Raw genomic sequence first — 144179 nt, forward strand, 5'->3', positions numbered from 1 at the left:
AGGGAACATACATGTACTTATAGCATGCACATGGAGCCGTTGGGGTCTACGATAGGGGACATAACTGATCACAAAATTCATATTTCCTCATTCCCTCCTTGTCCCCTTCGGACCCTCAGGAGATATCGATCTTCATTAATCCATCGATCTGTTCATATAGCATCATTTGTTCTTCTTTCTTCTTCCGGGATCTTGAATGAAAACGTGGATGTGGGATACACGATGTGGCACACAGACCACAAATCGCTGGCCCACATTGTAGACATAAACAGCAACTGAATAGTATGAGAAAGCCAATACCTAGGAAGGATAGGATTCTCCATCCCCAGGCTGACAACACGCCCCAGAACCAACCGGACCAAGTCCAGGTGCCTGGACTCTGGTGTATCTGGCTTATAATCTTATGAAGGCGGGTTATGGCTTTATATACTGACGGCAAATTTTCTGGTATGAAAATGCAACAACTTGATCCGATGACCCTACAAGCTCCGCCCCTATCGGCCAGGATGACGTCAAGGACAAGACGATTTTGAAGCACAACAATCCGCATAGCAGACTGCTCTTCTGTTAAATTGCCTAAGGCGGAAATAGTCTCATTCACTACTGCTTCAAGGGTTCTGGTTAATCTACGTATCAGCTTACTATTAGTGACTGTACCTATATAGGGAAAGAAACCTTTATTGAAATCTGTGTATTTTTCCCATGCTGTTTCAGTGTAATCGACAATTGGGAGATCTCTCTGCTGTCTATTGTGTACTAAATGGGTATTTCTATGATAATCAGGAGGAGCTAGGAAAACAGGTGGCAGAAGGAATGCTATGTAACAGGTACCATCCCAATCTAAAGGTAGACATATATATGCGGTCTGGCCACATATGAAGTAGGAATGATGGGAAGCTCTAAATGTAGACTTGCCTTGATCACTGAATTTTATTACAGTGGTGCATTTACTGTGGCCCATGTGTATGGAACCATTCTTTCTTATACATAATTCCCCTTTTACTGGGAATACTGACATGGCGGGCAAGATTGGTGTAGCTTCAGATTCAACGTTCAGGATCATGAGGTTAAGTGTAAAATTACCTAATCCATATACTTCGTTTTCTAGATCAGTTCCTGTTCTTTTGGGGAGTCCCTCCTTATTAGGGTAGCAGACTTTAAGTAAAACTAGGTTCAGGTTTCCCCAAACCCAGTTGTCTTGATAAACTGCGGAATTTGAGTCTAGGGAATTAATCAAACTAAACCATGCTCCACAGGAGCCATTGTGTGTGAACGGATATGGAAAGAGGGGCAAAACTCCCTTATAGTTCTGATAGGGAGGGAGTCGGCCACATATCCAACAATTTGTGGCATTGCTGGTTTGATGGGAATGATGTAACATACTAATAAATGTGTTGTTGCGCAGCGCAAATCTATATGACAACTCATGCGGAGGTAATTCGCTAAAAGAATGTTCTGCAGTTATATTGTAAGCATGCTTAAGAATAGGGTAATACATATGCAATAGTATGCTGAAAATAATGATCAGAAGACTTAGGAAAAACAAAATTAATAATGTTACTGTGCAGTGACTACGAAATGATTTACAATACGCATGCTTCTTGAGCTGCATCTGATGATTTCTTTCTCTATTCCGGTCTAGAGGATACATGTCAGGGACAAATTCAACCGATTCACCTTGGAGAGGACTTAAACAATCAAATTGTCTGACTTACTAGACCTCAATTTTAGTTTATAAATTTCTGAGTTCGATTGCTCAATCAAGGGGAGCTTTGAGTCTGTTTGTGAGGGAATACAGGGTTGAGTATCTACACTGGGTGGTAGTCCATAAAATTTCTTGATATGACTCGAGTGCAACCACCCTTTCCTTCCCTCGATTTTCACGGCTGTCCTTGTGGTGAGTAGAACCAACTTCGGTGACTTCCACCTAGGATCCAGTTGGGTCTTCCGGTCAAAGTTCCTGACCAGCACCAGGTCACCAGGAACCACGTCATGGGGCTTCACCTCAGTATTGTCGGGAAAAGCTGCGGATACCTGTGAACGACAAGATTGTAGTGCAGACATCAAGGAAGCCAGGTAATCTGTCAGCATATTACAGTCAACGTCAGTGATTTTGCGAGGTATAGGCGTCCCTCACATATTTGGTGGTCTACCGAAGATCACCTCATACGGGGATAGCCCTGTTCGAGAATGTGCTACCATTCTCATGTAAAAGAGCGCAACTGGTAAGGCTACTATCCAATCGACTCCTTTTTCTCTACATATTTTGGACAATCTAATTTTCAAAGTTTGATTATGGCGTTCTACGAGACCTGCTGCCTCGGGATGTCGGACACAGTGAAATTTCCATCGATAGCCTAATAGAAGGGAAACGTGTTTCATTAGTTCGGATGAGAACGGCTGGCCGTTATCTGAGTAGACAACACGTGGTAAACCGTACCGTGGGAAGAATTCTCGAACTAACTGTTTGGCAGTAGTCGGGGCAGTGTAATCTGAAACCGGGTATGCTTCTGTCCAACGGGAAAGTGCACAGACAACTACGAGAACATATTTGAATCCTCGACATCGTTCCATCTGGATATAATCCATCTGGAGGACTTCAAAAGCATGATCGGGAGTTTGAAATCCACCCTGTTCTACGGGGATGCTTTTACCTGGATTAAACTGACAACATATCATACAGGTACGAACCTTTTGTTTAGCTGCGGCTCGCAAGTGTTTGTTGAACCAAATGTGTTGAATGCTGTCTAGCATAGCTTTCTCTCCTAGGTGTGCTGGACTATGTATTGTGTTAATGATAACTTGAACCATTGAGTCGGGAAGAAACCATATAGATTTTTCCTTCGTCATCCATCCATGATCCGTTTGGATCCCTCCTAATTCAGTCCATTTCTTTATTTCTTCTGGTGTAGCATGTGTCTGTATGTCAATTACATCAAGGGCGGGATCCTTAACTGTCATGCAATGTGTTAGTGTCGGAACTATTGTCTTTGTCATGTCAGTTGTGATAGTCTGATTCTGAGCAGTCTGTTTAGCTGTTCTGTCAGCTAGGTCATTACCCTGAGAAATAATATCGGTAACTTTTGTATGGGCTTTGCATTTCATAATCGATATTGTAGTGGGTAGATGAATCGCATCTAATAGGGCTTGAATGAGGGGTCCGTGCTGGATGTGGGCACCGTGAGAAGTTAAATAACCTCTCTCTCGCCATAGTACGCCGAAGTCATGGACGACTCCGAAGGCATAACGTGAATCTGTGTATATGTTGACTTTTTTATTTGTGGCTTGAATACAGGCTTGTGTCAGAGCGGTGAGCTCTGCTGCTTGAGCTGACAAAGTGTTAATACAATTTGTTTCAATGACTTCAGTGTCTGTTGTGACTGCGTAAGCGGCCACTAGCTCTCCTGTACTTGTTCTCATACATGACCCATCCACATATAATGTCAAGTCTGGATCTGACAAAGGGATATCTGTCAAGTCTTGTCTGGGTTTCGTCGTGATAGTAATAACTTCGACACAATCATGTGCCAATGGATCTGTTCCGCTCACTGGTAACAGTGTGGCAGGATTTAACGTATTACAACGTCTGATTTCTATATGTGGCTGAAACAATGTTAATTCGTAACCGGTGAGTCTCGCTATAGTCAAGTGTTGTGTCTGTGTGCGGTTCAAAAGAACCTCTACTGCGTGTGGTACTTGTACTGTCAATTGGTGTCCTAACACTATGGCATCGCTTTGTCTGACTGCTAAAGCTGTTGCTGCCACCGATTTCAGGCACGCAGGAAGAGCCTGGGCTACTGGATCTAATGTACTAGAGAAATAAGCACATGGTTTATGTGATCCTGCTTGTTCCTGAGTGAGTACTGACAAAGCAGTACCTTCGCGTTCTGTAACGAAGAGTGTAAACTGTTTACTGTAACATGGTGTTGCTAGGACAGGTGCTTGGCATAAAGCTTTCTTTAAGCTTTCAAAGGCGTGTGTATGTTCTTGAGTCCAAGGGAGGACAGTCGATGTGGCTGCCTCCTGCGTTGTCAACTGGATGAGTGGTTTTGCTAGAAATGCATATTGAGGGATCCACTGCCTACAGTATGAAGTGAGGCCTATAAAAGCCCGCACCTCCTTTTGTGTCTTGGGTGGTGGCATATTAGCAATTAACTGGATGCGGTCGGGTGTAAGCTGCCTTCCCTCCTTGGACAGCGAGTGCCCAAGGTAAACAACTCGCTGGACACAGAATTGCAGCTTAGAAGGGGACACCTTGTGCCCCTTGTCGGCCAGAAATTTCAAAACCGTCAGTGACGCTTTTTCACATTCAGGTTCGCTTCGAGCGGTGATCAGCAGATCATCGACATATTGAAGCAAGGCAGTGTTAACTGGCATGTGGATACTGTCAAGTTCTCGTTTCAGTGCTTGGCTATAGATGCTGGGGCTTTCTGTAAATCCTTGAGGTGCGCGTGTGAATTTAAAACTTCGTCCATTTAAACTGAATCCGAACAAATATTGACTTTCCAGATCGATAGGGACACTAAAGAAAGCATTCTTGAGATCAATTACAGTGAAGAACGTTGCTTCTGAGTCAATAGCTGTTAGTAATGAAGAGATATCTGGGACCACGGGGTATTGTGGCACAATACATTTATTTAATTCGCGCAGATCAATAACTAATCGATATACTGGTGGAGCTTTTGGATCCGTTTTTTTAAGAATCGGAATTATCGGAGAATTACATACGTTGGAGTCAGTTTCAACAACCACTCCTTGTGCAATGAGCTCGTCAATGATTTGCAGTAAAGCCACTACAGCATCTGATGGTAACTTGTATTGTCGCATTCGTGGTAGTACTATTCCTGATTTCAGTGTAACTCGATATGGTGTAATGTTCATGCAACCGACATCAGTGGGGCCTTGTGCCCATAAATGTGTAGGTAAATTCTGCAGTCGGTGATCCATGTCTCTGGATACGTAGTGACCTTTAAAGTCACGTAAAAATAGTCGTACTCCTTCCGGAGAACAACATATTATAGCTCCTAGAGCTTTCAATGTTTTTATGCCTAACAAGTTTTCTGGACATGATTTAGTAAGCAATAAATCTGTAGTACGTGTCAATGGACCGACTGTAAGTGGAAGAGGTTGTGTTACGTCATTAATTATAGGTTTTCCTGAGAATCCAAGGGAAATATTCTGTGAGCCTGAGAGGGGTGCCCCTGGAACTTCACTACGTCTTATAGTTGTTCTGCTTGCCCCTGTATCAAGTAAAAACTTTCTGTCTTCCCCTAATAATTCGCTATGTACATAAGGTCCCTCTTGGTCTACAGGAACCTCAATAAGGGGTAAGCCAACTTCCCTCTCTAGGCTATCTCATGAGTATCGCTGATAATCGGGATAATCTGCTTGTGCATACTGATACATCTGTTGTGTCGTCGCTTGTGTTGCAGCAATAGGCTGCGCTTGTGGTGGTGCTACGATCTGTTGTGGAGCTGCCTGTTGCGGAGCTAGTTGTTGCGGAGCTAACCTATGTTGTGCATGCTGAGGAATTTGTTGTTGATTCTGATCCTGTCTAGGTGGACGTGGTCTCTCCTGAGTTCTACCTGTAGCAATATTATGTTTCAGGACTGGACAATCGTGTATATAATGACCTGGTTGTTTACAATAGTTGCATGTCCCTTTCGCAGGGCCTGCGGAATCACCCTTTTGATGACTATCGGCTGGAACTGACTGTGCAACAAGCATTTTCATTTTTGTATCTTTCATACGTCTTTGTTCGTGTTCTTGTTCTTCTCTAATTCTATTGTGATGATATTGTAACATCTGTAGCATCTGTGATGGGGTATTACCTTGCCAGGTACTTTCGAATTTCAATACTCTATTCTTGACTTGTAGCAGAGAATTTTCAACTAATTTTGTCACAAACAGATGTGGGTATGACTCACTACTGGCTTTTATGCCACTATTTATACCAAAACATTTTTCAAATCGGGAATAGAAATCACTAGTATCTTCGTCTGGCTTTTGTTTACAGGCTGAGATTGCACCCCAGTCTTCCTTTTTCGTGGTTAATAAACGTGGCAGTACCTGTATTAGTAATCCTGCTAGTGCTGTAGTCTTTTCCCCAAGCCCTGCTCCTGCAGCTCGGGCTTTTTCTTCGTTTTCTAATGCTGTCCAATCTATCTTTTGGTCTCCCACCTCCCATTCCTTTTCTTTGAGTTTCTCATAAACACCGGCGGGTAATAGGACTTTTAATATTTTCATAATGTCGGGATAGGTATACTCTCCCATGAGTAACATGTCTTTTATCTCACGGTGGAAACCTGCTGGGTCCTTGTCATGGCTGGGTACTACTTTCTTCATCTCTAATAATTCTAATTTAGTTATAGGCGTGTACACAAACACGCGTGTGAAATTATCACCGGCACCTCTAATTGGGTGCACTTCGCGTAACGGGTTCTGTCTATCTATGTGATACATTTTTCTTCCCATAATGGGAACTGGAACGTGTTCTGGGCATACGAAATTTAAATATTGGTTTCGGGATTCTAGAATTTCCTTAATCAAATCAGTACCTGACCCTCTCCATATATTCGTGAGCAGTTCTGTCAATATGTCAGGTAAGGGTCCTGGATCGGAGTGTTGGCTTTTATATAATATAAGGAGGTGTTGAATCATGTATATACTTGCTAAACGCTGTTCGTACGGGTCAAGATTCAGAAACGTGTGTGCAAGTACATCATCATTGTAGTCGCCGGGACTGTCAGCCCATTGTACTGCTGACCTGGCTAATTCTTGTTCGTCCATGGAATCGAGCATATGGTACCCCCTTCGATCTCGGAGTAATTTATCAGCGGCTTGGAATAAGTGTTCAGGGGATTTTGTATTTAGCATAGGGTTTGGAAAATGTCTATTATATTCTGGACGTATTGGACGTACCGGATCATTAAAACCTCTGGTATTATTATGGGGCCTTCCTCTACCTACATAAGCTATCGTTTCTACTTGCTCTGACTCTTGCTCCTCCTCTTCTGTGTTTAGGTCAGCGGCGTCTACCTCTAATCTTTCTTCGTGTATTCGTTCTACTTCTTTGCGGATCTTTCGGTACATAGCGACTATACATAACTGTTTATCATGTCTCCCTTCTGATATATTCTGGCCCCAAGTGACAAGTTTTTGCATTTCTTCCGGATTTACCCCAGGCCGGTCTTGATTTCTGATTACACAGTTTATGAGGAAACGTAACAGTTGTCCCTGTACCTCCGCTTTCTGGTACTCCATGGCTCTGCTAATACTTTCAGGACCTCGCCCCGACTGGACAAAGTGATATATATTTTCTAAATGTGCAGTCATTCCTGGTAGCTTCGTTAAATATATTGCAGCTCGTCGAATACGTAATGATGACAGCAGCATTCCATCCCGTTTACCGGGCACAGGATCATATCTACAATCTACTAGAAGTTCCTTAAGCATGTCGGGAGTTGCTAGTTTGGGCGTACGTTGGTGTGCTAATTCTCTAAGGGTCTGTTTATTTCTCGGCGGTGTGGCAAACATATCTGTCGTACCTCCTGTAGCACCGTCTGAGGTGCTAGGCACGAAAGGATTCGTTGGGCGTAGGATAGAGATTGTAGATGCGGGAAAAACTGTAGAGACGGACGGGTCTGTTGGAACTTGTGTAGGAGTTTGTAATTGCGGGGATACAGACGGATGCTCTTGGTGTTGAACACCATCGGCAAGCGGTATGTGTGGTATGGCATTAGTATACTCGGGAGCTGCGTCATCTAAATAGGAGGAAAGGAAAACGTCCTTTGCTGTTTTGGGATGTGATTTGGGATGTGCTTTTATCGGAAACAATGGAGGTGGCAAGTCTTTTGGTATTTCCGGAGTAGCCTTAGGTAACCCTTCGGCCAGAAGTGGATACATACCATTCATAAGGGCGTTTCTTTGTCTATCTACTTGTTCTGATTTTACTCGGGTACCTTCCTCAATTAACAGATTCTCTCGGACTTTATTTGAATTCTCCTTACCTTTCTCTTCCTGTCTGTGTGCTTTTTCTGTACGTCTGTATGATTCTTTACGCCATAATTCAATGGCATCTTTCTGTGACTGTCTGGCTTTCTTTTTCCATAATTCTTCTTCTACTCTCATGATGCAATCTGCATCCCAGGTCCCTGCTGCGGGCCATCTCTGGTTCTCTGGTAATTCTTTTGTGTAGTCCACCCATAAATCAAGAAATAATACGGCATCTAGACCATGCTTATGATACATAAAGTACCCTGGAGTGTCCCTCGGTGGGATGGGAACAGCTTCTTCGAGTACTCCTTTTCTAGTTTTGATCTGTCTTAGTTTCGAAAAGAGCGGCATTTTTAGATCTTGTTTCTAGAACACACTTTATACGATGAACACAATAATGAACAGTCATTCACACCACAATATATAGAACGTATTTAAAACATTTAACGCTTAACAGTTTTACGAACAATGATAACTAATAGAAAACTAGTTACTGACATTATACTGACACTAGATAATACTTATTTATATGCAAGACATACTATATTACTATATATACTGCTAAACAGTACAGATACACTGCTGAAACAGTGCAGACCGGATTTGTGTACCCAAACCCGTCTTGACCGGCACAGACTATGTGCACGTAAAATGCCTCCCCGGTAACGGTACTCACCGGGTAGCTCGGAACGGAAGGCCTCGGAACGGAACTGAAACTGGACCGGACTGGACTCGACTCGACTGGACTCGGAACTTCGGAACTCGGTGGGACTCTGTATACCTCGGATCTTGCTCTCTCAGCTAGGCTCTGGTCGGGATACTTCGCACTTCTCACCGCCTCGTCTGGGTGTTGATCGCAGCCTCAGTCGTCCCCGCTTGGCCGGAAGGAGACACAGGAAATCCTGTAGATACGCGTTTTTGTCCGTTCAGCTGTGGCAGGAGACCGGGCCTGCAACGCACCGCCGGCGCGTGAGATGAGAAAGTGTCCCTATTCGGGCGCCAATTTATGTGGTAAATATTTCGTTGCCGGTACTATTTTTTATGCGGTAAAGTCTATCAAGAATAACTCAGTAAATATAAGAGGCAGAATCCGTGGTATTAGAGGTTTTAAAATGCTTTATTCCTATAAAAAGGAAGACAATTCGAATTGTGGGCCTTCTATTCCATCACCACGAAAGTTCAGGAAGGAAGGGAGCATACATTATTGACAGATAGGCAGTTTTATAGAAAATACATTACAGTGAAACAGATGCAAGAGGCGTAACAGCTGATAAAAGGTGCATACGTAGCTAATAGAGGGCGTAATTTAAGAAACGTCATTAAACATGATGTCACAAGTGGGTGGATCCATAAAAGAATCCTGCAATGTCAGCAGAAATGTTTGGCAAAGATGCGCGCGCAGCCGCATGACGTGTGATTGACGTGCAACTAGAGGGTGAAGGAGACTTGACATTTAGCTCTACATGTGGAGACAGAAGTCTGGGGTTATGTCAACCCTATCCCAAATCATATCTAATATCCTATGTTTAACCCCTTCAGTGCCCATGACGAGCTGGACTCGTCATGGGCTGCGGTGGCGCTGTGCCCATGACGAGTCCAGCTCGTCATGAACTCCGCCCGCTAATGAAAGGCGCGGCACTGGGCGGGGAAAGGGGCGGGCATGCAAGGGGTTAAAGAACTGTGTTATCCAAAAGGAGAGGTCTCTTAGGATAGAATCTTATTCTATACTGACTATACTGACTGTTAGTGCGTGTACAAGCGTCTAAGTGTCTACACTAGATGCGAGGGGGTAGGAATATTCCATGGTAACGGGGCTATGAATTACTTGCATGAGGACAGCGAGGCCTGGCCCTTTGCACGGTAGCTGGAGGAATGTTTACCTAAACTACTAGACAGGAATGCATCGGATGAGGAGGGAGGAGATAATCTTGAAGGTGAAATACAGTTTTTGGCAAGCAATATGCTGGATCAGGCACCGTTAGCCGCGCAGGGAGTAGGACAAAGTTCATGGATACAGATGCAGGCTCAGACTGGAGCTTTCAGAGGCAGAAGGCAGGAAAAAGGCTTGATGACAGAATTCGGGCCTACTCGCCTGAATCTGTGAAATGTGGAAAGTGAACCACATAAAGTCGGTGGCCTTTCATACTTAGGAATGGAATATCTGACCCATTCATGGTGGATCTGAAAGAGGACATGTTGACGGTGGACGCACATATATTTGCGTCTTCAAAACTGGAGCAGGAGGGAACATACATGTACTTATAGCATGCACATGGAGCCGTTGGGGTCTACGATAGGGGACATAACTGATCACAAAATTCATATTTCCTCAGTGCTCTTGATGACAATGACTGAACTCCTGTTGTCCTCCTCTAAATGTTCCCATGCTTTGTTTATCTCCTGGTTATCGCTCTGCTCAGTCATGCTGTTTTCTTCTGCCTTTTCGTCAAATATTGCAGGTTGTCCATTGTGTCTCATCTTCACAGTTGTATGATACTGGCACTAAGGTTCTCTTCTACTGGCGCTGCTGCCCTCTGCTACTGCAGTTGCCCCTCTTTGACAGTGTCCTGGTTTTCAATCGCTTTGCTTGTGTGGTTTATGTCAGCTGCTGTTGAGGACGCCATAAGTCTGTCCTCTGTGTGGGGAGTCGCCACCCTGCACTGTGCTATTAGGAAGGCAAGGAACCTCCCTATTCCTTATGGTCGGTGGTATGGTGGGGAGTTTGGTACAGTTTGTGTCGCTGGGTAACATCTGCCCCACTGTGTTACCTGCCGGTAGTTCTCTTGGGTTATTTTTTCTTTGTGTTTGTTCAGGTTGGATTGTATTGTGGTCTCTATTGTTTCTCAGGGTTCTTGGGGGGATGGTCTGCCACTGCACAGTTGGGTAGTGCAGGGAGTGGGTGGGGGGTGGCTGGTTTTAGGGTTTTACCTTTTTTTTTTTCTTTCTTCCTTTTTTTCTCTTCATTTTGTATGGATCACGTGCATGAATGACTTCCCCATGGTCGACATAGCGACTGGTGTGGTGATAGTGGGGATTCCTATTTCCAGTATAGGTTGTCAAAATGGGTGACCCTTGGGCTAGGCCCAAATCACCTTTCAGTGTGACCCTACTGTCATGGAATGTTCGGGGGTTGAGTGATCAACATAAGGTGAGGAAGATTATTGCTTATTTGAAGCGCAGGGAGGTGGATGTGGCTCTGCTCAGGGAGACGCACCTACCCCCGGGCGCCACACTCCTTTCTGGCCGTAGACTGTCGGGGGTCTCCCATGCTGCTTGTTTCACTTCCCATGCTACGGGGGTTTTGACTTCGCTCAACCCTAAGGCTGGTTTTCAGTTAGTACCCTTACATACTGACCCAGCGGGCAGATTTGTTATCTCTCGCTGTCACAGCCCATTCTGGGACTTCCTGGTGGTTAACTCCTATGGCCCTAATTTTGAGGATCCTGGGTTCTACCGGTCCCTCTTTGAATTGCTTAAAGACCATTGTGCTCTACCGATACTCTGGGGTGGGGATTTTAACTGTGTAATGGATACGACCCTAAATCGCTCTAAGGGCCCTAGTCGCTCTCTCTCGGCCTCGGCGAAGGCTGTGCAGGATGTTGCCCTACAGCTCCAATTGGCGGATGTCTGGCGCTCTCAATCTACTACAAGCGGCGGATACACTCATTACTCCGCACAGTATGACATTCATACGCGAATAGACTACTGGTTTATCTCGCAATCCTTATTGCCCAGGGTGCTGGATTGCTCTGTCTTAGCGCGCTCCTTCTCTGATCATTCCCCAATTATGGTCGCTGTGGCGGTGCCTCCTCGCGCCACTCCCCCGTTCTTGTGGCGTTTCTCGCCCTTTTCATTGCTGGACTCTGTTTTCCACTCTGAGCTGCGTGAAGCGATTTCTGGTTACTTCAAGACCAACGTGGGATCTGTTGACTCCTTCGCCACAGTGTGGGAGGATTTCAAAGTCTTCATTAGAGGGATAGCTATTAGCAAGCACGCCGGGATACTCCATGCCATTCGCGAGCGGCTTACTCTGCTGGAGGCTCGGCTCTATGATTTAGAGTCCCGTCTGCCGCACTCTGATGACCCTGAGCTGCGCGACTCGCTTAAGGCCACTCTGGCCGAATTTCATGAAGCGGCAGACAGCGAGGTCAAGCATATGGGCAAATACGTTTCCACCCGGGTTTATGGCTAGGCCGATCGGCCTGGCTCTGTTCTGGCAGCCTTGACCCGCCGGCGGGTTGCGGCGTGCCGGGTTGTTGAGGTGGAGGGTGACGACGGGTCAACCCTGACGCTACCTGCTGACATTAATGCGCAGTTTCGAGCTTATTACCAGGAGCTGTACAGCTCCAAACTCGCTCCAAGTGATGATGACATTACTAGCTACTTGGAATACATAGAGCTGCCCTGGCTACAAAACTGGCACAGGGAGTTCTTGATGCGGCCTCTCGATGCGGCAGAGCTTCGTCTTGCTCTGGGCTCGATGCGCGAGGGCAGTGCCCCTGGCCTTGATGGCTTCACGGTATCCTTCTATAAGGCCTTCAGTGAGCTTCTCATTCCACATCTAATTACCCTATTTCACGAGATGGCCGTGAGTGGCATTATGCCTCCATCTATGCGTGAGGTGTTAATTATCACTCTCCTAAAGCCTAATAAAGACTCCAGTAGATGCTCCTCCTATCATCCGCTCTCTTTGATTAACGTGGCCACCAAGCTATACGCGAAGGTCCTTGCTAATCGTTTATCACCGCTTCTTCCGCAGGCAGGGTTCATTCCAGGCCGCACGCTCTCACAAAATCCCCGTACGGTCCTTGGAGCAATGCAGCATGTTCGTCCGGATGGTGTCAGTATTATACAATTCCCCAGTGGCTTGTGTCCGCACGGGTGATGTGGTTTCAGCCCCTTTTTCGATCTGGCGGGGCACGCGGCAGGGCTGCCCGCTGTCCCCATTGCAGTATGCGGTGGCTGTTGAGCCACTGTTGCGGGCACTGCGGGAATACCATAGCCACAGAGGGCTTCGATTTCCTCAATAAAACCTTATTGTCTCGGCTTATGCAGAGGACACGCTTTTATATATCAGGGACCCTGAGACACATCTGTCCCCCGTGATTCAGGAGGTGCTGTGCTTTGGGGGTCTCTCCGGCCTCAAGATCACCTGGGATAAATCCATACTGTTCCCATTGACGCCTTCCACAGTGCAGTTTCCACTAGACTTCCCGCTCCAATGGACCACCGACCTGGTGCGCTACCTCGGCATCCAGGTTCACCCAGATGCAGACGTGGTACTTAGGGCTAATTATGGTACACTAATATGTTATGTTATGTTATGTTATGTTAAATTGATTTATTATGCGCACAGCTACTCCAGCCAAGGAGCGTCCCGGCGCAAAGACAAGGAGAAACACAACACAACAGAAACGGGAACGCCTAAGATGGACAACTAAAACAGAAAGGTCTTAATAGCTCTACGGAAGGAAAGCAGATCCTCTAACTGACGGATTTCAACTGGGAGGGTGTTCCAAATTAATGCAGCTTTCACGCTGAAGGAACGACCCCCCATCCGACAGAGTCTAAATCTAGGGACCACAGCAAGGGCCTGGCCCTGAGATCGGAGGCTACGAGTGGGGACATAGAAAGAAATAAGATTGGACAGGATAGAGAAGATAGGGAGTGATGTTGATAGGTGGATACGCATCCCATTGGCCTTGGCTGGTAGAGTTTCTTTAATGAAGATGGTGGTACTGCCTCGCCTACTCTTCTTGTTTCTCAATATACCCATAGTAGTCCCTAAACACTTGTTTCGCGAACTGCGGTCCCTGATGCTCAAACTGATGTGGGCAGGAAAATCTCCACGAGTAGCCTTTGACACGATTATGCTCCCGTATGCATCCGGCGGACTTAATGCCCCAAACTTTGAACTGTATTACAGAGCTGCACAGGCCTTTCACGCCCATAGCTGGGTACATGGCCCTCCAGATCTACCCCATCTTCATATTGGAAAAGTCGTCGCCGCCCCCTTTCCGCTGCCTCTTCTCCTAACGCGCGTCCCAACTAGACGATATGGTATACTGGACTCGATTGACTCTGTTGTACATGCATGGAATGCGTTCCTGACGCTCCATGACAGGGCGCAATTATATTCGCCACGTATGCGGATTGAGTGGTGCCAATGGTTTGTGCTTAGTTCAGATAGGGGTACCCTGGATTCCCTTCATAAATTACGTATATATTGTATGGGTGATCTATTCCGTGGTGGCCAGTTGGGCACCTGGGAGGAGATTGCGGGTGAGGACGGTGCACACTCAGCCCTAACCAGGTTTCGCTTCTTTCGCACTCGACATGCTTTACGAGCAGTGCTTGGGGATGACCTGCAGGAGCCCTTGGCCATTCCCCCTTTGACAGCTCTGTTGAGCACCCAGTCCCCGCGTAAGATTATTTCCAAGTTATACACCCAGGCACAAGAAGTGAAGGCTTTCTCCATTAGTAATGTTAGATTGGCTTGGCAATCTGATATCGGTACTCCCATCACGGATGATATTTGGCATTATTGTTGCAAAGTTACCCGCAAGATATCCCTCAATGGTCGTCATCGCATTGCTCACTTCAAATTTTTAAACAGAGTTTATTATTCCCCTGCACGTCTCTTCGGGTATGGTCTGAGGGATACTGGTGAGTGTGAGAGATGCCATGCTCCGTACGCTGATTTCTTCCACCAAGCGTGGCAGTGCCCGCTAGTGTACCAATATTGGGAACAAAGTTTTCAGAAGCTAAATGATATTCTAGATTTATCCCTTGTTCCGGATCCCCTCTTAGCGCTTCTTGGTTACACTAAACCCCTTAAGATGGCTGTGCGCAAATTGGTGGCTATGGGTCTACTACTTGCCAAGCGGCGACTAGCGATGAAATGGATGAGAGGTCCGTTGCCTACCCTAGTGGAGTGGGAGCGTGATATGGTCTTCTGTAACACCCTGTCTGATGTGTATAACGAATTGCTCCCCCCCTGCAACCGCCCGAAGAGTTTCTGAGGTATGTTCGAGAAATATCGGGCTGCTCAACGGTCTTCGCCTGAGGCTCCTGGGGACTGAGTGGGGACTGTGTGTACCGTTTGTTGTTTTTTCAGGACTGCATCTGCCATCCTCCAGGCTCTCTCTAGATACCTGCCTTCATCCCACTCGCAGCTATTTGTAATCACCTGGCCCCACCTGCATGTCTCACTATCGATGAATTGTACATGTGACTGATATATTGTATGCTCCCTCTCTGCCATTCCCCTCAGTGTCGCCATGTTTCGTTTTGTCACTCTTGTAGTGATATTTGCCTTTGATTTCAGTGATCCATATCATTGTATAAATGTTTGATTCTGTATTTTTTTTTTCCGTTTAACTGTATGATTGGTTTCTTTTCTTTGTCTGTTTAAAAATCAGTACAAATACAATTTTTAAAAAGCCATTCGATGGCTGGTAAATGCTTCGGGGGGGGGTGCTCCATCCTGCTCAGGTGTGGTACAGTGGGCCTGGAGGGAGTTGTTGTGCAGACACCCCACCCCCAAACAGCACTCCCTGGGAAGATGGCTACCTACCTGTGAGTTTGGTTGATGAGATACAATGGCTGCCACATGCTTCTGGGTTTTGGGAGTGCTCCATCCTGCGCAGGGGTGCATGGTTGGAGTTGTATTGCAGGCATCCCACCCCCAGACAGCCCTCCCTGAAAAGATGGCTACCCACCTGTTAGTTTGTTTGTAGTGATCTAATGGCTGCCACATGCTTCTGGGTGGGGGAGTGCTCCATCCTGCTCAAGGGTGGGACGGGGTGCCTGGTGTGAGTGGTGCTGCTGGTTGCCTGTACACATGCCACCCTGTAGCTTTGATGTGATTCAGGTGGAGTGAATGTTACATCTGTGAGACCTGTGTTGGGTATTGTGGTGCAGATGGATGGACTTGGGCCTAGGAGGTATAGCTTTGTAGATGTGCAAGACAGTACATAGCAGTGTGATGGTATACATGTGTTTGTACTTACCAGCCTGCACTCCCCCGGCTATTCCTGTGAGACTCTTTGGATGCAGTATGGAAAGCACCTTCTCCTCCCATGAAGTGAATGTTTTTTGTGGAATGGGAGGGCCTCCGCAAGTTCTCTGAGCCAGCTCGCGGTTCTTGCTGCTCTTCTTCTTCATGACTGTCTTCAGCTCATGCCACCGCTTCATGATTTCATTTCTGTTGCGCGGGGTAGTCCTTACTGCATTGACCTTGTCAACTATCCTTGCCCACATTTGTGTTCTTGTGGCTAATGGTGTCTGTTGGACCAGGTTACCAAACAATTGTGGTTCAACTCTGATTATCTCATCTGCCATAACCTTCAACTCACTCTCTGTGCATTTAGGCATTTTCTGTGGTGCCATTGTGTGTGATGTGCCAAGGGGTTAGAGGTGCAGGTGTGGAAGTGGTGGTTGTGGTGGTGATGTGTATGGTGTGTGATGTGCAAAGGGGTTTGAGGTGCAGGTCTGGAAGTGGTGGTGGTGATGTGTGTGTGGCGTGATGATTTGCCCCTCCTTTCAGCTGTGGTGTTTGTTCCTTCACTTCTGGAGTATTGCAAAGGATTCTGGTCTGGGAAGGGGCTGGTTTTATACTCAGCTATGTGGGTGTGTCAAAATGGGGTATTGCTGTCAGTTGTGTTGTGTGGGTAGTCCTGGGATTTGTACTTTTTGAATTTGCCATTGGGGTGTGTCTTTGGGATGTGTTAGGTGTTTTTGGGGGCAGGACTGGTTTGCTGTGTGCACTTGGTGGCCTTGTTGTGTATTTTCATTTCGACCACCATTTTTTTCACGGAGCGTTCGCAGCTGTGGCTTTGCTACAGCCCTTCCGCCGCCTCTCCCATTCATCACTGTTTGCGATCCTAATTTTCCGGGCGGTGTCTCCGCTGTCGTGGCGGCGGGTTGGTGTGTTTCTGTCGCGAATCCGAACGCCGCGGACAGGTTTTCGCGTTCTCCGCCCGCTACGGGCATTTCTTTTGTGGTTTTTACCTCCGCGGTCGTTTTGTTTGGGCGGTGGATCCTGATCGGACCGCCGGGCGGCTGTTTTCCGCTACCATGGTGGTCGGGGTGATTTCCGACCGCCATCCTAATGGGCCCCAAAGTACTTTAGATGGTCCGAGTTGTTTGCATGGACCTCTCTTAAATGCTGGGCCACCGGAAACGTAGTATCATTGTTGGCTATAGCCGTATGTGCTGGAGTATTCTCTTTTGGACCTGCAGTTTTGTGCTTCCCACATACCGCAGTCCACAAGAGCACTCCAGCACATACGCAGCAAATTCTGTTTTTACAAGTTAGAAACTTTTGAATTACAGTTAGACTGTTCTTAAAAGGTGTTTGAGAAGAGGTCCTGCTCTCTCCATATTTGCATGCCTTACATATCATACATCTCACAAATCCCTTACGGTTAGGCAGCCAGTTTGAATTTTTCTTATTTCTGGGCTACTATTTACTAAGCAATCCCCTGAGCTTTTCTGTATGTTATCTGGGGAGTTGATGGCATTCTCTACCCTATTACGGGGTCACTTTGCACCAAATGCCAATTATTTTTTATTATTTTTCTCAGGCTGTCTTTTTGCTTGTTATATGTAAGGATCAATCTAGGGCTACTTTATATATATATATATACATATATATAATTTTTTCATAGGGGGTTTAGGGGTGGGTGAGGGTATTGGATGGTAGGGGCGTTTTTAAGGCTTCGGGATGGGCAACAGGATTGGGTGGTAAGGGTGTTTTCAGGGTTTAGGGGTGGGTGAGTTTAGGGGTTAGGGGTCGATAAGGGAATCTACATATGCATATATATATTCACTTAAAAAACCATAGGTTTCACACATGTTATAGTTAGCTGGACATTTCACTCGTGAAAAACCATTGAAATTCCCCCGTTATAGTTAGTGCAGGCAACTATAACTCACGCGACCGCAATCCTCTGCTGATGACGTCAGATATTACATCACTGTATTTAGACACTTATTTACCCATGTCTTCTTCCATTAATTTTTAGCTATACATATATTACAAATATTTTTTTTTCAGAAAGACACATATGTCATCAGTGATGTAATATCTGACGTCATCAGCAGAGGATTGCGGTCGCGTGAGTTATAGTTACCTGCACTAACTATAACGGGGGAATTTCAATGGTTTTCACAAGTGAAATGTCCAGCTAACTATAACATGTGTGAAACCTATGGTTTTTTAATTGAATTTGCAAGGTTTTTTAAATGCTAATTCCTAACTATACCGTGTGTGAAACCTATGTTTTATTCAGTGAATTTGTACTGTTTTTTAAATGCTAAGTTATGTATTTATTTTATTTTTTTAAGGTTTTTCACCGTGCGCGCTCCGTGCATGGGGAAAACGCGTTTTGGGACCCCCCCTTTTTCTCAGCCACCGCTTGACGAATCCCCCCGAGACTTTCAGGGAAGGAGCGGAGCGCCCCACCTATTTTGAAAATTTCGCGAGGATTCGTCAATCAGCGCCAAAGTTATTCCAAATAGAATGTTGCGGATTTCCTATGGAAACATGGTCCTAACTATAACTATCTACTGGCGACCGCCAGTAGATAATGTACATAGATAAATATAGATATATACACACACTCATATATAAATAGGGGTTTCTCTTACCTGCTATCTACTTACCATTTATTTGTAAAGGCATGCGTGGTAAAGGAATATGTATTGTAAAGTCTTAGTGGGGAAAGCAATGCATGGTACAGGCATTGCGTGGTAAAGGATGCATGGTAAAGGCACTCGTTGTAATGTCATACATCCCTCACTCGAGCACAAGCAGCATGACCGCTGCACAGCTGATCCACCACTGGTAATGACACTGTCTATGCTCCCATAACTGAGTGTATGTCAGCACATCTACCACGACCAACACAAACTGGGCCAGGGAGATGAGCAAGTGAGTTCCATTTGGTGGGCTGTGCATGGAGAACACCACCTGGAGTGGCATGGACTCGAACAATGATTAGCTGAAGACGTAGCCAGCATGAAGCACCATCAAGGACCGAGGGGGTCTGTGTCATTGTGACCCCAAAAGAGGGCGAGGAATGATCATAGTTTTTGGGACTACAAACAAGAACCTATGGGCAGAATAACAAACCAGACCATGTGAGCCTTTCATAAGCTCCTCCCTTGAGAATCCCTTTGAATGGCCAAAGGCCAATGAGCAGTATCAGCGATGTGTATTGAGTGCTGAGTCGCACTCTTGAGTAAGCCTTGGACTGCTCAACGTCACTTCCCTGAGGGCCAAGTGATAACGGGCTGTGATTGGAACTCTGTTTTGCTCTCAACAGTAGGGTTAAACCCCAGGACACCACAGGCTCTGAGTGTCACAAAAAGAGCCCCGTAACTCATAATTGCCCTCGGACTCCTGGAAAGATTCCAACAGTTTACCATGGATTAGATGGACTGTTCATCAAGTAAAAAAACGAGAAAAATAAGGACAAACAATAGAAAGAAAGAAAGAAAGAAAGAAAGAAAGAAAGAAAGAAAGAAAGAAAGAAAGAAAGAAAGAAAGAAAGAAAGAAAGAAAGAAAGAAAGACAGAAAAAGATAGGAAGGAAAAAAACTAAAGAATGAAACAAGGCCAAATGTAAGAGGGAGGAAATGAAAGAAGGAAATAAAGACAAGCAAGGGATGATAGAATAGGGTGGGAAGACAGATTGGAGGAAGAGAACACGTAAATGGTTGGAAAAGCTGCGCTGAAGAGGAAGGAGAGATTATGATTATGTTCACAAAGCTAAAGGTTGAATAAACATCTTATTAATCATTCTGTGGCCAAATAATGTGTGCAAATAGCGGCTGAAAGGACGACCTGGAACTAGGCCAGCTGTAAATGCCAGATTTTCCTGGCATTGTCCTTCAACAGGTGGCACGGTAAAGCCGCGGATCCTGGAGGAGCGGAGGGGGCTCGGCGAGGCGCACTGGGACCGGAGGCCCTTGGCAGCCCCCGAGGAGCGGCCTGTTCTGGATGCACAGAGCCCGGGGAAGCGGAGATTGCTCTTGGGCCAGGGCCACGAGAAGGTTGCACACTTCAATTAAGATGGAATTAGAAATCGAACAGTAGTTTCTCCTCTTTTGCTAATCTTGTTTTTAACTGAAGCAGAAACTACGCAGGAAAACAGTCGCCTTGAAGATTAGTCCGTATTTGATCTGAAATGCATATCTGTGAAGAGCACATTGCATTTCCCTGGGTTCCATTGTAATGTTTTTGTTATGTTATTCTGACAGGCCCAGATTATGCTATCCGCACTAAAAACACATGCATGTGGTGGGGGCGCTGCGGCTCCAATGCCCAGGAGGGCTCACACTCGTTACGTCACAGCAGCACGAGCTGCGCTTCAGCGCCACAGTGATGGTGCTGCTCGATGACAATCAGCAGACTGGCGCGTAGTATAACTAGAGGGGCCTGTAGAAGCGTTTTTGCCTGTAAGCAGGCAGTAGGTGATGTGATGCCGTTAGGGTGACCAACTGGCATTGGTGCCAATTCAGGACGGTGAGTGTAAAAATTCAGGACAAAGGGTCAAAATTCAGGACACAAATTCAGGACAAGAGGTCAAAATTCAGCGCAAAACTTCAGGACAATAGGTAAGTTTTACAGACACATCAGAGGAGGTCGCGCAATAGTATATAAGTAAGCCCAGCCATATCCAAACATATTCAACCATTTGCAAACCTATCATGTATCCTTCCATCTATCATTTCACTCATCCATCCCTTCATCCATTCTTTCACTCATCTATCCATTATCCATCCATCCACTCTTTCACCCTATCCATCTGTACACTTATCCATTCACCCACTCATCATCCACCTTTTTACTCATCCATCTTTTCACTCATCCATCCACCCTTTTACCCATCCAGCTTCCCTTCCACCCATACATTCAGGTATTTACCTTTTCTCTTACCCATCTTTCCACTCACTCATCAATCCATCCATCCTCTCTCATTATCCATCTATTCAATCTTTCATTCATCCATTCACCCTTTCACTAATTCATCCAGCCATCCACCCATCCCTTTACTTACTCACTCGCCCAACTTTTTATATTAATTTTGAGCTGAGCTTTTGAGAAGAGGCCCATCAAGAACTTCACCCTCGCTGCAGGAGCCATTCCTGGGACAGAAGCCACCCAGGGCGGAGACGGGATCCACCACAGGGGGGGATAGGAACCATCACAGGTGGGGGGGGCAGGAGCCATCACGGGGGGGGGCAGGAGCCATCACAGGAGGGGGGAAAGGATCCACCAGGGTGGGCACAGGAGTGGGCATGCAGTATTCTAGTATCATCTTGGCCCCTCCAGGGTGGTGTAGGGCTCCTCACCCCCTCCTGGACAGGACATCGAGAAGACAGGCTCTCTTTCCAAAATGTTAGTTTTGCCATCCCCCACTGTGATGTACAGTACTTAAAGGAGATCCTCCAAGAGAACTGATTTAACGGATTGTCCTTCATACTTTGTTAATCAGTGTGGGTGCGATTGTGCCACTTTTTTTAAATTACATTATAGACTGCATGTTTGAAGAACTGAGGTTTGCTTACAATTTAGTGAAAGTTTTTAAGCTCTGTGAAGAGAACCAGTGCTGCCTCAGTGTAATCAGGGCTGGTTCTAGGATTTTTGGGGCCCTGGGCAGGAAGGAAATGTGTGAGGCCCCTCTAAATTGCAGAGACATGACACGTGACACATTCAGGGCTGTTTGCATCTGAATCGATGCCCCTGCTCCTGAAGCTGCAGCCCCTCCCTCTCAGTCACCTTCAAGCACCTCTTAACAGCTCATCAAGGGCTGAAGGTGTGAGGGTTGCCATCCCGCTGTGCCTCTCCAATGCTGCTGGGTATCTGAGCTTTGGTACTGCATCGGAGTCTGTTACACCCGACCTCAACAGCATCGGAGTCAAGAAGGGAGGTGGGTGGAAGCTGTGCCGGCTTTAGGGTGGTGCGACCGGTGCCCGGTTAAAATTACGGACAAATGGCGTCCGTTAAAAAATCCTTCACGGACAACGGACAGACGGCCGAAATTACGGACTGTCCGTGAAATTTACGGACGGTTGGTCACCCTAGGTGCCGTGTTCCTACTTGGAGTAGCCTGGCGCAAATATCGGTACAGCTCCCTCTCTACCTGTCTGTCCCAAGTGCCGCCCATTTATTAATACTAACTCATTACAATCATGACCTGAGGGAGGGTGTGCCATCGCCTTTCGATATAACAGATGGACGAAAGAGATGTAAGTGGACGGTTGCGGCCTGGCGGTTAAACCTTTGGATACTAGATGACTCCATATGGAATGGACACCCAAGGCTCGGAAGCACATTTCTCATCAGTCAAGACTTAAGGCTGAAGGAAAATGGCCCGCTTGAGCCCTTCAGCCCCAATTTGGCAGTTGCACTGTCACAGCAAAGGCCTTGTCTTGGGTAGGGTCTTACAGGGCTTAATAGATTAGTTGGTTCCCCGCTTTTTGAAGCATACAAAGAAGAAATACACAGGGTTAGGCCTGGTGTAGGACAGGAACCCGTGGCAACCAATTTCACCAACAGGGTTGCGGCAGCGGAAGCAGTATACATTATTTATAATCATACACATTAACCCTACTATATCACAAATAGGATTCTTTCATGAATAACTAAATTCGGGCCCACGGAAACTCAATAACCACTTACATATATCAGGTCCTCCGATAGATCTTTGGTAGAGCTAAAAGGGCCTCGATAATAAGAGATGGATGCTATTTTCCTCATGAGGACCTAGAATGAAGGAAAAGCTTGTCCAATAATAATCATAATATACATTATGACCAATACTCACTAATAAATACAAACTCTGAATACTTATCAAGTCACTTTATCTATTAGTTTCAAAATATGAGTGGTCAAAACACATTCACATATGAATCATACATTCATTGTTATTTCATTGTTACAGGTAAATACACAATAAGAAAATACAGTTCATTACAAATACATCAAATAATCAATAACAGCACTGAAAGGAGAGAGAGTGACAAAAGGAATATTTCATTGCAATATCAGTATGCAAACCGGTTTTTCATACGAACCTAGAGACACTAATGCACAGCGTACAATAGTTAGTGGTAGCTAACCCTTCGGCCGAAAAGGTATAGCTTAAGCAATATCACCAGCCGATGAAGTGCAAAGTAGATCAAGATAGTCTCGCACAGGATTCGCAAGGATTATAGCCAGCCAGAGTAGTGTAAGAGAGTACAGCAGCAAAGCTCTCTTCTCATAGAAACAGCTACTGCCAAGTTCTTTTCTCACGGTAATAATTATACCGAAATGCTAAAATGTTCTATCTGCCTAAAGTTGCGATTTTGTAAATTTCACGCAATTCACTTGGTCCAAAAGATGAGGTGATCATCGTTGTTAGTTCATCCGGATTTTGTTGTCAATGTCCTTTGTTAGAATAGATGTCATCATCGCCTTCGGAAGCAATTGTATTCCTTTTCCATGTCCTTGCACGCACTTCCACATCAGCTTGCAACATTAGTTGACACAAGCAATACTAATCATAAGGAAAAGGAAAAACTAGTGATACGCCATGCACAGTTAAACAAATAAATCAGCTTTTTAGAAATAATCAAAGACAAAACTCATTCTTCTGTGGCCTACGTGAAGAAATGAAAATAAATCTAGCAGGGTTTGAGGCCTTTCTTGGAGAAATCATAGGAAATAAAACACACACATTAATATTTCAGCAAAATTTGTAACTCGTAAATTAATAAGAAATAAGGATTCATTATTTTTAATCAAATTTATAAGCATAATCTAACTTTACCAAATAATCAAATTATTAATAAGATTTATTTTCTCTTGTTACAAAGACAGAATAAACTTTCCACAAGACATTTTTCTATATGTTTGCTATCTCATATTTTCTACGTGCATAATTTCTAAATGCATATTTACTCATGACTCTCTCCCAAAATGTTGTTAAAACATTTCATAGAAGTTTTCCATGTTTTCAGCTTACAACATGTTAAGTATTGCAGCTAAATAAACTATTTTATTTAAACATGTTGTGCCATCTTTGCACAATTTCACGTTGTATTTCAAAAATCTCCATGTACGACAATGTTAAAAGTCTCACCATTGGTCATTGTTTTGTTAATAACCCGATTATGAGCAGATTTGATGAAGCAAGATTATTTCACAAAAAATCATGCTTCATCAATCCCCCATTTGATGGTGACTCAACACATCACACAATCTTGAACAATCTGATTACGATCTGATTTGTTTCAATCTAACACCATCAATGTCTTTCAATACTTCATAATGAGCAACCTTCTTATTTTCCAATTCTATTTAATCTCTCTTCCTTTTTCTTGCTATACGCTTTGTTTTCTTTGCACTGCATTTTCTTTTCCAGCCTCTGTGATCAGTATTACTATTAGTATGCCAGTAGCAATAGAAATTAATGGCGTTAGTATTCTTCCTAACAAGCTGTCCTTAGTGGTAAAAACCAATTACCTACTGAGGAAAAACCCTTACCAAGTTTTTCACATGCACCGTCAACTTTCAATTCTGCTAAATCATTATGCAAATGTGTAATGTCACTAATATACCCCTTCTAAGATGTACTTTTGTCCGGGATATAAGTGCAACATTGTTGAATTTTCAGCATACTACAGACTTCGCCCTCTTTTGCCAATAATACGTTAAGAGCAAGTTTATATAGCAAAATCATTGATCTCATTGCCACCATTTCAGTGTCAATCATCAACAAGCATTTACAATTCAACGGTCTCGGCATTGTTAAAGTTAGGGCTAGTGGCATTGCTCATGACATTATTTTTGTTTATGTTTTTGATTTTAAACCATTTAAAGAAACGGCATTGTCATGAGCAATGCCAATAGCTCTAACTTTCGTAAATGTGCACCTTTATTGCAAATTTTGCACGATTGAATTGACCCAAGGCAGCACTGCGCAGTGTATGTTGTGTGACGGATCTTGGCACATTTATTGCACAGGGTCTCTGCTGAAGCAGGCATCCGAGCCAGACCCTACATTCCCGCTTTGAAGCGTCGCCCCAAGCAGAGAGCAAACAGAGGCCGCGGTGCTTCAAATTCCAAACAAAGGCCCCGGGACTGGCCATTTGAGGTTGTAGACTGGAGACGAGAGGCCTTTCAACAACAAGTTGGATTAATAAATAAAAGATTTAAAAAAAAAAATATATATTTTTTTTTAAGTGCGAGCGTGGAGAATTAACATTGAGTGCGCCGATGGGGAAGGAAGAAATGGGGGTGGGGTGGGGGGGGTTGAGAAACGAGAAGGTGTGGGGAGGGTTGGAGGGCGAAGGGAACATGTAAGACTGGGGGGGTTGAGGGAGGGGGTAGAGGGATAGAGAGGGTAGAACGGTGGGAGGAGGGTGAAGGAAAAACGAGTGCAGCTGAAAGTATATAATGTTCTGAGGTATTAAATGATGAAGCAGAGAAGGCGGGGGAGCTGGGGGGCAGGGGAGGGGGGGAGAGGGGAATGGAGGAGGAAGAGAGATGGAGAAAGAAAAAAACGAGAAGTGGGGGGGCTGGAGGACGAAGGGAACATGTAAGAGTGGAGAGGGTGAGGGAACCCCGTACACAGAACACACCACAGACGGAGGCGCCTTTAGGCTATAATAAACAGTAGTAAACCCCAAACTAGGATATGACCCTTGGAAGGATGAAAGGCTGAGCTGTGGCCTCTCCACGTTGAAACCAAGACCCCGTACACAAAACACACCACAGACAGAGGCGCCTTCAGGCTAATAATAAACGGTAGTAAACACCAAAGTACGATATTACCCTTGGAAGAATGAAAGGCTGAGCTGTCCCGCTGAGCTTGGATCCTGTCCTGATATACAATCAAGGTTGTTATCCCAATCCTCCGCTACTCACGGTTCCCAGCGCCAATAATTGGGATGGCCCTCAGGCACGTCCCTGCGCAGGAGCCCTTGCAGATCCCTGCTTTGAGCCCTCAGACAGCCCTCCGCCGGGCCCTCCAGCACCCCTCGCCCAGATATAACAGCTAGGCGAGGGCTGGTCAGGCAGTTTGACTGCGCAAGGCGCGCACCTGAGCTGCGCACGCCCACATCCAGCGTGCATCTGGCCTGTGCACACACACACACCTGCTGCACTGCACACCCGGCCGTGCACACGCACAGGGTGCTCACTGCCACCCCTGGCACCTGTCCTGCACCCGTGCGCGGAATGCAGACACGCTGGCTCTGTGCCTGGCCCCGACCCGGGGCCTCAAGGCGCACCATAAAAGGGACCCCTCCGGGCTGTACATTCTTATGTGACTGTGTGCTGCTGAGCGTGCCCCGAAGACAAAGAGTGTGCAAAGAGTGAATGTGGTGTCCCTCGAGCCAGCCGTTGAGTATGCTGCTGAGTGAACCCCCGAGTGTTCTTCTGATTGAACCCCTGAGTGTCACTGAATGTGCTTGTGAGTGAACCCCTCAGTGCATCACTGAGTGTGACTCGGAATGTACTTTTAAGAGAAACCTCATTTATCCCGAGTCTGCACTCAGCCTTTCTTCTGGGTCCATTCCTCACAATAATGTTACCCGTAATGACGGCCCACTCTGACCCTAGCAGTGCCCCCGGCTGCCCATACCTTGCAGCTGTCTTTGGTAGTGCCCTTGGCGCTGTACGGCCGTCCTGGCACGGGTGCCAAGGCGGGCAGCGGCCGACAGCTTGACTCCTGCTTGAATCATTCACCCCGAGGCTGCCCTAGTCATTCATCCCGAGTCTGCAGTCTGCACTCAGCCATTCATTCACCTGAGGCCGCACTTAGCCTTTCTCCCGGGTCCATTCCTCAACCTCTTGTTACCCGTAATGTCTGCCCCTCCCAATGCTCTCTGGCAGTGACACCGAGTGCCCAGCCCATACCTGGTAGTGCTCGGTGCCCACTCTGACCCTGGCAGTGCCCCGGGGTGCCCATACCTTACAGCTGTCTGGCAGTGCCCTCAGCGCTGTACGGCCGCCCTAGCACGGGTGCCGTGGTGGGCAGCGGCTGGCGGCCTGACTCCTGCTTGGTGCCCAGTGCAGAGTGTCCTGTGCCCCCCACCCTGGAGTTATATGGCCTGTTATGTGACCCGCACAAAGAGCCCTTTGAGGGGCTCGCGCACAACGTGCCTTACATTCACATGAAACGCCCGGAACGCTCACCCACTGCCCTGGTACAGAATGCCCATTGTGTGCAGACACCGTGGACTGCCCAACAGGAAGCAGGATGTGATATGAGTTTACCATCTGGCTGAAAGACTGCATCCGTGTTACCTCCTTCCACACCCAAAGGCATGCAGTATTGATAGGAGCCGGGACTTGAGAAGTGAAAGGTGTGTGAAGTGGTCAAGCTTTTGGTGTAGTAAAGGAGGTGTGGGGTTCAAAGGTGTGTGATGTCACGTCCCTTCCCCCTGGCATCTTGGTAAATTGAAGTTATTCTGTCGGGCTGTCTCCTGCCAGGTCCTTGGTGCGCACTCCCTTTGTCTCAATAGAGCCACCACCAAAGCTGCGTGTGAGCATGTTAATGACGGCGAGAGTGTATCCTCTCCACGAAGCAGGAACACTGCACAGCATCGAAAACTTCACAACACGGCAACAAGAAAACAAGCGCGATGCAAACCAAATTAACACACTGCTGCCAAGCACCCACAGTCTGCCGGGATCCCGCTGTCCTCCCTGTAACCCCTTGCGCCTCTGAGCTCCATGCCTGCCTGAAGTAAACAAAGTCATAAAAGGAAACATGACCTGTGAACCGTGACAACCAATCAGAGAGCCTACTGCTGCATGCTTCGGGCGTGACTGATAAGAAAAGTCGTCCCGACACACGTAAAGCAAGCCAACGAATCCGGAGGGGCCGGACTAAAAAGCCATTGTGAGGAACTCCATAAACAAACAAATTCATAAGATATTGCGAAGATCGGATATTGGCAGCGTTCAGGAAAAGCAATGCAAGACACCCTTAACTGCATCATACAAGGCCCATAAAACACGGTCTTATTTAAGCCAGGCACCAGGGAGGAAATGCTTGAAAGAAATTCTTTGTGCCAGACTGTTGTCCCTGCAGACAAAAGAATTAAATCCTAACTGGCAAAACGTTATCAGATATCACAAGATGCAGATTATGCAATTATAAAAAGGAGTCCTTACTGTATCTGACATGCGTTTGTCCAGCACTGCTACAGTCTCGACAGAAAAGATTAACAAGGAGGAAGCTGCGAGCTGCACGAACCTGATGCTGGACACCACCGCCTTTCTCCGAGGCAGAGCAGAAATGCCTCGGAGAAAGGCAGCGTCGTTTTCGGGGGCGTTTTTTGCTGTTATCTCCTCCTTGAGACTTCTTGCAAAAAACACGCCCCCCGATCCGAAAAGGACGGGGCCTAATCTGAATGACTGACCTCTTCTCCAATGGCTGGCCAGCATTCAAGAGGCCAGCCAATGGAGAACAGGGGAGAAGAGGGGCGGGTTCAAGCCCCTCTTCTCCAAGTCATTAAATCTCTCGACTTCCGGTTCTGCCTTCGGCAGACCGGATGGTCCCGAGACCTAAAAACCCACCAGCAGTATCCATTGATAAACGATCAACCACTGTAGACAACTTTTTAATCTTCTGTGAGTTGAAGATTACTCCCACTGAAGGTATCAATTAACCAAAAATATCTCCAACTAGTGCCGATTCCGATCCGTTAAAAATATTCCCGTACGAATCGTATTCGGATTTTTTTACGTACGAATCGTACAAGTCCCGTACAAACTGGCAAGTACGATTCGTATGTTAAAAAATCCATACGAATCGCATTGGGAAAATTCCCCGACACGTCCTTGGGTCGGAAAAAGTGTCCGACACGTCCCCGGACAGTTTTACGTACGAATCGGTAAACTGAGGTCCGAGTGCGCAAGTACGATCCGTCCCGTCCGTCCGAATGCACAACCATATGGAAGAAACACCGTACGGAGCGAACTCCCTTGGCAACCATGGAGACGTCCAAACATGTGCCCGCATACGCGCCAAACACCCCCCCAGCCCACCCCCCCCAAGTACGTGCCGTACCCCCAGCCCCACCCCCAAGTACGCACCGTACCCCCAGCCCCCCCAAGTACGCACCATACCCCCACCCCACCCCCGTAGGTATGGAGCGTACCCACACCCCCGTAGGTACGGAGCGTACTCCCAGCCCCGTAGGTACGGTGCGGACCCCCACCCCTTGGGTGGGGGTCCGCACCGTACCTACGGGGGTGGGGGTCCGCACCGTACCTACGGGGGTGGGGGTACGCTCCGTACCTACAGGGGTGGGGGTACGCTCCGTCCCTACGGGGGTGGGGGTCCGCACCGTACCTACGGGGGTGGGGGTCCACACCGTACCTACGGAGGTGGGGGTATGCTCCGTACCTACGGGGGCTGGGGGTACGGTGCGTACATGGGGGGCTGTGGGTACGGTGCGGACGTGTAGGGATGGGGGTACGGTGCGTACCGGCCCCCCTTTTCGTCGTGCATCGCGGCGTACTTAGCTTTTCCGGCACTTTTTGGGTCCCGTAAAAATTTTGCTGTGCGAAGTGCTGTGGGTACGAATCGTACTTGCTGATCCGTAAAACGCTGCCTGACTCCGTGCGAATGTCACGTACGCGGTGTCCCGGATCCGATTTGTGGTTATCTTTTAGCCGGTCGGTGTTTTTTACGATTCGTACGGAAATGGTGTTTCTGTACGAATCGTACTTGCGGGTTTGTAAGGTGTTTTTCCCGGGTACGAGTCGGACGGAGAAAACGCTCCGTCCGACGGTTCGTACCCGGGTTTTACAGGATCGGAATCGGCACCTATTTCTGCAGCACTTATTCCTCTTTTACTTCGTGTTAGTTTCTTTTCATTGGTTCCATGATTTTCATCTACATGATAAATCTTAGGAAGAACTATACCCATGTAACACATTCATACCAATTTTGTGGCAATCTATAATAAGCATTTCTACCACATACATAATAAACTCCAGGATAAACTGGATCAGTACCACCTCTTAATACCCAACCCCTTGTAATAAAGAAGGGATGTTCACATTCACTAGAACCAATGAAATAATTGTTATATTCAGTCTTTTGTCTTAGTAAGCAAAGCGTACCTTTGTGATGCCAGTCCAGAGTCATTGTAGCATATGTATCTCCTTTCTTGTATTCACCTTCCCTATGAGCCCATGGAAGTATATTAGTCTTTTGTTCTGCAGCTTTTCTTTTGAATTCCAGTCGCATATCTTCTACAGTATTTATAAACTCTATTTCTACACTATGTAAGCTGCAAGTTAGATTATTTTGATACACGTATACAGTATCTATAGTCTTAGTGGTATGAAAAAATTCTCCCATGTAGTCTGCATTCTTTGCACTATTCACTATATTCATATTCTTCTTAATAGCAACTTCTTAAAACACTAAATCTAAATTTGAATAGTAATATAGTAATTGCTCTTTGCCATAGAATAAACTGGTTAATACACTACATGAAATTCCATCTGTTAATGGAAGGTGGTGATAAGTCACCCCTTCTGACACAGACGAGGGTAATTGCATGCAGACATAACAATCTCTTGCATCAATATTATCCATGTACTCGAATAAAAGTTTTGACAAAACATTTAACAAAATAACATTAATAGAATTATCTTGGTGTAAGCCGTTCCCTGTTAGTTTTTTAATATTAGTCTCTGGGTCTTCGTTAAGAATTTTCTTCTCATCAATTAATACATTCACATGATTATTAGTAGAATTTACATTAGTAGGATACATAAAGTAAGGCACTACATACCTAGTATTAACCAAACAAACATCATTCAAAGAAAACATATAAAGCAAGCTTTAAAACACCTTCGCCTAAATAAACCCTGATTTTGATTACCAGTCTCAGGTTTATCCTTCTTTAATTTCGAAAAGATCAAAATAAATAAATATATATATTAAAAATGTGAAAAATAGGTTTTTTTTAACAAAGCAAAATCTGTGTACCTCACAATTTCTGAGCCTCTAACCCTTCTGGTCACAACTCTATTTTTCAAAACTACTCTCTCTTTTTCTGCACCCCTTTTCTTATGCACAGTTTAATTAGGTTTGCTTATATGATGAGTTGTCTTTTGAACAAAACTCGATGAATTATTTTTCCCAATCATTTGCTGCAGCAGCCAGATATGTCCATTCAGGTGCTGTTTACTTCTTGCTTGGGATTCATGCTCTCTTTGTTCTGAGTACTGTATTTTGTGTTGTTCAGTCTCACTTTGTTCAGATTGGCTAGATATTTCAATCACAGTCTCTGGAATGTTTTTAATTATTTGTATATTTCACTTTCTTAACTCCTCTAGGCCACTTATCACCATTTCTTGTTCTTTTCCCAGAAACGCTGTCTATTTCATTTGATTCATAGCTTCTTTTAGTTGAGTCTCTTATTTCGTCTTCTCTGCCTCTTTCAGGGGTCAACTCTCTTTCAGCATCAGCAATGACAGTATTACGAGACCCAGTAGCTTGTTCCCACTCTACTTGATTCTCAGTCTGTTCAGGTTCTCTTTTTTCTCTTTGTTTACCTTCAACTGACTCTGTGTTTTCAAGTGGACATGGGACTCAACGTGTGTGGCTAGCATGGATCCAGTAAGACAAAACAACATATTTAACTGCTGTTATTGTCACAAGAATCACTTGATATGGCCCATGCCAACAAGTTTCTAAACAAGACTTTCTCACTTGCTTCTTGAAAAGGACCCACCCTCCGGGGCTCAAGTCATGTGCTTGTTCTTGTTGAACTGTATTTGCGACTTTTCCAACCAGGTGAGACACAGAACACACTACATCAGCCAATCCTTTGCAATAATCGAGTGCTAAATCATCAGTTATGCTAACAAGTTAATTTGCTGGGACTGTTGGCTGTCTCATAGCCCTTCCCATCACAAATTCTTGTGGGGACAGTCCAGTTCTTCTGTCTGGGATACTTCTCAAACTCATCAATACCAAAGGCAATGCATCATGCCATTTTTGTGTTGTGGATGCACAGACATTAGCCAATCTCGACTTTATTGTGCCATGAATCTGCTCGACCACACCTGATGCCTCAGGTCGATAAGCACAATGCAATTTTTGCTCAATTTGCAACTCTGCACAAATCATCCGAATTATCTCATTATTGAAGTGTGTACCTCTATCACTTTCTAATGAGACTGGAAGTTCAAATGAAGGAATAATCTCTCTAAGAAGCAATTTAGCAACTTTTAGGCTGTCATTACATCTTGTTGGATATGCCTCAAACCCCTGGGAAAACAGACACACAACCACTAGTACATTTTTCAGACCATGGCAAGGAGGCATGTCAATGAAATCAACCTGCATACATTTAATTCGACCCATACTGACAACTGTTTTCCTCCATGCATTCTGTTGCTGACAAGGTATACATCTCTGACAGACAGAATTTCTACATGGACTCTGAACTTTGGATTGAACCATGTCTGCTTAAAAAGTATAATCATAGCATCTCTACCCACATGTGTAGGGCCATGACAAAGTCGTGCCATCTGAGACAATAGCCTATCTGGCAATATTGGTCTTCCATTAGTGTAATTCCACACTTCATAATCTGGTCTGCATGTACACCCTGCTTTAATTCACTCTTCTCTTTATGCATCACTAGCTGCATCTATTAACTCTCTAATCTCTTCCCATGTTTTAACAGATGAGAACATTAACCTGCATTCAGATGTATCAGATTGTTCTTTCAAATGTTCTTTCAAATGTTCCCCATTGATTGTAAATGAATTTAGAGCACAAAGGTTTGCAATTTCGCCTGCCTATCTGTTGCCCACAGTGATATAATCACATCCAGATTTCACCACCCCAATTTGTGCTGGCAATTGTAGTGCCATCAATAGATCTTTTACACACTCTCCGTTATGTATTCGTGAACCTGAAAAGGTAAAAAATCCACGTTGAGACCACAACTGCCCAAAATCATGGACAACCCCAAAACCAAATTGACTATCAGAAAATATGGTTACTTGCATTTGTTTTGTAAGGCAACATGCTCTTGTCAGTGCTACTAATTCTGCTACCTAAGCTGAACTCAATCCTTTCAACCATGATGCTTCAATAACACTCTCCACTATACAAATTACATATGCAGCCTCAAGCTACCTTCTGTATCTCTCAAGCATGATCCATCCACAAACAATACAAGATCAGATTCGGTAATGGTGTATCTTGTATGTCAGGTCTTGGGTTTGTACACAACTCAGTAACATCCAGACAATCACGAACTGCTTCATCCATGACCACTTCACAACTTGGAATTGGCAACAAAGTAGCTGTATTTAGATTTATACATCTTATAACTGTCACGTTTTCAGCTCCCAATATCACTTGTTCATATTTTGTTAACCGACTGCTTGTAAGATGCTGTGTGCGAGATTGTGTTAACAAAATCTCAACTGAATGTGGCACATTCACTTTCAACGGATGTCCCATCATAATCGATTCACTTTGCTCCAGACTCATGCAAGTAGCAGCAACAACTTTCAAACAACCTTGTAAAGCTGCAGCCATGGGATCAAGGGTGGCTGAAAAATATGCCACTGGATAGCGTGCTGTTCCATGCATTTGAATTAGAACTGAAAGAGCACATCCATCACGTTCACTACAAAATAAAGCAAAATCCTTATTGAAATCTGGCATTCCCAATGCGGGTGTTTGACACAGACTGTCTTGCAACTCAAGAAATGCTTTCATGCATTCTTCATCAAGATGTATAGGATCTGACACATCTTTATGCGTCAGTCTTTGTTATGGCTTGGCTATCAGTGAAAACCCAACAAACCACTGCCTGCAGTATCCAACCATCCCCAAAAACATCTGGACTTCTTTTTGTGTTTTCGGTGGATTCATTTGCATAATAACATTGATCCGATCTTGAAACACTTTTCTCATTCCTTTTTCAATTTTGTGACCCAAGTAAAGAACTTCTTTTTGACAGAATTGCAATTTTACTGGTGACACTTTATGCCCTCCTTCTCCCAAATGGGTCAGTGGAGCAATCATATCTGTCATACAGCTTATTTTGTCTTTGATGCAACTAATAAGTCATCTGTATATTGCACAAGGACTGAATTTTCAGGCATTACTAGTGGTTCCAAACATTTCTTCAATATCTGATTGAAGATTGAGGGACTCTCTATATGCCCTTGAGGAACTCGGCACCATACCAAAACACGGTTTCTAAACCGGAATGCAAATAAGTATTATCTATCCGGGTCAAATGTATCGAGAAAAATGCTTGACATGGATCAATCACTGAAAAACATTCTGCTTCACAAGGAATTTGATAAAGAAATAGAGCTGGATTTGGCACTATTGGACATCAGGGTATTACTACCTGATTAATTTTCCATAAACCCTGCACTATCCTATATTTACCATTAGGTTTGTGAATTCCCATAATAGATGAATTGCATGGACTCACTAGAATATCTTTCGGGATACCTTTTTCAATCAGCATTTAAATCACAGGAGCCACTCCAGCAATTGTTTCAGGACTCATTTTGTGGACTGGTGTCTTTTTCTGCATTTTGTTTTACTGTAATCTGTATTGGAGCTACTCCTTTCATCAATCCAATGTCTTTCCCTGAAAAATCCCACACATCCAAAAACACTGTATTTCTCAACTCAACAGGCAAATCACTTGCTGTGAATAGAGGATATAAATCATTCACCTCTGTCCCCTGCCTTGCCATTTTAAAAACAACATCCTTGTCTTTGGTATGAAATGCTATTCCATCTGGTGCACAATAGATGGAGCAGTTCATTTTACAAAGCAAGTTCCTTCCCAATAGGTTAACTGGACAAATCGGTGTAAGTCTTGAAATTCTCCAATTTGTACTTTCATTGGCTTAGTTACTGGGGTCTTAATCAATTGGTTTGAAAATCCTACAACTTGGATACTTTCTCCCGAGAGGGGTAGGTTGGGAATTTCCACAGTTCTCACATTAATGGGTAGCACCAGTATCTACAAGGAACGTAATTGAATTTCCGTCTACCTCGCCATCCACATAGGGACTAGACTAATCTACCTCTAAGGATGCACCAAGTATGCATTTCTCCTCCCCCCTCAGGCACCATCATTGAAATGTATCTGATACATTTTCTTCCCACTGCATCAAATATTGTGAAGACACCTGCACATTTGAATTCACTTGATCATTTGTATGGAAACCTACATTTGCATTGTACTTCTGCATTTGACCACTCACATTCTGATGTGGCATAAGAGCTTGAGGAATCTGCAAATTGGGTCATCTCCCCATTGTCAAATGTTGATTATGATTTTGTTGATTCACCTGCACCTGATTTATTCCATCTACTCCTTTTTCACCTGGGTTTACCTGCATACTTCTACACTTGCGCTTCCAATGCCCCAATTTTCTGCACACATGACAACAAAACGACTTTTTCAACTCATCTCTATTACCTCTTTCTCTCCCTTGTGGAATTTGTATCATTTAAGTCACAGTATTTCCATTGGACACTACACCTCTCATACCAGTAATAGTCTGTCCATTTCCTTGATAAGTTTCTGTAAAATCTGTATTTAAAAATCCTCTTTCCTTGCCGCTCTCATCTAAGCTATCATTAATTTTACTTTCAACGTTTTGTGTCTCATTTCAATGTCATCACCACAGTACTTCGCATAACGGAGTATTTCATCAATTGTCTTTCTCTGCCAACAAATTAAATGCTGCTGAATCATAGCACACGTTTATGGTCTCGATTAATACACAAATCTATGCACAAAATGTGCCATATCTTTCTCCATAATGTTTTCAATTCCACCGTACTGTTTAAATACCTGTAAAAGCCTTTCATAATAAGCATGCACGGACTCTTTCAACTCTTGAGGAGTCCTGTCTATTCTTACCCAATCAATCTCTTTCAGCAAAATGTTCCCTTGCAAATAGGTAACTACCTGATTATATTTTTTCATAACTCCTGTCTTTGGGTCTCTTGAATATTCTTCTTTTGGCCAATCTATTGCAATTTTACATTCAATGCTCAAGTCAGTTGGAACTGCAATATCAAACAAGCTATCCAAATCCTTCCACAACATTTTCGAAACTTTTACAAATCTTTCTACTTGTTTGGACCATTATACAGTTTTTTCTCTCAATCTAGAGAAAATATTTTTAAATGATAATATATCCTGTCTTGACCAAGGGACATGAACATACCCACCTCCTGGCACTTCTCTCCTGGGATATATCGTAGCTTCAGCTATTTTTGCTCCTGTCTCCCTCATACGATACAATGGTAAGACCACCGAAGTCTCTGCTGCATCTTCCTTCTTTTTAGTCCATCTTCCTTTCCATCGATCTAATTCACCCCATCGTTTTAGTGTGCTAATTAACACTTTAATTTGCAATTCTTTTCCTGTAATATTCAAACTCTCCAAATCTTTGTCACTGAAATCTAATCTATATGTTTTTTGTAAGGCATCAGACTTCTCTATGTCAACTCCATATGTTTGTGCAATTTCAGAAAATTTCTCATGTAGGTTTCTCGCTTTCCTTGTAATATTTTTACACATAAAAAGCAATTCTTCATCTTGATATTTCCCTAATCTATCTGGACTGATTATACCAATAATCATTTCTTCCAAATCAGCTTTTAACCTACTTACATCTACACCTGAATTAATAATTTGGGTAAACAGACAGAATATCAAGTTTTTTTTTCAATGTACAATATTATAGAGTCCTAAATATCGAGGTACAAGAATATCGACATCAAGAATATCGTGGTACAGAACATCGACAGTAAGGTAAGTAATAAGACAGTTATATCATTAGTAAAAGTATTGTTGCTAATAATTTCGATATTTATATAAGTGTTCTGTATTTTAGTATGTTTTTTAAAAGTATGTGATGTAATTTTTTTGTATAAGTATAGTCATTTTTTTAATGTATGTGTTAAATTTGTAGCAATAATTAATTATATGTAAAATTATGTGTGTGTTAGTTCTGTAGCGGGTTGTGGGTTTATAGGGGAATAGGGTGGGAAGTGATTTAATGATCAAGTAATTATTAATGTTTATGTATTAGTATTTATAATTAATTTTTTGGAATGAATTATTAATTGGTCATTAAATATTATTAATTAATTAATAGATAATTTTATTATTTCTTTTAGGAGTGGGTTGTGGGTTTATAGAGGAATAGGGTGGGAGGTAATTTAATGATAATAAAATAATGATTAAGTTTTATTTTAAGTATTTATAAATAATTAATTATTAATTAATTATTAATTGGTTAATAATGTTATAATTTATTTATTAATTATTATGATAATTGAGTTATTTATTTTAGGTGCGGTTTGTGAGTTTATAGGGGAATAGGGTGGTAAGTAATTTAATTATAATAAAGACATTTGTCGTTTTTATTTATCAGTATTTATAATTAATTTATTAATACTAATGTTTTAATTAGTCATTAATTTTAATTAATTGACTAATTGATAATCACATAAATATTTTTTTTTATTAGCGGGTTGTGGGTTTATAGGGGAATAGGGTGGGAAGTAATTTGATTATAATAAAGACATTTAAAAATGTTATTTAGTAGTATTCATAATTAGTTTATTAATGAGACTTTATTAATTGGTTATTCATTTTTATTAATTGATTAATTGATGATTCCATTAATATTTTTTTTATTAGTGGGTTGTGGTTTATAGGGGAATAGGATGGAAAGTAATTTAATTATAGTAAAGTAATTGTTGAATTTTAATTATTAGGGGCCGATTCTGACCCGGGTCAGAAAGCACTCCGACCGAGTCAGATCCGGAGTGTTTTCCGACCGAGCTGGACCCCTACAGCCCGACCGAGCGAGTACGATGCGCACGTATGCTGTCGGACTCGGTTCGGTCGGACTCCCATAGAAGTCAATGGGAGCCAGTTGTACGACGTGTACATGCGCTCCCATTGACTGAATGGGTACATCTCGCACAAGGTCGCCCCCTACAGTGGGACAGTGGGTACGTGTCAGTGCCATCTACGCCATACATGCCTGTGTGGGGGAGACCCATGTGTCTCCCCCTGTGTGCGAGTCGGACGGCTGCGAGTGTCGGGGGGTCCGACGCTGACACTCCGGCTCGCACAGGCTGTCCGACGCGTGCATTGTACTGACTCGGTCGTGAATCACATCCATTGCACGGCACGGTAAGCTTACGACCGAGACATACGGAGCGGTTCGGACCCGGAAACGACTCGGTCGGTGAATTTCATGTAGCTCACATCGTACTTGCTCGCTCGTACAGCTGTATGAGTCAGCCGGAAAACAAGCGTACGGCTCGTAGTTTTTCCGGCCGGATCACGTTCGGTGCCCTTCCGACCCGGATCAGAATCGGCCCCTTAGTATTTTTAATTAATTAATAAGTGGGTTATTAATTTATTAGTAACTAGTAAATTGTTAATTATGGTAATAGTGTTATTTTGTTAAGAGGTGTGTTTACAAGGGAATAGGGTGGGAAGTAATTTAATTAAAATAAAGTAATTAATCTTTTTTATTTATTACAATTTATTTTATATTTCTATTTATAGTGTTTTATGTGTTAATTTATTTAACATTGTTTAATTAATAATTGTTTGAAAATTATAAATATTTAATTGGTAAATATGTTAATTCTGAACAATTTGTATGAGCTCCCATGTCTCCTTCGGCCACACCTCCGAACTCACCTGGACCAACCACCACTGCATCCACTTCACCTTCCGGAAACCCGCTGCACACCACCGCACCATACAGATCCCCCGTAGATGCTGGAGCAAAGTCACCGTAGACCAACTCCAGACAAACCTCGCACTCAGCCCACCCATCGACCCCTCCAACCCCGACGCCACCACCCGTAATCTCAGACGATGGATGGACGACTGCGCCAACACCTTAGCCCGCTGAAAAAACCAACCTACATAAACACCAGCAAGAGAGCCAGCTGGTTCACCCCGCAACTCCTAGCATTCAAGCGCACCTGCCGGAAAATGGAGAACAAATGGCACAGTGAGAAGATGCCGGACAGCCGCGCAGCCCACAAAAACGCCATCCGCAACCACCATCACCTCATCAGGTCTGCCAAGAGGACCTCCTTCAAAGACCGCCTCGACAACAATGCACACAACAGCAAGGAGCTCTTCAGCATCGTGAAGGAACTCTCAAACCCCAGCTCCAACGCCAACGACATCCCGCCGGCGCAAGCCCTGTGTGATTCCCTCGCCACCTTCTTCCACCGCAAGATCGCCGACATCCATTACAGCTTCGACTCCCGGACGAATCCAACAGGCCCGACATATCAGACCTGCCACACCCCCATCGACCACGACCCCCTGACCCTTGGTGGTCAACGTGAACACCAAGGACACAATCAAGACCATGGGCACAATCCACTCCGGCTCCCTATCAGACCCTTTTCCACACCACATCTTCAACAAAGCAGGCAGCTCCATCGCACCCCACCTGCGCAACTTCATCAACCTCTCCTTCGAGACCGTGACCTTCCAGAGAGCTGGAAACACGTTGAGATCAACGCCCTACTCAAAAAACCCAAGGCGGACCCGAGCGACCTCAAGAACTTCCGGCCCATCTCCCTGCTACTATTCCCAGCTAAGGTCATCGAAAAGATTGTCAACAGACAGCTCACCCGCTACCTCGAAGATAACAGCATCCTGGACTCCTCCCAGTCAGGATTCCGCAGCAACCACAGCACTGAGACCGCCCTCATCGCAGTCACAGATGACATCAGGATCCTGCTGGACAACGGCGAGACGGCGGCCCTCATCCTCCTGGACCTCTCCGCCGCCTTCGACACTGTCTGCCACCACACACTACGCACACGCCTCCATGACGCAGGGATCCAAGACAAGGCCCTGGATTGGACCACCTCCTTCCTCTCTGGCAGAACCCAGAGTGTCCGCCTCCCCCCCCCATTCCGATCCGAAGCCTCCGAGATCATCTGCGGCGTTCCCCAGGGATCTTCCCTCAGCCCGACACTGTTCAACATCTACATGGCTCCACTCGCATGCATCGCCCGACAGCACGACCTCAACATAATCTCCTATGCCGACGACACTCAACTGATCCTCTGCCTCACCAAGGCCCCCCTCACCTCCAAATTCAACCTCCACGAAGGAATGAAAGCCGTCGCCGACTGGATGAAGTGCAGCTGACTTAAGCTGAACACAGACAAGTCGGAGAGCCTCATCCTCGGCTCCAACCCATCAGCCTGGGACAACTCCTGGTGGCCCTGGTGGCCCTCGTCACTAGGGGCATTTATTGCAATGGGAATAGTAATTTTAATCCTACGCTATCCAACAATTTCCCTACTGTTGCACTCTCTGGAGTGGGAATAGTAAATTTTCTCCCTACGCTATGCAACACTTTCCCTACTGTTGCACTTTCTGAAATGTGGGAACAGTAATTTTCACCCCTCCGCTATCCAACACTTACCCTAGTTTTGCACTTACAGGAGTGGAAATAGTAATTTTTATTCCTACGCTATCCAACACTTTTCCTACTGTTGCACTCTCTGGAGTGGGAATAGAAATGTTTATCCCTACGCTATATAACACTTTCCCTGCTGATGCACTCTCTAGAGTGGGAATAGTAATTTTTACCCCTACACTATCCAACACTTTCCCTAATGTTGCACTTATTGGAGTGGGAATAGTAATTTTTATTCCTAAACTATCCAACAATTTTACTACTGTTGCACTCTCTGGTGTAGGAATAGTAATTTTCACCCTCCGCTATCCAACACTTACCCTAGTGTTGCACTTACCGGAGTGGGAATAGTAATTTTTACTTCTACGCGATCCAATACTTTCTCTACAGTCGCACTCTCTGGAATGGGAATAGTAATTGTTACCCCTGCACTATCCAACGCTTTCCCTACTGTTGCACTTACTGGAGTGGGAATAGTCATTTTTATTGCTAGGCTATCCAACACTTTCCTTAGTGTTGCAATCCTGGAGTGGGAGTAGTAATTTTTATCCCTCCGCTATCCAACACTTTCTCTACTGTTGCACTCTCTGGAATGGGAATAGTAATGTTTACCCCTACACTATCCAACACTTTCCCTACTGTTGGACTCTCTGGAGTGGGAATAGTAATTTTTATCCCTCTGCTATCCAACACTTTCTCTACTGTTGCACTCTCTGGAGTGGTAATAGTAATTTTCACTCCGCCGCTATCCAACACTTACCCTAGTGTTGCACTTACAGGAGTAAGAATAGTAATTTTTACTCCTACGCTATCCAACACTTTCCCTACGGTTGCACTTATTGGAGTGGGAAGAGTAATTTTTATTCCTACGCTATCCAACACTTTTCCTACTGTTGCACTCTCTGGAGTGGAAATAGTAATTTATATCCCTCCGCTATCCAACACTTTCCCTACTTTTGCACTTATTGCCTTGGGAATAGTAATTTGTACCCCTCCCCTATCCAACACGTACCCTAGTGTTGCACTTACTGGAGTGGGAATAGTAATTTTTACCCAAACGTTATCCAACACTTTCTCTACTGTTTGACTCTCTGGAGTGGGAATAGTAATATTTACCCCTCCGCTATTCAACGCTTACCCTACTGTTTCACTTATTGAAGTGGGAATAGTAATTTTTATTCCTAAGCTATCCAACACTTTTACTACTGTTGCACTTTCTGGAGTAGGAATAGTAATTTTCACCCCTCCGCTATCCAACACTTACCCTAGTGTTGCACTTACTGGAGTGGGAATGGTAATTTTTACTCCTACGCTAGCCAACACTTTCTCTACTGTTGCACTCTCTGGAATGGGAATAGTCATTTTTACCCCTACACTATCCAACGCTTTCCCTACTGTTGCACTTACTGGAGTGCGAATAGTAATTTTTATTGCTAGGCTATCCAACACTTTCCCTAGTGTTGCACTCTCTGGAGTGGGAATAGTAATTTTTATCCCTCCGCTATCCAACTCTTTCTCAACTGTTGCACTCTCTGGAGTGGGAATAGTCATTTTTACCCCTACAATATCCAACACTTTCCCTACTGTTGGACTCTCTGGATAGGGAATAGTAATTTTTATACCTCCGCTATCCAACACTTTCTCTACTGTTGCACTCTCTGGAGTGGGAATAGTAATTTATATTCCTACGCTTACACTTTTAGTACTGTTGCACTGTCTGGAGTGGGAATAGTAATTTTTACCCCTACGCTATCCAAGATTTGCCCTACTTTTATACTTATTGCAGTAGGAATCGTAATTATTACTCCTACTCTAGCCAACACTTTCCTTACTGTTGCACTCTCTTGAGTGGGAATAGTAATTTTTATTCCTCCGCTATCCAACACTTTTCCTACTGTTGCACTCTCTGGAGTGGGAATAGTAATTTTTACCCCTCCGCTATCCAACACTTTTCCTACTTTTGCACTCATTGAAGTTGGAATAGTAATTTTTACTCCTATGCTATCCAACACTTTCCCGACTGTTGCACTATCTGGAATGGGAATAGTAATTTTTACCCCTACGCTATCCAACGCTTTCCCTACTGTTGCATTTACTAGAGTGGGAATAGTAATTTTTATTGGTACGCTATCTAACACTTTTTCTACTGTTGCACTCTCTGGAGTGGGAATAGTTATTTTTATCCTTACGCTATCCAACACTTTCCCTGCTGTTGCACTCTCTAGAGTGGGAATAGTAATTTTTACCCCTACCCTCTCCAACACTTTCCCTACTGTTGCACTTATTGGAGTGGGAATAGTAATTTTTATACCTACGCTATCCAACACTTTTCCTACTGTTGCACTCTCAGGAGTGGGTATGGTAATTTTTACCCCTCCACTATCCAACACTTTCCCTACTTTTGCACTTATTGCAGTGGGAATAGTAATTGGTACCCCTCCCCTATCCAACACGTATCCTAGTGTTTCACTTACTGGAGTGGGAATAGTAATTTTTACTCCTACGTTATAAAACACTTTCTCTACTGTTGGACTCTCTGGAGTGGGAATAGTAATATTTACCCCTCCGCTATCCAACGCTTTCCCTACTGTTGCAGTTACTAGAGTTGGAATAGTTATTTTTATTGGTACGCTATCCAACACTTTCCCTACTGTTGAACTCTCTGGAGTGGGAATAGTTATTTTTATCCCTACGCTATCCAACACTTTTCCTGCTGTTGCACTCTCTAGAGTGGGAATAGTAATTTTTACCTCTACCCTATCCAACTCTTTTCCTACTGTTGCACTTATTGGAGTAGGAAAAGTAGTTTTTATTCCTACGCTTCCAACACTTTTTCTACTGTTGCACTCTCTGGAGTGGGAATAGTAATTTTCCCCCCTCCGCTATCCAACAGTTGCCCTACTTTTGCACTTATTGCAATGGGATTAGTCATTTTTACTCCTACGCTATCCAACACTTTCCCTACTGTTGCACTCTCTGGAGTGGGAATAGTCATTTTTACCCCTAAGCTATCCAACACTTTCCCTACTGTTGCACTTTCTGGAGTGGGAATAGTAATGTTTACCCCTCCCCTATCCAACACGTACCCTAGTGTTGCACTTACTGGAGTGGGAATAGTAATTTTTACCCCTACGCTATCCAACACTTTCTCTACTGTTGGACTCTCTCTAGTGGAAATAGTAATATTTACCCTTTCGCTATCCAACACTTTCCCTACTGTTGCACTTACTGGAGTGGGAGTAGTTATTTTATCGCTAGGATTTCCAACACTTTCCCTAGTGTTGCACTCTTTGGAGTGGGAATAGTAATTGTTATCCCTCCGCTAACCAACACATTCCCTACTGTTTCTCTTTCTGGAGTGGGAGTAGTCATTTGTACCCCTCCTCTATCCAACACCTACCCAAGGGTTGCACTAACTGAAGTGGGAATAGTAATTTTTACTCCAATGCTATCCAACACTTTCTCTACTGTTGCACTCTCTAGAGTGGGAATAGTAATTTTTACCCCTAAGCTATCCAACACTTTCCCTACTGTTAGACTCTCTGTAGTGGGAATAGTAATTTTTACCCCTCTGCTATCCCACGCTTTCCCTACTGTTGCACTTACTGGAGTGGGGATAGTAAATGTTATTGCTATGCTATCCCTCACCTTCCCTAGTGTTGCACTCTCTGGAGTGGGAATAGTAATTTTTATTCCTCCGCTATCCAACACTTTCCCTACTGTTGCACTCTCTAGAGTGGGAAGAGTATTTTTTATCTCAACGCTAGCCAACACTTTCCCTACTGTTGGACTCTCTGTATTGGGACTAGTAATTTTTAGCCCTCCGCTATCCAGTGCTTTTACTACTGTTGCACTTACTCTATTGGGAATAGTAATTTTTATACCTGCGCTATCCTACACTTTTCTTACTGTTGTACTCTCTGGAGTGGGAATAGTAATTTTTATCCCTCCGCTATCCAACACTTTCCCTACTGTTGCACTCTCTAGAGTGGAAATAGTAATTTTTACCCCTACGCTATCCAACACTTTTCCTACTGTTGCACTCTCTGGAGTGGGAATAGTAATTTGTACCCCTCCGCTATCCAAGACTTTACCTACTTTTGCACTTTTTGCAGTTGGGATAGTATTTTTCACTCCTACACTATCCAACACTTTCCCTACTGTTGCTCTCTCTGGAGTGGGAATAGTAATTATTACCCCTACGCTATCCAACACTGTCCCTACTGTTGGACTCTTTGGAGTGGGAATAGTAATTTTTACCACTCCGCTATCCAATGCTTTCTCTACTGTTGCACTTACTGGATTAGGAATAGTAATTTTTATTGGTACACTATGCAACACTTTCCCTACTGTTGCACTTTCTGGAGTGGGAATAGTAATTTTTAGCCCTACACTATCGAACACTTTCCCTGCTGTTGCACTCTCTAGAGTGGGAATAGTAATTTTTACCCCTACCCTATCCAACACTTTCCCTACTGTTGCTCTCTCTGGAGTGGGAATAGTAATTATTACCCCTACGCTATCCAACACTTTCCATACTGTTGAACTCTTTGGAGTGGGAATAGTAATTTTTACCACTCCGCTATCCAATGCATTCTTTACTGTTGCACTTACTGGATTAGGAATAGTAATTTTTATTGGTACACTATGCAACACTTTCCCTAATGTTGCACTTTCTGGAGTGGGAATCGTAATTTTTATTCCTACGCCATCCAACACTTATCCTACTGTTGCACTCTCTGGAGTGGGAAAAGTAATTTTTACCCCTCCGCTATCCAACACTTCTCCTACTTTTGCACTTATTGCAGTGGGAAAAGTAATTTCTACTCCTACGCTATCCAACATTTCCCTACTGTTGCACTCTCTGGAGTGGGAATAGTCATTTTTATCCCTACGCTTTACAACACTTTCCCTACTCTTGCACTCTCTGGAGTGATGATAGTAATTTTGACCCCTACACTATCTAACACTTTCCCTACTGTTGCACTTACTGGAGTTGTAATAGTAATTATTATTCATACGCTATCCCAACACTTTCCCTACTGTTGCACTCTCTGGAGTGGAAATAGTAATGTTATCCATTCTCCTATCCAATATTTAATCTGCTGTTTAAGTTAATGTAGTGTAAAGTGTATTATAAAAAAGTTTTAAAATGTTGTAATAATTTAATTTATTATATATGTTATGTTTATTTTTTATGTTATTGGTGTATGTGTATATATATTTATTTATACACTTTAGTATGTTTGTAACAATTTATAAATGATTAAATCAATTATTTATTAATATTATTAAGTAAATATATTTTATATTTTATTTATATATGTATGTTTATTTTATTTTTACAATATATGTATTAGTTATAATTTAATTTTTTTTAAATAATTCTAACAATGTTAATTTCAAATATATGTATTATTTAATTTATTTTACATTAATTTTTAAACATTAAATAACCCAATATTTTTACCAACGATATTTTTAACAACTATATTTTTTCTCTCTATATTTTTGTACTTACCATTATGGGGCCGATTCCTATCTGGGTCGGAAAGCACTCCGGATCCGGAGTGTTTTCCGACAGAGCTGGAGTCCTGCAGTCCGACCGAGCGAGTTCGATACGGCCGTATGCTGTCGGACTCGGTTCGGTCGGACTCCCATAGAAGTCAATGGGAGCCGGTCGTACGAACCGTACATGGGCTCCCATTGACTGAATGGGTACGTCGCGGACAAGTGCGCCCCTGAAGTGAGTACGCGTTGGTGCCATCCGCACCATACATGCCTGTGTTGGGGGGACCCTTGGGTCTCCCCCTGTGTCCGAGTCATAAGGCTGCAGGTGACAGGGGGTCCGACATGGACCCCCACAGGCAACCACCTGGACGATTTGCGAGCAGGACACTCCGGCTCGCACAGGCTGTCCGATGCGTGCATCGTACTGGCTCGGTCAAGAATCACATCCATTGCACGCAACGGTTAGCTTACGACCGAGACGTACGGAGTGGTTCGGACCCGGAAACGACTCGGTCGGTGAATTTCATGTAGCTCGCATTGTACTTGCTCGCTCGTACAGCTGTACAAGTCGGGCGGAAAACACACATACAGCTTGTTGCTTTTCCGTCTGGATCGCGTTCTGTGCCCTTCCGACCCGGATCAGAATCGGCCCCGATGTAGATAGGACTTCGATATTTCGGGTCCAATATTTCTGTCATCGATATTGTGGTCGTCGATATTCTGTCAGTGAATAATTAATTTGTAGACTACAACCAAGTGCTATTTCTTTTATCCACTCATCTATTTCTTCAGGAGACAGACCTAATGACTTTTGAGTAATTACACCTGTCTCACCTCTTGACCCCCTTGACATAGGTGTCTTTTTTCCCCAATCTGTAACATTCTCTTTGGGTCTATGTGTATACCCTGCTTTGGGGTTTCAACAAATCTCTGTTAATCAATTGTTCTGACCCTCTTGTACTCACACTCTCATTTTTTCCACTATTTTCAATCAATCCTTGATTAGTTTCATTTATATTCTTGTAGACTGTCTGAACTAAATTCGTATTTCTATCTGGCATCGCTAAAGCATATACTCGAGAAACTCCTTTTCCATCATTATATAATGGAACTATTGGACCAATAGTCACTGGAACTGATAAGACATCTGGGCGTATTGGTGTTATATTTCCTGGCAATTCTTCTCTAGCTACATTTTTCACATCTTGAGAAGGAGAAAGTTTATTCATCAGTAATTCATTTAACCATTCATCATCTAGGCCATAAAACTCATAAAACTCCTCATTATATTCAGTAATTTTAGATCTCTGATCTTCTACATTCTTCTTTTTCTCCTTACATTTTTACCCTCCTTTAGTCTCAGCTACCATAACTGGAAACATTTTCAATCCTTCTGCTATTTCTCTTCTCCATATTTTTTTTGGGGCATCCAATTTTGCTTCTGAATATCTACTCACTGTGAGGCTAATTAGGATGGCGGGCGGACCTGAGTCTGCCTGCCATCCCAGCGGTGTTGGGACAAGCCGCCAGACATGCAGCGGTCCCTCACCACGAATTAGGATGCGGCCGCCACCATGGCGGTCGCATTCTGCAATTTAACATTGCGGTGGGTGCAGCTGACAGCAGCACCCGCCTTAATGTTAAAATTGCATGTCTGGCATTTCACAGCACCACATGGCAGGCACCACACGGGGCCTGCCTCTTGGTGCAGCGAAATGTAGGGGGGTACCAAGTGCAACTCACCTCCCCCAGATGCAAGTGGGGCCTGCAACGGGCCCCTGGACCCAATCCCCGCCAGCCGGACAAACTTTGCATCCGCCGCGATACCCACCACTATCCTAATATGGCAGTGGGTAAATCTCATTACGATGGCGGAACGATCGCCACCGCCGGCCCGGCAGTGGCGATCGTCTGCCATCGTAATGAGTCCCTGTATTCTTATACCTATTCTGGTACCTATCTCTTTCTCTTGTGTATGCCTCATGCTCCCTGTCTTCAAGAACTTCATACTGCATAGGTCTAGGACTTGGTCTTAAATTATTCATTCATCTTCTTATATTCTCTAAAATGTTAGTATTAAAAGTACCATTTTCTGGAAATGCTATAGTACCATCCTGATCAGTGTATTTCATCCAGTTTTCTAACCATGTACATGTTGGATAACCCCTTTCTAATGACATATAACCAGCAGGTGTTCCTTCTGGAGCTACAGGAATTACTTCTCTAATAGGAATTGGGTTATCTTTACTAAATAACGTTTTCAACAATTTTAATAACTTCATGATTTTTTTCTACGCTAGTATTAATCTATACATATAAATAAATCTTCAAACTTCTTCTTCCATGTAATGTTTTCTGCTGCTAACCAAAATTGATCACACTGTCCAATGCTATCACATCTCTCAACAACCATCCAATACCAGCCCTGCACTCTTGGTGACATTTTCACTAAATTAACCAATACCAGTGCGACACTCTTTGACGTCAGTTTAACTCCTGCAACTGACCCTCCCTTTGCAAAAGCAGCGTCTTTTCACAGTCTTTAACAAAACAAGCTACATAAAAACAGCTTGTCTGCTCCACTAAAAGGGAAAATGATAGAATCATGTACTCTGATAATCCTCTTTTCACTTCTAGCAAAATCTCGACCAGCGCCATTTTACCCCTACTCAAGAGAAAACTCTCAGGACTTCCCCAGATGCGCTTTCTGAGGTGACCCAAATAAATCTCCACTATTCTCCACACTCTCTAGATTCCTTGTGCAATTCTGACAATCCGACCGATGCCTAGTACCGCATCAACAGCAGACAATGCACATTTACTTAGTGTATGTCACACTAAGACTGACCTTGGGCTTCTCCCAGGATTGTAGGCCAACGACAGACCCGTTACTTCCATTAAGGTCAACGACGGACCACAACATAAAACATAAAGGTACGTAGTCAATAAATGTCTGTCCCTAAATTCCCCCTCTTCATTACCTAGTATTTTAGTCTAAACTAACCATCCTCTGCTTCCAAAAACTGCTTCAGCAGAAGCAGTATTCCTTTTTACATAATCTTACACATTAACCCTACTATATCACAAATTGGATTTTTTCACGAATAACTAGGGGGCTCCTTAGGATGACGGGCAGACCTGAGTCCGCACGCCATCCCTGCAGTGTTGGGACCGGCCGCCAGAAATGCCACGGTCCCGCACCGTTTATTAGGATGTGACCGCCACCATGGTGGTCACATTCTGCAATTTAACATTACGGCGGGTGCTGCTGACAGATGTTAAAATTGCATGTCTGGCATTTCACTGCACCACATGCTTGCCACTTGGTGCAGTGAAATGTAGGTGGTACCATGGGTACCCCCCAAGTGCACCCCACCTCCCCCAGACACAAAGGGGGCCCGCAACGGGCCCCTGGATCCAATCCCCACCAGCCTTTCCATGGCGGCGATACCGCCATGGAAAGTCCTTTCAGTCCCCACATTCTAATATGGCGGACGGTGCCTGCTAGGCACCGCCACCATATTAGTGTCACTTCTCCGCCCGCCAGGCAATCGGTATGATTGCCACCGGCGGTAAAGCAGCGAACGGACTTTGCGTCTGCCGCGATACCCACCGCATCCTATTATGGCGGTGGGTAAATCTCATTACGATGACGGAACAATCGCCACCACCGGCCCGTCGGTGGTGATGGTTCCGCCATAGTAATGAGCCCCTAAATTGGGGCCCATGGTAACTCAATAACCAGTTACATATATCAGGTCCTCTGATAGATCTTTGGTAGAGCTAAAAGGGACTTGATATTAAGAGAAGGATGCTATTTCGCTCATGAGGACCTATAATAAAGGAAAAGCTTGTCCAATAATAATAATCATAATATACATTATGTCCAATAGCCACTAATAAAGACAAACTCTGAATACTTATCAAGTCACTTTATCGATTAGTTTCAAAACATGAATGGTCAAAACACAAGCACATATGAATCATGAATTCAGTGTTATTTCGTTGGGACAGGTGAATACACAATAAGAAAATACAGTTCTTTACAAATGCATCAAATAATCAATAACAGCACTGAGAGGAGAGAGAGAGTGACAAAAGGAATATTTCATTGCAATATCAGTATGCAAATTGGTTTTTCATACAAACCTGGAGACACTAATTCACAGCATACAATAGTCAGTGGTAGCTAACCCGTCGGCCGAAAAGGTATAGCTTAAGCAACATCACCAGCCGATGAAGTGAAAAGTAGATCAAGATAGACTTGCACAGGATTTGCAATGATTATAGCTGACTAGAGTAGCATAGAGAATACAACAGCAAATCTTTCTTCTCATAGAAACAGCTACTGCCAAGTTCTTTTCTCACTGTAATAATTATGCCCAAAATCTAAAATGTTCTATCTGCCTAAAGTTATGATTTTATAAATTTCACGCTATTCGATTGGTCCAAAAGATGAGGTGATCATCATCTCAGTTAGTTCATTCAGATTTTGTTGTCAATGTTTTTTGTTAAAATAGATGTCATCATCGCCTTCAGAAGCAGAAAGAAATGTTTTATTCCATTTACATGTCCTTGCACACACTTTCACATCAGCTGGCAACATTAGTTGACACAAGAAATGCTAATTATAAGGGAAAGTAAACATATGGCCAGATGTAGGTAAAATAGAAATACCGAATTCTTAATACCGAATTTTACCGAATCGGTATTAAGAAATCGGTATTTCCGATGTAGATAAAAAAATCGGAAAAAAATACCGAATCGGTAATAATTGGTAAAATGTACAGATTCCTTAATACCGATCGGTATTACTGATTCCTAAATACCGAATCAGTAAATACCGATTCAGTAATAAAAAAAAACAGCAATTGAAGATTCAGCCAATCCTGTGCATCCACACACCTCCCAACCAGGAAGTGGCCACACCCATGCAGCTGCACTGAATCAGAATCTGCTGGAGAGGCAGGGAGTGCAGAGGAGAACACAGGAGCAACTGAAATAACATTTCCTGATACAAACTGCAGAATGGCCAACAAGGAGAGTGAAAATTATGGTGCAGAAGGGAAAATAAAACTCAAATTTAGTGAAAGGGAGCTGGAGGTCCTGATTGAGGAGGTGGCAAGAGAACACACAAAGCTGTTTGGGAAACAGTCACTGCAAGTTCCAGAATCCCAGAATGAAAAATATGGATTGGAATACAGGAAAATGTAAATGCCATTGGAGTGACCCACCATGAAATAGACGTACTCAAGAAAAGGTGGTACGACGTCAGGAGCCTGGCAAAGAAGAAGATGGCCGAAAGGAAAAAACAAGCCAGCCTGACAGGTGGAGGGAGAAATAGAGCACCTGCACTGACTGCATTGGAACTGCTGGTGGAGGCCACCATTGAGCGGTACAAAAGGGGGTGGCGATGGACGGAGCATCAGAACCAATCAAACACTCACACCCAGTCAACAGATCTGGGTTTGATCCATCACCGTTCTTTAGCCCACTCTGCCACCCCAGTTCTGACATGGCCATATGCAAATCAGTCTGACCCTGTGCCTCATGGGAACAGTTCAGCCCGAACTGCCAAGCCATGCCTTCCCTGGACCGGAAACAAGCTTCCTAGGACCGGTTTCTGGCATTTCAGCCGTCATTGAGCCTGAGAGTGTCAGCGGCATCGGGGATGCAGACAGCTCAGCCAGAGTTGGCAACAAACAAGGTAAGATGCATGCACACCAAGCTGCGCCCCCACTCCCTAAGCCCACTCCAGTACATGTTTTAGTAAACTCCAGCAATGCATTATGGGAGATGTAGTCAGTGTAACACCTATCATAACAGTCATCCCACTGAACACAAAGGCATGTGAGACACATCAGTGATAAGCAAGCAGAGGACAGTCAGATAGATTGGCAGACATGAAAATTTATTTTTTCGATATGCTGCCAGACAAGTGAGCTAATGTACAGTTTGTCTCCACAGGCGAGACATCGCGCAGGTCTGCACATGTCAAGGCAGGAAAGGCACCCCGGAGGGAGAGAACGGAGGAGGCCATTTCAACTGCAGGTCACACCACACCACCACCACCGGCATCAACACCACCACCTGCAACAACACCACCACCGGCATCAACACCACCACCGGCATCAACACCACCACCTGCAACAACACCACCACCTGCATCCCCAGCAGCGTCACCACTGGCATTACCAAGACCCAGGAGGCATGCAGTTGCCAGACTCCAAGAGATGGAGTTGTCCGTGGAAGACTGCAGGGGTGGAGAACAGTCAACGGTGTCAGTGGATGGCAATAATGCAGGATCACAGTCCCCCACAGAGCGATCACACACAGGTGCCAGACGCCGCAGGGCTAGGGAACCCAGTCCATCTTTGCAGGGCGAGGAGCCTGGTGTGTTTGCAGGTCTGGAGGTGAACATGTTAAAGGTCCAGCGCCTGCAAGCGAAAGCAATCCAATCAGTTCAGCGGCAGATGGGACACGTGACAGCAAACATGCAGAACATAGAGAAGGGCATCTACTCAATGAACAAAACACACGGGCTGAGGGCATGAGGGACATGGCTGAGGGCATGAGGGACATGTCCCAGTCAGTGAGGCTGCTGTGCAGCAAGCTTGATGAGGACAGGATGGCACGGCACATGGAGAGGCACAAAATGGAGAATTATATCAAGGCGGTGAACCGCCTCTCCACTGCCACTTCTCTGCTCTGCAGGCGCTCCGTGGCCATGCAGGATGAGATGGCACACTGCAGCCCTGATGTGTCAAGGGGGCTTGTGACAGTGACCACTGCACTTAAAGTGCTACTAAATAATCGGGCTGCCAATACTGGTGCCGGTGATGTGGGCGACAGTGAGGAGATAACAAGTCGCAGCAGTGTAACGCTCCCTGTAACTGAGTCCAGGAGAAGCAGCAGACGTCAAGGTGCTGGCACTGGATTGATTGCCAGTGTCGACAGTCTGCAAAGGGAATGCAGCAATGTTTTGGGTGGCCGCAGGAGGTAATGCAAGCCACACTTAGTCTAGCTAACTGGGTGACTTAACCCATAACATCTTTGTATGGTGTTTACAAATAGGACTGCCATGTTGAGCCCTTCATGTGGTGGCGTAGTGCCAATATATTAAACTACGTCATTCAAATACGACAACTGGCTGTGTCTCCTTACTTACTCAAAAAATAGTTACGTGTGATCTCAGCCCGTCTTTGTCTCCCGTCTGGTGCTGGCGCCACTCCTGCTGCGTTGGGCTCTGGCTGTGCAAATTCATCATCATCATCCTCAGAGTCAGTTAATTCAACTGCTGTACCTTTCTTAGTGGCAAGGTTATGCAGCATAGCACAAGTTGCGATGATCTTGCAGCAGATAATGGGTCGGTACTGACGTGTGCCTCCGCTTTTGTGGAGGCAGTGGAACCTGCTTTTCAATAGTCCAAACGTGTGCTCCACAACGTTGCATGTTGATTTGTGCGCCACATTGTATCGTCTCTCACTTGGGGTTGATGGGTTTAGGTAAGGAGTGAGGATGAATGACCACACAATTAAATAAATAAAACGAATTCCGTAGCGCGCGCTGCATCGCAAAATCGCTACGAAATTCGTTTTATTTATTTAATTGTTTACTTACCTGTAATTATCCATATTCCGGTTTTTAGAACCCCTCACCCTGCCCCTCCCCCGCCCCGCCTTACCGCCCCACGGAACTCCCTCCACGGGCTGCGGCTGCCGCACAGCATATGCGCTATCACCTAGGTGGGGAAGACAGTGCCATTAATAACAGCCACCAACACATTCATCTGCAGTACACATCAGGGTGTGTCACAGTGATTTACCTAGCAGGTATCCTTCTCCAAATTCTCCCACAGCCAGGCGTGTGTAGATCCCACTGTTCTGGAAAATGTATGAGTCGTGGATGCTCCCTGGAAATTTGGCCACGATGTCTGTGATTAAGTTGGCAGATTACCTGCACATTAATGGAGTGGGTGGATTTTCGGTTTCGGTAGATGTACTCAGTGGCTGTAGGTGGGCAGATTGGAATGTGTGTCCCATCAATGCACCCTATAACATGCGGGAACTGTGCCTTTTGGTAAAAGTCTGTCTTGGGTTTCTGCAGTTCCGCCTGTGTGGTTGGGAAGCTTATGTAGTGATGCGTTCTCTGCATCATGGCATCCAGGAACTTGTTAAAGAAACGGGACAGGCAACTCTGTGACACACCACCTACCGCAGCTATCACTCCCTGGTAACTGCCAGATGCAAGTAGATGTAGGCTACAGAGCACCTGCACATGTGGTGGTATGGCGTGCGCCCTTGGTGTTGGATGCTCCAGGAGTGGGTGCAGGTCCCTTATCAGGTCCAGGATGGTTTGGGGGTGTAGCCTGTACCTTTCATGGATCTCTGCCTCAGTCAGTTGGAAGAGTGTGATGTGCTGTCTGTAAACGCACTCCTCCCTTCTCCAAATCCTCACTCCTGCTGCCTGTAGCCCTAGCCGCCTTGCAATAACATAGAGTGCCGCCATAGTGATCATACTGTTTCATTTTGGGGCTGTTTAACTACAGTGCACCTGATTACCACCTGCTTTGAGTCAGTCGTAATTACTGACTCTTAAATACCGAATTTGTGGAAATTCGGTATTACCAAATTTTTCTACATCTGTTTTCTCATTTTTACCGTTTCTTATTTACCGATTTGGTATTTGGGGGTTCGGTAACTCCGAATCGGTAAAATAGGAATCGCTAATAAGGAATCGGTATTTACCGATTCCTTATTACCGATTCCTTTCCTACATTGGGGATTGCTAAATACAGGTCGTTAACTCTAAAATCTACCGATTTTTGGTATTACCAACCGGTATTTAGCTACCTACATCTGGCTATTAGTGATACGCGACGCACAATTATACAAATAAATCAGCTTTTTAGAAATAACCAAGGACAAAACTCATTCTTCTGTGACCTGTGTGAAGAAAGGAAAATAAATCTAGCAGGGTTTAAGGCCTTTCTTGGAGAAATCATAGGAAATAATGCACACACATTAATATTTCAGCAAAGATTGTAACTCATAAATTAATAAGAAATAAGGATTAATTATTTCTAATCAAATCTATAAGCATAATCTAACTTTCCCAATTAATCAAATTATTATTAACATTTATTTTCTAATGTTATAAAGACAGAATACAATTTTCATAAAACATTTGTCTATATGTTTGCTATCTCATATTTTCTACGTGTATAAGTTCTAAATATTTAATAACTCATGTCTCTCTCCCAAAACTTTTCCCAAACTCTCCCAAACACACAACAGATGCACATGCCAATACGTCATATTGCACACACAGCCAGACATCAGGAGATGCACACCAGGCAAGGACAAGGCAACATATACCCACATCACTGCATGCACACTAAGCTGTGTGTGCACACCAAACATACCAGCACCACACAGATATGAGTGACAAAACATGAACACCCACAACAACAATCCAAACTGCACACTGACAACATTACACTCAGGAAGGGTAGAAGCATCTCAGCAAACACACATACACCTAACCCAACACCCACAGATGCACAAGTCTGGGACACCAAAGTGGAAACAACATGACCAGAGGACTGTGCAGCACAAACAGTTGAACTGCATATGAGCAACCATGACTGCTAAATAGTACAAGAAAATCACATATAACCAATTGAGAAATTTTCCTGAGTGGCACATTGCTCCTGTGCAAAGATCTGCACCACAAAGAACAGTGGCACGAATGAAGTGATGGGAAGGCACACACACAGGCAACCCAAGGGGACAGCTGACATGAAAGCGAAGTGGTGTGTACGTCAGTTGTGGACATGGCAGGAGTGTACCATACACAAATAGATGGAGTGCAGACTCACAATGGGTAGGCATCTGAAGCACAGATAGGGGATGGTATGACACCACACACCACATGCCATACTGGAGGCAACAAAGCCCCATGTGACAGCAATGTATGAGAAAATACACTCACAATGTCAGTGTGGCTGAGCAGGTATGCACAGTCACCACAAACAGCATCAAGACACATGGATGATCAACAAAACACAACACTAACTTGCCAGCCACATACTCTGCATACTCACAATTGACAAAAACAACAAGTAGGAGTCAGCCAGAATTGCAAGGACACACCGACACACTGCACAGTGCACAACATACAACACACATGTGCACACAATCACAATCACAGGGCTGAACAATCACACAAACAGGCACTCTACTCCTGGGGGACACAAGTGTGTAGTCGACATTGCAGGGGCACACACACATCCACACTCCCGACAAATTCACCCCTGCACACTGCACACTTCTTGACCACCAAAGTGCACACATTGAAAGTAACCCATGTGACTAGGATGACTGACCATCACAAGATGACTATACACCTACACTGCTAAGCACACATAAAGTAAGATCACACGTACATGATGACCCTGGCCTACCTGCCTGCAATCCTGTGGATAGAATCCCACTCTGTGCTGGCAGTGCCTCCAAACCTGACATGTGTACAATATAGCTAACATGAACAAAGAATTAGAATGACATCGGTATTTCATCTAAAACCACCATCATTGCACCCACAAGCATCAGAGTCAGGAAGAACTGAAGTCCCTGCCACTCCTGTAAAAAATAGAAAAAGTGAGATAAGCTATTGGCAATGTTGAAGTGGCATACAGAGCATGTGGCACAGTAAACCATACACACACAAAAAAAACTTTAATCAGTAAGGACACTGACAAAACAGACAACAAGAGTCTTTATTCACATATTGCACAGATAGGCACCAATATAAGACAAGAGCAAGGTCAGTGGCCAGCACAAAGTGCAGAGTAAGTCCATGAGATCCTGCACAGGCAAGGGGCAAACATCAGTGAACAACAAGGCCAGTGGCCGGTCCAATGTGCATAGTGAGTCCATGAGAAGCTGCACAGGCAAGGGGCAAACATCAGTGAACAACAAGGCCAGTGGCCAGTCCAATGTGCAGAGTGAGTCCATGAAAAGCTGCATAGGCAAGGGGCAAATGTCAGTGAACCACAAGGCCAGTGGCCGGTCCAATGTGCAGAGTAGTTACATGAAATCCTGCATAGGCAAGGGGTAAGCATCAGTGAACAACAAGGCCAGTGGCCAGTCCATTGTGCAGAGTGAGTCCATGAGAAGCTGCACAGGCATGGGGCAAACATCAGTGAACAACAAGGCCAGTGGGCAGTCCAATGTGCAGAGTGAGTCCATGAGATCCTGCACAGGCAAGGGGCAAACATCAGTGAACAACAAGGCCAGTGGCCAGTCCAATGTGCAGAGTGAGTCCATGAGAAGCTGCACAGGGAATGTGTGTGACTGTACCCTGCCATGGTCAGCAACACAGTAAGGGGGTAACAATGGGCAGTACAGGCACCGCTGTGGGAGAGACAGGTGTGTGAGGGGGATAACCACTCAGACTTGCCTGTCATTCGGACTGGGAGCTGGCTGTGTGTTGGGGACAGTTGGAGTACTTGACCGGGGAGAGAGAGGCCCAGCTGCGGTATAGGCATCAGTTGCTTGGGAAGCCGGAGGGCTGCTTGGACCAGGTGGTGTAGTGGCATGTGGAGGTGGAGTCATGCTGCCGTGAGACACAGTGTGTGTGGGAGATTGTGGAGGGGTACCTTTCCACTTCTTGGGGATTCTAAATGGCTTCCCTGTCTTGGGATTAGTGGCAAGTGGTGTGGACACAACAGGCACGCTCACCACCAAAGCTGCATCAGGTGCACCCTGTGGCCCACCCTCTCGGGACATGTTGGATCCAGCTGTTCACTTGGCCTGGCCTTGCCTTTGCACCTCCATCTCCTGTTTACCAGGTGTTCCCCCTACAGGGCCCTCCTTTCCCTGCTTTACTGGGCTTTGGATGGTAGTCAAGGTTGTGGGTGAATCTGCCTTGGAGCTCTTCTTATGTGTAATCTTAGCAGGCACCACCTTCTCAGTGGGCACGGAAACTGTCTGCTTGTCTATGCGAGACGCTTTTGGGACTGGAGAGTCCTTGGCTGGGGATGCCTCTGAGGCTTGTGACCCTGAGGTCTGCTTCTTGGCTTTGTGGCCCTTGCTGTCGCCTGACGGGCTTTTGCCTTTGCGCTCTGGGGTGGCTTTGGTTTTCTGTGGGGGTGGTGTCTGTGCCCTGGAACGCTTGGGCTGCTGCTGTGTGCTGGGTGTGCTGTATCCTGACCTTGAGGTCTGTTGTGCGTGCTCACTCTCGTCAGATGTGGCCACTAGCAGGGGGGTGGACAAAGGGACTGGAGCTGGACTCCCAGATTGTGCCAGTTGAAGGGCTCACGTCACTGTGGAGGACAAATACTGGACAGTCCGGTGTAGCCCACCCACGTCTAAATGTATGCCCTCCATGAAAGCAACCACCTGTGCCAACTTTTTGTCGTGGTCTATGAACACATTGAGGAGAGCTGTCTGGCCCACACATAGCTGGCACAAAAGGTCCACAGACTCAGCAATGATGGCAGCATGGGGGACAGGGGCAGCGGTGCCTGGGGTGAAGGACACTTTTCCCTTCTTATTGGTGCGAACACGGGCAGCACTAGTGGAAGTAGCTGGGAGGCAGAGTCCCCGTTCCCTGTGCCCGCCAACATGGCTGCGTCACCGTCATCGTCAGATGACATTGAGCTTTGCGTCTCTGGCTGTGATTCCTCCAGCAGACTCCTGTCCCCCTCCGAGGCGCTGGTCACATCTGTGTCACTGTGCTCGTGTGCAGCTGTTGTGCTTGATGCCTCACCACTGGTGTCCGTCCCCTGTCCTTCCATGCCCTCGGGAGATGCTGAATGAGAGAGAGAGATGTAGGGTCAGGTTATTGGCATCAACAGAACAAAGATATGCATGCAAAGCATCACTAAAGATGACAAAATCTACATGTTGCACACCACTCTGTGCAATGACATTGTGTAAACTAAATTTGTAACTCGAACAGTGGGTGTCAACACGCAAACCAGGCATAAGTGAGCCATGTGATAACCACACAGCACAATATTCCGCCGGTGGCTCCGTCCAACAAGACACACAAATAGGTCTGAGCACACCTAGGGCCCTTATGGGGGCAAGGATGAACCCCACAACATGTTGTCACTGTCAGATCTGGATGGAGCAGAAGGGGACAACACAGATACAGACTCCAACATAACAGTCCACAATGGCCATGAGCTCATGCCATACACCATGTTGTACTGTGGTTCACAACTACTGTTGCACATTGGTGTCAGATGTCTAAGCCTCACAAATCTGAGGCCAGGCAATGCACGCATTGATGAAAGCACACTCAGATTAGGCACACTGCCGTACCCTTCCATGTGATTTCCCAGACTACCCTTATGCAGACGATACCTTAAGCCCACGACTCAGAATGCAATGTAAATGCCCAGTACTAAAATCACATTAGGAAGTACAGGTAGGGCAAATGCATGACAGCTGCACCCAGCACTGAGGCCACTTACAAGCTACTGCATCACACTACCAACATCACATAGCCCAGCGCTTGCCCAGACTGCGTACACAAGCAGCCACTCACAGCCAAAGTCACCCTTCCCAGAATACTCACCCCTAGCTTGCTGCTGATGCTCCTTCAAACATGCATCCAGCTCAGGCTGTGTCACGGCCAAGATGCGGGCCATTAGTGGTGTCATGCTGCACCGCACCAACCTGTTAGTCTGAGGGATCAGCCCCAGTGTCATCTCGGCCACGTTCTTGCTCAGCCGGCAAATGTCAACCCACCTCTTGTGGCAGTGGGTGCGCTGCCGGTTTGAGACACCCAGAGCCCGCACCTTTACGGTGGTGTACTTTGAGCTGCAGGCATGGGAGATAAGAGGGGGAAAACATCAGTGACACAGTGTTATGTACCAATTTCTCTCAGTACAGTAGCATGATACTGACTCATACCAAACCCACAGAGATGTCTAATAGAGACAAGAATGCATCTCACATGATACATCAGCATGGGAGAACCACACGTATATGCATGCAGGTGTGAGGGTAGACACAGTACCTGCCCATCTCATACACATGCAGGATGCCAGCACATAAAGCCATGTGTAATCTGCACACATCTACTGTCTATTTTTTTGTAGATCAATACATACATTACATATCAACATGTTTGGGGGTAGACTCACTGTATCCAACACTGCGCAGCCCTCAATGTCCTTGCCCTGTGAATGGCTCGCTGTGTTCTGGAGGTCACATTGAGGGATATGATCTCACAAACCCACACCCTTCTCACAAGGCCTGTTGTGTGCAATCTACAGGGCTGAGATGACTCGTTGATGGAGAGTAATGAAAAAAGACACATGTAATATTCTGTACATTCAGTGATGTGTCCCTGTCAGACTGGGTGGTGACTGTGCAGGCCAGAGAAGGACAACAGGGACCCACACAGCTATTAACATAAGCAATCACTGTCCTGAATCCTGCATTACCAACTTGCTGTTTCACTGTATGGCTGACAAGACAATAAATGTCCATCAAATCTTGATGTGCAGGCAGGGAAACATGTGAAATAGGCCACACACCTATTTCCCCTGGAGAAAGCATGGTAGGCAGTGCATGACAAACCCCCCCCCCACTCTCAGGCACATTCTGCAGCAGCTCAACTTCATGTGTGCCCCTCTGCACTCCCACTCATACAGTTGAAGACTTACCACAACATTTGGGGCACCATATAGCCTTGGATACTGTGTGAGCACCTCGCCCACCAGGACCTCCAACTCCTCGCTGGTGAAGGGACTGGCCCAGATCTTCTCAGTCCTTGCCATCACTGCGAACAGGTGACAGCAACAGCAGCAGTTGGTCCTGAGGGGTTTCAGGCAGCAGGTCCTGGAGACAGCAGCTGCAGCAGTTGGTGGTGAGAGGTCTCAGGCAGCAGTCCCTGGAGGCAGCAGCAGGTGAGGGGTGTCATGCAGCAGGCTCTGGGAGCAGTGGAAATGTGAGGCTCTCTCCCACACATATATAGCCCTCTGGGGTCATTTCAATGATTCTAGGCTGCTGTAATTCGAGTTCCAGGTCTGCCTTTTTCAAATGCATCCAATGACTGGATCCGCGGTGGTGGAGTACGCCTACCGCGTTTTTCAAACATAAATTAGGCTACCGCAATTGCGGTTCCTATTGGCTGTAAGGGCATGGTCCATGGCAGTGACACACCGCAGGGGCCAGGCGGGTGCTACCGCGCTTGGGCATCTTTCAATTGCATCCAATGACCGGCTCTGCGGTGGTGGAGCACGCCTACCGTGATGTTCAAAATTGCATTAGGCTACTGCAATAGCAGTTCCCATTGGCTGTAAGGGCATGGTCCATGGCGGTGACACACCGCTGATGCCAGGCGGTAGCTACCATCTCATGGTGTATTGCATTGATATGTGTCCACGTTCATCTCAACTAGGAGGAAACCAAATCTGCATCGTCCCTTCACAGTGCTGGCAGACATGGAGAATGAGAAGATCATCCAGAAATTCCGTCTATATAAAGCCACTCTACAGAACCTTTGTGCTATGTTGGAGCCCCACCTGCAGCCTCGCAGAACATATTCAACAGCTTTCACCCCAACGTCTAAGTTGATGGTGGTCCTGCATTTCTTTGCCACTCGATCATTCCAGAACACGGTGGCCAGCGCAGCTGGCATGTCACAACCTATGTTCAGCATTGTGCTGCGTGATGTCCTGTTCGCTATGATTATCTACAAGGACAGATATATCCATTTCCCCAGGGGGCCTGAATTGGCGGCTGTCAAGGGAGATTTTTATTCCCTCGGACACATCCCCCATGTTGTTGGTGCCATTGATTGCACCCATGTTGAGCTAGTTCCACCACAGGCACGTGAGCACATCTACAGGAATCAGAAACATTTCCATTCCATCAACGTGCAAGTGCTGTGCCAGGCGTCATCACGCATATGTATGCCAAATTTCCCGGCTCAGCCCATGACTCATACATCAAGCGTAACAGCATTGTACCACAGCTGATGGCTACTCTGCTTCCTGAGTGTGCGTGGATTGTGGGTGAGTATGCAGAGTCAAATAGCTTGCTGTGTGTGTGACATGCAGTCCTCTGTTACAGTGTAATTACAAGTTGTCTCTGTGTTCCTTACACCTAAGTGACTCTGCATATCCCAACCGTCCTTGGTTGCTGAGCCCACTGCGGAGTCCCAGGACACCAGCCGAAGTCCGCTACAATGATGCCCATGGGAGGACACGTCGTGTGGTGGAGCGTACTTTAGGTCTCCTGAAGTCACAGTTTCGCTGCCTGGACAAGACTGGAGGTGCACTGATGTACTAGCCAGGAAGGTGTGTCAGATTGTAGTGGCATGCTGCATGCTCCACAACCTACCCATTCGCAAGGAGATCCCCCTGCTCCTAGATGCTGATGAGCAGCAAAGGCCCCCGCCTGCAAATCAACCCGTGCCCAGTGACGAGGAAGGTGTTGACCTGCGTCAACAGCTCATTAACCGCTACTTCACTTGAAGGCGAGTGACAACGTACTAAGGACCCATTGTCTGATGATGTTGCTGTTGTTGTGAAGGTGTATGTGAGCTTTGTGACTGCAGCCTATTGTCGGCTCAGTGCTGGCTGCCAATGTTTCTGGGACAGGGTAGTTTGGCACAGATACAGATATTTGTCGGTACTATTGCTCATTGTAATGTGTGCAGATTGGAGTACCCTGATGACAAGTGTTGTGTGATGTCTGTGATGCCACACCCAGACTAATTAATTTTGTTCTGTTGTTTTTCCTAGGTCCATTCAGCCTGTACTTGCCTACATACATTCTATACTCCTGGTACGTTGTGCTCATGGTGGAGACTGCACATCCTGGAATAAAGACGGGGCAGAAACAACCACATGTGTGTAAGGAGCAGAGGCGCAACTAGAGCCAAATTTCGGGGGGGGCTGAGCAAAAATTTCGGGGGGGGCTGAGCAAAAAGTTCGGGGGGAGCTGAACTTTAAGCAATAGGCAGAGTGGAGTTGCAGGGGCTCTTAGAAGGGGTGAAACAACAGCGAGGCCTCATTAACATGCAAATGGTCTTTTAAAGACCTGCGCAGTGCTCGGGTGCGGCTGCTTTTTTGCCCGGGAAGGTGTCTCATCCCGGGCTGCCACACGCGACGGGGGGGCTGAAGCCCTGTGAGTCCAATGGGTGTTGCGCGCCTGGTAAGGAGTATTTATTTTCATTGGTGACATGTGAAGGGGGGAACATTTACATAGGGGTGATTAGTGAAGCAGTGAGTTGAGAGTTATGGTAAATGAGAGAATCGAGTAGTCACCACATTGATGTGGTGACCCAGTCCAACAGACAGATGCCATTTACAAGGCAGTGTGGGGAAGGACAGTTCAAAAAGTCAATGCAGTAGTGAAGAGGGCTGCCCTCATGGCTGGCTCCGTGTCTGATGTTTTGCAGGTGCTTGGCCACGAAAGAGTCTTTTTTTAAAATAGGGCAAAATTCCGAAAGAGCCGATGCTGGACTATTGGATGGTGTGAGTAGGCTTGCTGAATAGGCTTCTGACAAAAAAAGTGAGTACAGTTTTTGAATTTTTTCATCGAAGATATCAGGTAGGCTAGTGCAGAAGGCAGGAGACGGATAAAAAAAACTATGAACAACTTCCGGTGTAATAAAGGATTTTACAATATTAAAAATTCCTCTCGAAGAATTAACTACATTCTCAATTCGCAGCGAGAAATGCGCTCTCATAGTTTGCCACGTAAGTTTACGGAATGTTTTGAGAGTCGCCTTGCAGGAGTGTTTTCTAAAGATTAATAGTACCTTTTCCAGCTGCGCTGCAGCCTCTTACAAAGGCTTTTCTCTGCTCTAAGGTCAAAGGAAAACCAGGGAGCAGATGGTTTCGATCTTTGGGCTTTACTGTTATTAAAGTAGCCAGTGGATCCAATGCCTTTGAGAACCATATATTGAAAAAGATTGAATCGCTGTTGGTATTGCCTATAAAGGATGGCAAGGTAGATTGAAGGACAGAAAGGACTCCTTTATAACATTTTGCCAGTTCCTCCTGCTTTCAGGTGCTGTACTTATCTCTGACTGGTTGCCTATGCCATGAAAGGTGAACAGGACGAGGATATTATCCATCCATATCAGGCGCAAGGGTACATCAAAATGGAGACTGGTGCTATTGGAGAAAATTAAGTCCAATTTGTGGCCTGCTCTATGGGAGGAGGCGGTGACCAACTGTGTCAAATTAAGGTCTAAGATCTGAGTCAGCTGAGAAACCTAGAAGCAGTTCGGGACATCGACATGCGTTTTAAAGTCTCCCAAAACCATGAAGTAGGTGTATTGTAAGAATAATTGGGCAATGGCATCACATAGTTCTGGGAGGCAGCTGTTAGAGCATTAGGGGGGTTTCCATATAAACAAACCTGCAAAGGAAAAAGAGGGGTAAGTTTGATAAAAAACATGAGGCCCTCAATATTCCCAATTTGACTCAGCCTAGAAACCGAAACCTCCCACGTGTCCCTAAGGAAAATGGCTATGCCCCCGATGACCTATCTCCACCCCCTGTGCCAACACAGGACCCCAAGTTACTGGGTCCTATGTTGGCAAACAGGACCTAATAACTTGGTGGACTAGCCAAGGCAATGTCAGAATTAGAATTGTCCTTGAGCCACATTTCAGTGAGAAACATGAGATCCCAAGTATTGTCAGATAGGGATAGCTATATATCAGAGGAGTGTTTGGGCAGGGACCTACAGTTAATGAGGCAGGCTCTAAAGCCGACCACTCTATTTAATGTTGCGTTGGACTAGGCGACTTCAGCCCCAGGCGTGGTTAGAGCCCTTAAAGTGAAACCACGTGCATTACACATAAAGTCAGAGTTCCTCACAGCAGGGTATTAAAGGAAGGAAGAGTGGCAAGAACTGCAATTCGAGGAAAGGAGACCTTCTCTAATAAATTTGCCACCCTCTTGAATAGAAGAACAAACAGCATGGTCCTCTCTGGACGTGGACGGGTGCAGACAGGCTTGCCTTTGGCGCGCCTTCGGTGAACCCGCTGGGCGCATCCGCTGCTCATCTGCATTATGGGTCTCCTTAAGTAATGGCTTGGGAGCTGGTTTCTAACAACTAGACCGCTAACCTAAGCAAGATGGCGCCCAAAAAATGGTCCTATGGAACAGAGTAAAAATGGTGCTCCGCTGAATCACACACAAGTAAGAATGCTCCCAAAAGTGCATTGTGCAACAAGCAAAATGCTCAACTAGCAGCCAAACAAAAATGGCATCAGAATTGTTTCCAAGCCTTTCCCCCTAACATTATACAGTGTCAACTCAGTCTTTGTGCAAAATCAATAGCTAATTTAAAAGCAAATTTCAGCAAAACACACATCGGCAAATTTATCTACAAAGCGGTATGCAGCGTAATTTTAAAATCACACATCAGGCAGTTATGCAATCATGCTAGCAATCGTTGCAGAGTTTAAAATTATTTATGATGCTTGATCCACCATAGCATAATGTCGCTTATGTGTGTGTATATAATAACGCAAGAACATGTATGCATCATGGCACTTTTGTTTTGCCAATAATATTTTTTCTTTTATGGATGGTGAATGGCATCACAAAATAAACATTGGTATAATAGGCTATTCGATGTGCATTGGCAAAGCCAAATTTCGAGTCATATTGGCATTGCCAGTGCTTTTTATATTTGTATTTGGAATGCTCAATGTGTCTCTGTGTGTGGCTTTAGAGGCTCTTGAGGGATGCCAGGTATATAGAGAAAAAAGGGGCATGAAGAGCAAATAAAGTCTAGTTACTTTTCCATCGTTCTTTGATCTCTATCCCATGATAAAGTCCTTCAGTTGAATGACTGTCTGCACAGTTCTAGTAGTGGACGTTGCCTGAATTGTAGATGGCTTGATTTAACCCTCAGGGCTGGATCAAGATTATTGCAGCATTGGGGAACTGGCACATCCAGTGATTGTCCACCATGACTGTGCCATTTGAAAGATCAATGATGGATCAGCTGGAGAGGCAATCGATTGGACAATCCCGAGGGGGATGTGAGAGGGTGCCATTATTTTAAGGTACTCAGGGTCATTGTTCCAGTATGTTTTGTGCATGATGCAACACGTCTTAACTGACTCCATCAAGGGCCACTGGAGGGCTCAATAGAAGAATTTACATGGTCATGTTTCTACAAGTTCAGATACATTCAGATATCCTAATTTTGAAGTCTTTGCAGACTGTGACTTTTTTTGTAGTCTACTATTGAACACTTTACAGTAATCTAGTAGTGCCATAGCAAGTCACATCCCCAGCTCCATCCAGTAGGCAGCTGAAGGATGCAAATGTTTTTCAGAGAATTAATTTGGCATTGATTTTAGAATCGTATATGAGGTTTGAGTAAACAATGATTTGTAGGTTCTCAAATGTTAGTGAAGTGGTGGATGCACCTTAGAGGTGCCAGATGAATGTAATTATGCTACTTTTTGGCTCGGCAAGCTTCTTCTCTTCCAGTGATTAACATTACACAGGTATCTGGTGATATAGCTGGACTTCCCAGATTGACTCCAGATCTATATGGATTTGAATGTGACTGGCACACATCTGGAGATGCCAGTGGTATTCAAGCAGCTGATCAAGAGGGCGCATATTGCCTTTGAGCAATAGGTGAGAGCGGAAGGACCCCAGGGATTCTCTGCATAACACCTCATGATTGTAACTGTTATCAAATTCATTGGACACATCATGGCTGCGATGAAAGATTAGACCCACTCTGAAGTGCTTCGAGTTATCCCTGCCCACAATTTTAGTGTGGACGTCAAAATGATGTGGTCTACAGTGGTGTATGCTTTAGCAGTCTTAAAATGCATCAAGACAGCTTGCTGGCCATCATTGAGAAAGATGTGATGGTCAGCTCTGCCAGAGTGGATTGACTTGCTTTGAAGGTCTGGAACCATAATTCTGGGTCATAAAAAAGGTGGATCTGTCCTAAGTATTCTTATAACTATCCCATGACAACCGTTTTCATGATTTTACTTGGGTACGGGAGATTAGAAATCAGATGATAGGTAGAAAGAGGGTTTTCTGTTGGTTTTTCCATGGGTGTTTTAATTTGCAGGTAACTGAGCCCGCATCAAGAGATGTGTTGATTCAATTGGTCATATTATTGGAAAATAATGGGAATATTTGATTTAAGCAGATCACATGTTAAACTTTCAATGGCATGTTGCAGACTTTGCTCTTGAAGATATTGGAGGAGGCTTAAAGAAGGGAAGAGATGAAGGGTGTTCATTGGGATTGTTTAATAGATTCACAAATGTTTTTATTTTTGACTCATAGAACACCCACAACCTTCAAAGTGTTGATAGGGTGCACAATGTTTGTAGGAATTTTGAGCTAGACATTCCCTGGCCAATATAAGGTAGTTTTCATTCTACTCGGCTACATATGACTTTGAGTTCATCCCTCCAATGTCTTTGTCTATGTTGGGCAATGATCATTTCAGCTCTGTCAGCTCAATGCTAAATCAAAGGGTTGCTGTAAGAGTTCATTTTGCAAGGGCCAGCATGTCTAGTGCATAAGTGGTTTCCCATTTAACAATTCCTTGAGAGGTCAACTAATCATGGCCGGCTGCTGGGATTGGACCTACTGCACTATACTGAACATCAAATTCTGCCTAGTTGAGAAACATGAAAAATAGGTTTGTGATTATTTTTTTGTGAGGCTTTGAAACAATAGGTGTAAGCTAAACAACATTGTCAGTTTCCTTCCATCCTGTTATCTTTTATTAAGATGTCATCAACATGGACACTGTCAGAAATTGGGTTATTGGTTGAGGGGGTGGAAACCCCACTCAGGTAGATACCACAATCGTTGTCAAGGTGAACCACAAATGTCACTAAATTTACCTGTGAATAACCCTCTGGCAGTTTGACACAAAAGCAGGCTTACCTTAGAGGCACCGTGTTAAGGGGTTATGCAGCACACAAACAGTAGTAACTTAAAAACACAACCCAAGAGATATCCCACACCAATTTAGTAAAATAGAGTAACATCTAGTAAATAAAATGAGACCAAAATTACAAAATTCCAGTCACTAGAATTGGACATATGCAGTTTTACAGGTTTCAGTAAAAATAGCACCAAGAAGAAGAAAGTGCTACCTATTGGTATCTGGTCGTGCGAGACTGGGAGAAAGTCACAAGTTTAGACTGACTGCGGTGGAGTTCAGGTGAGATACAGGGACCAGGCTAGTCCCGCTGAAAAAGTTACCTTCTCAAAATCCGGTATACAAAGTTAAAAATGTCAGAGTTTCACAGGAGAAGCTCAACTGATGCCAACCAAGGGTCCAGCAACTGGGGAGGCACCTTCTGGGTTTCAGGATCTTACTGCAGCAGAGGCCAGCAGGGCTCAGGAAGGTCCAGTTGCAGGTCCAGGCAGGTGCGGGCAGGACCAGTTGCAGTAGGCCAGCTGGAAAGTTGCAGGTAGGCCTCTGGAGCTTTTTGTGTCCCTGTAGTTCAGAGCACAAAGTCAGCCAACTGACCCTTGGAGTAACTCTGGTAGTCCTGGGTTCAAGGAGATGGTTCTTCTCTCCCTTAAGCAACAAGGCTGGCCTCAAGCAGCGGGGCAGTCTTCTGAAGAACAAGGTAGGCCTTACGCAGTAGGGCAGTCTTTTGAAGTACAAGGCAGGCCTCAACAGCAGGGTAGTCCTGTGGTAGCGGCAGGCAGTTCTCTTAGAAACAAGGCAGCCCTCAAGCAGGCGGGCAGACCTCAAGTTGCTGGGCAGTCCTCTTGAGTAAAATGCAGTCCTTCTGTGGTCTTCCGCAGATCCATGATTGTACTAAAAAGTTGGTCTGAGTGTCCACTATTTACACCTTGTGCCAACTTTGAAGTGGAAAACTTTCTAAAAGTGGCATTTTCAAAATTGTAATCTAAAATACTATTTCACAATTAAAGAGGATTTTAAATTACAATTAATATGAGTCCAAATAGGACATTTCTACCTGGTGCCAGTTAGGTAGCTAGATCCCTTGTTGGTCTTCCTTGGATACCATCTTGAAGAGAAGACCTTTCAGATTCACCTCCTTGCTGCGGAAGTGGACGTGTGAGCTCTTGCCCACGCCCTCTCCTGTTTGCTGGCTAGTCTGCTCCTCCTGAGTTGCAGCGGAGCTGCCGATGGTTTCTTTCTCCCAGTCTGCTTGTCCCTGCTCAACCCGCAGGCTCCTGATACCTCCAGTGGCCCACTAAGCCCCTTGCAGTGCCCAGCTGATGTCTCTTTGGACAGACAGGTGTTAACGAATGAGAGGGATGGAATTGGACAGTGAGTCCAGGTACAAGTTTAGCCTTGCTGTGCGAGCAGTCTGGCAGCAGGCTATACCTCGTTTGTACTTACCCCATTTTATTCCACCTCCTGACTCTTGTAGCTGGTGCACAGTGTGAGGGGGGAGAGTGGGGAGGGCTGACTTGTGGTTCAAGTGGGGCATGTAGCCTCACCGCAGTGCATTGAGTGTTTTAATGGTGGGATAAGTAGCTGGGACAGGCTTTGCACAGGGAGAGAAGCAGCAGAGGCGGCATAGGGTGCGGCATGCAGTGCACCAGTTACATAATGATGTCTCGTTTGCTTTGGTCCTAATTTTAATTCTGTATACTATTTACAGAAAGTTTGCAACTGCATGAGTCACAGCTCAAAGGCCGTAGATAAGCATGTTCTGGAGCCTCCCTCATCGCAAACCTGGGCAACAAATTATTCAGTTACAGAGTTACTTAGCTGCCATTTCCCTTTTTTATTCTCACTCTGTGGATTGTCAAAACCTTTAAATTATTGACCATGACCATCCAAAAATTAAGGAGCAGGCATATTCTTGTGAGATCTCCTCGAGCCACACTTAACTATAAAAGAACTGCTCAAGTGCAGCAAAGAGCCTTGCATATTGGTGCCTTATCCAACGTAAGAATTCAGCATATACTTCTCCTTTAACTGTGATGTAAATTTGTAGAACGCAGCTAATCCCCCGCTCTGAGTAGGTTAGAACTGAGGGGGAGGAGGAGATCATGCCTGTTTTGTCTGGAAGAGCCATGTCTTGAGGTTTCTTCTGAAGTCTATGGGGAAGGTTCTGGGGTGTTTCGGGAGGCCGATTCAGGTCTGCGAGGTATGAGAAGGAGCATCCTCTGCTTCTGGTCTTCTTGATGCAAGGCAGGTGTTCTCTTGACTGAGACGCAGATCAAAGATGTCTGACGGGTTGGGAGAAGTTGAGGCAGTGGTTGAGGAAAGTTGGACCGGTGTTGTGGAGAGCTTTGTAGCCGCGGTGAGTAGCTTGAACTTACATCTTTCCTGTACTGGGAGCCAGTGGAGATCATTGAGGTATGGAGAGATGTGGTTATTTCGTAGGATGTTCAGGATGAGTCTGGCGGTGGTGGTCTGGGTGGTTTGGGGTCAGCTTAGAACATGAGCTGGGATTTTGATGAGGAGGGCGTTTCCTTATTCAAGTCTACTTGTGATAAAAAGCCTGGGTGACAGTTTGTCTTGTGTTCAATGGGATCCACTTGTAACTCTTGTGTAGCATTTGTAGGCTGTGGAAGCATGATGAGGAGACAGTGTTGATCTATCTGCTAATGCAGAGGTTGGTGTCGAGGATGATCCTGAGGTTCTTGGAATGGTCCGCAGGAGTGGGGTTCTAGGTTTGGAGGGCCACCAAGAGGCATCCCAGGAGGAGGAGTTGTTGTTGAAGATTAGGATTTTGGTTTTGTCTGTGTTGAGCTGGAGGCAGTTGTTTTTTATCCAAGCCTTGAAGTTGCTTATGCAGTTGGCAAAGTTTGCTTAGGCGGTGCTGTTTGAGTCGGTAAGGGAGAGTATGAGCTGTGTGTCATCGGCGTAGGATACTATGTTGATGCTGTGGGCTCTCAAAATGTTTGGTAGTGGCGTCATGCAGATGTTTAAGAGTGTTGGGCTGAGGGACGATCATTGAGGGACTCTGCAGGTGAGTTTCTTGGGTTCTGAGGTGTAGGGGAGAAGTCTAACTCTTTGAGTTGTGTCTCTGAGACAGGAGGATAGCCACTGGAGCGCTGGTATGCAGATACCCAAGTGCTGAAAGTTTCTGATTAGTGACTTGTGGGAGACTGTATCGAAAGCTGCGGAGAGGTCGGGGAAAATTAGTGCAGCCAATTCTCCTGAGTTGAGGATGCTTCTGATATCATTGGTGGCCGCAATGAGGGCTGTCTCTGTCCTGTGGTTAGTGTGAAAGCCGGGTTGAGAGCTGTTTAGGAGTTGATGGAGTTCTTGGTGGTCTGTGAGTTGGGTATTGATAGCTTTCTCCATGACTATAGCTCGAAAAGGCAGGAGCGAGCTGGGTTTGTAGCTGCTAAGGTTGTTGGGTCCGCTGTTGGTTTCTTAAATAGGGCGTTGACTTCTGCATTTTTTCAGTAAGACGGGAAGGTGGCAGTGGTCATGGAGGTTGATGATAGGGTTGAGTGTGGGGGAGATGATGGTTCTTCCCAGGTTGTATATGAAGTGAGGGGGCTACCAAGTGGATGGTATTCATCAGGGCGGAGGTTTCTTCATTTGAGAGGAGCTTCCAGTTGATGAGCTGCTGTTTGGCGATTAAGGAGGCGTCCAACTGTTCAGGGGAGTTCGTATCGGTATGCTGTAGGTCGAATGTGTTGTAGATCTTGGCAATCTTCTGTTTGAAGAAGTTTGAGAGGTCGTTGCAAAGTGCTTGGGTGTTGCACCGCGGACCATGTTTCGGCCCGCGGTGCTGCCCGCTTCTACCTTGCGGGCCGCGATATAGCCCGCGGTGCCTCCCTCCTTTATTTGGGTGGTGAGCAGCCCGCTGGTGCCACTTTGGTATTGTGGGTGCGTCCTGTGTTTCCTGCTCTCTTTCTGTGTCGGGCACGCCGCATACCCATGTGGCGGCCCGTTATCTGACAATTTGCATGACAGGAATGCCGTAGCTTCGGTTTTGGAATTGCGGCTTCCTATTTTCACATGTTGGAGGCACTATATTCTTACCTTCCTTTCACTGGATATATATTTCTTTCTTCATTTCTTCTTGGGGCTATCTCTACCTTCCCATGATTCCATAGTCTTCTTCCCAGAAGGCCTTGGGAAGTATCTGCTCTACCAATTCAAGATGGCGACCTTCCCATTACCGTCCACTATCCTTTTCCTTATCCAAGATGGTGGTTACTTACTACCTGTGTGGTCACTTCCTGTTCCTGTTTGGTCACTTCCTATTCTCGGGTATTTAAAGGGCTGAATCCTTCATTTCCTTGCGTTGCAACACTCTTTGCTACTGCTGGTGTTTCCTCGCTCCTCTTGGTATCCTGTGCTCCTGCCTGGTGTATCTATGATTCCTACTGGGGTTCCTGATTATAGACTTCTATCCCGGTTTGGATTCCTTGCCTTCTATTCCCTCCTTACTGGTAGCTTTTTTCTTTCCTTTTCATTCCTGGAGTCCCACTTCCATCAGAGGTTTTTCCCTATGGGTTTTTTCCTCTTGGGACTCGTTTTGGAAGGCACGGTCTGCTTTGGCCTTTTTCCCTGTTGGCAGCACTGTGGCTAACAGAAGGGGTCGCCCTTACCTCAGACAGACCAGAACCCTCAAGAGCCAAAGTCGAGGATCTCTCCAACACGCCAGAACCGTTAAGAACACTACAAGTCGTGACATTGGGATGGGATAACGTAATTGTTGGGAGCTGCGGGTTTGGAGAACTCCTTAAAGATGGGGAAGAGTTCTTTGCAATTGTTGGAGCTGGCTTAAAGTCTGATAGTTAGGGCCTTTTTCTTTGCATCTCGTAGTTGTTGGTGGTAGAGTTTGAGGGTGGCTTTGTAGGTGGATCTTGTGGTGGTGTTTTTTAGGAGTGTGTGGTAAACTCTGCTCCTTTGACAGAGTTCACAGAGTTTTGGAACTCCGCGCTCCGCTTGGAGGGTGGAGTTCTGCTAACAAAAATACTGTCAACCGCAGATGGCGCAGAGTTCAGTTTACCAGCATGCTCACCCATAAATTAGCTGTTTCTGCCCAAAAATAAATGAGAGCATGCTTGGTAATATGAAATATGAAGAGGAAAGCCAATTACACTGTTTTCCCTTTAAGAGGCTGAACCTCCCTCCCTCTTTGACTCTGCTTTTATGTAGCTCAGGAGAGGGGAGACTTGCTGGAGCTGCACTATTGCTGGGTAGGGGTGGAGAGACGAGGTGCCTCTGCCATGGAAGCAGACTGACTGGGATGTGGAGGCCTCAAGTCAAGAGAAGGTGAAAATAAGACACAGATTCTGCAGGGCTGGCCGCACAGGCAGCAATACTTGAGGTCACGTACACCTAATGCCGCCATTGGAGTAGAAGAAACCTGTCTGCAAGTCTGCATGGACGGGAGAATGCCTCGGTCATGGTAGGCTTGATCTGCTTTGCAATGTTTTCTTTTGAGGTTCTGAGGGCGCCTCTCCAGCAGGAAAGATCTGTGCACACCTCTTCACAGAGTGAGGCAGTGGAAAATGAGATCTGCATGCACCTAAGATGGAGGAGAGCGCTACCAGTGATTTGTTGTCAGTCAGCACTCAGGACTGGTTCTGCTTGATCTGATTAGGCTGCTGGGTTACTTTAGATGGCCCTCACTTCTGCCTACTTACTTTGGAGCACTGTAAGTAAAGAGCCACGTTGTGGAAAAATAATTCTTCCATGCGGTGAAACTACACTGTACGTGTGCAAATAATTTCAAATAAAATGTACTTGGTAACTCTTCATTGGTGAGTTTCCGCATTGAGCTGATGACTGACTCGCTATTGCCCCCCGCCTTGCCCCATGTAGAGCCCTGCTGGAATGAGCTGGCACGGCTGTGGAATGATGCAGCATGCATTTATTACACCCATCCTAGACAGAGGTCTTCCTTGCAGAGTGTGCTTTATATTTGTTAATGAAGCTGTTTTGGAAAATGCTTTGTGAAGCGGCAACTGTGACAAAATGGTGTGCCCACGTACTAATGCAGAAAAGGGAGTGGATTAATTAATTGGTATTTTGCTTATTTATTTATTTAAGTGTTCATGGCGGCAGGTCCACTTTTGCCTTAGGACTCGGAGCTCTTTCAAAAACAGCAAATGCACAGCTGTATGGAGGCACCCATAGTATTTTGTCGAGTCTCCGTTTTCTCTTAAGTTGTTTGCAGTGACACTTCGACTCCCTGGCGTTGTTCGTCTACCAGCTGGATCATTTCTTATTTTTATAGGTCTTGTTTCTGGTGGGAGCAGTGCGGTTGGCACAATCAATGAGCCATTTATTGAAGAGCTTGGTGTTGACATTGAGGTTCCCGGTGTCGTTGGGTGGGCATTCTTGTAGGGTCTTGGTCCATTTTTTTCTGATATTTTGCCTAGCGCTTTTCCGATGGGGTGGTTTCGTGGGTGGGTATCTTGAAATGTATGATGCAGTGATCAAATCATGTGAGCAGGGTTATGTGGGTAGTGGTGATTCTGTTGTTGGAGGAGAGAATAGGGTTGAGGGTGTGCCCAAGGTTGCTGAGGTTGTCGAGAAGGGCCGTGGAGTTTGGGTCTGTGGTGTCTTCAAGCATTATCATACTGCTCAAAGAGGCTAAGCGCTGCCAAGGCCAATTGTACTTTGAGTCCCATATTTACTTCAACAGACATAACATAGTTCCAAGAATGCCTGAAAGCAACATCCGAAAGAGAGACCTTGGCTTGTGGTCCCCAGAACAGGTGATGAACTACACTTTTCCAGACATAGGTATTGACATTGATCAGCCAGGGACTATGGGGCTGATCACAGAAAGAATCAGAGACAAAATCCTAAACTTACTACTTTTGGTATTCACAGAAGGGATTTAGTAGTAGTAAAGTTAGTATTTTGTCTTAAGTTAGTATTTTGTCTTAAGTTAGTATTTTGTCTTAACTTCAGTTAAACTTAAGTTTGTCTTAAGTTTTGGTCTTAAGACAAAATCCTAATTTCAGACAAAATCCTACCTTTTAAAAAAGGGCCGAAGTCATCCAATCCTGATCCAACTCTAATGGATAATCAGAGAGACCGAAAAATGCACAGGTTGATGACTTCTGCCTCGCTAAAATGGAAAAAGAAAAAAAGAAAGGAAGAAAGAAATAAAAGGCCAGTAAATAACTGGAGATTCTCAAAATAAGACAGGCAGAAAGTAAGGTTTAATTAATAACTCTGCAGTCCAATCACGTACAGGGGTGAAGTAGCTCCTCAAGGTACCCACCTCAAATCAACCCTGCTAGTAATATCAGCAATATGTAAGTGGTAAATATTGCAACAGAAAAAGCAAAAGTGATAGTCAACACTTTCTGAACAGAAGAGGTTCCTGTTCAGTGCCCCGTAAATTCATAAAAGACTCTCTTATTATAATAAGCAGTCAGGTGGACGTGAAGGTAGGATCTTTGATGGAATCTGTACATTTGGCAAGCTCTGATGGTATAAACCAATCTCATACTTATTTGCAACAGTCACAAGGGCACATTTTACATCTAGAGAGACATGAGTCTGATGGGAGTTTTTATCTCGGTCCACTGGCCCCAAACTTTCAGCTTTTGGAATTTTCACAACAAAATTTCTGCAAAAATACTGAACAAAAAAATTCAAGGCTGTTGGAAATCCCATCAACAGAAGAATTCATAGCTTCTAACCTCCAGTTAGCCAGCATTACTTTACACTTTGAACCTTATTTGTGGGTGGTGAGGTACCTTTAAATATAGAAAAGATTTTAAATCTTTTTCACCTGTTTCCTCCATTGAAACATATTACATCGGCAGAAATAAAAAGGGTATTATTCCCGGATAAATAGAAGCTGATTGTAGCAAGAGCTATATTTTTGGTCTAATTTGACTCCTGGTGTAATTTTTCAGAATGCAGACTTTTTCAGAAAGAATGGAAATGATATTTACCATGTATTTAGCCAACCAAGGACTGTGGAGAGAGAGAGTAGGACAGTATGTTCTACAAATCTTCAAAGGACTCTCTCTACTTAAGTCCTCATACTCTAGACCAACCAAGGTCCCTGCACGGCCTTGTACAATCTGTAAAGGTTGATGTGTGAACTTCTGGAAGAATTGTAAAAACATATAAACTACAGCAATCTAAGCAGCATACCAAGAATGAAATGTCATGGGCATGGTTCCTGAGACCATTGAGCAACAGTAACACTGTTGCCCTAAATTCACGGTTTGTTCAGCAGAAAAACATTTCTTATTATCTCTTGGAATGTTGCAGGGGTTGAAGAAAGCAAAATAAACATTCTCAAATAGTATAACTAAGCCTTATTTTGTTTCAAAGAAACCTGGCAAATAGAAGCCCCAATTGCCAATTCATATTTTGTGTTTAATTCCCCTGCAGTACAATCAAACAGAGGTCACGCTACAGGATGTCTGGCAATACTACTCTTCACGGGATTTGATTGGAGGACTGAAAAAAAACAGCTTGACACCAACTGCCTTCAATGTTGAATGATTTTACTCCCACGGTCTTGTGGTAATTCTCTTCTAGCCTGTAATGTGTATGTACTCCCGAGTATCTATTACAGCGGCACTCTTAAAGAAAATGTCACCACTATAAATAAAATTAGAGAATTACAGGAGACTTTAATACAGAAATCTCTAATACTTTTTGGGAGCTTCTTCAGTGTTCCGAGTTAGAAAAGAGCTGGAATATTCCTGAGACTTCTTTTCCAAAACATATCAAGAGTGATAGGCATGGAGTCCTTCTTCTGGAAGAACTTAGGGGCATATCAACAAGGAGCTGCGATAATCATCGCAAAGCGCGATTAGCGCTGTTTTGAATATCGGCGGCTAACTCTGCATTTCATCGCGGAGATATCGCGTAATTATCAACGCTTATCTCCAAGGTGATAAATAATTCAGCGATAGTGGCTAAATGCGGGATAATCGCTGGAAATCCAGCGATAACACTACCGCGATAGGGAATCCATTGTTGATACGCCATGGTGGTCGTAGGCAGACAATCCACCTCCCTCTATACACATAGCTAAGTCTGAAATTTAGCAGACGTTAGCTGACGGCGTTAACCCCGGTTATTCAGAATTTTATGTCGCTATAGGTGTCAGGGTCCTGCTTGTTGATACCGCGATGTGCGGTTAGCGACTTTTTAACTGTTGTTTTCAGAGGGAACGCCTTCTTTGCATCTTATTAGAGATGCGATGAGAGGCATTAGTGAAACGGCGGCTGACACTTGGAAACACACGCTGATGCCTATTAGCGTGTCCTTGCTAATAGTGAGGTAATTCAATCGCCGCTTTTCGGCAAAAAACGGCCATTAAAGCGGCGTTGTTGGCCTTGATGATATGCCCCCAACGTTGTTAGGAGTGAGCCCTTTAAATGGACGTAAAGATCTTGACATTCCAGTGAAAGTACCCAGCAGTGGTCCCTTTAGTTCTTCCTTTATTGATTATATGCTTACCTCCTCTCCAGTTTTTCACCTGATATCGTATTTCGATGTAAGTCATATTCCTAACAAAGACCATGCTCTACTCCTCTCCTTGTTCAAGTTGTCTCCCAAAACTTTAAGTGGCTTGTCAATGCATATGAATGCCGGGTCTGTAGAGATTCACTCTAACACTGGGAAACTATCTTGGGATCCCCGAAATGTGGCTACATTTAATGAAATGGCAACTGCCTTTGCAATTCCTCAGGAGAAGACGTTGATGAGCGAACTCATTTTAGCTTATGAATCCTTAATGTCTGAAGTGGTCAAGGATTTAAAACGTCAAGATAAAAGGAGGCATTGATAAGGAGGTGTATTAACCCATTCGCTGCTTGGCATCCCCCTCATCCCCTTGCGCTAAGCCTTTTTTTGGGCTATTTGGGGTAGTTTGCACTTAGGCCTACATAACTTTTTGTCCACATAAGCTATCCACTCCCAATTTGCACCCTTTTTTCCAACATCCTGGGGAGTCTAAAGGAACCCAGGGTTTGTGGATTCCGCAAGAGGGAATAGATAAATTAGCCAAAATATAGCTAAATCTTGCTTTTTGGGGGAAAATTGCTGCAGAAGAAAGTGTCTTTTTTTCCTTGCAAAGGGCCTCAACAAAGGGGTTTCGGTGGTAAAATCACCATCTTCCCATCTTTCAGGAATAGGCAGGCTTGAATAAAAAAAAACATTTTTTAACACTTAAAAGGACTCATAAGTAAACCTACCATAGTTATCATTAGCTCCACAATACGTTTTGGGCCCTTCCCTGTCACGAGCACTTAGCCCACCCACACAAGTGAGGTCTCATTTTTATAGGGACACCTGGGGGAACACTGGGTGGTAGGACATTTGTGCCAACCCAGTAATTCCATAACTTTCCCAAGCAGAAATGTGAGGAAAATTTGACTTTTTAGCTAAAATTAAGGATTGCAGGGAATTGTGGGTAAAAAAACGTTGGGGGATCCATGCAAGCCACACCTCCCTGTTCTCTCCCAGGTGTCTAGTTTTAAGAAAAGTCTGGGTTTGGTAGGTTTCCTCGATGACCACCGAGCCTGGGACGAAAAACGCAAGTGCCCCCTTGCAAAACCAGGTTGTTTTATATTAGATAATTTTGATGTCTCTACAATAGGTTTTGAGGCCTTCCCTGTCGTGGGCACTTGGCCCGCCCACACAATTGTGAGGTAGCATTTTTATCGGGAGACCTGGGGAAACACTTGGTTGTAGGAAATGTGTGCCGTCCTGGTGACCCCACAATATTCCCACTCAGAAATGTGAGGAAAATCTTACTACTTTTTAGCAACATTTGAGGTTTACAAGGGATTCTGGGTAAGAAATTGTTGAGGGGGATCCATGCAAGCCACACCTCCTAGACTCCCCCGAGTGTCTAGTTTTCAGAAATGCCTGGTTTTGGTAGAGTTCCCTAGATGGCCGCCGAGTCTGAAACCAAAAACGCAGATTGCCTCCTTGCAAAACCAGGTTGTTTTGTGATAGATAATTTTGATGTCTCTACAATACGTTTTGGGCCCTTCCTTGTCGCAGGCACTTGGCCCACCCACTCAGGTGAGGTACTATTTTTCTTGGGAGACTTGGGGAAACGCTGGGTGGTAGAACATTTGTGCCGGCCTGGTCATACCACAACTGTGCCATACCGAGATGTGAAGAAAAATCTTTTTTGTCAGTTAATCAAATTTATAAGGGCTTCTGGTTAAGTAAACCTTGTGGGATCCACACAAAACATACCACATATTATTCCCTTATTGACCAGTTTTCAAAAAGATGCAAGGGCAGAAGATGTATACTACAGAAAGAGTATACACTGACTGTAAAAAGCAAAAAAACACCAAAACATTATTGCACATCCATCCACTAGTCACTCACAGGCAAACTGGTTAGATTTGGCATGAGGGTAAGTAATTGGTTCATAAAAAACTTTATACAGCAATGACTTTCTGAAATAAAATCTATAAAAGTAATTGTCAATAATTTAATCAGATATGGGAACCAGTAGTTTACAGATCATGAGCTGTAAAGCCATGGTCAGGAACCAACCTCTTTACATTTCATTAACACGCCTTTAATGCGTTACACACAGAAAACCATTCACGCTGCCAGCTGCGGGCCCAACAGAATACAACGCTTACATTTACAAACAGCATCATTCAACGGTCCATCTCGATCTTACGCTAACAGGCCTAACACACAATCACATCACCAAGCACCCAGATGTCAGACAACTGACAAACCCACCTCAATCAAGTCAATATATATATACTGGCTACCAGCTACCAACACACCGTCAGTCCATGCACACCGCCAGCCAGGCACCAGTCCATGCAAACCTCCAGCCAAGCACCAGTTTACACAAACCACCAGCAAAGAGCTAGTCAACACACACACCAGCCACACACACCACCAGCCAAATGCCAGTCCACGCAGACCGCCAGCCAGGAGCCAGCCACCTACAACCCCAGAGAAGCACGAGTCCACACACACTGCCAGCCAAGTGCCAGTCCACACACACCACCAGCCAAATGCCAGCCCACACTCACCACCAGCCAACCGCCAGTCCACAAACACTGCCTGGCAAGCATCAGTCCACACACACCTCCAGGCAAGCGTCAGCCTTTACACACTGCCAGCCAAGCACCAGTCTACACACACCACCAGCCCAGGGCCAGTCCACACACACCACCAGTCAAATTCAAGTGCACACTCAGCCAGTCAAAAACCAGTACAGGCAGACCGTCAGACGTACTCTGGTTCACACACACACACAAACTGCCTAGTGGTATTATGCCCCCCACCCCTCTGAGGTCAGATGGGCCAAAAAATATGGCTGATATGCTCCAAGGGGGGCAGAAAATAGGCTAAACATTGCCCCAATAAAGGGGAGCGACCCTTGCCTATGGAGTAGCTCCCCGATGTGCACATAAAATTATCCCTTGTGTCTAGTGGCTTTCTGCCTTGCCTGGGGGCAGATTGGCATGCAAATATAACTGATCTACCCCCAAGGAGGACAGAAATGGCCAAAATATGTGCCCAAATTAATTGGAGCGACCCTTGCCAAAGTGCCTGCTCCCCAAATTGCGCAAACAATTATCCTCGGTGTCTAGTGGGTTTCTGCCCCGTTTGGCGGCAGATCGGACTCAAAATATTTCATCCAAAGGAGGGACTGGGAGCTAACAAAGGTCCAGCACCTGTGTTTTCATCTAATTATAGTTATACAAAATGAGGGGGCTGTCCCTAAGAAGATAAAGAAAATGGAAGTTGGAAGCCTACACCTGGGTAGAGGTGATCCTAATAATCAGCAGATAGAGGGCTGTTTGTGAGAGATCTTCTGTTTTTTGCAGAAATGATGAATGAGGGAATGTTGAGTGTAGGGTGGTGGGATAAGTGCTCTGTGAATGAAAACTGTTTACGGGGTACCTATCTAGTTTTAACAACGTGGGCCCCTTGACAGAGATAAAACAAAATAATGGAGTGCTGTCAATTGGGATCTATGGCCCGTGACGGCCTCACATTAGGTATAATAGGATCAACATGTTTCAAGACTGAATAGCCCTTGGATGGATTTGCGGCGCTTCTTTAGGACCGGAGAAAATGCCCTACCCACACCTAAATGGGATACGTGAAGAAAGTAGGTATTCCCAAATAAAGTGGTAACTGCTACACCTACTTATATGCAGATAAAGGGGTAGACAAAGGTTCCAGTCCTGTTTGAAGATTCAGTTATGCCCCTTAGGTCAATGCAGAGTGCCGTGTAAAACTGTGATGACAGTGGTCCTGCGCTAGGTTGAGTCTGTTAACTACCCCTCTCTGCCTGCCTGGACTGCCCCAAGGGGAGGCTTAAAGGGGGGGCAGAAATGGCCATAATGTGTGCCCAAATAAAAGAAGAGAGACCCTTGCCTAGGGGCCCCCTCCCTGAATTGCGCAACAAATTATGCCTGGTGTGTAGTGTCTTCCGCTCCCCCAGAGGGCAGGTTGGCCTAAAAAAGGCTGATCTGCCATCTGGGGGTGGGCCGACATATGAACAAAATATCCAACAGAAGGAGTAACCCTTGCCTAAGGAGTTACACCCCCAACAACAAAGAAGCACTAGTGGTCTAGTGAGCTTCCACCCCCCCTCCCACCCCAGAAGACAGATCAGCCTAAAAACAGCTGATCTGACCTCTCCCGGGAGAGGGGCAGAATTGCCCCAAAAATGTCACCCAAGGGATCACTCCTTGCTATAGTGCAAATAAAATAATCTCTGGTGACTGGAAGGCTTCAACCCCCCTCCCCCTGAGGGACACATCTACCGACACTCCTGAGGCGGAAGCCGGGAGAGAGACACTCAATTTTAAAACACTGCAATTTTTAATCTTATGTTTTTACCTGTATGCTTGTAGCTTTCTGGGCACTTTAATTCCCATCTGTCTAATCCCGCACAGCGGATGCAAGCGCTGTCGCGGGCTGGGATCTCACTCATTGCCGCCATTCTTCAAACAGCCCACAGGCCACGCCCACGGACGTGAGGCCACGCCCCTTTTCCTTTAAAGCTGTGCTGAGTACAAGCTCGGGCTGAGACTACCGACACTCCTGAGGCGGAAGCCGGGAGAGAGACACTCGATTTTAAAACACTGCAAATTTTTAATCTTATGTTTTTACCTGTATGTTGTAGCTTTCTGGGCACTTTAATTCCCATCTGGCTAATCCCGCACAGCGGATGCAAGCGCTGTCGGGGCTGGGATCTCACTCATTGGCACCATTCTTCGAACAGCCCATAGGCCACGTCCACGGACGTGAGGCCACACCCCTTTCTCCGCATCCTATAAGAATGTGTATATCTCGGACGCGCAGCGGACGAGCGCAGCGGGCGCGCCTAAGGCAAGCCCGTCTGCGCCTGTCCGCGCCCTGACGGGCCCCAGGGCACGCCATGCTACAGGGCGGATCACCTACTCCCGTCAAGAGCTGCTGGCCACTAACAACGGCCAGGGCCACCTGTATGACTCATCACGCAATCGAGCCCATAGACTGGGGCTCCTAGTCAACCGCTCTACCATTCTTGATAACGCCACTTCGACTTCTGTCGGCCCCATTACTCATACAGCGTCCGACTCTTGTCCCCATTCCCTGTCTATAGCTTATCTAAACACCCGCCTCATGGTGAAACACAACCTGGACCTCTTTCTTTTACTAGGCGAGGATAATCTCGACATTCTCTTACTTACCGAGACTTGGCTCACCCAAGACTCTGCCCCAGATATCATAGCAGCACTGCCACCAAACTACCGTATCATTCACGCTGATCGTGGATCCAGCTAACCTGGCGGGGGAGTGGCAGCAATCTTCCGCCACGACCTGAGCGTCACCGTCTTGACCTGCCTGAATCTCTCAGACACTGAAAACTTGGTTCTAAAAATTGATACTTCCTACACAACTATGGCATGTGTCCTTCTTTACAGACCCCCTAACAACATGCCGTCCTTCCCTTTAGCGCTCAGTGAACAAATTTCCAACCTAGCCATTGATCATGCCAGGATTCTCCTGGTGGGGGACCTTAACTATTGGTTTAATGACCCTCTGGAAGGTCCTCAGTCGCGTGAACTCACTGAGCTTCTTACAAATCTAAACTTCGAACAACATGTACAATCACCAACTCACTGTAAAGGCCACATTCTGGACCAGGTCTGGACCAACTCTCTTCTAGTTACGACCCCGGTCACCTTTCCATATCTATGGTCGGATCATCTTTTTATCAAATTTAATCTCATCCATCCCCCTAAAAAGTCCACCGCCACAGCTATGGGTGGAAGAGCTAGGAACTGGAATTCCCTAGACAGGCCGGAATTCCTACAAACTCTTGCTACCTCCATTCCCTCCCACAACCCTGATATCAATATAGCAGAAAACAATCTTTCTCTCTGGCTGCAATCAGCCAGCGACGCCCATGCTCCATACAAGACGATCAAATTGGCCCGACGCGCCGATGCCCAAAAATGGTTCTCTCCTGACTTAAAAGCAAAAAAACTGGGCCTTCGACAACTTGAGCGACGTTGGCGTCGCAACTATGCCCCTGACGCTAAAACTCGATACATCTCTGCCAGGAAGGACTACATGAAATCTATTCTAGTTACTAAAACTGCTTACTTTTCCTCCCGTATAACCAACTCAACCAATAAATCTAAGGACATCTTTTCTATTCTTAATGAATTAACCAACCTTGACAATGTTCGGCCCAGTTTGCCCCCGACCCAGGTTCTCTGCAATTCACTGAACGTTTTTTTTTACAGAGAAAATCACGGCCATCAAAGCCAGTATTCCACAAACCTCAAGTCCTCTCCTTTCTGTTCCAAGCCCCAACACTTTCGACTTACTTAGCAGTTTCCCCCCCATCACCCCAGAATTATTCCAGGAATTACTGGTAAGAGTAAAATCTGGCGCCCCATCTGACAGATGTCCTCCTTATATCTTGAAAGACTGCCTATGAGTTATTCCGGCTCCCGCCTGTACCCTTCTAAACAACTCTTTGGCCACTGGACTAGTCCCCCTTGCATTCAAAGAAGCTATCGTAATACCCCTTCTGAAGAAACCGGGTGCAGACCCGACCTGCAATTCAAATTATCGTCCAATCTCCCTTCTTCCCTTCCTTGCAAAGGTGTTGGAGGCTCATGTCGCCAACTGCCTGTCCAACTTCATAGAGACATCAAACTGCCTTGATCCACATCAGGCGGGCTTTCGTCCAGCCCATTCAACAGAGGCGGTGGTAGTGGCAGTAATGGACACCCTTAGGGACTGCGCAGACAATCGCATTCCACAGGCTCTAGTGCTCCTGGATCTGTCAGCCGCATTTGACACGGTCGATCACACCATCTTGATCGACCGTGTCTCTCAGGCTGGCATCCGGGGCACGGCAGCCGGCTGGCTGAAGTCCTTTCTAGCAGACCGTTCCCAGGCAGTTCACCTGGGTAACTTAGCGGGCACCAAGCAAGCCATCACATGTGGTGTTCCCCAGGGCTCGTCCCTGTCACCCCACCTGTTTAACCTCTATATCTTCCCTTTAATCCAAGCTCTTAGAGACAAACAGGTAACGGTGCTGAACTACGCGGACGACCTACAGCTCCTATTCACAATTGACAACTCAGACATGTCCATCTCCTTCTTCCAATCAACAATGCGGTTCATCCAAGCTTGGATGAACCAAAATCATTTGAAATTGAACCCAGGAAAAACCGAGCTGGTCCTGACTGGGGACAGTGCTAAATACTGGGGCCCACATTATTGGCCAACAGAAATGGGTCAAGCTCCGATCCCTTCATCTTCGGCAAAGACGCTTGGCATCACCCTAAACAGCGACCTTTCTCTAAAAACGCAAGTAGGCCAGGTGGTCTCCAAGTGCCGCTTTCAAATGAGAAAAATCCGGAAGGTTCGCCGCCTTTTGACCCACGAAGCTCTGATACAGGTGGTGATCGCAACTGTGATCTCTCACATAGACTACGCTAACTCGATATATTTGGGCCTCCCCCAGTTCCTTCTGAAACAACTTCAGATGGTGCAGAATCAGGCAGCAAGACTGATTTTGAACCAGCCCAGATGGCATTCTGCCACCCCCCTTCTGAAAACACTTCACTGGCTCCCGGTCGCCCAACGCTGTACCTTCAAAGTCAGTTGCATGATCTTCAAAGCGCTCCACTGCAAAAGCCCTACCTTCATCACAAAACTCATTATAAAGTATGCCCCGTCCCGTAGCCTTCGCTCGGCCCAACAATGCCTTTTACAAACTCCATCCTTTAAACGTAAACGCTCGGGCGGCTGCAGATTTGGCACTTTGGCACCTCGTCTGTGGAATGCCCTCCCCCTTGAGATCCGGCTATGCCCCAACCTCATATCATTCTGGAAATCCCTAAAGACCTGGCTTTACCAACAAGCATACTACTAATCCCGCAGGCTTCCAACTCTGACTGTTCTCTGTCTCTACAGCGCTAGGAAACCAACCGGTGTCAGTGCGCTATACAAACCATTGTTAACATAACATAACACATCGACTGAAAAAAACCAGCCGAACTAGCCCCCATGGGGGCCAAAACACAGAAACTATGTGCCCCCAGGGGAGCGACCCTTGCCTAAGGGGTTGCTCACACAAAAAACAAATGAATTAATGCCTGGTGGTCAAGTGTATAGATTCCTACTCCACGATTGCTGCCCCACCTAAGATCGTGGCGCAGGAATCCACTTCAAACAGGCACAGGGGGGAAAAGAAAAACTCTTTCCTTTCCGCTGCAGGGCCAGCTTTTAGCATGGGGAGCTGGGCCCCGGGCGCCTGTTACCTTGCTGCAGCCTTGTTCTTGTCCCTGCCTGTTAATGTCTGTCCGATTTGCCAGTTTGAAGTGGTTTTAGTCCTCCATTATAATATGGCCGGTGATGTTTCTTAACACCCCTCTAGCCCCCCTTCCTTGCCCTCTCTTCACCATCTGGTCCCTGCTGGCACACATCAACAAAATCATCATCTGCTTTAGTCTGCAAAGCTATCGGAGATTTAGGTGAGCAGGGGAGGTCTGGGGATGTTGGTGTTCCAGTCCCTACTCATCCAGGTACTGACCAGTTAACACAAAAGGGACCCTGGTGCCTTATTTAATTCACTAGCATCAGCAATCACCAAATATTGCTCCACCCAAGCCCATCTTAGCAAAGGCCGGTCATGTCCCCCTGTATTTTTTTTGGGACTATATTAAGGAAGTAGACAAACCACACAAGGTTGCCTAATTTCCTGAAGTGTATCTTGAGGCGTTGTCTCCACTTTGTGAACGGATCCCAGGATTTTTTCAAAGGGCTAGACCTTCTGCAGCAATAGGACCGGAAGAAGTACCAATCCTGGTGTAAAAAACAACCCTGAATCGTGGGCTAATGTGCTGGCGCTCCTATTTGAATTTTGTTTTTTCTCTGGTCATCTGCCAAACTTTTTGAGAGGGAGCATTATTGTTCCCCTGTATAAGAAAGGAAGTATACATGTCCCAGAAAATTTACTGTCAAATTGCACTCTTTGTTGCGGTGGAATTTTTTTTGCCATGAGCATATTAAATCATTTGGAGACCCTGGCCCCAGAAACAAACATTATTCCCTTAGAACGATCTGGCTCCAGAGCAAATTGGTCAGTTACAGACAACATAGCAGTAGTGTTGTTTTTATTGGACATATAAGTTGCAAGCAATAGGTCATGATATTCAGCTTTTATTGACTTTTCTAGTGCTTTTGATTCAGTGGACAGACAGACTCTGTGGTTGAAACTGGCAGCTCTTGGTATTCCCAGAGCTTTACTTCATGTGTTAGTGTCCCTTCATTCTTCAACATAGTGCAAAAATTGTTGGTTGGTGACAAGGGCCTATCATCCCCATTTGCTATTTTAAATGCGTTAAAACAAATCTGTGTGTTAGCTCCTCTATTACTTTCACTTTGATTTTCAGATTTTCCTTCCAGTCTTCCAGAGGGGAACATTTTCCCGCAAACGTTAGTTTCGAATAGTTACATACCCATTTACATGCTGATGATATAATTTTATTTTACCAGACTACTAAGGGTCTCTTAATAAGCTTGAAGATATTACAAAGCTATGCAGAGAAGCCTTTTTAAAGATTAATTTAAACAACTACAAAAATCTTGTTTATTAAGGTAGTACTTTTCCTACTAATTTAAAAGGCTCATTGCACTTGAAAAATGTAAGCAACAAAGCACTTGTTCAAGCTAGTTCCCAGCAGAGATTTTATTGTTCCTGGGGAGAAGACACTTTGATCATTTAATTCAAATTTATAAAATCAAAATTGGTTAACTTAGTCTTTTTCTTAGATCCCAGTCTACCCAACTAAGTAATTCATTGAACATCAGTCACTGTACCTCTTGGGAATCTTACAATTAATTGCGTACTGTTATCTCCTTAGTTCAGTGCAGTCGTAACTTTCCTTCAGAATCCCGCATAATGTTAGATGGTTTAGTATGTCCCTTCATTAAGGCAATCTTCCTTTAAATAATGTAAAATAATCCCCCAAAAACCTCCCTCTGGGACTTTTGTCAGAAAAAGACGGCAAAATATTTTTCCTGTGCTGCACTTATTCCCAGCACTGAGTGAGGCCAGAGTTACATTATTTTCCCCCATAATGTTGAATGTTGAATGTTGAATGTTGTAGACTTGTAAAGCGCACAGCTACCCCAGCAACAAGCAGATATAATGTTGATACACACCAAGCTGTGATCGATCTGCTTTTAAAGCTACCCAATAAACATTTCTGTTTTAGAATGTCCATTTTGTTTAAAATGTAAAATGTTTTTTATTCATATTTTAAAGAAAAGGAGATGATTTTTAAAATTATGCTATATTGTTTCCTATTCTCTCTCCGTTTGGGCAGGGATAGTTTGATGTTCTTATGATGAAGATTGTAGACATCTGGAGAAGTCAAAAATCAATTGCTAAATGAATGAAATACCTGCTCCCAATCAAAAGTTAGCACTTATTAAATGTAATAAGGGTAACCCCCTGTTATCCCATGGGAGAGGTCAGCCTCACAGTAGGAAAAAATTAATTTAAGAGTTTTATACTACTAGGACAAATAAACCTTAAAAGTACATGTCCAACTTTTTAAATACTATGCACCCTGCTTTATAGGCCATTCAGGCCTACTAAATCATTGACTGAAATGTATTAAAGAAGGAGGTTTAGACCTGGCAAAAGGTTAATTTTGCCAGGTTGAATTGGCAGCTTAAAACTGAACTACAGGCTGCAATGGCAGGTCTGAGACATGTTTTAAAGGGTTACTTAGGTGTGTGGCACAATAAGTACTGAAGACCCACTAGAAGCATTTAATTTAAAGGCCCTGGGTATGTTTTGTACCACTTTGCCAAATGTTCCAATCAGGTGAAGGCCAATTGTACCATGTTTTAGGGAGTGAGAAAAGTCACTTTAACACTGTTTAGCAGTGGTAAATTGTACAGGGTCCTAAAGCCAAACAAAAACGAATTTTAGCAAAACATAGGGGTGCAGGCAAAAGGTTTGGGGGTAAGACCGCCCTAAGGCTGACAGGTCTAACAGACACTAATTTAGAACCTCTACTATGCTCCTTTGTCTCTTCACAAGCACACCCAATTGAATTTGAAACCAGATGCATTCCAAATTCCCTTCCAGGGTTTGGCTCCCATCTGCTGTTGTGATCTTGTACTATCAACAGTACTGAGAGGAGATCTTCAGAGAATCTGATTATACTTTGAGCCTCTCGCTGGCATTTCTAGCATGACCTTATGTACTTTGCATGCCTTCCTGCCAAAGTTCTAAACCAACTTCAGTCTCTTTACACCTGCTCGTACCCTATACTCAACACAGCAGGTCCTGCTGGTTGTCCCCAAATCAGAGACGGCCACTTTTGAAGATAGCGCCTTCTCAGTAGCCACTACCAAACCATGGAGCATATACCTCTATCTTTACTCCAAAAGTCTGTTAGAAGCTTAAGACCGGGCTCTTTGAATAATCCTCTTCCTTTCTTAATTCATTGCATAATTCATCAATCTTTTTTATTTCCCCACGATTTCCATAACATAGGTCTAGATTATTTTAAGGTTCTGATTTTATTTATTTTGTTACCCAACATAAGCTGATTTTGATTAGCAAATAATTCATTTTAGTAGCACCAAGAATCTCCAGTATATGTAGGGCACTATAGACAAACATATAAAATTCTATATTTCATTCAAAAGTTTTGTTCTGTTCAGTTGTTACTTCCTGGAATTTGTATACGCTTTACTAGGCAGAGAGCTGGCGAAGGGACTTTAACCACTCACTCCTGCACTGTGGTCCAGCTCCCTCATTGTTGCGTTTCATTGCTATCTATAACACTATGGGGACGATTCCGATCACACCCGGTATGCCCCCAAAGAGCCGCTCGTAGGCATACCTTCTGAACGACACGTTCCGGCAGCCGGTACATCCGGGTGAGGAAGAACGATGCGCAAATGTGTCCGAAACCCGTACGAGCCATACGCTCCCATTCCAGCCACAGTTCCCATACGAGCCGGATCCGAAAGGCTGAAACAAGTCGCACGGAGTCAGAACAACAGTAGTTCCTGGGAGGGCAAGTACGATGCGTACTTCCTACGCGCCGAACGCCTTGCCACCTACAGCACGTCTCGTCCTCCGGAAGAACAGTATTTCAGGTTCGGATCGAGCAACAACACAATCCACGGCTACGAAACGGACCAACTCACAGTCACAACGCTGACGAGACTAACCAACGAGCCACGCCTACGAGACGAACCAACCATGAATCCTATCGCGCAGGTCCTCCCTGTACTGTACATCTATGACAGGATCAACAACAGGAATCGACGCATACGTCGCAGAAGGTTAGTCAGACACCCACCACACAAACAAACGTCACGAACCACCGAAATGCAACACAAACATAGGGGGTGGATATCCCTCTCCACCAGCATTGCTCAAGCCATAGGGGTTGGATATCAATCACTACCAGTACTCCCTACTCATGGGGGGGATACCAACCACTTCCAGCATCCCCAACTCACAGGGGGATACCTACCACTACCAGCAGTCCCTACTCATAGGGGGGATCCCTGCCACAACCAGTGCTCCCCACTCATAGCGGGGGAAACCTACCACCACCAGCAGTAACCACTCATATGGGTGTACCTACCACTACCAGCAGTAACCACTCATAGGGGGATGCCTACCTCTACCAGTACTCCCTACTCATAGGGGGGGATACCTACCACTACCAGCAGTCCCTACTCATAGGGGTGATACCTACCACTACCCGCACTCCCTACTCATGGGGGGGATACCTGCCACTACCAGCAGAGCAGTCCCTACTCACGGGGGGATGCCTACCACTACCAGTATTCCCTACTCATAGGGGAGATACCTGCCACTCCCAGTACTTCCAACTCATAGGGGGGATACCTACCACTACCAGCAGTCATCTTCCATAGGAGGGATACCTACCATACCAGCAGTAACCAGTCATAGGGGGGATGCTACCACTACCAGTACTCCCACTCATAGGGAGGAGATACCTGCCACTCCCAGTACTCCCAACTCATAGGGGGGGATACCTACCACTACCAGCAGTCACCACCCATAGGGGAGGATATCTGCCACTACCAGTACTCCTCACCCACAGGGAGGATACCTGCCACTACCAGTTCTCCTCACCCATAGAGGGGATACCTACCACTGTACTCCTCACCAGGCGCGCAACACCCATTGGACTCAAAGGGCTTCAGCCCCCCGTCGTGTGTGGCAGCCCGGGATGAGACAGCTTCCCGGGCACACACACAGCCACACCCGAGCACTTCACAGGCCTTTCAAAGACCATTTGCATGTTAATGAGGCCTTGCTGTTGTTTCACCCCTTCTAAGAGCCCCTGCAGCTCCACTCTGCCTATTGCTTAAAGATTCAGCCCCCCCCGAAGGTTTTTATTAGCCCCCCCCAAATTTGGCTCTAGTTGCGCCTCTGCTCCTCACTCATGGGCGTTGCAGGACAAACACACCACCCCTACCATCACGTTAAGATTGTATATTGTGTGTCAACTGCCTGCAACTGTGACACTGAAAGGAAACACATAACGTCCTCCCATCAATCAATCAATCAACCAATCAATCAATCAATCATAGCATTTGTAAAGCGCACTACTTACCCGTGAGGGTCTTAAGGCGCTAGGGGGGAGGGGAAGGCTGCTACTGCTCAAAAAGCCAGGTCTTGAGGAGTCTTCGGAAGGTCAGCAGGTCTTGGGTCTGCCGTAGGTGGATGGGGAGGGTGTTCCAGGTCTTGGAGGCGAGGTGGGAGAATGATCTTCCGCCGGAGGTCACTCTTCGGATGCGGGGGACTGTGGCGAGGGCAAGGTCAGCGGAACGAAGCTGGCGGTTGGGGGTGTAGAAGCTGAGCCGTCTGTTGAGGTACACTGGTCCGGTGTTGTGGAGTGCCTTGTGTGCGTGGGTGAGGAGCTTGAAGGTTATCCTCTTGTTGATGGGGAGCCAGTGCAGATCTCTCAGGTGGGGTGTGATGTGGCTACGGTGAAGGATGTCGAGGATCAGGCGTGCAGAGGCGTTCTGAATGCATTGGCGTCGTTTCAGGAGTTTGGCCGAGGCTCCTGCGTAGAGGGCGTTTCCGTAGTCCAACCTGCTGCTGACGAGGGCCTGGGTGGCCGTTCTTCTCGTTTCAGTGGGGATCCACTTGTAGATCTTGTGGAGCATGCGGAGGGTGTTGAAGCAGGAGGAAGAGACGGCGTTGACCTGCTTTGTCATGGAGAGGGTGGAGTCGAGGATGACCCCTAGGTTGCATGCGTGGTCGGTGGGTGTTGGAGCTGTTCCCAGTGCGGTCGGCCACCAGGAGTCATCCCAGGCCGAGGGGGTGGATCCGAGGATGAGGATCTCCGTATTGTCCGAGTTCAGCTTCAGTCTGCTGTTCTTCATCCACTTGGCGACGGCTTTCATTCCTTTGTGGAGGTTGGTTTTGGCGGTGTAGGATCAGCTGGGTGTCATCGGCGTAGGAGATGATGTTGAGGTCGTGCAGTCGGGCGACGTGGGCGAGCGGTGCCATGTAGATGTTAAACAGCGTTGGGCAGAGGGATGAGCCCTGGGGTATGCCGCAGATGATCTTCGTAGCTTCGGAGCAGAAGGGGGGGGAGGCGGACGCTCTGTGTTCTGCCGGAGAGGAAGGAGGTGGTCCAGTCCAGGGCCTTCTCTTGGATCCCGGCGTCGTGGAGGCGTGTGCGTAGTGTGCGGTGGCAGACATTGTCGAAGGCGGCTCACAGGTCCAGGAGGATGAGGGCCACGGTTTCTCCGTTGTCTAGCAGGGTCCTGATGTCATCGGTGGTGGTGATGAGGGCAGTTTCGGTGCTGTGGTTGCTGCGGAACCCGGACAGGGACGGGTCCAGGATGCTGTTTTCCTCGAGGTAGCGGGTCAGTTGTTTGTTGACGGTCTTCTCAATGACTTTCGCCGGGAACAGGAGCAGGGAGATGGGCCGGAAGTTCTTGAGGTCCTTGGGGTCTGCCTTGGGGTGCTTGAGTAAGGCATTGATCTCGGCGTGCTTCCAGCTCTTTGGGAAGGTTGCTATCTCGAAGGAAATATTGATGGCTTTCCGGAGATGGGGTGCGATGGCGTTGCTGGCTTTGTTGAAGATGTGGTGTGGGCATGGGTCTGACAAAGATCCGGAGTGGATGGTGTTCATGATTTTTATGGTGTCGTCGTCGTTTATGTTGGTCCAGGAGAGCAGGCGGTTGGTGCGGGTGGTGGTCGTGGGGGCGGAGGTCTCAGTGGTTGTCGGGGGGGTCGTGGCATTGAAGCTATCGTGGATGTCTGCGATCTTGCGATGGAAGAAGGTGGCAAGCGAGTCGCACAGGTCTTGAGAAGGTGGGATGTCGTTGGTGTTGGAGCTGGGGTTGGAGAGTTCCTTCACGATGTTGAAGAGCTCTTTGCTGTTGTGTGCGTTGTTGTTTAGGCGGTCTTTGAAGGAGGCCCTTTTGGCGGATCTGATGAGGTGATGGTGTCTGCTGGTGGCGTTCTTGTGGGCTGCGTAGCTGTCCAGTGCTCGATCACTATGCCAGTTATTCTCTAGCTTTTGGCAGGTTTGCTTGGAGGCCTGGAGGTCTTCAGTGAACCAGCTGGCTTTCGTGCTGGTGTGGCAGTAGGAGGGTTTCTTGAACGGGCGAGGGTGTTGGTGCAGCCGTCGATCCACTGTCTGAGGTTGCGGGCGGTGGTGTCGGGGTCGGTGGGTTCGGCGGGTGGGCTCCGGGCGAGGGTGGTGGTTAGCTGGTCTTTGATGACTATGCTTAAACAGCGGCGAGGGATCTGTTGGGTGTGGTGGTGCGTGGTGGGTTTCCGGAAGGTGAAGTGGATGCAGCGATGGCCGGTCCAGTGGAGTTCGGTGGTGTGGTTGAAGGAGACGTGGGTGCTTGCGGAAGAGATGGGGTCGAGCGTGTGTCCGGCAGAGTGGGTGGGTGTTGTGACGAGATGTCTGAGTCCGAGGTTGGCGAGGTTGTCGATCTGGGTGGTGGAGTTGGTGTTGTTGTTGTTATCGAGGTGGAAGTTCAGGTTCCCGAGGAGGATGTAGTCCGTGGAGGCGAGGACGTGTGTGCTGACGAAGTCTGCGATGGAGTCGCTGAACTCTGGTCTGGGTTTGGGGGGTCTGCTGTTGACCATTGTGACCAAAAGGTGAATGTGATGGTAAAACACACAGTTGTTACCGTAACAGGGTTGTAATGGGGTCTAAACACCCCCTCACTACAGTGACCAAAAGGTGATTATGGTGTTGAATAATCAAGCATATCCTGAACATCATGGTAATGGGGTCTAAAAATACCATCACTACAGTGTCCAAAAGGTAAGTGTGGTCACAAATTCTGCTGCCACTTCAACACACGAGGTATCATACCTGGCACATACACAGCAAGCAATGTAGTGGCAAAGTAGTGGTTGTGTTCCAAACACATACAGATCTGTTGACGGATAGTTTGTTGGGTCTCACAAATATACACTCAACCATGTGCAGACAACCATTGCCCATGGGGGCTGACAATGCTCCTGTGGGCAATCAGACCATGTAAGAAGTGAGCATCCGAATGCACACACATATATCTGCAGGGACAGACACACAAACTAAGATATTCTGTGGAGACTGTAGATGTGAGGTGACACAGTCACATACCATGGCAGCAATAGGACATACCAACCAGGATGAATGTGCTGACTAATGATATAAGAGACACAAGGATAGCAGTGGAGAACCACAACACAAGATCCAGCCTATGGCACACAAAAGCCATATCAATGCATTGGTGCAGATGCACAAACAGGCTGACTCACACTGCATCTCAAACACAACATGTATGTTTGTGTGTCAGTGTACACAGGCAGGTATGCAACACATGATGATGTGCTGCGTGCAAATTACACATATGTCTACACAGTGCCATACAAAAGTAAATCATGAATTGGCTATCCAACTGTGAGCAAGATGGCATTGTCAGATGAGTGGGACCCCAACAGATTCAGGTAACACAAGCAGGGTGGAACAGCAACCAACATATGCAAGAGACAGACCCATTCCATCTGTACCCTCAAGGACCGTACCTTGAGGGGACAGTAGCCTTCATGATAACCCCTCTGAGAAGACAATTTGGGATGTTGCCCCTACTGTGGACCCCAGTCACCTGTCACACTGGGTCATGTGTCTTGACACACCAACTACATTCACACTAACACAAATACAAATCACTGGCCATGGCCTGTAATCCAAGGTCAAAATGTAGGTACGGGCATAGCCATGCCACAACTCACATAAGGACACTCCCAACACCACACACTGTGAACGGCACCAATGTGCATCTGCAAATCCCACATGGCCTGTGGACATTGCACATGCAGCATGACAATACCAGGGGTGCAGGGGGATCCAAAGTGCACAAACTCGTTACACATAGCCAGTAAAAACCCTGTGAATGTCTGCCACCCTGCAAAGTATGTGGTACATGTGCCTTATGTGAAATGTATCTGAATAATTGGGATCCCTGCCACAGTTCCAGAAAATATGAGGAACACATGGACACCCACAAAGAATATATGTTGAGAACTTAAAACCGTGCATCTTTGCATCTGAGCAGTGGGAGCAGTCACACACGCATACAGGTGACCCAGTCACAGAAAGATACCACAAAGGGAAATCAACTTGATGTTAGAAACACTAAACAGCCTTGGCCAATCCTACATATGTCACACTTGTGTTTGCCCACCTCCCAGGCCCTAACAACAAACACACTGCGGGATGACATGCTAATGGCCAGTAGATTCCCATGCACCTACAAGCCAGAAAACACAGGGAAAAATTATTTGATAAATACAGGGCAACCCATCAAGCATCACAGACAGGGACATCTGTAGGGAATACAGGCTGTGTAGAAACATGGAAAGTAACACACAGAGACATGCACACAGAACATACCCCATGGCCTCTGGCAATTACACAGAATGACACACTACTCCTGTGGAAATTCAGGTGTGCAAAAAGTAGCCTGTGCAGGGCCCTGTCATGTCTGCCAAAATTGTGGTTAGTGAGCCAACAACTACAGCACACTGAAAGCTCAGGTCACGTCAGACTGTGTACAGGAGGGTATTTAAGTCATCTGCACATACTCAATTAACATGTATGGCAATTTGCACTGACGCCACAGATGACTTGGTCGCCATGTTTTGCAAAAACCTGCATGTCCAGTGTAGAGTGCCCACTGTTCCAAGAAATGACTTTGTGCACAGGTGTAAGCATGACATAGGGGCAACAGTGCAGGCCACAGATGTGACACAGCAAAGGAATTGTGAGGCTCCCTGTGCCAAATTGTATGGATCATGACACACTCTAATTGCAGCAAAGTATTACATGGATACATACTGTAATAGGACTCAGATACCAGGGACCACATGGAGTCCATCACAATTGAAAAACAATCAATAGCTACATTACAAGTATTACAACTGCAACTCAGGATACACATGAACAACATCATGTGCAGCAGATGCAAAACAACATTGAAATGAAAATTGGCTTTATTCAGCTTCAAATAATTCATGTGGTGAAAACAAAGAGAACATAAAGGCCCATGGCCAGTCCATTACTATTGTCCATTAGGTGTGCTACAGAAATGAGTGTCCCACATTGCTTGCCTGCACTGCTACAGCCAGGGGACATCTCCCCTTGGAGGGGCATTAATAGGGTCAGGCCAGGCACCATAGGGACCGGAGCAGGGGATAGCAGAATGGGGCAGGTGAGGGGTGGTGGGTGCAGGAGGTTCAGTTTGCAATTGCAGTGGGGGTGTCTGACACAGTGGGCACTGTCACCACAGCAGTGCCCATGTCAGATGGGGTGGAGGGGGTCTCCACAAACAGTGCCAATGTCAAAGGTAGGGTCTTGGAGCAAAGGTGAAGTGGGCAGGTCAAATGAGGGGGACACGGACTCTACAGCAGTCGCAGGAACAGGCTGAGAATGTGAAGTGGGGGGTGAAGTACATGTGGAAGGGGGGAGGGCCTAATCAATTTGGGGATGGTGTATCTGTGTGTGTGGGAACCTGGGGCAGGGTGTGGCGGGGGAACTGTAGGAGTGGTGGGCTTGGGGCTGGAGGATGGGGACTGTGCGGTGGTGGTGCTTGAATGGGGAGGGGTCTTGCTTCTCCTGTTCCTGGGGGATTTACGGATGGGGGCCTCAGTGTCCTTGCGCCAGGGGGAGGGTGTCCATGTGGCAGGGAAACTCCCCTCTGTGCATGGTGAACGGCTCTTCCCCTTGTGAGTGGGATCTTATGGAGCTGTGGGGAAGAGGCCAAGGTCACAGAGGAAGAGTTTCTGGGAAGTGGGTGTTGCAGGTGAAGCAATGGAAGGGGTTTTGGAGGAAGAGGTATCTGAGGACTGCGGAGTGGTTGTGGATGCTTGTCTGTATGTCTGTGCCCTATCCCCTGTGTGTGTGCTGTCAGTGCCCGGAGTGTGGGTGCTTGTGCGTCGTGATTTTGTCTTGCGTTGCTGTGTGCTGCTTGGGTCTGAAGTGCTTGCCTGTGTCTCTGTGGTCTGGGTAGGTAGGGTAGTGGGCATTGTGGATGTGGCCGATGTGGGAGGTGTGAGGGACTGTTGGAGGAGGGACACTGCTGCTGTCAGTGAGAAGGCCATGGATTGAATGGTCCGCTGTTGGGCAGACATGTGTGATGAGATGCCCTCCATGAAGGACACCAATTGTGTCAACAGACCGGTGTGAGCATGGAGGACACTCAGCATCGATGTCTGCCCCACATGGATCTGCTCAAGCAGGTCCACAGACTCCACACTCAGGGCAGCAGGGGAGACGGCGGCAGGGTGGTGGTGCCTGGACTGAAGGAGACATGCTCCCAAACACGGGAGCCTCCACGGACATCAGGGATGGGAGCAGCTGGGCAGGTGAAGACGGTGGTGGTGGTGGAGACAGGCATGCTAGCTGTTGTTTTGGGGCTGCTGACACCCACCTCCGCAAGGGAGTCATCACTGGTACTGGATGCGTCCTCAGCTGAGGTGGTTGTAGCTGAGTATTCCTCAGTGTAGCTCCTCTCACCTTCCGTGCCACTGGGTCCCTCCAGCTCCTCCGCGGAAGACACAGTCTGGCTCTGCCACTCCTCTTGGTCTGTGGAGCTGTCTCCTCCTGTAGTCGTTGATGCTGCTGCAAACAATGAAGAAAAACATATTCACATTTGTGACCTGTATTGACTGTAATCGCAGCACATCACAGAGCAGGTCTTGGCATCATCTGATAAGCATAGCAAAACATGACTGACATATGTGAACCAGCCACTTGTCATCCTACCAGGCAAACATGCCCTAAGTACCAATCCTGGGGATGGACACATCCGACTGGTGCATGTATGATGTATGATGTCACTAAGTACATGTGCAAGCATGCCCCACAAAGGGCCACGTCTCAGATCTGCAAGGATTGTGAGTGTAATGTCTCACTATGCACATATCACATCTCTCTCCAGTGACTCTGTACATGTGTCCGGAAATGAGATGGCCAAAGTCACTGTTAACATGATGGATATTATTCCAATCCCAGACACCATGATGGCCTCATGGCATGATAGTCAATGCTACAACGGAGTGCATGAAGGACAACAGACATTACTGCAGTATCCTGATTTGCATGTGGCACAACATGTCACAGGCCTGTCTGGCCAATTAGTGTTTACTGTCTCCTGTCACTGGGGCAGTACATACAGAGAACAACTGTGTGCAGTGTGTCACACCAATGCATTAGCGGGCAATGCTAACTCTGTAGCTCTCAAGTACACATGTACAGCCCCTGCTACCCACATCACCAACAATCAAATGATCACATGGTATCCACATTAGACATTTGAGTTTATGCCAACACAAATCAGTAAACATGGAAACATCTCAACATGTTGGGAATAAAGTGAAGCAGCTTGCACTGTGATTTTACATCCACCATTAGGCACACTCAAGTATTTACACCCCTATGTTTTGCCCCATGCACTGAAACACCAGCCACATATCATAAGGCTAGCCGTTAAGAAGATTGTAACACTCTTGAAGTAAAAGAAGCCATGCCAGTCCACAATGACACAGAGGCAGACACCTCATTTCACGTCAGAATGCTCACATTGTTGGCTGACTGCCAGGATTGGGAGGTACAAGTGTCACATCTGTGTGGAGTTGGCATACCTGTCCTGGTCCATGTGCAACAGGTGATGACCAGTAAAAGTAGGCATGTGGCTATGCATGTGTCACAACCATGACATTCCTTCACCAGAGGCACCAATATTCGTATCACATCATGCATGTGTGTCTGCTAAATACCTCTGACATTAATGGTGCCCCAGATCAGCATTTACAACACCTTTGTATTGCACACACAGAGTCCATGTCAGACACCTGTCTCTGTGCAGACACATGTCAAGCAATTGCCACACTCATGAAGCACAGAACGAGGCACCTGTAGCAGATGCCGGCCCAGACATTATCCATGGACAACAGCAAGGACACACAGCACTAGTGACACTACTCCGACGCCAAAAGGCCCACACCCGGTCAGCAGATGAGAATGGGTATCCAGCAAATGTGTCCACATTAGTGTTGTCTAAGTAGACACACGAACTGTGGGAGTGTTAGGAGGCTGATGAAGTGCAAAAAGCATGTTAGCCATAGTTCATCAAAGAGGAATGAACTTACCCCCTCCTTTCTGCTTTCTGGCCTTCAACTGCCCAACCAGATCAGGGAAGACCACTGGCAAAATCCTCAGCATGTGGGGGGTCAGTGTCCGGCTTCAGCTGTACCCTGGCGATCCTCCTGGTCCAGCCACAAAGGTCCTGCCACCTCTTCTGACAGTTGTGGTGGTGGCACTTGAAGACCCCCACTGATCGGACCACACGTACAATGGTCTTCCAGATTTCCTGTTTGTGATGGGCATCAATCTGTAAGGGTGACAATGTAAGGCATCATCACTACACATGCAACATGTTTGTGCATCACACATTTGACCATACATGTTGTCATCACAAGGGAATATGCTGTATACATTTGGAGCCACCATGGTAATGTGCATTTGTCCTGTGTGCAAGCCTGCATCAACAAACTGGAAACTGTGCATGAACAGTCACACAAGAAATAAAATTTACACATTGGCACTACTGCACCTTTACAGTAATCGTATCCGCAAAGTTTGAGAGTAACAAATACTCAGTGAGTATGCTTGGCATTGCTAAACACAATGCTAGTAGTGCTAGTCAGACTCCATGCACAATTTGGAAGATAGTGCTCTGCACACTCACCTGCTCCCCTGGTTTCCCATACAGCTTGCTGTACTGTGGAAGGAGGCTGTCCAGCAGGGCCTGGTTCACCTCCTTGGTAAAGGCTGGGGCTCTCTCCACAGTGCGTGCCATTCTTGAAACCAGAGGATGCAGAGACAGCAGCAGTGGTATTGGAGATGTAATGCTCTAGTAGTTGGTGCAGGCAAGTGTAGTCTCTGGGGAACAGACAGTCTAATATCTGTGCTGCAGAGCTGAATCTGTCCCAGGTGCCCCATGTGATAATTCTGACACGTTTGCATGTTATGAAAATGGCCAATCAATTGCATTGTACGATTCGTACACACCTCCTGCATGGTTCAAAAAGTCAACTACATCACCCCATTGCTGTTGATACATTGTTGTAGGGAGCCAACTGAATTTTATTTGTACATTATTTGTACAACGCTCAAATCCGCGTCCGTCTCCATTACATCCAATAGCTAATGCGTGCGCACGGCTCGGGCAGTGTGTGTGCGACGCGTCTTTTAAAAAATCTCCCACGTCTGTCTCCATGATAGTCAATAGGCTAGGCATGCGCACGTCTCGCTCAGTCAGTGTATGACGCGACTACTGGTAACTCACACGCATCGATCACTATTGCAGGCAATAGCATAGGTGTGCGCACGTCTCGCTCAGTCAGTGTACGACGCGTCTTCAGAGAACTCAGACGCATCGATCATCATTGCAGGCAATAGCATAGGCGTGCGCACATCTCGCTAAGTCAGTGTACAACGCTTCTCCTGGGAACTCACACAGATCGATCACCATTGCAGGCAATTACATAGCCCTGTGCACATCTCGCTCAGTCAGTGTACGATGCGTCTTCAGAGAACTCACAGGCATCGTCCACCATTGCAATCAATAGCATAGGCGTGTGCATGTCTCGCTCAGTCAGTGTATGATGCGTCTCCTGGGAACTCACAGGCATCGGTCAGCATTGCAGGCAATTCCTAAGTGATGCGACAAACACAATACATTACCATGGACTAATTTACTTAACAACATATGATCAGCCTGTCCCACAGTGTATGATTTGACATCTAAGGATGTATTACCTGTGTGAGTATGTGGGTACACGTGATCTTGTCTGTTGGATTTAGTGGCACACAATCCCAGGCTTTGCAAGGTGTGATGGTGACAGACAGCATTGTGTGTAATGCACATCACCACTGTCATTTCCAACTGTGCAGATCACACCCTGAGGCATGTACATAGTTCTAGGTGCCCATTGTGTGCTGACATGTCTCACACACCCTGACTCATAGGTGAAAGGGTCAGTGTGTCACTGGGTGTCCCACATCTGACATTGTGGTGTTGATGCAAGGTATGTGCGTATTGTGCTACACACATGTCTCTGATCATTTGTGGTAGTTGTGAATCGTCATCATCCTCCATGTGTTTTTGACATGTGATTCGCTGTTGTGCCTGTCCATCACAGGCATTAATGTTTTGACTGTGCAACACTCTGGCAGCACATCATGTGTGTTTTGTGAGTATGTTGTGACATGTACATCTGATGCTACATTAGGTCAGTGCCCTTGTGACGAGATTAGATAGTTGTGTGCGTGACAGGCATACACCGGTCATGTGGGAAACACATCGGATCTAGTCACTGAGGTGTGTTTTGGGTACGTGACGTGTGATGATGTACTGGGGGAGACAACATTGATTGTTCACAGCACAGCTTAGCACTTGTTGTGTGAACATGTAGAGCGGAGATGTCATGTGAGGGGCACATAGATGACATTGTTGTCCGTGCCCAACAGCCCACACAACACGTTATTGTGTCTTGTTCTGAAGTTGCATGTGATATTGTGCATGGTCAGTGCCACATATGTAGGGTCACTGACATACTTTCTTTGCTCACCTATGTGCTGCAGGAGACCAGCTGTCCATAGACCGTTCCCAGACCTTGCAGCCATGTATGAACGTGACTGCATCTGGCGGTACTGCCTCACCAGGCCAATAATTGAGGATTTGGCGGAGAAGTTGGCACCACATTTGCGACCTGGCTGGACATATCCATCAAGGTGAAGGTGATGGCAGCCCTACACTTCTTTGCCACCGATACCTGTCAGTACACTGTGGCTGGTGCTGCTGGTATGTCACAGTCCATGTTCAGTCGTGTGCTTCGTGATGTATTGGCGGCAATGTTGTTATTCCTGAACCGGTACATCCAGTTCCCAACCCCATGACAATTTACTGCAATTAAGAGTGACTTTTATGCCTTGCGAAGAATGCCACATGTCATAGGCTCCATAGATGGCACACATGTTGCTTTGGTGCCACCACAGGCACAAGAGCAGACATACTGGAACCAGAAACATTTCCACTCTATTAATGCCCTTGTGGTATGTCTGCCAGACATGACCATCTCACATATGTGTGCACGTTTCCCTGGTTCTGCACACAACGCTTACATCATGCGGATGAGTCAGATACCAAACATGATGACACAGCTGCCGAACCAGCATGCCTGGCTTGTTGGTGTGTAATATATGTTTCCCTTGTGTTTTTTGGCAACTTTGGAGATTCACCCCCTTCTCCAACCTATTGAATGTCTGTCTGTTTGTATGTAGGTGACTCTGGATACCCAAACATGCTGTGGTTGCTGACCCCTCTCAGGAACCCTGTTACACCTGCAGAGATCCGTTATAATGAGGCACATGGGTGGACCAGGAGAGTGACAGTGCGGACATTAGGCTTACTGAAAAAAAGATTCCGCTGCCTGGACAAGACCGGAGGTGCCCTCCAATATGCCCCTGACAAGGTGCGCAAAATCGTTATTGTGTGCTGCATGCATGATAGTGAGTATACAGTGATATGTTGCCTATGTTTTGTAATTGGCTGATATGTGTAGGTTTTGCAATGTTGCTGCTTAAGTGTGTCTGTGTGCTCATTGACAGGCTGCTTGCAGTGATGTGTTCTACTATTGAGCATGTACTACCAGACAGTGCTGGGATTGTAAATGTATTGTGTCCAGGTATCTTGAGCTTAGTGACTGGCTTGTGAATTGTAGATGTATGCTGTCATTCAGTGATTCTAATGGTGTTGTATGTCTGTGCTCCACAGTGTCCTATTGCTGGTGTTTGGTCATGTGTGACCCCCCAAATCACAGATTCCTGGTGCAGACTGCAGGCTGCCGTTGTCCTAGCCATGATGTGCCACACACCCCTGGACTAATATGGTTTACCAATGGCTGACTTTGTGCTCACTGTCACGTGAGGTTACCTCCCATCTGTTGATGACTTATGACTTTTGTTGGTGTAATAAACCTGTGCCTCACTTTGGAGTGTGCTTTGTCTGTGTCTACACATCCAACATTCATTTTCATGCTGTACCTGTGGGCAGCTTGCCACAGACTGAGTATGGGTGTTGTGTACATGCATCACACTGCATTCTCTGTTCATATGCGTTGGGATGATGAGTAAGACGGGCATGGTAAGTATGTGTTGTGTTATCTGAGTGAGCTGTCTACCTCACATGTGTCACATCACCATGACTCACATTACTCTGTTTACATAGCTGTAGTAGTTTCCATGCACAGACATCTTTACACAGTTCATCCTCTCAATGACACAAACCAAGTTTCAGTCACAACAGACGCATGTATTGTGTTGTAGTGAATTTATTTACATGCATGTGTTGGAAAGTTATACGTAAGTAGAAGTGATGTACAGAGCAATAGGAATCCAAATCTCACAGTGCAGTTGGTAGTGTTGATTGATGACATTTCTAGAGGAAAGTCCACAGTCTTTTGGAACATTGGTCCAACGTAGATCCGCCATCACATGTGTGGGAGTTTAGCAACAGTCAACAAGGTGAACGCTTTGCACACATTGGATGATGTCTAGAACAGGTAGTCACGTCCTGGTGGGTATGCATGGCCATCTGCCCCTTACTTGTCCTTCTTCGGACAACCCCTCTTCTTCTCAGGGAGACATTCATGTGCAGGCTGCTCTCCGCCAGAGTCCAACTCCCTCCCTGTGGCAGTTGTTGATGTAGTTGCAACTGATGTAGTGGGTACACGGGGAGGTGTGATCATGTTGTTGCCTATCTGGCGGAGGCATGTCAGTATGTCCCTATGCACCGCCGTAAGGTCATTTAATTTGTACATTTTTTACTCCATCCGGGTCATGTATTGCTACACCCAGGAATTGTGAGAGTCAATTCTGGCATGATGTGCAGCCTGCTGTTGTTGCGTGTCCCTGAGGATCCCCACAACCTGGCCACATCCTCCGGTGCTTTCCTGGTACGTATCTATGATGCGTCCCAACTGCGGCTCTTCCTGCAGTCCAGCCCCATATGCAGGCCGTGACCTCGCCCTGACCACCCTCACACCACCCCTGCCCACATGGGCAGGACCTACCCTGGCAGGCACAGGTGACCCTGGGCCCCTGTCTGTGTTGGCACTTGTGTTGTTGTCCGTCAGCTCCTGGCTGCCCTGTGTACCTGTGCCTTCGTTGTCCTGTTGCCTTGGTCTGTCTGTGTTGGCTGGGGTGATTGAAGTGTTTGCAGATGGTCCAGGAGTGGTGGCAGGATGTGCTGATGTTGCAGCTGCTGGGGCTGGAAGCGAAGCCACACCGGAGGTGCCAGGTCGTCCATACTCGTCCGAAGAGGACATGGAGGCATCCACACCGGGGAGTTCTGGCACATCCAGGGTGTGGGACTGGGATTCCTCTTCTGTTCTTGCTGTGTCCCCTGCATCCCCTGTGGGTGGAAGAGACACACAATGTATGTAATGTTTCTGCACACATCAACGATTCACACACATCACAGTTGCCACTGCACGGCATGAAGAGTGTATGTATGTACATTGCATTGTCCTACGTTGTCAGAGACAGGTGTCTATTTTGGTTTAGCACTATGTCATTTGATGCTTGAGCATTTTGATGGGCACAAAGAGCTGTGTGCATGGACATCTCAAATCATAATTGTTTGACTGTACATGTGCATTGATACTCATGTGCCTATATGTGCCTGACACAGGTGTGTGTCCCGTCTCAACATTAGTACTTTAACAATGACATACATGCACTTCCAGCTTGCGATGTGTCGCATGTTTGGACGATGTGTGCTGGCATTTGTGCTTGTATTTGTAAGTAACATTGTTGTGTCTGAACAACATGGTCACAGTACAGTGTGGCTGCATTCACTGTGGAAATACTATTGTGTTGTGTGTGTCTCTAGTTCACATTTCATTTCACATGTTTGATGGTGTTGGCCGTAGCTAATTGTTGGACTTGGCCCTTCTGGCAGGTTCACCCCCCGAGACTTTTTGCTTTGTATTGGTGACTTGGTGTAGTGCTTTTTGGTTTCTGCGCACTTTACCGCTGTGTCCCAGGGTAAAGTGCGTGCGTGTTGTGAGGTTGGCCTGCCCTCTCATAGGAATGCATGGGGGAATGTATGTGTCCTGGTAGTTCCTGATGCGTGGGGTGTGCAGGCCCGAGTTTGGTATGTGCGGACTCGTGTGATTGAATGCTGCGCGATGATGTGTGCGGCGTGCATGTACCTAGTGTGGAAGTGCCACTTCTAGAAGTGGGCACTTCGGTGTGCAGTATGAAATGTGTGGCTTGTCTGGCGATTGGCTGGTGGAGGTCATGTGACGGGCTAGGGATTCCCCAGAGTCAGGAGGAGTCACCCCGTGGTGAATGGGAGTTTAGCATACTGATGGCTGGGGAGGAGTACACCTGGGTCCTGAATAGGACAGGGCTTTCCCCACACAATGCTGGCTCCGGCCCCTGTGGTGCGTCTAATGACCCTAGCCCTGCCAGTGAATAGGGAGAGGGGCTGAGCAAAACAAAGTGCTCAGGAACCTGTTGTAACTGGTTCGCCCCTTCCCTGCACCTTCATACAAAGACTGTGTCCCCTTACAATTTGTTCTCTTGCAGGATCCACTTGAGGGGGGGCCTGCTGCTGCTGTGCGCCAGGAGAGACCGCCACTGGGGACTGCCTCCCTGCTGGAGGGCCCTGTGAGCTGGCTCTGGGCCCAGTCTTTGCCCCCCTGCCTTTTGAAGACTTTATTGCTGGACCCTTTTGCTTGTAGCGCCTGGGAGCGCTGTGATTTGCTGTACAGCGCTAGGAGCGCTTCATTTTGATGCCCTGGCGCTTCCAGCGCGCTCCTGTGTCGCCCCGTCGCAACCGAGGGAATCCCCGGCGTAGGGATTCCCCCCCTCGGGTATCGGATCGAGCGGGAGCCCACCCCGCATTGTGTGTTCGTTGGCGGGTTCCCACCCCGCTTATCTGATCCTTTCGTTGGCGGGTGCCTACCCCGCTTATGGGTGGTGGTTGCGAGGGAGCCCACCCCTCTCATTGCCGAGAAATCACCGCCGCGGCCCCGGCGAAACAGGAAGTCAGGCGGCCGAGGGCGGGCCTCCGGGACAACCGGAACGGAGACCAGGAGGGCGGGAGCCTACCCCGCCTCCTACCGAGCGTCGCGGCTACTCCGAGCCCCGGAGCAGGCAGGAGCCTACCCTGCGCCCCGGGACGCTCTGCCCAGGAGAGGAGAGCGGCAGGAGCGGGTGCGGAGGGGGCGCGAGGCACATTGTCGGTGCCTGCCCCTCCGCGTGGAGAAGAAGCCTCTGAGTCCCCGGAGAGCGGAGACGACGCGGGAGTCCCCGGAAGGCAGCCCGGTAAGTGCAAGGGGCTGGGAGACTCCGCGCATGTAGTGAAGGGGGCATTGTCTGGTGTTCAGAGCCCCGAGGCTCCAACGAGGCGCATTGATTTCAGAGCCGGTTGAAGCTCCAACGAGGCGCATTGTATTTCTTCAGAGTCCAGTGTGACTCCGACGACGGGGACAGTGTTTCCGAGCCCCGAGAGGCTCCTACGAGGCCCGCATTGGTTGCTCAGAGCACCCTGAGCGCTCCAACGAAGGGGAGCATTATTGTTTAGAGCCTGCGAGGCTCGAGGGGACATTTTGGGTGGACAGAGCCCAGAGAGGGCTCCAGAGGCACGCCGGTGCCTGAGTTCGTTCCACAGCTGCCCAGCACTTAGTGGGCAGCTGCCACGTTTAGGTTGTGGCACTCTGAGTTTTGGACTGTGCCTCCTGCGCAGTCTTGCCCCTGACTTTGCTGAACACAGGGCGTCGTAGCCCCTACCAGGCCAGTTGGCTCAGGGACTGCCACAGGTAGTGGCTAATGTGAGTTTTTGCGCCATTGTTCCTTTCCTGCACCTCTGAATGTGTTTATGCGTCATGTGCTTTGCTTTACACCGCTGAATGTATTTTATGCATCATGTGTTTCCCTTGTTCTACACCTCTGAATGTGATGCATCATGTGTAATGTGTGTTTACCCCTACAGGTATTGTGATACTTAGGTGGTTGTTTGTTTCTCCTAGTACAGGTGGTGCTAGTGAGGTCCTAGTTCCCTGAGTGACATTTTCCTAAGGTGGTTAGGGTTGCGTAGGTGGTACTTACTTGATACCAGTAAGTACGGGTTGTGTGCTATATATGTTTTTGTACTACAATTTTATTCCTATGTTCTAAGTGTTATTTCTAAAAAGTGCTAATTCCTGACAGTGGTCCATGTGGCCCTGTCCCCTGTACATATAATCCCTTGTAAATTCTGCCCGTCCCTGTTGGCACATTGTAAAGTGTGTGTTTTTATCTAATGTGTTTTACTATAATACAAAGGCTATTTTTATAGAATACCTTGTGTGGAGTTTCCTTTGTGGTGGGCCTTGGGTGTTGTTGCTGGGTGCGCGCGCAAACGCTTTACACATCGCCTCAGAGATAAGCCTGACTGCTCGTGCCAAGCTACCAAGGGGGTGAGCAGGGGTTATCTTTGGCGTGTAACTTCCTTGCCCTGACTAGAGTGGTGGTTTCTGCCTGGCTTTGGCGCAAGCCCTAGCCAACCAGAAATCCCAGTTCTAACATTGGTGATCAGCGGTGGGATTTGGACTTGCGTTTGCGCTGTACCGCAGCAGCGACTGGCTACACCACAAAACTCTGCATTAGATAACCACATTTTAGGGATTATTGTTTTTGAGTTCCATTATTTCCTCTCCTAAAGGTGTCCTTTGTGAATCATGTACTCCTGTGTTAGCTCAGACACCCAGGTTCCTTGTGTTAAACTCTTCTCGAGAACGTCCGCCAAAATGGAGCCTGCTTTTAATTTCTGTGGTCTGTTTAGATACAGTAGGTTGGAGTTGGTAAGGTTCTGTGAAGAGAGAGACATGGAGGTGGGTGAGTCAGATACCCAGTCCAAACTGAGGGACAACCTGATCCTATGGCAAAAGGATGAGTGGGAGCGAGAGCGCAGTGAGGAAGATAGGGCCCGGGCCGCACGCCGAGAGGGTGGTGGGTCTGAGGGGAGCCCTGAGGAATCTGAAGAGGAGGAGGATTACCTGACAGGGACGCCAGTAGAGAGAGAAGACCCCATAGATAGGGAGTCCCTTGCTGGGTCCAGTGTCAGGAGCAGCACCCCATCCCTTTCCCTGTCCCCAGAGGAGTGGGTAGATAGGAGGGAAGAGAGGGAGCATCAGCTGGCCATGGAGAAGCTCAGGTTAGAGCATGCCCGGGGGATGGCGCAGGTGAATATAGAGGAGAAAAAGCTGGAGACCGAGAGGGTCTTAGCGCAGGAGAGGAGAGAGGAGGCTGAGAGGGCCTTCACCAGGGAGAAATCAGCGCTGGAGAGTAGACTATCCCCTGCGCGCAGTCTTAGTTTTCTGGGCTCCCCAGGGAGGGTTGAGTCCAGTGGTGGCAGCGAGATAGATTTCAGTATAGGAAGTCCCAGTTCCCCCAGTCTGGTACCTGTTGTCCAGGAGGAGGAGTTAAGGTTGAAGTTTAGGGGCAGTAGGAAGCTGTCTCACCAGGCTTGGGACGAGTTTTTGGGTGAATGTGAGGATGCACTGGACGATTGGGCGAGTCTTAGCCCGAGACGCAGTTATTCCACCATGTATGGTCTGGTTGTCAAAGAGCAGATGCTCAGGAGTTGTTGTCCCGAGTTGCGCCAACACCTGTTGGAGTATGGGTTTGCTAGTCCAGGGGACCTTGCAGAGGAAGCAGACCGTTGGGAAAGGGCCCAAGGTTCTCTAGAGTCATTAGGGAGTGACTCCAAAAGTAGTGGTTCAGGTATCTTCCAGCCCGGCGTGGTGGAAGAGGCTCCGTGTAGCCCAGCTAGGTCCCAGGATAGCGAGGAGGGTGTAGGGGCTTACGGCCTGGCTCAGTGGAGCGGGAGTAAGTGGGTGACCGAGGGTCCCCAGACGTACGAAACCCTGCCTCAGGACTTGGATGGTTTCATGAGGGAACACCAAGTTGGGGACCTAGGCTGTCCTGTTAGCCCATTTGAGGAGGATCTCCTAGTGAGTAGAGGACCTGGAGCACCTGTAAGCAGGGCTCCTGTGGTTCTAGAGTCTGGCAGTACAGCTCCGGTAGGGAGGGTACAGGAGTCCAGCGTGAGGAGTGGTTGGGGGATGAGTTTCCCAGTGGATGCACCAGTGGACCAGGGACTAGCCAGTTGGGCTAGATCTTCTTGGGGGGACCAGGGTGGCGCCACTTCTGTTCTGGGGGATCTTCGCGCACTGTCAGGTGGACAGGGGGCGGGAGATCTGCGCCAGGCAGACAGTCACACGACACATGGGTCATGTGTCAGCCTCAGGGGGATGGTGTGTAAGTCCCCAGAAGTCCTGGAGTGCCAGGCAATTATTCCACCGAAGGTTTTAGACCAGAGGGTGGGAGGCCAGGTTCAGGAGCAGCCTGACCTGAAGGGTAGGATGACTGTAACCAGTGTCCTGACCGGTTCTTCTTCCGGAGGTACCGCCCCAGTTGGTAGGGAGCAGGACTCTGGAAGGGGGTGCAGAGGGTGGGAGAGCCACCCTCTGACCCCGGTGCAACCTGAGGGGTTAAACCCTAGGTTGGGAGACCCGTTCTCAGGGAGGGGTCCTGAGCTGGTTGGTGAGTTATGTTACGGGGTCGCCTCTCAGAGGAAGAGAGGGCGGAACCCTAGGAGAAGAGGTAGGGGGAGGAGAGCCTCACCCGTGACTTTTGGTCAGCTTGAGGGTACGGACCCTAGGCTGGAGGATCAGTGGCAGTTTAGAACTGCCCTGATGAGGGGTAGAGTGGAAAATGGTCACTATGTGCCAGGGGTTACTACCCCCCACTCTGTGGTTAGGCAAGGACCAGTGCCGCCTAGATGGTCTAGGGCCTGGTCCTGGCCACGGACAGCTGAGGAGTACCAGGGGGGGTAGCCCAGTTGGTCCGCCGAGTTTTTTCAGAGGAAACCATGTGAGTTCAGAGTGGCGTAAAACCGGAGAGTGTCCCTGCCGTTGCGGGCCTGCGTCCATGTTTTATCGCCCCAAGCAGGGAAGACCATCACGGTGGTGATTGGTCTACCCTGCGTTTTGGCTGGAAGGGGGTTGTGTTGGACTTGGCCCTTCTGGCAGGTTCACCCCCGAGACTTTTTGCTTTTTATTGGTGACTTGGTGTAGTGCTTTTTGGTTTCTGCGCACTTTACCGCTGTGTCCCAGGGTAAAGTGCGTGCGTGTTGTGAGGTTGGCCTGCCCTCCCATAGGAATGCATGGGGGAATGTATGTGTCCTGGTAGTTACTGATGCGTGGGGTGTGCAGGCCCGAGTTTGGTATGTGCGGACTCGTGTGATTGAATGCTGCACGATGATGTGTGCGGCGTGCATGTACCTAGTGTGTAAGTGCCACTTCTAGAAGTGGGCACTTCGGTGTGCAGTATGAAATGTGTGGCTTGTCTGGCGATTGGCTGGTGGAGGTCATGTGACGGGCTAGGGATTCCCCAGAGTCAGGAGGAGTCACCCCGTGGTGAATGGGAGTTTAGCATACTGATGGCTGGGGAGGAGTACACCTGGGTCCTGAATAGGACAGGGCTTTCCCCACACAATGCTGGCTCCGGCCCCTGTGGTGCGTCTAATGACCCTAGCCCTGCCAGTGAATAGGGAGAGGGGCTGAGCAAAACAAAGTGCTCAGGAACCTGTTGTAACTGGTTCGCCCCTTCCCTGCACCTTCAGACAAAGACTTTTACTGTATAAAAAGGGGCTGTGTCCCCTTACAATTTGTTCTCTTGCAGGATCCACTTGAGGGGGGGCCTGCTGCTGCTGGGCGCCAGGACAGACCGCCACTGGGGACTGCCTCCCTGCTGGAGGGCCCTGTGAGCTGGCTCTGGGCCCAGTCTTTGCCCCCCTGCCTTTTGAAGACTTTATTGCTGGACCCTTTTGCTTGTAGCGCCTGGGAGCGCTGTGATTTGCTGTATAGCGCTAGGAGCGCTTCATTTTGATGCCCTGGCGCTTCCAGCGCGCTCCTGTGTTGCCCCGTCGCAACCGAGGGAATCCCCGGCGTAGGGATTCCCCCCCTCGGGTATCGGATCGAGCGGGAGCCCACCCCGCATTGTGTGCTCGTTGGCGGATGCCCACCCCGCTTATCTGATCCTTTCGTTGGCGGGTGCCTACCCCGCTTATGGGTGGTGGTTGCGAGGGAGCCCACCCCTCTCATTGCCGAGAAATCACTGCCGCGGCCCCGGCGAAACAGGAAGTCAGGCGGCCGAGGGCGGGCCTCCGGGACAACCGGAACGGAGACCAGGAGGGCGGGAGCCTACCCCGCCTCCTACCGAGCGTCGCGGCTACTCAGAGCCCCGGAGCAGGCAGGAGCCTACCCTGCGCCCCGGGACGCTCTGCCCAGGAGAGGAGTGCGGCAGGAGCGGGTGCGGAGGGGGCGCGAGGCACATTGTCAGTGCCTGCCCCTCCGCGTGGAGAAGAAGCCTCTGAGTCCCCGGAGAGCGGAGACGACGCGGGAGTCCCCGGAAGGCAGCCCGGTAAGTGCAAGGGGCTGGGGGACTCCGCGCATGTAGTGAAGGGGGCATTGTCTGGTGTTCAGAGCCCCCGAGGCTCCAACGAGGCGCATTGATTTCAGAGCCGGTTGAGGCTCCAACGAGGCGCATTGTATTTCTTCAGAGTCTAGTGTGACTCCGACGACGGGGGCAGTGTTTCCGAGCCCCGAGAGGCTCCTACGAGGCCCGCATTGGTTGCTCAGAGCGCCCTGAGCGCTCCAACGAAGGGGAGCATTATTGTTTAGAGCCTGCGAGGCTCGAGGGGACATTTTGGGTGGACAGAGCCCAGAGAGGGCTCCAGAGGCACGCCGGTGCCTGAGTTCGTTCCACAGCTGCCCAGCACTTAGTGGGCAGCTGCCACGTTTAGGTTGTGGCACTCTGAGTTTTGGACTGTGCCTCCTGCGCAGTCTTGCCCCTGACTTTGCTGAACACAGGGCGTCCTAGCCCCTAACAGGCCAGTTGGCCCAGGGACTGCCACAGGTAGTGGCTAATGTGAGTTTTTGCGCCATTGTTCCTTTCCTGCACCTCTGAATGTGTTTATGCGTCATGTGCTTTGCTTTACACCGCTGAATGTATTTTATGCATCATGTGTTTCCCTTGTTCTACACCTCTGAATGTGATGCATCATGTGTAATGTGTGTTTACCCCTACAGGTATTGTGATACTTAGGTGGTTGTTTGTTTCTCCTAGTACAGGTGGTGCTAGTGAGGTCCTAGTTCCCTGCGTGACATTTTCCTAAGGTGGTTAGGGTTGCGTAGGTGGTACTTACCTGATACCAGTAAGTACGGGTTGTGTGCTATATATGTTTTTGTACTACAATTTTATTCCTATGTTCTAAGTGTTATTTCTAAAAAGTGCTAATTCCTGACAGTGGTCCATGTGGCCCTGTCCCCTGTACATATAATCCCTTGTAAATTCTGCCCGTGCCTGTTGGCACATTGTAAAGTGTGTGTTTTTATCTAATGTGTTTTACTATAATACAAAGGCTATTTTTATAGAATACCTTGTGTGGAGTTTCCTTTGTGGTGGGCCTTGGGTGTTGTTGCTGGGTGCGCGCGCAAACGCTTTACACATCGCCTCAGAGATAAGCCTGACTGCTCGTGCCAAGCTACCAAGGGGGTGAGCAGGGGTTATCTTTGGCGTGTAACTTCCTTGCCCTGACTAGAGTGGTGGTTTCTGCCTGGCTTTGGCGCAAGCCCTAGCCAACCAGAAATCCCAGTTCTAACACTAATGATGTTGGGGCAGCGTTCTGTGCGTGATGATGTCATTTATGTGGTCAGTCTCATTCATGGTAAGGGGGATTGACCATGGCAGATCGCAGACTTTCCCATGCTCATGAGAGTGAGGCCCAGGGGTTTGTGTGTTTGACTTATGCTGCTTTGAGTTGTATGCCTACTCCTACCCAGGCCAGGTTACTCATTGTGTTGCAAGTGAAAATGACAGTGAGGGGCGTGTTGTGTGAGGGATGCAATCAACGCTGCACGATGTAGAAGTGGAATGCAGATCACCACAGTGCCTTATGTAAATGACACCATGCTACTGTGTCAGCTATGTTACTGTGGCCATTTCATTCACTGTTATGTGTCACCTGTGAATGGTGTGTATGTGGTTTGGGTTGTGGGTTTTGGTATGTGCTCTGAGTGCACCTCCCCAATTGTCATAGAGGGCAGTGACCTTTACAGCCAGGACAGGGGGCACCCCTGCCACACTGCAGGTCCAGACAGGGAGAGGATACATACAGTTGCAATGGCTGTCAGTGTGAAGTGTTTTGAGGGTCAAGTGCATAGGTGGGACTTGCAGCCAATTCATACATCTGGCTCATGTGTCATGCATCTTGCCAGGGCATTTACTTTTTGTGTGAGTGGTCTCAAGGGGTGTACTTGTGCCTGCTGTGAAGGTGTGTGTATTTGCGGGATTGCTGGTATTTGGTGTAGTTGTAGGCCCACCTTCTCCCACAGAGGCCAGCCAATCCCCCCTGTAGGTTGCTCCCATTGCAGGGAGTCCTAGTTAAAGTTTTGGATGTCAGGCAGTGGAGTCCTGGTGTATGTTGGTGCACAACCCCCACCAGGCCCTTGTGCTCCCCAAAGCAGGGCCCAGTGTCAGCCATATTGTCAGTACTTTTCCACTCCCTGTGAGGTGGACATTGTTCAGGGTGGGCTTGATGGACCATGTGGGAGGGGGTTTCGTGTCTACAACTCCCATCAGGCTTTTGAATACACCCACCCTCCCAGCATTCCTGACCTTCCTTCCTGTGACTCAGCTTCCCTGGGAGGTGGTGTAACAGGTTTGGCAAGATGGCTGACAGTGTTTGTTGGTGTTTAGTACCAATGCATTGCTGTATTTGTTGTTAGGTTTTTACATGTTATGACCTAGTGCTATATTACTCGGAGATAGCAGCTATTGCCTTTCTGTAACTATCATACACATCACTGAATAACTTTTTTCAGGCTTAATTTGGCTTTCCTAACGCTACTTGTTTTCAATGTCCGCTTGGCAGTGATGTGTGTGTGTTGCCACAACATGTTGACTAGATTGGTTGTGTACTCACCAGGCTCTGGCATTCCTGTCAATCCATGGATGCCCTCCAGTGGGAGTATGGCCCGCACTTTCTCCTCCCAGGACGTGAAGTATGTTGGTTTTGCAGGAGGCCCACCGCCAGTACGCTGGCTCAAGGCGTGCTCCCTGGCTATGAGCTTCTTGACCCTCCTTCGCACATCGTAGTACCTGTTCTGGATGTCATCCTTTGTGCACAGGCAAGGTGCTGTGCGTTCACCTTGTTGACGATCCTCTCCCACATCTTTGCTTTCTGTGACATGGGGGCTGTTGGATCAAGGTTCCAAATAGATGTGGCTCTACTCGGAGTATTTCATCAACCAATACTTCCAACTCACTATCTGTGAACTTTGGATTCTTCTTTGGGGGCATGGTGCTGTGTGGTTGTGGAGATTGATGTGTGTGAGGGTGTAAGTGAGGGTGAGTGGGTATCAGTTTCTCTTGCTTGTTGTGAGTGTGTTTAGGAGGTGATAATGGTGTGGATGTTGTGTGGTGAGTGAGTTGTGGGTGTGGCTCAGAGTGCAGTGTAGTTGTCTTCTCTGCTGTGATGTGTTTGAAAATGGCAAAGGATCATGGTAGTGGATTTGGGCCTTAATGTAGGTGGAGTTGTGGGTGTGTCTTTGTTCATGATCTTATTTCTTTATTGATTTGGACATTGCTTGTTTGATTCTTTTTCTCTGGATTTAAATGTGGGTTTTGTTGTGCATGATGGAGACGTTCAGTTAACTGTGAATGACGCGGACAGGGTCAATCGGGAGGTACTCCGAGTCTGTCTCACTCACAATGTGCTGTGTTGCAGCGTTTGCGTACGCGTTGGTCGCGACGGGCTGTTTTCAATGGTAGTCACTGTTTCCCGTACGTCTCGTTCTTCTGGATTGTGCTCCGTGCGAGTAGTTTTGCTTTTGCACGCATTGCATCATACTCGTGTATGTGTCGTTCGGATCCAGTCCGGGTCCGTGTCGGTCTGTACGTTTCGCGTTGCCTTTACGGGCGGGTCACTGTTTATCGTGCGGCTCGGGCGTGTGGATTGCACTCTGTGAGACTCGTTTGCAAATCATATGCATGGCATAGTACTCATACGGTCGTACGGAGCGTGTAAGTGTGGTTCAGTCTCCAGTCCCGGGACTTGTCAGTCGGTACGTTTTACATCCCGGATCGGAATCAGGCCCTATTTGGGTGTGAGCTGGGAGGAGCTATTAAAGTGCTGCTTTTTTCTATACATTCATTCTATCACCTGCCAATACAGGGCATGCATTGTGGAACATTCAAGGACAATGTAAAGACTCCTGATTCCTGTTGCTGCTTTTGTTTTACCATGCCTTGTGTACAATGGGTGCCTTGTGCATTCTGCTTTGTCTCCGAGCTCCCTTGCCTCACTTTTTTACATTGTTTCTGCATATTCTTCTGCTGTTACTTCCTGCCCCCTTGTTTTATTTTATTGATCCATATTCTTCTACCGTTACTTTCTGCTCTGTAATATCAATTCCTGTGCAGGCACTGCTGTCATTCTATTGCCAGGTATTCATTGAGGTAACAATCACCTCTTGTCTTCATGGAGTCTGTGATTCTTTTGCCTGTACCCTTAATATTAAGGCCCCCGGTGTTCCGTTTTTACTCATGTTCATAGATCAATACCCACAGAAAGCAACGTGTTTCCTGTCTGTATTTATTTTTAAGAGCGGAAAAATACTGAAAATTGTGCTGTTTGTGAGAAACTCTCCATGCTATCTTTCTTGAATTTCAGGCAACAGCTGAACAGATAGAAAGCATTGAGAGCTAAAAAAAACAGGATGAGATATCTTTAAATGCAGGCATATGTTAACATTTATATGTAGTATAACGCTAATATGTACCTGTGAGTGTATTATTTTGATGTATGTGGCTGCTTAATTTGCTAAAATGTGACAGGCATCCATGTACGAGACACGTTGAAGAGTTTAATAAATGTGGAAATATACCATTTTACGACTCCATTTATTCTCAAAACACAAAATAAATATGGATAACTACCAATAACATGGCCAACAAATAAATATGGATAAATACAGACGGAAATGTTAAAAAAATAAAAAATACCATAAAACCGGGTGCCCTACTTATTATTAATCCCTGTTACAGGTTTGGTGTGCCAGCAGGCCATTAGCTGTCCTGTTGATAGTTAGGTATATCCTCCAGTTCTTAGTTTTGTTTCCTGTACCAACATGAGATTGTTTGTCCCAGCCTCTTCATTTCAGAATTCCTGTTCATGATTTCTGTAACCTTGCTTATGATTTCTTGTCTTGGTTTTCTGCATGACTCCTGGAAATGCTTTGTGCCCTCTAAACTAGAGTGAGTGTAGTTCTAGTCTGTAGAATCTGTCTAATTCATATTTCCTACATTTTGCCTTGTGCTAGTATTCTATCCTGTATTCTGGTGATTCATTTCCCTTTGGTTTCTTTCCCTTTTCCAAATTGGTCCATTGTCTGTTGCAGCCCCATATCTGTTTACAGTGTGACTCTAGGGATGGCCTCCATTTGGATCTATTGTTGTTTTCAGCTCTCTTGGAGTGTTGCCAAAAACTGTATTTTCATCAGTTACGGTGCACTTTTAAACAGAGTACAGCAGTCTTTAAAGCATACCCAAGCTAAGATGGGGCTGCCTGGCTGTCATTTACCTGCTGGTCTCAATCTAAGAGTTTTCCGTAAACTACCAGGAGAACCGGTATCATATACTAGGGCACCCCATACTTTGATCACATGTTGTTACCCAGTAACCTTTTTTCTAATGACAAAATGAATTGATTTTTATATTAACCTTACACCATCGCACACTAGAGTTCACTCGGAACAATGATGACATGACAATCAGAACCCCCCAAGTAACAATATATGACAGCGAAGGTATGCATAACGGCAAGCCCCCAATCCTCCCAACCACAGACACCCAGACCCCACTCCCTCAATTCTGAGCCTTTAGCCCCATGCAGCTTCCTCCCTCACAGAACCAAACTTCCTTCTCCAGAGAGCAGACAGGTTTCTCTGGCCTCTGCAGTGAGATACCCCTATGGCACCATGATGCCCATATTTTAAAGTGCTTAAGTGGGCACTCTCTGGCCTTATATATAGCAATCTCCAATCTCATACTGCGATCCAGTTCCTGTTTCCACTGTTCTGGCAGTGGGCGGTCACCATCCCTTTAGGACCAAGTGATGTTCCTTTTTAGGTCTCGCCTAGGCAGCGCGCATGCGCTGTCTCTTCGAGACTTCAAGTAATCTGTATCAGTGGTCAAACTCCCCGGTAATTTCTCCTGCCGCTTACCATTTGTTAACTGTGGAATTGCTCTTCTTAGTAGGCTTACGGTTGGCTGTGGATGAGATAAGTCACTTCCGTTTATTCAGGAAGCAGCACTGCCTAACTTCTGTTTTCGTCCGCTTTCGTGTTTCAATTGTGTCCGAGTGAAACTTTTTTTTATTTTTTGATGTCCAGCATGCATCAGCATGGAGCTCTCACGAGCGCCGCGCTGTTAATTATACATAATCAGCACGGCGCTCGTCATGATGCAATTTTATACACACTCTGTTGTATTTTTCTATTTATTTAATTACATTTGTTTTCGTATGCGTCTGGGGTTTAATATAATTAATGGTGTCTGCTCCTTTAAATCCTGGCTTGCGTGCAGCAGCTGCTGTACTTTCACCCCGCCCTCTTCCACCCTTTCCATGCTGGATTTGTCCAGGCCCCGGAAACAGCAGCTCCTCGTCCTCCCTGTGGCCATTAAACATGTGGGACTCCTGTTACTCACAGCACTCTTTACATTAAGTATTTTTCATTGTTACTTTCCACTGCAACAGGGGCGCCATGCTTAATATTTGAGCAGGCGCCTACTTCACTTGCTGAGTTTGCCAATGCTTTTTTTCATGCCTTTCCTTTAAGGGTCTGACTCCCAATCTGTGGGCGGGATCGGGTTATCGTTTGTACAGCTTGGTCGTCTCCCAGTGCACACCATCATCCCCAGAATGCTCAGATTACTGGCAGCGGCTCGCCTTACCAGTGGTTAATTTGTAACATAATAAGTGCCGGGGCTCACCTTAGGAGGCAGTGCCAACAGGAGAAATGTGCTGGTGCAAACTGCCTCCTGACTAGAGCCCCAGCACTTATTATACTGGAGAGAACTTGGCCTAATGGCTAGAGCTGCCGATTTCGGAGCTGAAGAACCGGGTTCGAGTCTCGGCGTGTCTCAACATTCTGTGATTATGGGGAAAATCACCTTACTTCTGTGTGTGCCCTTAATTGGTGCTAGAAGCTCCGGTGCTGATGATTAGGTGCCGGTGTACCGGAAAACTCCGGCTCAAATTTAGCTCTGCACCTTACACGGCTCCATGTCCAGCGGTCTCGATAAAAGGACCTTTGAAGCATGGTAAGCATGCAGATGAGCATGTTTCTGGCCTTCGAACTTCATGCTGATACGGGGTCTGAGGCCCAGTACGAACTTGTATTTTCCTGGCTGATTTCATTCCTCCCTCCCTGGCCTCTTCTGTTCCACACAGCGCTTTGAGGCAGCATTCTGTTCCTTCGCTTCTTTAACCATACCCAAACCATCCCTTCCCTCTACAGTAACCTTATCACTTCTCATTCGCAGAGCACCGGCACTTCTCAGAAACAAGCAGGGGCTCTTGTTTTGTCTCTCTGTCCGCGAAACAGACGCAACTATTCTTCCATTGTGCTTTTTCAGTTGTCCTGGCTACGTTGTGAACCCTTTTAACTCTACAATGTCAACTTGAGGTATCAGTAACGTTATTTTCCTGCAATCGTGGGTGTTTGTGTGTGCGTGCATGTGGATGTGCATTGGTTTGTTTGTGGAAGCGTGTTTTAGTGGTGTTTAGTTGATGTATGTCTGTACCTGCATAATATACGCGTTAGGTATGCCAGCGTGTGTGTGTGAATTCGAAGATGTGTGAGTTTGTAGGACGGAGGAAGCACCGCCCTGAAGTTACAAACAAGAAGAAACAGAGAGCCTGGTCAGCCGCAGTCTGTCTTGTCGCGGTTATCAGTCTCTCATGGGCATATTCACGGGAATTGTGGCACTGGGTCAGCACAGGAAGCTAGGGGTGTACTTTGGTTTGTTGATGCATGTCTGTGTTTCTCGGTGCCTGCCTATGTGTGTTTGTGGTATGCTTGTGTTTATGCGCGTTTGGGCAGGGACAGGAGTGTGTAAACACGCACGTTCCCATGTTTAATTTAATGTATTCATTTCTTTTGCACACCATATTAGGTTAACATTAACATTTGACGAGTCTGAGTAAGACAGGGCGTGAGAGTGATGGCGCAGGAAGTTACCCCGCTTTTCTGTGCACTTTTTACCCTGTGACGGAGATATAACATAATTGAAAAGGGATAGAATTATTTGCAAGAGTATGCACTATTCGTCTGCGATCGGGCAGAATTTGTATGCTTTGTTAGTGGCATTGGTTATTCTACTCAAAAGGATGTCTTTGGTTGAGAACAAAACTTGTAAGCGATCAGGGCTGCTCTAAGGATGCAATGCTGGATTTTAATTTAGGCCTGCTTTTCTAAGTAATGACAGTTTTGATTGATGATTGTTCTATTTTCGAAAAACAACTGGGGTTTGTGGAGCCATGTGTTTTTTTCTGAAGAAAAAATTTACTTGCAAGTGTGAAGTGGAGAGATTGCAGGGGGAGTTTGCTGAGAAACCACATAGGCTGTAACGGAGGACATTTACGAATACATTGAAACAGGTGGGGCTAAGGTCTAATGAGTAATTTGTTTTGTGTGGGAGGTGAGAGGGTTTTAGCCGTTGGATTTACGCACTTTGTCATTGCCATAAATTTGGCATAGTGTCCGCTGTCCAGTAGGTATACAGGTGTGCCTTAGAGTGAGCTTTCCAGGCAATGCCCTTTTACGTTAGAGAGGCTGTATGTTATGATACTATCTCAAAATTATTGTTTAGCGTGAGAGTTTGGTAAGTATACATTCTCAAGGGGGTGAATTATATTGGCAGAGGTAGTACAGCCTCCTAAAGCATCTGAAATAGTCCAGAAAGGTGCATTAGGTGGACGATAGTAGAGCACACTTTTAAGGCATGAAAGAAAACAGATAAATATATTTTGCAATAGTTTGGAGCCTGATGGGGGAGGGCTGGTAAGTGGAATCGAGATTTTGTTCAAACTTGTCTGCAGTAGTGATGGCTCTGCAATTTCCTCCTGGTCTGTTGATATCTTTGAAAAGCATTTGCAATGCAACAGGTCTCGCATTTACACAAGTTTGAGCTATTAATATTGTAAATGACATTGCCTTTTATATTCGTTTTTAAAACATAAATAAAAGGCATTGTCATTTACAATGCCAATAGCTTAAACTCGCCCCAAATGCGAGACCTATTGCATTGCAAATGCTTGTTGATATTACCAGCCTCAACCACAACAGAGCAGCCCTATATCTGCTGGCCTTTTGTTCTTTTGTTCTATGACGGAGAGCCAGCCTGGGGTCCTAGGGCAGCACCCATCCCCAGACAATCCAGCTCCCCCACCCAGAATGGCACCAGTTTCGTGCACGCCCAGGTCGTGTGGAAGAAGCCCCCCTCTTCTGAATGGCATCTCAGGCAGGTCGGCATGTCAACATTCCCCATCCTCCACAGCCACTCCTGGGTGTAGGACACCCTGTCTCGGTGCTTCCATTGTACAAGGTAGAACTGTAAGGCAATCACTGCCTCCCATGGGGGGCGCAGGCCTCCCTTCAGTCCTCATCTGTCAGTTGCCCCAAGTCGCTCTCCCAAGCCCCTCGCAGCCGATCAAATGTATCAGGGGTATTGATCACCAATGTTCAGTGCATCTGGGAGACGGTGGGGTTATATAGCTCTTCTGTCAGTATTTGGCTTTGAGGGGATTATATTCTGGTATATCTGTGCACCTTCTAATGTATGGGGTAAGGGCATGTTTCAATTGCAGATATCAGTAGAACAGTGTGCGTGTAGTTTGCAGTCTGCATGTAATTCCTGAAATTATTTCACATTGGACCCTGACATGACATCCCCCAGCTTTTAGATTCCGATAATATCCCAGGACCTGAATAGGACCGGAACACTTCTAATGCCAATTGAGTCTTCTGCCATAACAGAGTTTCTCGTGTCAGTTGTACCCTCCAACTAAGAGCTCTGTAAGAGCCTTGGCGCACCTGAATTGCCACCTGAGTGACCACTGGGTGTTGCACCAATGGTGCTCCCCCACACAACAGATGAAGGAGGGGGGTCCCCTGCATCTCTCATTGCTTGGTGGCAAACGCAAGGTCATCCATGACAGTAAGCCACCACTCTTTAATGACAACAAGGTGAGATGCTCTATAGTATGAAATGATGTCCGGAGTGGCAACTCCCCCATCATATGTGGATTTGTAGCGCTTCGAAAGAGCAATCCTTGGGGTGCTGTTCCTCCCCAAATAGGCCCTCAGCAGGGAGTCTAGTCTCCTAAAAACCGATGTGGGAGTGGGAATGGTAATTCTGCAGTTAATATAGAAGACAAGGCAGTATGACTATTTTAGATACAGCTGAGCGTCTGAGAATGGATAATGGCAGTGATGGAGCAGGATTTCGCGAAAGAAACCTGCTCAACCGAAGACCCCTACAATACGGACTAACAGTAAGTAGTGTTAGAACAACTAACGTGCACATTTATACTACACGAGGGAAGCTATGCTTTGCAAAACGCATGAACTAACCAGAATAAAATGTGTAAATAACCGGAAATGTAATAATCTTGTGTATAGTATGAATTAAGTAGGTTTTGCATGGCAGGGCAGGGCCGCATGTATATGTCTGTTTCCCGTTTTTCCAGTAATGGATGAATTCTCCATCTTGATAAAGTTGACCACATTATGGGCGGGTGGAATGATGTGCACGAGGGAACCATGTGACCACATGACTGAGGTACTGAACAAGCTGAGAAAGCGTGTCCTGGTGAAGGACGGAATATTTGTCAAGCTGCCAAAGCCAGTTTTTTCGTGTGAGCGGAAACTAAATTGTTGAAAATTCTAACTGTAAATTAAAATGTTGCATGTACCCGTGAGAGAGAAGCTGAAATAATGACCGTATAAAAAATGTTTAGAACAATAGTGTAGTCAATAGTAGAATGATTTCACCATGGGGTGACATTCCACCCCCAGAATTCAACCAATCCCTTAGCTTGAAAACTCAAACTTAGCAACTTTTGTGGGACGCACATGTAATTTAGACTATAAGAATAGGTGCATTGGGAGTGTGGTTAGCGCTTCTGCAGGTCGCATAGGCTGAAGGTGTCCGAGTGAGGGGTGCGATGCTGATCGTCGGGTTGCAGAGAGGCCTAGCTGTTCCTGTCCTGTCCCTGTCCTGTTTCCTGAGTCTTTGATCCCTGACTCTTGGTCCAGGGGTCCCCGCTACTACTTAGGCCAGGGTGGTGGTTTTCTTTACAGATCCCTTGGGTTTGTATTTGATCTAATCTAGCATTGCAGAATAATTGTGCAGTCGTATTTCTTGTCTCTGTACCTTCTGTCTCTTCACCTATCCCTCTGAATTTACAGTTTTAAAATCGACATATTTTACTTGCATCTGATGTCTCTTCATTTATCCACTGTGCATTGTATTTTTGAAATAATAGTTATGATATAGTTATGATATCTGTGATGTTTTGCTCTCTCTCTCACGAGGTTTCTAGTATTTGAATTTATGAATCAACCAATATGAGCATTTAATATTACTAGACAAAATTATTAAATCCCACCGAGACTCTGTGATTATTTTAATCAGTCTATTTGATTAGATGTTTCCTTAGAATGTCCTTTGCCATCAACTCTTCAACTAGTTGGTCCATCGACCAAGTAGATAAAAGTCGATTATGATTATTTCAGATTGCACAAATAATACAAATGTTTGAACCCTAACCTGAACAGTGAGAGTGAATTTTGAGACAAGTTAAGAAACTTGACCCCAGCGCATCAGGGATCTGGGTGAATGTGTGTGGGCTAATGTATATGATTTTATTAAATATCTATCCCTGATCAAATTATTAAGTTTGCACTGGATCAGCAGCATCGTCCAATAGCCCAGATCCCGAGTCACCAGCTCAAGATGGGGTTGGATATTTCGTTTCCAGGCTCATGCAGTGTCACTAGTCACGTCCACACCCAAATATTGAAAACCCTCCCTGTGGATCTGCAGTCTCACCGCCCAATTCAGCTCTCCTGAGTCACAGGCCGCAGGATACACCACAGCTTTGGATTTGTTTACAGTGAGCTCTGAGTCGCTGAAAACCTACAGGATCTGTAGACCTCAGGGACCAGAGTTAAGGGGGTTGTTCATAAAAAGCAGAACATCAGCATACAATGTAATTCTGTCTGAGGTCTCTGGTACCCACTCGAGGCTCCTCACCAAGGCGTCCACCATCCCCCACGCTGCCAGGGGCTCAATCACAATCATGAACAGCATTGGCAACAGGGGCCAGCCCTGTCTCGTCCCCTATACAACGGAAAGTGGCCAAAGAGTGAGCCCCCCACTTTCACTCTTGCGCAAAGAGGTCGGTGTACAACATCCGCACTCAGGAAATGAATTTCTGCAGCAGGCAAATCAGATAGCCCCAGTGGACCAAGTTAAAAGCCTTATGAAAATCCACCAACAGGAGTGCGTGGGTGCCTGGTTGCCTGTGCTCTAGTGCCAACACATTGTGCACCCGCCGAATATTGTATTGCGTAGCTCTCTTAGGCATAAAGCCAGATTAATCTGCATAAACTAAGGTGGAAAGCAAATAACTTAACCTGGTGCTAGGTCCTTTGCCCACATTTTTGACTATGTGCTTCACAGGGAAGTAGGGCAGAATGATGAGCTTGTATCTGGTGAATGTCCCTGCTTATGGATGACCACTGTTTTGGTTAGTCAGAGGTCGGGAGAAAGCTTGCCTGTCTTTTGGGCCTGCTCAAACATATCCCATAAGGGGTCATGTGTGATGCCTATGTTCAGATAATTTTGGTCCTGATCACGCAAGGGAATGCATGGGCAGGTCTCTCACAAAGTCCCTTAGTGCCTCTATTTCACCCTCGAGTGGTCGATCATATAGTGATGTGTAATAAATAGCAAAGCCCCGGGCAATATCCACCTCCCCCATGTGTCTGACCCCTGTCCCATCCTTTATGTTTGTAATTGGTATGTGGTGTGAAGTATTGTTACATAGCCAGTGCAGGGTCTTACTGGTCTTGTCACCCTATTGATAGATGCTGCTATGCGTAGCCATCCAACCTATCCTGGCTTCATCCATAAGCAATTGACAAAGTATTTCCTGTTGGTGAAGGGAGTCCATGCAGGCAAAAGGAAATAGTCAAGTCGGGAAAGGACTTTGTGCGCCCTTGAGTAAAAAATATAGCCCGCTCTCCCGGATACAAGGCCTACAATGTATCTACCAGACTCATGGCCTCGATAAATCAAGCAAAAGGGGATACCCATCAATCCACGGCACCCATCTGAGAGGTCCCGTCTAATCCCCTGTTGGACCAGACCCTTTTTTCAGGGTTATCCCCAAACCTTTTGCCTTCTTCCTCTTATTTTATCTGACCTATTTTTTGTTGGCTTTTAGTCTCTGGGCACTTTACAGCTGCTAATCAGTGCTAAAGTGCATATGCTCTCAGTTTAAATTATGATTGTGATTGGTTATCCATGATTGGCATATTTGATTCACTGGTAAGACCTTAGTAAAGTGCACTGTGTGTTCCCAGGGCCTGTAAATCAAATGCCACTAGTGGACCTGCAGCACTGATTGTACCACCCACATGAGCAGCCCTGCAAACATCTCTCAGGCCTGCCAATGCAGTGACTGCAAGTGCAGTTTTAAACTGCCATGTCGACCTGGCAAGTGCACCCACTTGCCAGGTCCAAACCTTCCTTTTTATCACACATAAAACATCCCTAAGGTAGGCCCAAGTAGCCCCAGGGGCAGGGTGCTGTGTATGTGAAAGGTAGGACATGTGCTGGTATGTTTTACATGCCCTGATAGTGAAATACCGCTAATTTCATTTTTCTGAATGGCAAGGACTATCTCTACCATAGGTTATCATTGGAGCTGCCTTGTAACCCTTTAGAAGTGCATCTTTCAATTGTGTAGAAAAACAGATTTGGAGCTTGGGTTCCCTGAACTCAGGATTTAAAAACACATCTTTTCTATGAAGATGGTTTTTAAACAGTATGTTTAAAAATGCCGCTTTAAGAAAGTGGGCATTTTCTGTGCCTCTGCCTGCCTGTGGAATCAAAGTCTGCTTTAGACTGATAGTTGGGCTGTTTGTGCATTCACTCTAAACAGTCACACAAAGGGAGCTGAGGTGTGCCCTGCATATCTTGATTGCCCATCACCAGGCTGATGGGCCTTCCTGAGCCAAAGTGGTGGGAGGAGTTGTCACTGACAGCTGAATAGGGCTGTACCTGTCCTCTCACAATGCTGTCTCCACCCCTCTGTAGTGTGTCTGGAGCAATCACAGGGCACGGAGGATCTGTGCACTACAAAGCCTATCCTTTGAGATATGCCTACTTCAAAGGCGAAATGGGGTATAAATATTGGACTTGTAACCCCACCTTTTTAGAAAACGTCTAGATCAAGAGGAGATTCTGCCAAGAAGAATAGCCGGAAAAGCTGTAGGAGAAGAACTGTCACTTCTTGATGCTGTGTTGTGCTGGCCTGCTGTCCGCTGCTTCTGTCTTGGGCAGTGGAAAGATTGTACTGTACTTTCTTATCCTGCTTATCTAGGTTCTCCAAGGGCTTGTGTGTGCTTGCCTTGGAAGTCTCAGGGTCATCAAAGACTTCATCTGCAGCTCCCCTGAACTCCTCTGCTGGGAGTTCTGACCTGTCAAGTGGTGACAACTCCAGTTCTGGGACCTTGGAGGTGGTGTTGCTGCTTTAAGAGCTGAAAATCCATGCATCACCCTTCAGCGCTATTTTTCCTACCGCAAGCTAGCTATGTGATTGAAAAACCAACACATCGCCGCGGTGCGGTGGAAAAATTGACACATCACCTGTTCGCATCTGGAAGAACCACCACAGTTCGAGTACAGAACACCATGTCTCCAACGTCCGAGACCCTCGCTCTGACTGTTGTGTGGCTGGAAGAATCGACACATCACCTGGTCGCAGCCTAAAGAATTGACGCAGCACCTGTTTTGCCGCCCCCGCAGCACACTTCCCACCCTGGCACCAAGTTTCCAGCACATTGCCACGCAGTGAGGAGCTGCTTTCAGAATTCGACGCATTGCTGACCCTCGCAGTAGAGAATCACCACAACACTTTTGTGTGCAGCAGAACTGACACCTCAATTATACTGGCACTCAAGAATCAATGCATCGCTTGTGTTTTCTGACGATTTTCTCCTTTGTTTTTTGACTCAGATTCTGACTCATCAAAGGTACCTTGTGCTAAAATCAACACATCCATAGAGTTCTATGGACTGAATTGCTTAAACCTTTAAAAAGTCTTTGCTTCTGTATGTTGGATGTTTGTCAATTTGGTCTTTTTTAATTTAGATAAAGATTGGCTATTTTTCTCAACTGGTGTTGTGTCCATATGTAGTGTTTTCCCTGTGTTACTGTGTGTTTTATGTAAAAATGCTTTATACTTTGCCTTGGGATAGGCCTGACTGTTTGTGCCAAGCTACCAAGGGGGTAAGCAGGGGTTATCTTGGGTGTATAGAAAGAATGGTCCCTACTTGCGTACCACTGCCAAATAGAGTTCGCCATTTCTAACTTTTACCCATCAGCCACCTCGTTTAAATCCCCTCCAGGGATCCAGAACCCCGTCGGGAATTGCATAGTTTAGATCCCCCAGAGCATGGAAAAACGTGTTGTTGAGCGGTGGAGGAGCATATATATTGGCCAGTGCCATGGGGCAGCCATAAAGAATGCCAGATATCGCCACATACAGGCGTTTTATTATCGCTCCATATCTTATCCACTACCAACTGACAATGCCGAAGGACCAATATGGCAGTACCCTAGGACCCTCGAGCAAAGCCTGTGTGGAACACCTAAATATACCCCATACGAGCAAGAAAGGGACACCTAGAGCCCAGCAGGTGAATTTCCTGCAGAAGTAGCCCGTCAGCCATGTAACATTTAGCCCGCTTCAAGAATACTCTTTGCTTGACGGGGTCGAGGATCCCATTAACATTCCAGGACAGAAGTTGAAGATTACAAGAATTATTGGTGTCAGTCTGTACTGCCATCTGGACAGGCAGAGAAGTGTCTATGGGGGGCCGCCCGGCTCACTGTCAGACTTGTCCATGTACATCAGTGCCTGGTGTAGATGTAAAAACGAAAACAAAGCAAAAACAGATCTTCCACCCCCTTACCCCATTCCCCCTGAACAAGAAGGACCTGTCCTCGAAAAACTAGGGACTGCCGCCAACTGGGACACCAACCCCCAACAATATTCCTTTCTACCATTCTATTACCAAACCCAACAATTACCCACACATGCGAAAAGTAAACAGATGAAAAGAACCAGGGTCCACGTGGTCAGCTGCATTCCCTCTCTGCTCTGTTGCCAGATTAAAGTACCAGGATAAGCCCAGATAGTAAGGATTGTAAAGCGGTCTGAATCTCCGCCTGATCCAGAGAGCAATCATGTGCCAAGAGCGGATACATGGATCTCGACCGGCAGGGCTCCAGATCATCCACCAGTCGAGCTGCAGAATGGCACCTCCTCCACGCGCGCCTGGAACGACATGGCAGCTGCGGCACATGGGCGAGAGGGCTCCACCGGTGGGGGTGGGAGCCGCTCCTCCAGCCATGTCATGGCTCCCTCAGGCGTGTCAAAGAAAAGTCTTTTGTTCAGAAGTAACTTTCTGCCATGCCGCATAGTATTGTCATTGGCATCCTTTTCCACCCCTCGAACATAATATACATTTCCCATGAATAAACACACAACACAAATTTTTTGTTTGGGTAAAATTGCTGCAGGTTTATTACATACACCGTTATGTAATAGGTGGGTCTTACGGGCGATCCAAGGGCAGGCAACCAACTGGGCCACCTGATGAGCCAGGCAGCACTGAGGCGAACCCCACCTGTGCTGCCCATACTAGTGATCCTCTTCCTGGATCACGTGACCGTTGGTACCTTCTTACTCATGCCTCTTTCAGGGCAGAGCATCGCATAGCAAACCCCCCGGTTGTTCAGGCCCACAATCACCCAAAGGACTAGTGGGGCTCCGACACGGTTTCAAGGACCCTCCCATGAGGCTCCTCGGATTTGGCTCTGGCACCCCCTATGGTGCCGCGCAGAGGTACCATTGGTATGGGCCTGCTTCCAGATCGGCCTGTAACTCCTCCACAGCTCTGGAGGTGGCCACCGTCGCCGCCAGAGCCCCCCACCAAAACAGCTATAGTCTTACCCGCAACCTCTCCTGTCTAGGGCCTCCTGCAAATCTAGCTGAAAGAAAACCATCCAGATCGCCGTGTAACTCCGCCTGCAACAAAAAAAGGAAAACATTACAATATTCTCTGCCCCCCTCCTGCCACCACCACGCCGGGTAAGCGGTAGGGTGGGAGACGGCATGCACGGCGATCAAAGAGGTTGCCAAAATGGTGGGGGAGGGATATATACCCTCCCCCAAGTCCAGGGCGCCCAGGAAGTGACGCCTCTTGTGCGCCACAAACCAGGCAGGATAATGGGGGAGACTACAACCAGAGTCCCTTCCCCTGAAGGAGGCGGCGGGTGTGGGGTGCCCAAGCGACACTAGAGTGCTGACCTCTCTAGTGGCCCCCTGTGGGTGCCTCGGCCAGCAGCATAGTATCGTCATTGGCATCCTTTTCCACCCCTCCAACATAATATACATTTCCCATGAATAAACACACAACACAAATTTTTTGTTTGGGTAAAATTGATGCAGGTTTATTACATACACCGTTATGTAATGGGTGGGTTATCTTACGGGAGATCCAATGGCAGGCAACCAACTGGGCCGCCTGCCCGCCTGATGAGCCAGGCAGCACTGGGGCGAACCCCGCCTGTGCTGCCCTTACTAGTGATCCTCTTCCCAGATCACGTGACCGTTGGTACCTTCTTACTCACGCCCCTTTCAGGGCGGAGCGTTGCATAGCAAACCCCCCGGTTGTTCAGGCCCACAACCGCCCAAAGGACTAGCGGGGCGCCGACACGGTTTCAAGGACCCTCCCATGAGGCTCCTCGGATTTGGCTCTGGCCCCCCCTATGGTGCCGCGCAGAGGTACCATTGGTACGGGCCTGCTTCCAGATCGGCCTGTAACTCCTCCACAGCTCTGGAGGTGGCCACCGTCGCCGCCAGAGCCCCCCACCAAAACAGCTATAGTCTTACCCGCAACCTCTCCTGTCTAGGGCCTCCTGCAAATCTAGCTGAAAGAAAACCATCCCTACTGGTTATAGATGACCCCATCTATATCCCAAAGGCCTTGACGCTAGCCTGGGTCAGCTAGTGTCTGATGAAACAAAAGGCCCTTTTGGCCTGAGAAGTTGTGCCAAGAACTATTCACCCCCATGCAGGAAAGTTCCACTGCATCACATGCCTTCAAATGCAGACACCAAGGCTCACATTGCCCCATCTATTTGCTGATCTCACCTAGCTCTCGTCCTTCTAGCACCATGTGTGCCTAAACACCTACGTGCCCCATCTATGGGACAGCAGACTACTTGCTAGGTGACCACTCCCCCACCCGCCTGCCTACTTCGGCTATTATGGCAAGAAGGATTATACTTAACCTTTGAACAGTCCCTGTGCTTGCCAAATAAAGGCGCACAGGAATGTCCATAACTAGGCGTTTTATGCCAATGAGCAAGGCTGCCCTCCAGCACTTGCCCTGAATCCCTTATCCCTTCTGGGAATTTCGCCCGCTCAGCTCCCTCTGGGGAAGCCCCCTAGGCATACCCGCTTAGAGAATCTGTTTGATTCGATACAGGGCACACTGTCTGTCATATGGTGCCTAACATTTGATGCGGGAGATGCCACGCACTGCCTAGGTCATGGGAACCTTAGGGAGCACGCCATTTCCCCTCGGGCGTACCTCTAAATGGGACTGGCTCCACCCAGCTGTAGTGCTCCTACTGGGCTGTATAAATGCGGCCCAGGATGACCTTAACAATCAGCTTGGTGTGCTACCACAAACCGTATTGGTCATGAGAACCTCAAGAAGCACACAATTTTCACCTGGGCGTACCCCTCAATGAGACCGCCTCCACCCAGCTGTAAGGCCAGAGAGACACATATTCAACCTATTTACTGGTTTTTGCCCCCTGGTACCCTACTGGTTGCAGCTCTGTGTTTTTGTGAAGCGTGCATGCCCCCGGGGCATGATGTCACTGACCAGCCGGTGTCTGTTACCCACTCGCTGTTACTTATCTATCGCCAACTGCCCTTACTTGGATTGAAGGAATGCTGGATGCTTCCTAAGGACTGTAGATTTAACGCTCCAACCTAGTTTGACCCCCAAAACTTAGGGAAAACCCAAGTAGTAATCATGCCCTTCAAGGTATATCTACCCCGGAATTGGCTATCAACGTATTTGTGACACCGGTAGCAGAAGATGCCCCTTCCAATCTCAGGTTCTAACCCATAGGAGGATAACCCAGGGGCAGGGAAGTCTGTAGGATATAGATGGGAGCATTCTGTGCAACTACTTGCCCTTTTCCGGAATAAAGGTAATGCCATGGTCAATAATACACTGTCGCCAATTGGCTCTAAGGCAGTGTTTACCAAACTTTTACGCACTGCAGCACACTTGCTAGATGACAACTACCACCACCCGCCTGCTGCCCTGGCTAAAGCGCGGGTGAATATGTCTTACTGAAGCGACCTAAAACCTACCCATGGTTGCAGAGGGATGCCCACCCCAAGTACATGGTATCCGTCTATATGGTGCCAGCAGATGTTCCGAATAAAGGCCCTTGTGCCCAATGCAGCTCAGCATTTCGCAGCGCCTCTCTTTGCCTTGTAATTTCCAGAGTAAGAGTAAAATTATACTTCCCACCATTGGGCTGTTAACCAGTGGCAAAGGGAGACAGACCCTGGGCATAAGATCAGTTTCAGAGAAACGTCCCTCGGCCAGCATATGTGTCCCATAACAACTTTTGCTATGGTATCCCAGCGTGCCAAAAGGTTAGCCAATGTATTTGGATAAGAGGACAGGGAGTAAACATACGCAACTATACCTGCCCCTTCTAAAATAGAAATGCCAACTGTACTGGAAATTATTGGCAAGTGTGCTCCAAACACATCTTCCCAGACTGCTGAAAGACAGCACCCATTCATGAAGCTCCTGTGATGGTGAGAACAAAAAACCTTTCAAATTTCCATTTCTGACTAATTGAATACCTTCACCCCATGGTATCTTGGCGCTGACTAACATGGTTATTGTTACCACTCACTGGTACTTGTTTTATCAACTTCTGAATGAAGAAATGCTAAGTGGACCTACCAGGCTCTGAACTTGTGACCGGGAGGTTGAAAACAAGCCCCCTTCTGTTCTGCCGCTCCACAGCCCTGTGAAATTGTATCCAAGTGCCGACTTCTGGCACTTGAACCCTTACTTGTACAGGCCCGAACTAGAAATCTTCATCTAGATGGCCTGCCAGCCGGCTGACCGCTTCCCACACCAGAGTGTCACTCAGCCACCCCTTAGCCTGGATACTCAACCAGGTATAGATGTATAGGAAGACCCATCTCTTGTCAGCTAAGTAGGCTAAGTAGTTTGAGTTCCGCTCTTGACAGCATCCCTTCTAACCAACAGTGTTGAGTAACCACTCAAGTTTGTTTCTTGCCCAAGTCGTCCCTGTTAGCCTGACACTGTTAGACCAAATGAAACTTTTAACAAGCTCCCTATACAAAAGTATATCATGTTGCGCAACTTGAGACACTATTACTTCATCACTACGTACGTTCAGGCATGAAAATACTGCCAAAGGTAACCACCTTAGTACCTGTTTAACCACTAAATAAATACTGTATAAGGGAACAAAAGATTATAAGTGCCCCTAGCCCTGGGCTGTAAATTAACTGACACAAAGTAAGGACCCTCATGTGTGCCTGTGCAAAGCTGCTAGGTTGGCTGTGGGCAAAATGCCACCAAGTAATGTCATTTCGGGTCCACCATTGACTGTCCTAACCGTCAGGAGTACGGTAAAGGTGGAGCATAGGCACATATGGGTAGTATAATAGTACCTGAACAGTCTGGTATGCAATGGCACTCGGCCATGCTCCACTAATATTATACGGTATCCACAGTGCTGAAATGGAAATTTTGCAGTGCAGGGACTCTGGGTCAGAGTACCTGCTTGTTTCTAAGAAGAACGTATGTCGTCAAGCCACCCGCTGGCCCAGTGATTCTGGCCTGGGCGATGGACCTATTTAAGGCATTGGGTTCAAACATTAAGCTGCAATCTTTTCCTAGCCTAGTGTGCCACACAGTTCTGGCTCTTCTGTCCAGTTTCCCACTAATTCAACAACCTGTAACCTTTGGACCCATTGCCAGTCCTAATATTGCCTTTATCAAAGATTGATAGTTGCATAGGCAAATAAGCAACCAATATGGCTTCCTAGAGAGACATTGAAAATCGCTACAGTACTGAATCATGAGACTATGCAAGATCTATACTGCAATTGTTAGAGGTTAATCTGTCTCCCACTCCACCCCTACAACTTTGTCGCAGAGTTGCTCAAGGGCGAGCCTGCTGCATGTGGGCCACTGCTGACACCCTTAGTAAAAGCCCTCATTTAGCCTATTTCTTTTTCTGGGGGGGGGAGTAAGTGTGTGGTGGAGAGGACCATGCCACATCCGGTGGGGGACTTAAATCCTCACCTACGCGTGGTCCCAACACCCATGCCGAATCCCAGCCCCTGTGACCAAGCTCCTGCCCCAGTCTGCTACCAGCAGCCGTGGGCGAAAACCAAGCAACTCGAAACGTAAAAATCTTGATCTGCGTCTGCCTGTGGACAACATGTGCATCGGCTCCAAGACACACGTGTATGCCACAGCCCACCCAGCCTGTGCCGTCCCACAGTGCCCACCCTCCAGACAAATGCCATGTCACATCACTCATGTCCTCCAGGTCCTTCACTGCTCGAGTCACCCGTGCCGCATGACCCAGGCGAAACATGCAACCAAACATCCCAATGATGGTCTCCCCCCCATAGAAGCACCACTGCCCCAAACTCAAGCCCCCACTCAAAATTGACAGCTCCCCAAATCGGGAACAGAACCATGACAAATCGGGTGAAAAGGGGGGGGGGGCAACAACCATGTGGCGGCGTCATCCGGTGGCACAGTCACCCGATGGCCCCATATCAGTACATAATTTGTAAAGGAATAAGTGCCTGAGCCCCTGTGACGAGGCCACCGCAACTCGCACCCCACATTGCCACTGCCAGCGCTGCCACTACCACCTATCACACTGCTACCAGTGGGACAACCCAGACTGGCCGAGCAACCCAAGCCCCAAAAATTGTCTGGGTGGCAGGCATTAGTTGCCCTGAACATGTAATGAACCACCAAACAACTGATTATCTGCTCATTTCCAAATGTGCAGCTGTCCTAAGTGCCGCGCCCGCCCACAAGTGCCGGTGCCGAGCCACGGAAAACACCCGCTCAAATCAAGAACTGGCCCATATAGGATCAAAATTTAGGATCAACTCCGTGCATAAATGGAGCGCACAATGCGCCATCTCCAAACCAACATCTCTCCCCACGCCATCGGACAGGCGCCACATGGCAATGCATTACCAATGTTCAGAAGTTGGCAAAACCACCGTCACCCTCGCTGAAGAGACCATCCCCTGAACGCTCCAAGCTACGCAACTTCTGCCCAACTCACTTCCGCTTCTCCTGTCTAAGCTGCCTGAGACAACTGGATTCCCAACTTGCATAATATGTGCAATCCAAAGGGCCCCCTGACAGTCAGAAGCCGTGTTTCACCCCAGCTGCCGCACCGACTCATGCACGTTTGACTTGGGGCCTCGAATACTCTGTGGTGGAAACCATCCATCCGTGCGCCAAACCGAACCGGCAACGCCGCTGCCTTCCAGGAGGCCACGGGCAAGGCACAGTGCCAAGGAGGAGCACTCCAAGAGAAATTTCCTGCGCGGACACCACACGACCGGAAATCATGCTCTGCCTGTGAGCCGCTGCACCGGGCCAGCCAGCCACAGGACCGCTCGGTCGCAAGCCACCCAGTATGGGACCAAAAACCAAGCTGGGCAAGGACAACACAATCAAACACTGTGCTCATGCATCCCTAAACGATGACTAGAAACACTGGGAGCAGAAAGGTAATTAGTCACCTGTGGCCTTCCCTTCCATCAAGGGCAAGGTGGGGCCAGGGGAGGAACGTCTCGGAAGTGAGCACCAGCCCCTGCCGTGGATGCCCCCGCTCAAAGGGGCGCCGGATTCTACAAATGTGGGCCACCAGTGCATAGAACCGCGCCCTCGGCAGCACCACAAACATGTCCAAATAAGAGCCTCCAGTGCAAACACCTTGGACATGCGGACAGCGACCAGGCACTCCTCAACTCATGGCCCTCCCATATGCTAGCCCACATGGAGGCCAATGCTCGAGCACAGCTCCTCCCCTCAACATAACTGCCCAAGAAATCGCATAGACAACACAGCCACCGATCCGTCCCCACCTCCGATGCACCCGAAAGACACTCGACACTCGCCACTCCGCCCTATATGGCACTAACTTGGAGCGAATCCCAAAGCACACAAACATGTGCGCATCCTCCCCCACACAAAACACAATTGCACCACCACCAAACCACTGTGAGGGAAGCTACACGCTGGACTCCATCCAGACCAGGACACCGAAACCAAGAAAAGGTCCCCCACCCCCCGCAATGCCAGCCGGGCTCCACAGCCCCGCCCACTGCAAGGGGCAGTGCACAGTGCATCATGACACTCCTCGGCAACCCTGCCCCATCGCCCAGCATCAGCCCCTTCAGTCCTGCCCGTGTGTGGGCGGGATAGCCCAGAGCCACCTCATCTCACCAGCCCGCCAATACGCTGCTGTAAAACCACTCCAAACTGGGGCCTGCCCTCTGGGCACATGTGGGCTGGTGTGCACTGCAAGCAATGTGCACGACTACCATATTTGGGTGCAATGCCAGGTACATACCATATCCCCGTGCGTTGAACGTGCCCTGTGACCTGGGGGACGACAATATGCAGGGTTCAGAACCATCTGCTAAGCGCTAGACATTGAGTGTGCAACACCAGAAGGTGCCGCCGTGACTAACGCCTAGAAAGGCAGACGAGCACAGAAAACCGAAAGCCAAGAAGGGCTCCAGCAAGACAGGCATCAGCAGCACGTAGCTCACCCGAGGCGGTTCAAAATCAAATACGTAACAATAGTGAAAAGGACCAGCCCCGCCCCTTACACACGGAAAGCCGAGAACTCAATGGCACCCCCGTTCACAACGCAACCAATCCCCCTTGCCACGGACCACATCTAGATTAGTCCCAATTGAGGTAGGTGAGCGCCCACAACAACCGCAGTACACCCCACGTGCCCACTCCATCCCGGGACCAAAGGACAGACACCGCGCAGCACTGCCCCGAGAAAAAACTGCATGTGCTGCAGAGCGCATCCAGACACGGGGCAGACGCCCAGTCTACCCTGCCATGCACACAACTGGGACGACAGGAGGCCCACGCCCAAATGATGGACAAGGGCCATCCCCAAAACTTACCGCGACGGGCAACACTTGGTCCTGGGAACGCTACGACACAGGACACAACCCAGACGGCGTGCTCGGCGATCAAAGAGGTCGCCAAAATGGTGGGGGAGGGATATATACCCTCCCCCAAGTCCAGGGCACCCAGGAAGTGACGCCCCTTGTGCGCCACAAACCAGGCAGGATAATGGGGGGGGACTCCAACCAGAGTCCCTGCCCCTGAAGGGGGCGGGGGGTGTGGGGTGCCCAGGCGACACTAGAGTGCTGACCTCTCTAGTGGCCCCCTATGGGTGCCTCGGCCAGCAGCAAAGAGTAGCACAAATTGAAGCTAAAGCGCTCCTAATAATAAATAACCCACATTTGTAAAGTGTGAACATTCACCCGTAAGGGTCTCTAGGCGCTGGGGGCCATCGGGAAGATTAAGCAAGCTATTGCCCAGAGTCACATGGTGCTGTGCTAATCTGCCGCCGGCACCGGGAATCGAACCGTGATCCCCAGATTTCGGAGTCAGTGGCGCCACACCTCTTCCTGATAGTTTCTGTTTGACTGCTAGGTAATTGCGCCTGTCCCATTGAACTTTGAACGCATAATCGGGGAAGATCACACCGAAGGACTCACACTGCAAGTTCTTCTTTAGCCGAGAAGTCTTGAGGATCCTGTTGCGATCTGCAGAGTTGAAGACACGAGCAATTATGGGGCGAGGCAGTGTCCCCGGTGGTGGCCTCTGCACCAGAGAACTGTGTGCCTATTCCCCTGCAAAGCAGGGAGAGGGCTCCCCTTCTGGCACCCAGGATTTAACTAAGTAGTCACGAATTGAGTCATGAAAGCCCCCTGCTTACCCTCCGGCCCCCCACAATCCATATGTTATGACGTCGAGAGCGACCCCCAGCAACGTCTACTTGGGGTTCAAGGTGGTGCACAGTTTTCCGGAGTTCTGCAACTGTTGATTGTTGGATATGAGCCCCATCCTCTGTTGCTGAAATACGGCACTCAGCGTCTGTAACCCTTGCAGTAGTATTGCGCAGGTCCTGGCACAGCAGGGAGGATCGTAGGTCCTAGATGGCCTGTAGGAAGGGGACAGAGTGACTAGCACAAACCTATTACAATTAATGGTGGGGATTCCCGCCCCAGCAGCTCCCTTGGGCTGCATGTACTTGTCTATATGGCCCTAGGTGGGGTGGGGGCCCCAAGTTGTTTGTCTTTCCCCATGAGTATTCTGGTGAGGCCTCAGTTATCCAATGCAGCCAAGAAGGGAGGAGGTCAACACACCTGCCCGCAGCCAAGTCTCACTGGGGCTTGCACTACACCAGTCGTTCCAAGGGGGGATACCACCCTTTAAACGCTACTGTCCAGGACCCCTGGACCACCGCGGCCCAGGGTCCCCACTTGCCACCTGGGTTACCTGCCAGCCCCGTGTGACATGGGCCACAGTCTCTCCTCTGAAGCCGGGACAGCTATCAGTGCACCACTGTGGATGCGGGCTTTTCATTCCTGGACCCCACTGATGACTGCCTCCTCGGTGACCTCCGGATCGTAGCTGGGGACTGAGTGTCCAGCGTCCTCTAGCTCAGCCAGGGTAAAACCTTCTCTGGGACTCGCACAGCCGCAGGGGAAAGAGTCAGGAAGGCCACGTCTCGTGGCCATCAGCACGGTGACCATTCCCCCGTTACCCAGTAACCTGGCTTGATTCCTCTCTCACTCTCATGCTGTCTCTGTTGCAGTCATCTCCTGTCCTTTGCAGTCCCTGGGACCTCCGAGAGGTAGATGCTCATGATAGAATGGTCTAACTAAATCTGAGACTGGACCAGTTTATTGGGTATTACAAAGGTATGTCCGAATGCTAGGTACATTGTGGGATCTGCTGAGAGAGACGGTCTGCAAACATGGTATTTAAACTCCAGGTGCATCCGTATCTGATTGTGCCCTGAGGTGATCTTTTGGCTTGCCTCTCTGTCCATAGGTTAATGTTACATATTACCAGGATATAAAATGTCAAAATCTCTCGGCACAGGCTCGTTCTGCCAATTCAGCCAAAATATTTGAGGTGAGTCCTAGTGATCGGTTGAAGAATGCAGTGATGGACCAACTGTTTAGGTTTAGGATACACCTTACGAACACGCTGTAGAAGGAGCAGCAAGATGTGAGAAGTTTTTTATGCATATTATATTTAACATTTGGAGCACTTCCCGCCACCTGCCCATTTTGGCATTACAATATTTATGGTTAAGTTTGAAGTTTAGGGGACTCATGTTGTTTAAGATGGCCAGTGAGACATGTAAAAGTCACTTTTGGATCAGATGCCATGCAGTATCGGGGACGAGATCACCTGTATCAAGCATGTTTCCAGGCTGAGCATGTGGCTTAGGCCAAATCTGAAGGGGAGTGCTCTGATTGGCCAGTAGTGATGGAGAGCTGGGGATAGCCCTACTTTTCTATTTGGGTTAAATTGTTTGGAGGGGTTATGGGGTGAGACATAGTCTAGTTGGGCCAGCATTCATCCGCTAGTATTATGATCCTTTTCGGGGGGGTCTGATTGCTCATGTGCTGGATTGCCAGGTAGAGGATGTCTGGTTTTATGCATGGAGCACACTTCTGCTTTTGTCCCACAAAAGAAGACTGAATTTGATATCTTTCCGGACCTCCAAGGCTGGACAATGCTTGTGATTGGAAGACTTTGAAGAGTGGGACTCTGCTTACCAAACATCCAATATCCAGTGTGGAGGTCTGTATCTTTAAAAGCCCTGGTGACCATCTGCAGCAACTGATCCCAAACCAACTCACCCTCCAGAAACATAATCTTCAAAAAGGCAGCCTTCTCTGCCCTGTCTGCCTTCCAATCTAACATCGGCATGCATATGCTACCACCCCAGAGGACCTTAATGCCAAAGCTGTAGCCCACAGCCCATCAAAGGAGATCCGACAGGGATTGGGCCTGCTGTCCTATCTGTGCCAGCAGTCTATGTCCTTCTGCGTGGTGCCAGCCAAATACTCAGAATCCTTTACTGAGAACTGAGCAGTGTCAATCAATCAGTCTGTATTTTATTTCAGTTAAAGTAATCATAAAACGCACACAAAACCAGCTTAAAACATGAAGTAAAAAACATAAAGGGGTCGATTCCGATCCGGGTCGGACAGCTCTCCGAGAGCTGTTCGTAGTCTTACCTTGCGACCGACACGTACCCGTAGCCGATCCGTACTGTTGATGAAGTACGATGCGCATAACTGCCAAAAATACGACCAACACTTAGGCTGTGATTCAAGCTTCATTCTCCGTCCGAGCCGTACCTCAGAACGCCGAACCGAGTCGCCCGGAAGCAGTATCCCTAGCAGTTTCCACCCTGACAAGTACGATGTGTACTTCCTATGCGCCAGTCGGGTCGCCACGTATGGCACGTCACAGCATCCGGAAAAGAAGCATATCATCTACGATTCGCACCACAACTCAATCCACGGCTACGAGACGGACCAGCTTGCAACTGGTACGAGACGGAGCAACAAGCAATGTGTACGAGACGAACACATCATGAATCCCATCGCACAGGTCATACCAGTATTCTACATCTATGACCCGATCAGGAACAGACGCGGACGGCGCAGATGGTAAGTCAGACACCCACCACACAAACAAACGACACGTACCCACCAAATGTCACACACACACAGGGGATCCATATCCTGGCCACTAGCAACAGGCCACCATAGGGGTTGCATGGCCAGCACCACTACCAACCCCACTCATAGGGCATATGTTGCCCAGCACTCCTGCCACCCCCACCCATAAGGCTTATGTTGCCCATCACTCCTGCCACCCCCACCCATAGGGGACCTGTTGCCCATCACTCCTGCCACCCCCACTCATAGGGCTTATGTTGCCCAGCACTACTGTCACCCCCACCCATAGGGGACCTGTTGCCGATCACCCCTGCCACTCCAACTCATAGGGGACCTGTTGCCCATCACCCCTGCCACTCCCACTCATAGGGCTCATATTGCCCATCACCTCTGCCACCCCCACTCATAGGGTTTATGTTGCCCAGCACTAATGCCACCCCCACCCAAAGGGGACCTGTTGCCCATCACCACTGCCACCCCCACTCATGGGGGACCAGTTGCCCATCACCCCTGCCACCCCCACTCATAGGGCTCATGTTGCCCATCACCCCTGCCACCCCCACTCATAGGGCTCATGTTGCCCATCACCCCTGCCACCCCCACTCATAGGGCTCATGTTGCCCATCACCCCTGCAACCCCCACTCATAGGGCTTCTGTTGCCCATCACCCCTGCCAACCCCACCCATAGGGGATCTGTTGCCCATCACCCCTGCCACCCCCACTCATAGGGGACCAATTTCCCATCACCCCTGCCAACCCCACTCATAGGGCTCATGTTGCCCATCACCCCTGCCACCCCGACCCCTGCCACCCCCACTCATAGGGCTCATGTTGCCCATCACCCCTGCCACCCCCACTCATAGGGCTTATGTTGCCCATCACCCCTGCCAACCCCACCCATAGGGGACCTGTTGCCCATCACCCCTGCCACCCCCACTCATAGGGGACCTGTTGCCCATCACTCCTGCCACCCCCACTCATTGGGTTTATGTTGCCCATCACTCCTGCCACCCCCACTCATAGGGGACCTGTTGCCCATCACCCCTGCCACCCCAACTCATAGGGCTCATTTTGCCCATCACCCTTGCCACCCCCACTCATAGGGCTTATGTTGCCCAGCACTACTGCCACCCCCACCCATAGGGAACCTGTTGCCCATCACCCCTGCCACCCATTTTGTTAGACGGACCGGGAGGGTCGGCCGAGGACAAGGGGAGAGGTCTCCGGGGAGAGCCGTCTCCAGCGATCGTACAGACAAATAACTTCCCCCCCACAGACAGATACCACACAAGGAGATGAGTTAGCGTTCTTTATAAGCACTTCTTAAGGTACGATGAAAAGGTACAAGGAGGTCTGGACTCAGGGGTCCCCTCGATTCAAGTCTCTCACGATGGGGAAAGGGGGTAGCGGGACAGTCTGGTTACCAGTCTGGGTAGTTGAGGTGGTATGGTGGATAGCTCACAATCCTCGAGCTCGGTGTTCTAGCTGAGACGGGCCGCGGCAGCGCCAGCAGGTCCCGGTGAAGATGGTTGATACACGGTCCGCGGCAGCGCCAGCAGGTCCCGGAGAGATGGTCGATGTACGGTCCGCGGCAGCGCCAGCAGGTCCCGGTGAGGATGGTCGTTACAACGGGCCGCGGCAGCGCCAGCAGGTCCCGACGAGGATGGATGTTGTAGAAGGCCGCGGCAGCGCCAGCAGGCAGGACGATAGTTCACAAGATAGGGCTACGGCAGCGCCAGTAGTCCGTCAAGGCTGAGTTCTCTCGGTGTCTCTCGACTCCAGGATACAACTGCCGTCCTGCTCCGGAGCTGCCCTAGTTATAGGTCTGGCGCCCTTTGATGTCCGGACCCTCGCACTTGGAGGTCGGGGGGTCCGGGATGAAGGTGTCCAGACACCCAGCAGGGGGTGGAGCCAGCGCCTGGGGGAGCTGGAGGCGATCGGCACCTGGCGGGGGAGAGCCCTTGACGCTTCGTTCTCCCATTGACCTGCCAAGTGGTCCGCTCACCTGCTGGGTGGAAGGTGGTGCTGGGATGCCGGGGCCGGCCAGGCCCAGGGTTAGGGTCGAGCTGAGGCCACGCGGCCTCGTGGTGCAGTGTCCAAGATGGCGGCTTGATCCGGCCGGGGGAGCCGGTGGTGGCTCGGTCCCGTGATACATGGAGGTCCGGGGGCAGGAGTTCCGTCGGAAGACGGGGTGAGGGTGATTCGTGTGGGTCACGCCTGGCGGGCCGGGGCTTAGGCCCTGTCATGCGGGGAGGGAGCAAGCCCTTCGTGTGGCCTGTCCAACACCCACTCATAGGGGACCTGTTGTCCATCACCCTGCCACCCCCACCCATAGGGCTCATGTTGCCCATCACCCCTGCCACCCCCACTCATATGGCTTATGTTGCCCATCACCCCTGCCACCCCCACCCATAGGGGACCTGTTGCCCATCACCCCTGCCACCCCCACTCATAGGGCTTATGTTGCCCATCACTCCTGCCACCCCCACTCATTGGGCTTATGTTGCCCATCACTCCTTCCACCCCCACCCACAGGGGACCTGTTGCCCATCACCCCTGCCACCCCCTCTCATAGGGGACCTGTTGCCCATCACCCCTGCCACATCCACTCATAGGATTTATTTTGCCCAGCACTGCTGCCACCCCCAACCATAGGGGACCTGTTGCCCATCACCCCTGCCACCCCCACTCATAGGGCTCATGTTGCCCATCACCCCTGCCACCACCACCCATTAGGCTTATGTTGCCCACCACTACTGCCACCCCCACCCAAAGGGGACCTGTTGCCCATCACCCCTGCCACCCCCACTCATAGGGCTCATGTTGCCCATCACCCCAGCCACCCCCACTCATAGGGCTTATGTTGCCCATCACCCCTGCCACCCCCACCCATAGGGGACCTGTTGCCCATCACCCCTGCCACCCCCACTCATAGGGCTTATGTTGCCCATCACTCCTGCCACCCCCACTCATTGGGCCTATGTTGCCCACCACTACTGCCACCCCCACCCAAAGGGGACCTGTTGCCCATCACCCCTGCCACCCCCACTCATAGGACCCATGTTGCCCATCACCCCTGCCACCCCCACTCATAGGGCTTATGTTGCCCATCACCCCTGCCACCCCCACCCATAGGGGACCTGTTGCCCATCACCCCTGCCACCCCCACTCATAGGGCTTATGTTGCCCATCACTCCTGCCACCCCCACTAATTGGGCTTATGTTGCCCATCACCCCTGCCACCCCCACTCATAGGGGACCCTTTGCCCATCACCCCTGCCACATCCACTCATAGGGCTTATTTTGCCCAGCACTGATGCCACCCCCTGCCATAGGGGACCTGCTGCCCATCACCCCTGCCACCCCCACTCATAGGGCTCATGTTGCCCATCACCCCTGCCACCCCCACTCATAGGGCTTATGTTGCCCAGCACTACTGCCACCCCCACCCATAGGGGACCTGTTGCCCATCACCCCTGCCACCCCCACTCATAGGGGACCTGTTGCCCATCACCCCTGCCACCCCCACTCATAGGGCTTATGTTGCCTAGCACTACTGCCACCCCCAACCATAGGGGTCCTGTTGCCCATCACCCCTGCCACCCCCACTCATAGGGCTCATGTTGCCCATCACCCCTGCCACCCCCACTCATAGGGCTCATGTTGCCCATCACCCCTGCCACCCCCACCTATAGGATGGGTGATGCGCCACACATCCATCATACTCCAACATTAGGTATGTCAGCAAAATACATCCCCCCTAACATCATGACAACAGTGTGTAGTCTGTGACAAATGCCCACAACAGTGATTATGACTTCGAACATACAATGTAACTACCATCACATGTGTGACCAAAAAATGAGTGTGGCCTACACAAGGCTAGCATCACAATAGCACTGTGTCAATGTACAAATAACACCCCCCCCCCCCCACTGTGTAGAACAAAAGTTAAGTGTGGGGTTCCAAACTGCAGCAAATGTCGAGCATTGTGGTGATGGGGTCTAAACCCCCCCTCATCACAGTGACCAAAAGGTAAGTGTCTTCATGGTCAAAGCTGCAAATGCCAAATAGCATGTATGATTTCCAGTCCCAACACATGAAACACTTTTGGGGCAAACTAGTGGTTGTGTCCCATACCCACAGATATGTGGTGAGGCTAACAGTGCTGTGAAAACATAACATACTCTTGGCCATGTGCAGACAAGCACCACACATGGGGGCTGACAATACATACAGTGTACAATGACACAAAAGCAGAAGTGACCATCACGAAGCATACACACATCTCGAAAATAGACACACTAATCAAAACAATCTGTGTAGACTGTAGGTGTCAGGTCACAAACTCCTATTCCATGCCAGCAATGGGACCTAACAACCAGGATGAATGTGCAGAATGATGTGATATGACTCACAGGGACAGCAGGGTAAATCACAAAAACAGACAATGGCCCACAACAGCAATACCAATGCACTGGTGCAGATGCACAAACACAAACAGGCAACCTCACACTGCACATCTGATACAACATGTGTGTGTGTGTCTCAGTATCCCTAGGCAACTACACAACACATGAGGGGGGCTTAACCACAGTGACACAGATGTGGACACAGTGCCATACAAAAGTAACCCATCATTGGGACCCCCTTAGTGGGCAATCAGGCATTGTGAGATGAGAGGGAGCACAAGAGACACATGTGACACAAGCTGGAATGAACACAAACTAACACAGCAAGAGACT

This window comes from Triturus cristatus, chromosome 3_1, assembly GCF_964204655.1.
Source record: "Triturus cristatus chromosome 3_1, aTriCri1.1, whole genome shotgun sequence".
Lineage (NCBI taxonomy): Eukaryota > Metazoa > Chordata > Amphibia > Caudata > Salamandridae > Triturus > Triturus cristatus.